Genomic DNA, 117458 nt, shown 5'->3' with positions numbered 1-117458 from the left:
ATTTTTATATTTTATTTTTAGTATACTAAAATTAAATTTAATTATTTCAACTTTCAATATAATTTAATCTTTCAATATTATTAAAAATAATATATTATTATTCTTCGTTTAATTTTATTCATATTTTCCGATAAAATCAAGTCGGATTAAAATAATTAAATTTTTTAAAAATAACGAATCAAATCGAAAAGAATAAAAAATTAAATTAAAATTTTAAATTAATTTAATTTAATCAATTTTTTTTAATTTAAATCTGCACACTTTTACTCACCTCTAAATATATAATAATATTATATAATTTTATAATTTAGTAAAATAATTTCTTTTAAAAAATATTATTATTTTTTACTCTCATTCATTTTTATTTCACATTTAACATCTTTCATGGTGATTAAATAAGTAATTAAATCATCTTAATTATATATTAAAAACTCTTTAACTTTACTAATTTTTTTATTTATCTCACCTAATTACACCAATATCCATTATTCTTTCTTCATTTCTATAATTAAAAAAGTGAGGTAACCATGAGAGAGAAATAAAATAATAAAATAGATTCTAGAAAATTGAAAAATAGTTATAACGTTTTAATAGAGATACAGATATGCTCTATAAAAACTTTTCAATGCTCAACTTAGATTTAAAGAAATTGATAGCTAATGTAACTAAAATGAAACTATACCGCGATTGATTATTCTGCAAAAAAGTGAATGTGAGGTAAATAGCAAGTGTAATGTAATGTTTTGAATGTGCCGCGATTGATTATTCTGTAAGAAAGTGAACGTGAGGTAGATGACAAATGTAATGTAATATTTTGAATTCAATAATAGTTGTATAGGAATTACGTACTCTGGTACTATCATTAGTTTTTATATTGTAAAAAGATGGAGTTAATTATAACATATTTTGAAAATCTGGTTAGTATCGATTAATTGATAGGGGATTTCGTGATTACAGACGTAATAGAAATCTACTAGATTAACGATAATATTATGTAAAGACTCAACCTATTTAGGAGAGGGTGAGTCTTGACAAAGAGTCGGGTGCCACAATGTCCGGATCTTCTTTTCCACGGGTGGGACTACGTATTGGCTTATCAGACCTTTGCCACGTGGTTCTGTCTTATGGTAACAGCTCATGACTTATTTTGGGCGATTGTTATGTTACATCAGAGGTCCCCCGCCGATTTTCGATTCTTCATATTCGAAGATGACAGCTGCCTTCACGATCTTGGTCACATGATATATTCATATTGGCTTTCCACACTCGCGTTGCTCTGCCTGCCTCTGATCATAATGATGATTTTCTTATTCTTCGAGCCGCATTCAAAACTTGTCAGCAAAGTCATCGTATAAAAACTCTTCTTCTCCTTTGAAAATCACTTTTGCTTACAATAGACTTTGATGCTATTAGAAAAGACTCAACCACCTTTCTTAAGGTAACTCATATTCACTTTTTCCTCTCATAGTAATGAATAGGAACACTTTTTCTTCTGCTTCTGGTGGAAGTCTAGTCTCAAGCTCTTCCTCTGGCCGTCCTATTCACGCTCCTACTCCCATCGTCCTGTTGAGTGTGGTCCCTAATAATGAAAGCACCCTGGTAAATGACATCCCTTCCATGATGACCGAGAAAGATATAGACTGCCTTCACGATCACTATCAAATCTCTCGAAAGATCTTCTAGGTTTATGCTCCACCTCCAAACGTTTGCATGGATGACCAGATCCCTACGAAGGATACCATCATGGTCTATGAAGAACAGCTGAAGGCGGGTCTTCGGTTTTCCATGCACCAATTTTTTACTGAAGTCTTTTATTTTCACCAGCTGACGGTGAAACATCCCATATCTAAAAATTATGGAAAAATAAAATTGTATATAATAGCTAACAGGAAACTATTAAATAACTTGGATTAACCATTTTTGGTCAAGTGAAAAGTAGATTCAAAAGTTATTTGGATAAGTTTGGGCCGGATTGTTATAATTAGTATCAAAGTCACCTTGGGTCAGAAAAATTATGCGGAGTTAGTGGGCCTGCGAGGAAAGGGTTACCCATACGAGATGAGGTAGAACCACCCAAAGTACTAGTGAACCACAATACCCAAGGGTCCGATTCTGATTTAATAATTGTAGCCAAATCAGCACAACAAGATTGTGACGAGGACGTCACAAAATTAAGTGGGAGAGAGTGAAACATCCCACATCAAAAAATTACGAAAAAATAAAATTATATATAATAGTTAGCACAAAACTACTAAATAATTTGGGTTAACCATTTTGAACCAAGTGAAAAGTAGTTCCAAAAGTTATTTGGGTTAGTTTGGGTAGGGCTATTACAGTCGATCGCCCAACTGCACCCCAATAGTTGGAGGATTTTGGTGGCGTTCTGGTCTGTATGCTTTAATAATAATATTGAGCCAATTGTGGCGCTCTTCTCTCAACTGTACCAGCTGGGTAAGCGAAAGAATGAAGAGTTCTGGTTCTTTAGTGGAAAGAAACGCTAGGCACTCTTCGACCGGATACCCTCATCCTTGAAGCATTGGAAGAACAAGCTTTTTATCCTTTCTCACAAAGTGTTTGGGGATTTTGGTCCTCTCGGTGCTAGTTGGAACGTATATGTGGAGCTGAAAAAGATGGAGTCCAACTGTGAAAGGACAAGGAAGAGGCTTTGAACTTTCTCCAGAGGATGGCTTCAACCCAAAAGGTAGACATCAATGTGGTGGTGAGGAATACCGTCTTGTCCTAGCAAAGCCATTCTCAAGTGGAATAGGCTCAGGCTGCTCACCCACCTAGTCTTCATAGCCCTTAAGAAAACACTTCCTGTGCTTCAGAGTAGGGTGCTTTTTCTTTCCAACTTTCTTTGTTTTTAGGACTTCCTTACTCACGTTTTGTTCTGTACAAATATGGCTGGAAAGAAGAACAAGTTTGTCGAGGTGGCTCGTGCTACTTGCAAGGGCAAAATTGTTGTTGGAGCATTCGGTCTCACTCTTAAACGAACTCGCCGGGCAGAGGAGATAATCACGCTTTCTCCTCCCCCTCTTCTACCTACAACCGAGGAAATAATCCCCTCTCAGCCCGAGTCTAGGGATACTCCTACGGCAGTACCTGTTCATGAGGCTAGTGTTGAAGCATCATGGCCCCGAGCCATCCAACATCTAGCAATGGCTCTCACTTAGACTACCTCCTTTCTTGAAGAGCCCTGCCTATCTGTCCTTATTGCAAAGAATGCCCTGAGGCCTGGAGATCATAATCGGCTGAACGTTGTCGAGACAGACAATCTTTATGACAACATTATCCATTTTGTAATGGAGAGTGCCCTCTGTGCTTACATGGACAAGGAACATAACAAGGCTCTGAGATAAGAGTTTAGCGCCTAGGAGTCAGATAAAGGTTTTCTGCAAGAGGAATGCTCGAGGCTAAAGGCTCGGGTCGAGGAAGTGGAGGGTACAATAAAGGAGACATTGGAGTCGGTGGAAAAACTCTAGGCGGACCTGGACCAGGCAAATACTTCAAAGTCAGCCCTTGAGAATTAGACAAAAGAAGCCGAGGATCAAGTGGCCATACTTCAGCGCCAAGTCTTGGAGCTGCAGTATCAGGTTGAGGAGAACCAGACCGCCTCCAATAGAATTGTTGAACTAAAGGTCAAGCTTTAGGAGACAGTGACCTAGGGCGGGAAGATGTTCGTCGAGGGCTAAGAGTTGGTCAAGAAGGAGCTAGTGAAACGGTTCCCTTATAAAGAATTTACCTGGATGGATGACATATTTTCAGTAGAGGAGGATGAGGACGAGCAAGAGAAGGAGAGGATTGAAGACATCGATCTAGTCTCTGCAAAAAATGTAATAGACGTAGAGAATGTAAATGTAACAGAGACTCGAGAGGAGGAAACTGAAGATATCCCTCCTCCCATGTAATCTTTTGTGATATAATAAAAGTATCTTCTCTCATATCTTGCCATTATTTTTACCAAGTGTTTGTATGATCAGTACTCTTCTGTAACCCTTTTCCAATTATTGCCAAACAAGACTTGAATAATTTCTAAAAAATTGCTAAGTGAGGTTAACACTTGGTCTTTGAGCTTAGCAAATACCCATCTTGTGATGTCGGCATAAAATACCTTAGTTAACGGGACTAATACCTAGTTGTTGAGCCTGGTGGATATCTACCTTGTGGCTTGGGCATAAAATACCTTAGACTTGTTATGTATTGGGACTAACCCCTAGACATGTGCCTAACAAACACCCGCCTAGTGGCTTGGCATAAAATGTCTTAGAAATTTTTTATCTGGGATTAACACCTGGTCATTGAGCCTAGCGGATACCCCCTTGTGGCTTGGGCAAATGCCTTATAAATTTTTATATAGGACTAACGCCCGATCGTTGAGCCTGGCAGATACTCTCTTGTGGCTTAGGTAAATGCCTTAAAAAATTTTATATGGGACTAACATCTAGTTGTTGAGCCTGACGGATACCTGCCTTGTGGCCTTAGCATAAAATGCCGTTTAAACTTTTGTGAAGCAGGACTAACACTCGATATGTGGCCTGGTCGGTGGCTTTAGCATAAAATGCCTTAGTTAATCGGGACTAATACCTAGACATGTACCTGGAGGATTCTTGCCTTGTGGCTTGCCTGGAGGATACCCGCCTTGTGGCATCGGTATAAAATACCTTAGTTATTTTTATATGGGACTAACACTCGGTCGTTGAGTCTGGCGAATACCCGCCTTGTGGCCTTAGCATAAAATGCTTTTTAAACTTTTGTGAAACGGGACTAATACCTGGTCATATGGCCTGGTGAATATCCGCCTTTTGGCCTCGGTATAAAATGCCTTTTAAACTTTTTGTGAAGAGGGACTAACACCCAGTCATATGACCTGACGGATACCCGCCTTGTGGCCTCAGCGTAAAATGCCTTTTAAACTTTCTGTGAAGCAGGACTAACACCCGATCATATGGCCTGGCAGATACCCACCTTGTGGCTTTAGCATAAAGTGCCTTAGTTAGTCGGGACTAACACCCTGACATGTACCTGGCAGATTTTCGTCTTGTGGCATCGGCATAAAATGCCTTGTTAATTGGGACTAACACTTGGACATGTGCCTGGTAGATTCCCGCCTTGTGGCTCCCCTAGCGGATACTCGCTTTGTGGCATCGGCATAAAATACCTTAGTTAATCGGGACTAACACCCGAACATGTGCCTGGCGAATTCTCGCCTTATGGCTCACCTGGCGGATACCCGCCTTGTGGCGTTGTTCTTGTCTCTTTGCTTTCATCCATCCAACATTTCTGATTTACATAGCAAAAATGATCGAAGAATAAATCATAATTTTATTGATAACATTTCCATAAATTATAAGCATACTTTCAAGAATAATTAAAAGATTCAGTCATCTAACTTGACCAATTTTAAAACTCGGAGTTTGACTCCGGAGCTGAATATCCGTGACATTCTACTTCTATAGACCCTTATTGCCACTCGGTCCTCCTGCAATCATGTGAATAACCCCTATGGTTCATTTTCATCAGAATTGACTGGTGTTCTTACCTCAGATCCCGACCTCTTTTCTTCTCTGTATTTTATAACAAACTTTCGAAGTGTGTCATCATTTATTAACCTCTTGATCTTGTCCTTTAGCTATCGGCACTCCTCCATTGTATGTCTGTGATCTTCGTGAAAACGACAGTACGTGGTCCTATCTCGCCTTCCAGCTTTCTCAAGGTTGAGCTTGGAAGGCCATCTGACTTCCTTGTCATTTTTTCTAATCCACATTAAAATATTTGTTCATGAGTCATTTAATGGAGTATAATTCTTATTCTTACTTTGGTCATCTTTCATTCGGAAGACTGGGTAACTTCTATAGTCTCCTTCATATTCTCGCCTCTCTGACTTTTGGTTTTGCTTTTGACTCGTTCTTTTTTCCTCTCGTAATGTTTGGACTTCGTTATCCAACCTAATGTACTTCTGGGCTTTTTCCATTAGCTATTGGTATATAGCGGCTGGGTTCTTAATTAGGAAATCTATGAACTTGACGTTGCGTATTCCTTTCTTTAATGCTTCACATGCTATCTTATGATTTAATTCCTCTACCTGTATTTCTTCTACATTAAATCATGAGATATCATTAAAGACTTGCCCTTTCCTTGGCGGATCTTTCGCAAGTCAGAGGAGAGCTTTTCAAGAGATATACAAGTAGTAAACCTGAATTTAAATAATATAGTGAAATGCGTAAAGTTCTGAATTAAACCTGAACTCAGATGTTGGTACCATTTCTGAGCCAAACCTATGAGTGTTGATGGAAATACTTGACACAACACGAAATCGTTGACATCCTAAAGATGCATGGTTATCCTAAAGATCGTTAGGTGACTTCTGGGATCTGCTGTTCTATCATATTTGTCCAAACTTGGTAGCATGAACTTGGTTGGAAAAGTTTCTACTAAGATCTATTCTGATAGGGGCGAGACATCGTCCAAGCTATAGTCTTCCTCCTGCTCCTTCTGGTACCTTTGAACAGCCCATACCAGCTTCCAGTCGACGTCCTTTGGAGCATCATCCAATGGCTCTTCTTCATCGAACTTGGCCTTTCCTTTGGACCGCATCTGGATCACATCTTTTCGAGTCCTTAGGGAGAACGGTAACTTTATGTGAAGACTCGATCTATTTAGAAGAGAGCGAGTCTTGATAAATAGCCAAGTGTCACAATTTCAAGTCTTCATTTCCATGAGTAGGACCATGTATCGGCTTATCAGACCCTTATTACGCGGTCATGTATTATGCTGACAGCTAGTGACTTATTTTGAGCGATTGTTGTGTTATATCAATAATAAAAGTATGTCTTTAAAAAAGTGATAGAGAATTGGATTAAAGGATAGAGAGCATAGAGAAAAGAAGAGGAGAAAGAATTTAAAAGTGGCAGAGAATTGGATTGACGGATAGAGAGCGTAGAGAAGAGAAGAGGAGAAAGAATAAGAAAAGAAGGTAAGAAAAACGTAACCTCCATTTTGCCTTATCTAGTAAAACATAACTTCCATTTTACCTTATCTAGTATTTTCTTTATTAGGAGGTGTAAAAATATATTATGCATAATTTTAGAGAGTCAAATATATATTTACATCTCTAAATTTTACTAAATAATTCTTGTGATATTATAAGTTTTGAAAATATTCTATAACATATCTGAATTACTCAAAAATATAATTAAAATAATCTTATAAGTAACATGGACTACAAACATATTTGGATATATCATAAGACTCAAATTGTTTGGAATCCGAAAGAGCTTTTTTTTTTAGTACTTCCATTGTATTTTATAATTAGCCATGAATTAATCACCATAGATAGGCTAATTTCTTTGAGAATTTGAATCTAACTAATATTTAATTTCAAGTTTTCAAGTTTTCAATTCATAAGTTTTTTTTTTTTACTCTAAGAATTTTTCATAATTTTTTTTTTATGGAAGTTAAAATAAATCACAGCATTTAGATTTTAAGTTGTTTGTGATAAAAAAAATTATATATATTAAATTAATGTAAATTATATCAAAATTATTCCTTTTATTAATTTTGCTATATTATTAATATAAAATAATTATATAAAATGTGTATTTAACATTATTTTTCAAAAAATAATCTCATATTCATCGTTAGAGTAAATCAAGTATATAATAAAACTAAACTAAATAAGTTAAATTATTATTATTATACCATTTTAACAATTCTGGTTAAATTCAATCACCTATATATTTCTTTTATATACACTGTTGTTTCAATCTTATTGCTGTTGCCTCGTCTAATAATTGTTTCAATCATAATATTTTAATTTTAATTATAATTTAATCTCTATATTACCAAAAATAATATATTATTATTACTAATCAGTTCGGTTCAATTTTACCTATTTTTTTTAGTAAAATCAAATCAAATTAAAATAATTAAAATTTTTAAAAATAAAAATCAAATCGAAATGAATAAAAAAATCATACTTAATTTTTAAATTAATTCGATTTAATCGATTTTTTCGATTTAAACCGAATATTACTCACACCTACTCGATGATACTTTATTTCATTCATAAAAATTAAATTTTCAAATTCATTCCAAAAAAAATACACAACCACTCATCTAAATCAGTTCTATCACTTATATTTTGTGTTAAGTTTACATTTAAAATTTTGTTATTATAGTAGCTGATAATTTTTATTAATTTTATTTTTAATTTTTTTATTATAATAGCTTATAATTTTTTTATTTGGATAATATTATTTTTATAATATTATCAATTATATTTGGATAATATTATTCTTATAATATTATAAATTTGTAGTAGTTTTATCTTCATATTAATTTTATACATTAATAAATTGTTTGTAACGGTTAACATAGGTAAATCCACATTAACAAATTTAATTTAATAGTAAATATATCAGAATAAATTTAAAAAATTTTAGGTTTTACTCTTCAATCCACTTATAATTTCGATAAAAAAATATATATAAATCTAAAAATATTAAAAATAATTATTAAATAAATTTATAATATTTATTTATATAAATTAAATATTTTATAAGAATTATACTTTAAATTTTTATGAATATTATATAATAAATTATTAATTATATATATTTAATAAAAAATAAATAATATTAATATATACTATTATTAATTATTTTATATAGGGTGTTTTATGATTTTATTCTTGAATTTTGTGATTATTAACAGATCGGTCCATATATTTTTAAAAATTTATTAAAATGTCCATCTTTTTTAACTTCGTTAGCAATAAAGTCCTTCTATCCATTTCAAAATACTAAATAACCCTTATCTTTTTAAATTAATTCTCATCTTTGTTAACTCTTTTAACCTTTGAATTCTCTCACTCCCTCACTCTTTCATAGTTTCTTCTTCTTCAGCCACTCTTCTCTCTCTTATTGCTTTCTTCTTCTTTTTCTCTTCTTTGGCTATTCTTCTTCATAAGCCATTTGAGTTATGGTTGTCATCACCTTCTTCAATAGTAATGGAGAAAGATGCTACTGTAAAAGGAGTCTCAAAAGATTGGCATGGGTTGAATAAAGTCAAAGGATAGATTTTTTCCGATGGTGACAGTTGATTCAGAGATTATCTAATATAGACAAAGTCCAAAATGAAGCTGAAGCCAAGAAGAAGATAGTAAAGAATTAAGGTCGTGAATGAGACGACACTAGCTTTTACTATCTCATCTCTATTCACTGTCCACATATGAATATCAATGAAACTCAACTTTGTATTGTTTAATTCTTTATTAAGATTTAATTTTTGATTTTTGTTTTTGACTATACTTTAGATTTGCTAAGTTTCAAAATTTATTTGATGTGAGGATGTTATTATTGAGATTGTTTTCTTGATTTAAGTTTTCAATATATTAAGAACTGAACGTTATCAAACATTTACTATATGTACGTCGTTGTTTTCCAGGAAATAGTAAAGAAAAAAAAAATCATATTTAATAATCAATTATATTTGATCAGATTTCATTTCGTGGTTAAAAATATATATCAAATTTATTTTTTCATTTCTACTAAAAAAAATACAGCCGTTACGCGGTAGACAGCTGTGTAGAACACCTTCCTGCCATACACAAGCAGTGAACCACCCACACGCACCCAACTTCCACCTAACCATGTCGAGCGCCTCAAATTCCACGTGACTCGCTCTTCCGCACGAGTCCTTCTCACGTGACTTTAGCTTGCCTCTCATTTTGTTGGCCTCCTTCCAACCGTCTAAGCAAATTTCCTTATGAATTTCGTACAAATATGAGATTATATTATATTAATTTTTTCTATTAATTATCTTATTTATAAATAAAAATTTAATTTTTTAACTTAAAATATAATTTAAAAATTTATATTAATCATAATTTTATAAAAAAATATTTCAAATTCTTTTATTCTAAAATAAATTTTTACCAAAAAAAGACTTAGAGATCTAAGTGTTATACTGAAATGTCCATTAATAAGAAAATATTAATTAAGTTGACTCACATAAGTAATTCATTTAATTTCTAACACTTGATAAAATGGTGATTGTGGTTATTTGGTAAATAGCAATATTCAAAATATTATTTTTACAATTAATAGAATCTCTATTTATCTTTTTTTTTTTAATTTTTAAATGAAGTAATAAGAAAGAAAATTATAAATTTATCAATTTTCTTTGTTTTTTTCTCTAAATTGAAGTAAAATAAATTATAAATCCTTATTATTTTTGTATTAATTTTTTCTTAATTTTCAAACAAAATAAAATATATATTTTTAATTATAACTTCATAATTCTACTTTGTCCTTATTTCTCACGTTGCAAATAAAAGTTAAAGAAATTATATAACTCATAAAAATAAATCTTATTTTTAATAATTTAAAAACTGTTTGTTTATGAGAGAATGAGATCCAAAGGATACCAAGTGGGATTCATGGATGGTAAATCTATGAAAATATGATGAGTTAATTGGAGGGGCGGAGGGAAGGTACGGAAGGGGGCACGTACCGTACCGGCGATCGAAAAATGCTTTGAAAGGGGATGAAGGTGCCGCAGCGGCGCAATCGGTGGTACCGCAGCGTCGCAGCCGGTACCCTACCAAAAGGAAGCTACTGACTCCGCCACTGGTTAATTGGGATCGTTTTTGTCGATTTAAATTTTAGAGAGATTTAGATTTCAGAAATTTTGAAAACTTTAATTGGCTTAATTAGAAAACCGTGTTAGAGACTCTTATATAATCCTTCTAGTTTATGGGGTTAAATTCTAAAAAGTTTGTATTTTTCTAGGATCTTATTTTGGCAGGCGAAGTCTAAGTCACATAGCTTATGGATATGAAAGAGTTTACTAATTCAGATAGATGTTTTTTACAAAGGGGTCAAAAGGAATATAGGTGATGGTAGCAATACTCTTATATGGGATGATCCTTGATTATCTTATATTGATAATTTTAGATTGGTTGCTCATTTAATCCATTGTCAGACGATGGATTGGAATCATCACTTGGTATTTGAGTTATTTTCTCATAAGCAGGCTCAAGCCATTATCACCATACTAGTGGCTCCTTTAGAAACACCTGATACCCTTGTTTGGCATTAAGAAAAAAGTGGACAATGTTTTGTTACGTTAGGCTATAAGCTGGTTGTAAGGTTGGCCTCCTTGCGTGATGTTTCTATTAGATCCTGTTCTTTTTTTTAATGTCTCTCATGCAGTATGGAAAGGAGTTCATAATATGGAAAGAAATATGAACTCTTCTGGTTTCCTTTAAATATAAAATTTTTTTTCTAGTGACTTCTTCATAATACTTTATCTATCTCTTCTTCTTTGATTAGATGTGGTGTGCTGCCTGTTCTATTTGTCGTCATCAATATAAGACTTTAGAGCATATGTTGTTTTGATATGATCATATAAGGCTCAACTTTGATCTGATGGTTCTCAACTCGTAACTTTTGCGATCCTCATCTTGTGGCATGTCTAAAAAATATGAAATAGTAGTGTCTTTGAATTCATTGCATCTAATCCTCTTACTTCTGCATGACGAGTCTCTACTAACTTCTATTAGTCAGAGCATAACGGTGTTTTTGCTACTCCTTTCCTATCCTCTAGTCATCATTCTCTTTCCCATATGATATGGTGCCTTCCTCTTCCAAGAGGTTTTAAATTTAATAGTGATGTTATTTGAAAAGACCAATTTTCACCTGCATAATAGCAATTTTTATCACTAGTAGTATTGGACATGTTATTCATAGTGATAACTTGAGATCCAGAAAATAGGATTTACAATGGTTGAGTAAACTTGATCTGAGAGGAGGGTGCTCCTCTCCTTTTATTCTTTCATTTTGTCTTCTAGTGACATCCAACGGCCTTGCTGCTACTGGACCACCTGTCTCTGACATACGGATACGTACGTACAAAAGCGTCAGACATCCGTTCCATGCTGAACGGCCATTTAATTTTCCACCTGACGCGCGCGTGAGCAGATCTATTAGGTGAATGAGTCGGTTATTTCCTCTCCTGATAGGCCTCATGACCGAGCTGGAGGTGAAGAGACTGAGGCCCAAGGAAGGCCTGATTTAAAGGTCGAATGGTCCGGGCCGGCCCATTTAAGAGGCTTTATGAACCTTGGACTAGTGCTGTCATCATGGGTCCGCCCTCATATCGGATGGTGAAATCCAGCGGTTATCACATAGTATAGCTGAGAAAATTTAGTGTTTATCTCTTGCGATAGATAAGGCTTACATCAGATAAAGCTTGTAGGCTTCTCACTAGTATAAAGCTCGCGGCAACACTCGGCTTCTACTCTATTATTAGTGAAATGAATTTTATTGTTCTTTTTCAAAATCCTCCAACATTTTTTATCTTTTCATCTCTAGGATATTGCTGCAATATTAATAGGTATCAAAGTATTCAATTTTTGCATTCGAACGTCTCTTTCTTTTGGGTATCTCATTTGACAAATCTGTCTTGCAAACATTGTAATAAAATTGTGCCTTAAAAGGACATTATTAGTCTATTAATATTGTTATGATTAAATGGTTTAGTTGCCTTGTTGTAATTATTGTTTAATGCAATTACTATTGCATGGGAAAAAAAAAGAGAGAGAGAATGCGATCCCAAAGTGTTAAATTAGAGACATTGTCCAGTCCATGTTAGAGAGCAGAGATTGGTGGGAAAAGAGATGCACGCTTGTGGCTTGCCTTTTTACAACAACTATAATATACCTTTGATTCTCTGGTGCTCTGCTGCCACATGCAACAATAAGGTTTTTTTAAAAAAAATAAATATAAAATGGGAAAGGTTGAGGGTGTCTGTCCTTAGAAGGTTCTAGCTTTAAGTACAGAGAAATACGGATTAATTCCACAAATAGAAAATGATTAAAGGGATGTGATTGGCTTTGGGTAGTTGAACTGAGGCACATCACATGTTGTGAGAAAGAGGGAGGATGTTTCCTTTCACTATGCCTTATGAATTAATAAAGTAAATTTGTCCTTATAAACCCTGGATCTATTTAGCCCCCACAAAATCGGACATTTAGTTAGTCCAAGTGGCCGTTGCTGCTTTGCTTCAATCCACAACTGCAATTTGCATAAATTAACATTACTCTATCTGAGAGAAAAAAAAAATCAAACAGGTAATTTTAAAAAAATTCAATTCAATTTCGATTCGATTTATATATTTTTTGAATCGTAATATAAGATTTTAATTTTAAATTATAATTTAATTCATAAAAAATATATTCAAAATTTAAATAAAATGAAATGAGAGGAATGATAAATAAATAAATAAATAAAATCTCCCAAGATTATGTGCATGTGGAAGAGAAGAATAACCAAACATTAGCTACATCTTCATTATTAGAAAAGCACACTAGACAATAGAATATACTTAGATTGATATGTAAAGATATACTGGAGCATAGGCTCATAAACTAAATTATGACACACCAGGTTCATTGGTCATGACCTAAAGCATAGAAATGCATCTTCATTGGCTAGCACTTTAGTATGCACTCAAGGTGTTCGAAACAATTACACAGTATCTTTGAAGATTGAGCAGGATTCGGGAGTAGAAGTCATTTCAATCCATATAGTTGGTTGGGTTAATTGCACCAGATCAAGGATCTTAAATTGAAGAATATACTTTTTAACATCTTGAGAAATTTTAATTGGAATTTTAGATTTCTATATTATCTTATTGGTGTGGGAATTGGTCAGCTTCTCTAATGAATTATTGGTGTGGAGTGGCACGTGTAAACCCATGGACGGTCTATATCCTTAGCCTAGTCTTTGATTTGGCCAATGGTATAGTCTTTAATTAAATATCTAAAAACTTTCCCCTGAAATTCTCTTGAAAGTTACCCAACAGAGTAATGAATCAATGTATTATTTCAACCAAAGTTATTCCAATTCGTTGTTGATAAGTTTTATTATTTTATTGGTTAATTTATTTTTTTTAATTGGGTGATATGATTTTTTTTAATTGATTAATATATGTTACATATATTTAAATAAATTTATTTAGTAAAATTAAATTAATTAAAAGACATGTGACAATTTATAATTGGAATTTAAATTTTTTATTCTTACAAATGTCGTCTTGAAACTTATTTACTATTTTTTTTATTTAGTAAATTTATTTCAAAAATTTCAAATTTTATTTCGGCATAATATTTTTAAAAAAATAATTTAATTTATTTCTAAAAAATATTGATTTCAATCTTTTTATAACTAGAAAATAATATATACACATAACTTTAGTGCATATTATGTTTTAAATAGGAATATTTTCCTATTTGAAAATTTTCTAATCAATCTTAAATTTTGAGAAAATTGAAATATTTTCAGATTGGTTTCCTTTTAGCATGAGAATTTATATCCAAATAGAAATTCAATCTCATCATCCTGGATAATGAAGGCTCGCAAAAGAGTTCTATCCTTGTTGTGTACAAGCTTGCTATTAGTCTCTTTATTACTATATGGCCTACATCTGATGGACTACCTTATATACAAAGTTAGAGTTTGGAGGCACCACTCAAGATCTCTGGCTACAATCTTTCTACCATTCCTAGCTTTATGACAACCTTGCTACAATCTTTATTACACTCTAGTAAGTCTTTAGTTCATGATTTGATGCCTTTTTGCGATATTGCATTTGTGAAGAAAAATTTGCATGAAAGTCATTTTCTATTTTTTCTGGTGTGCCTTACTTCATGGAAGGCTATTGAGAATAGATCAAAGATGTACTAACAAACAACTAAGTATCTCTTGAAGAGTGGACGACTCTACCATGATATCTATACTTCACTCTTTACTTATAGTTGTTACCCAAACGTCATGTGAGCCTTTTACGAGTATTATAATGCTTAACTAATGCTCTTTGTACTCCTAGTGGGATGAATCTATATTACTTTGAGACTTAAAGAAAATAGGCATTCTTTCTATTTGTGATTCTTTGTATGATGAAGTCATTCCTTTGGTAAACGAATTGAAAGGTGATCAAAGTGGTAAGGTATATCTACTTCGCAGCTACAAGTATTTATTTCTTGTCTTCCACAAGAATTCTCACAAAACTGATAATCGCTATGAGATGCAATTCCCACTTGGATTTTTTTCATGTGACTAAATTTGAAAAAAAAATTCAAGCTGCCTACATACTTTCATGAGAAAGATCAAGTCAAAATGTAGTTCATGGCAAAGTTTTTTTTTTTTTTTTTTGTAAGGAGAGCAATTAACCATTTCAGCTCATGTGGACTAGGAGCAGTGTAAACTTCAAGCCTAGTTCTTCTTCAAGAATCTACCATTGGTGGATCCAACATGTACTCCATCCTCAAAATTATTTATTTCATTGGTATGATTGCATGGAAAGGTGATTAATTTAGGTTTAGGTTCATGTTCAATTAATACTTTTGACAGAAATTCCCTTAGAGTCACAGGGAAGCGTAGCTTTTGTGTGAAAACCATTATTCATCATGCGTTGATTCAGTTTCTTCTCTCCTTAAGACCGTGCTTTTTTTGTAGGCATCTTCACTATTTTGGATTTAGTTAGGATTTGCATTAGCAATGATTCTCTCTTCTTTTTACTCCTTTTGTGAGTAACAAGAGCTCATCCTTTATCAGATTCTACTTCCTTTTTATTGGCTCTTAGTCTGATGCTTCCAGCATGTGATTGGTTATTACTTGTTAGCCTCGAGTTGAGATGAGGTCCGAGATAGAGATGCACTACTCAAGATTTGAATCGATTCGAAAGTCTCAAATTTTAATATCATGATAGGAAGGCCCACATACGGATGGATATTCTCGATAATAGCCATATTTAAAATTGTAGTTTTTTTTTATCAAAAGTGACTTCCCCTCTTGCATGTAACTTTATAATCTTATCTTTCAAGATAAAGTATTTTTATACAGGATGACTAATCAATCGATGATACTTAAGTAGCTGAGATCATTCATGCAGTTAGCCTCTTCTAAATATTTCATCTTTGACAATTCGATGGGGTTAGCTTGTAGCAAATCATCTAACATCCTTAGTACATCAAAATCAGACAGAATACTATTTTTCCTGTCTTTCTTTCAAGGTGTCTTTCTTTCTATCATAACTCTTGGTAGGAGTACTATTTTTTTCTTTCCTCTTTTTTAATTTGACATTGATAAATAACCTGAATGACATTATTCTGACAACCATAGATTATATTTTTTTTCAACTTTTAAAGGTGTTTTGCGCCCTTTGCAAAACTCATACTTCTCCTTAGTTTTCTCACTTGAATTTTGTATAGCAGTTGGTGTATTTTCTTGTGAAACTATGGAGGTTGATTCTTGATTCTTTATAAAAAAAAAAAGATGATAAGTAGAGAGGTCCTAGTGGGCTTACTAGAAATTTGTACACACAAATTTCATATCTAAAATTAAAGACAAAGAAAATATGAAAAAATATCAATTTAATAAAAAACCGTAGTTTGATCTCTAATATGAATTTCTTACGATAAAGAAGTCTATTCTTTGATTTTTTTTTTTCTTTAACTCGTGTGATTCAAGAGTTTAAAAAATTTGTTCTTGAATCAACAAAGAAAATTTTTTCGGAAGTTTTCTATAACTAGTAACTTGTAATTTTCATAGAGTTTTATGTCTTTAGAGAAGGGTCTCTCTGTTTATAGAGGATTTTAGAGGATGGTCCAATTGATTATTGGCAAATATCATCATTTGACTTATCCTTTTTTAATTGGGGAATATGAGAGTTTTTAATTAATCAATTTATGTACAAACATTAAAATGAGTTTATTCAATAAAATTAATTTAATTAAAATTTACTAAATAAAATTTGTGGGTCCAAAAGACGCATGGCATTTTGTAATTGAAACTCTACAAATAGCTTGCTTAATTACATAATGCACTTTTTGGACCTAAATGATGAAGCCTACTTAGATAAATTTATACTTCTTGTTTAATATAATTGAGAAAAAAAATAAATGAATTCTTATAAAATTTTTATTTTTTAAAATAAAAATATTAGAAATTTAAAAAAATTATTTTTAAATAAAATAATTATTACAAAATAAATGTATTAAATTAAATTTTTATAAAATTATTGATTTCTAACAGAAGGGATAAAGTTTCAAAGTGGATGATATTACAAAATTACAATCTTTTGCTGAATGGATTAGTTGGACAAGAAAACAAAAAAGAGGGAGGAAAATTTTCTGAAAAAGGCAAAGGCAAGAATTTGTAATGGGCATTCAAATGCCAATAAAATTTTAACATGGTGCTGACTTGTTTTTCAACACATCAGCACTTGTATGCCACATCAGCACTTGTATGCCACATCAGCACTTGTATACCACATCAATACATGCCAAACCTTGTTATCACTTTTTGCCTTAATTGTATTTTACTACAAGTATATATATATAATTAATTAATTATGTTACTCATTATAATTTAGATTACTACTGCAAACTTGGCCTATTGAAGGAAAAAGTCTGCAATTTTCTATTTAATCATAATTATAATTAAAATTTTCAGCTTTGGACAAAATTTTAATTTTTAAATTTATTATAATTATAATTAATTTTTAAAATAACTTATAAATTAAATAAAAAAATATAAAATTTTACATTTAATTATAATTATAACTAAAATTTTTAATATTATACTTAATTTTTCTTTTACAATTATATTCAACTTTTAAAATAATTTTAATCAATTTTAATTTGGTACGAGTGTTATACAATGTATTACTTATTTACCTTTTAAAATATTTAATTAAATCTATTTAAGTAATTTTTCTAACTCTAATTAACTATATATCTTAAAAATATTTAACTATTTTTATTCCAATATTTTATAATCCTTATTATCTAATTAACCATATACTTTATAAATACTTCACTTATATTATTCTAATTCTTAATTTAGAATTTAAAAATCCTACTTTAAAACTAATTAGAGATTCATTCAAAATGGAGATCTCATATTTTAAAGTAGAGATTAGAATAATAAGAACGGAATATTTTTAAAATATTTGATTAATTAGAGTTAAAAATTGATTGTTTAAATTTAACTAAATATTAAAAAAAATAATAATAACGTTCACTAATTTAAATTTTATTAAAAAATTTTTAAGAATAGATAATAATTGTAAAAAAAATTAAAAATTTTATATATAATATCAAAAATTTTAGTTATAATTGTGATTAAATCTAAAATTTTAGACTGTTTTGTCTAATTTGATAAATTATATTAGAGTTGGTTATAATTATAATATATTTAAAAGTTAAGATGTTTTTTTCCAAATTTAAAAATTTTAACGAATTGTGATATTTTCTAGTTAATAGATTAATTTTGATTTTCAATTTAATATGAAATAAGTACTGATAATCGATATCGAGTATAATAACATATAAAAAATAAGATTCTCTGTGACTATAACACATGTTCATGGTCTGACTCTGATATTGAGTATAATGCTTGATAACATATAAAAATTAAGACTCTCTATAATTATAACATGTGTTTATGGTCCGATTAGAGATTGGCAATTGAAGAAAATCTATTTTGATAAGAATCGAGTAAACCGAGCACAATCTGATTTGACTAGGAGATAAATATAAACTTTCAACGTGATGGTTGGTTCCATTAATTCTCGTCGAGATCCTAAATATGTGTGTCGTGAATCAAACCGATGTGATACGAAAAACGAACATGATATGAATTAATCAATTTCGCATTTATTAGCCGATTACCCACTATTAATAATCCGCTTGACACACCTACTAAAAGATATTTCTGTCTGATCTAATGGAACGTGACGCAAGAGCTATTAGGACAATTCGCATGTATATACCCCTAAACTAATATGAATTCGATAGACTTAACGCTTATACCCCTAAACTAATATGAATTCAATAGACTTAACGCCCTAGTGAATTTTACACTTTAATCTTAATCTACCTGAATCAAAGCACACAAATTTATTAACTCTCCGACTATTAATTTTAATTTATTAATTTTTTCAAATAATCAAATCATTACCTAAATGTCTGAATCTAATAGATTATTTGATCTCAATCCATCAATATTAAGATTCATTATACTTTTAGAAAACTCAAATTTCCATTTTTAAAGGGATTATTGAAAATGTTAGCTACCAACTCAATTAAAATATCCAAGGACCTAAAGTGATACCTAATAATAATTATTATTGTTATTTGGTACTTAGAAATTGTCAAGAAAACAACACAAAGTGCCATAAAAAAATCTATTAAACCTAACTGATTTTTGTAGTTATTTGTATATTAGATAGGGACCCAAATGAAAAGAGTTGTAATATTATCATAACTGGACTTTGGGTTTATATGGTTAACGGAATCACAATCAAAACCGTCATTCTCCAACTACCAATCAACACCTTGGACATTTACAAATTATATTGTATATCCACCTTCGTAACTGTATCTCTTTTTGTTTTAAGAATTAAAAAAAAAAAACCATTAATTTTTATTTTCTATATACACCCTTAGTAATATTTAACTCATTTAATATTAATATATTAAAAAATATCATATAAAAAGTGTTTTAGAAAAATTATTTAAAAAATTTTAAAAAAAAAATTTCAATAAGGAATTTTCAATTCGACACGCTAATAATTGTGCAGCCTGGTCTGATGATAAGATTAAGATAAGAGCAAGGTGCAACCAGTTGGGCAAGATACATACAAAAATAAAGAGGAATGATATATGGTTCAATTCATATTCCAATTAGGACAAATGGGGAGGGGCCCATTGAGGACATTGACTAACCAAACAAAGCCAAAGACCCATCTGAAAATGGACTGATTGAAACCATTGGGTCTCCCTTTCAAGTCATCCAACTTGTTGATGTAAACTTTCATTTGTCTCCACTTAGTTTTATCATTACTCATAATAATGATGTTTGTTGTCTTATTGTAATACCAACTTTATTTTTACGTCGTACTGTTATATTAATCAGCAATGTGGTTTACAACTAACAATGGGTTCATGCTTGATGTTGATTTAATTATTAATAAAATCAATAATTAAATTATAATTTAAATGAATCTAAATTAGTTGAATTATATATAGTAAAAAATTCGACTAATCAAATTAGTCTCTATTCGGTAAGTTTAGTATTTGTAATGTTTTTTAATTTTTTAAAACATTAGTATTTTAAAAGTTGAGGTAGTTGGTTATAATAAAAAATACATTTTTAGTTAATTATTATAAAAATAATAATAATAATTAATTACTAAAACAATTAGTATGGTTGAATGGAAGATTAATGATTTGCTTAAATAAACAAAAGTCTAATGGGTCTCTATCAGTCTAAATATTCAAAATTTGCAACTATATATTATATGATTTATGGGTTAGAAAGCAAATGATGTTAAAGATAGGTGGAGGCACTAGCTATTGCTAGTTGCTTCCCTTGATGGCTACGACACTGAGGATCAAAGGGTTGGCAATGGAAAATTTGATGGGTTGACCTAATAGAAGATAAGACCAAACTAAATTTATCAAGTGTAAGCACAAGACTGGCAGTTGGGAGTTGGGATTTGGGATGTGGACGTGTGTGCGTTTTGGTTGTCTTCGGCATTAGCCAGGCCTGGCTTTGCTTTCTCCCTTCTTTGTGAAGAGACTTAAATGCTTGGGCCAGGCCTGGACTTTTTGAAAAACAAATAACTTAACCTACATACGGCATATAATATTATTATAAAAGTGTGTTTCTTTTTCTTGTGACTAAAAACTCATCAACAAATAAAACTAACAAAATTATTGTCAAATAGTTTTGTAAGCTTTAACTATTTTGCTTAATTCATAAAGATGTGTTTTCTTTTTATCTTTACATTTTATGATTTAATTAAATAATAAAATATATTTTATTGTAATATAATAAAATATATTTAATATTATATTATATATAACATAAAAATATTATATTTAATATTTAGTATTATTATCTATTATTAATATTTTAAAATGCACTAGATAGCCTGCCACTTACCAGACAAGTAACAAGTTATATGTTCTGATAGGCACCAAACAGAATCTACCAATTGAGACTTTTGTTTTAGTAGAGATTTTGGTTTAACGCCCTCACCTTATGGTTAGTTATATTAGTTTAAAGAAGAAACAAAATTCTCACTATAATTTCTTAAAGATATTTTCCTAGCCTACTACTTAATGGATGAGAAAATTGTTATTTGAATTTCAAAATCTATCCATTATTTTAAAAAATCTCTATAAGAATAATACTGTAAAAAAAATCAAATTATACAAATTACTTTTTTTATCCACTTTTTTTTTATTTAAATTGAACTATTAAATTTTTTCTTAGTGAAAAAATAATAAATTTGTCTTTCTATTTTTTTTTAATGAGAAAGTTTTATCTCTATGATGGAAGGTTGTGGAATAAAGTCTCTTATTTATTAATCCTTTTTACTTTATTATATGTCCTCTTATTACTCTAAGTATGATTTTTTTCTCCCTTTCAAGTAACTTTTTATTTATCGTTTTTCTTTATATTTGATTTTATTATTTCTCTCGATAAAACTATGATAAAAAAGTGAGCGACGTGATTGATTTGTCTTTTCATACTTTTTTTTAATTTTTTTTATTGAAACTTTATCGATGTGTTATATTTGGCGTGTTTTTTTATATACAAATAGAGTTTTTATAAATTGACTCTCTTTACCACTTAGATCCAACAATAGGACGATAATTGCTATTTATAGAGTATAATTTCAAAAAGTGCGAGTGGATCATTAAAAAATATATCTCCTCTTCTTTAACTGTCGACTATAAAATATGTCAAAACTCCCTTAACTTAGATGATAGTTAGTTTGGTTTCAAAACTTTATCATCTTATGTAATCTCCAATCTAGTGGTATCATCTTATGTAATCTCCAATCTAATGGCTAAGAGTTTTAATATGATACATTCGGTTTCTCTCCTCTTAAATTTTGTTAAATAAGTATTGTAAGCATTTTTCTGAATTTTAATTTGTTTTTATGAACTTAAAATAAGTTATGGACAAAATTTTACTATTTATCTTAATTATTAGTGATCAGTGTCATCAAAGAAGGTGGCATACTCTCTACGTAGAATAGTTTAAAACTTCCAAAGTAAGTTTTGAGTTATATTTGATTTTTTAACGTTTATTCCGATGAGTTTTTTATTTATATTAGACTCTAAAATATTTATTTTAAAAAAATAAAAATAAGAAGTACAATAAAATTTGCACAATATTTTTGGAGTAAAAAAGATTTTTTCATATTTATTTTTCTCCTCCTATACGGTTCAATTCCATCCAAATAGTATTGTTTATGGTAAAATGTCTCCCCACATTTTGATCATTGTCAAAGCCATTACAATTTTGGTCTACAATTGCACAGTAGCTTCAAGCCTAGCTAGACTCGGATATTCCATATCGGAGCAGAGTTAAACCTAATGGCTTTTAATAGATACCCTCATATATTTGCAAAATAAAAAAAAACTTTGAATATTGTTTAAATTCTAGCTAATATTCTTTTCGTTCAATAATTTTTATTTATTTTATTTTTTAATAAAAATATAATTTTTTATTAATTTTTCATTATATTTATTTTAAATATATTAAATTTTATTAAATATTAAAAGATATTTAAAAGAAAATTTTTAAAATAAAATAAAATAAATAAAATTATAATAATTTATTTATATGTTAGTATAAAAAAGAAATAATAATTTTAAAATAATAAAAAGTAAATAAAAATTATAAAATAAAGAAAGTAATTATTCACTTTCCAATAAAGTAGATCTGGGCAGTTGCACTGGGGAATCATTGGAAGGAAATGTTCAACTATGGGTCCCCTTTTTGGAACATAAGCCTAGCAGCTTATAGACCAAGTGCAGATTTTTTTTAAAAAAAATTTATAATATTACTTTGAAATTTAATAAGACTACAATTCAGTCTGTATAATTTTAATAAAAATAATTTAATTTTTAAAATATTATCATATTAATAAAATAGTCATGGTTAAAATTTACTATTAAATTATAATAATTTTGTATTTTTATTTTTATTTTCTGTAATGGCTTAATCATTTTAATTTTAATAATTTATAATAATTTAATTTTTATAGTTTTAGTATTTACAATAATTTATTTTTTTTAATTTAAATTGACTTATTTAATTAATTTAATTGATAATTAACTAATAATAAATTTAATAGAATGATTATTTCATTAATAAAATAAAAATTAAAGAATTAAATTATTTAATATTAAAAAATTAGATATTAAATTGGGAATATTATTAAATCCCATAAATTATACTGTAATTTTTTTAAAAATATTTTATAGATCACCCAATATTGGTTTGGGAATGCTTATAATTTTTGCCCCCTTCGGTGACGGGTGAGTTTTCATCCGACACCAAATTCAAATCTAAATTCCAATCAAATCCAAAGTCGGCGGACAATCCTCGCCCCACCCTGCTCGAGTGATGGGCCGAATTTTTGCCCCCTTCGATGACGGGTGAGTTTTCATCCGACACCAAATCCAAATCTAAATTCCAACCAAATCCAAAGTCGGTGGACAATCCTCGCCCCACCCTGCTCGAGTGATGGGCCGAAAATGATTTTAGACTTATCCTGCCTGTTTTATCAGCTTCGATTTCAATAAAAAAAAAAAATAATTTAATTAATTCAAATAATTCAAGCATTTTATCCGATTATATTTATATTTTTAATTTTTAGATAATTAAATTAAAATTTTAAAATTTATTATAATTTTATTTATAAATTCAAATTAAATTTGATAAATATGAGATTGTCCCTATAATTATTACTTGACATTTTTATAAATCCATGTTTATATTTTAATTTTTTTAATTTATTGAATAAAATAATTTAAATTTTTTAAAATTCATATTTATATTATAATATTTAATATTAAATAGTTATCAAAATAATTATCTAGACAGTTAGAAAATTAGTGATCGTATTCTTAGTTAAGATATCAGAAAAAAAAAATTAGTTAGTGGTTTTTTTTTTAAAGGTTGATGGAAATGGAGAGAATAGAAATTAAATGAATGATAATGAAAATAAAAATTAATGGGTAAAGAAGGTTAGTTTGGAAAATAAGACGGTTAGAAGAAGATAAATAATTATTTTATTCTCCAAACTAATATCTCTTATCTATTTTTTTTATTTATTGTTATATTATTTATTTAGATTTTATTCTCAAGTTACAAAGAAAGTTGTTGATCAATTTTTTTTTTTCTGTGATGCTTGGTTTATGATGCACGCGATCCTGATTTGATTATCTTATTTATTATTTTTTTTGAAATTATAAATAACTCAATCCTTAATGGAAAAGGAAACATATATCAGTCCCTTAATTTTTAATTTTTTAATAATTTAAAAATTAAATTATTTTTCACAATTTAAAAATTCAACACTTAAATAAAATGAACATAAAATTGATTAATAAGCAAAATGATTTTAATAAAAAAAAATGCATTTAGCCATTATAAAATAAAATAGTAATTCTTTACAAGATTTTCTACGCAAAACGATAATTTAATAAAATTTGTTTAGAGGACAAGGTAGGAGATAGAAGTTATAACGGCTGCAGTTTCCTATTAACAGATCTAGTGTATATGCTGAAGCCTCCCTAAAGACCAAATGGACAAATTCAGATGAACTAATCCACAAACTAACCAAAAGAAGCACACCATCAATAGCCATCAACAAGTAATAATGTATTGTTGCGGTGTTTTAAGAATTTGAAAATTGTAATGGTAAAAACTATATTAATTTTTATATTTAATGTTATTATATATTTTAAATAAAAATAATATATGATATTATGGATGTATGATATTATTTTAATGTTGAAATATAAGACTTGTTAGTTTAATATAAATAATATTAATAATATATTATAGGTATTTAATAATTTTAGTGATATAAATTTTATTATAGAAATTAAGGTTGGAATCATATTAGTAATTAAAATAAAAAATAAAATTAGAATAAAAAATAAATATAACCGAATTGAAATTGAATCCAATTTTGATTTTGGTCAGAGTCCAAAAAATAAAAGAAACTAATTTTTTATTCTAATTCTTATTTTTATAAAAAATCATCCCCGAACTAAAATGATCTACCTTTATTAAGAAGAGGTCTCTTTACTAGAAGAGGAAAAAAATGCTCCAAAAAGTAACTATATTCTATCTGGTGGTTCAAGGAAAATAAAAATAGTTAATTCTCAAAAAAATTTTATAGTTTATAATTTTATCATGTATTTTAAAAATAGTTAATTTAAATTTATACTTTTAACTTTTTAAAAATACATGTGTCTGTTAAAATTTTTATTAATTCACTAATAAAAATATTACATTAGCGCCACATCAATCATAATATAAAATAAAATAATTGTCAAAAAAATTCTATATTTTACAATTCTACTTTATAGTTTAAAAATAGTCAATTTAGTTTTATACTTTAAAACTTTCATTAATTACACTAAATTGTTAAAATAATCGTTAATCCACTAATATAAATATCGCGCATATTTTTCACATATGGAGATATCATGTTATTGTCATATTATCATATTATCATCATACGATTACACTCTAATGTGAGATGTTTATATCTATATGGTATTTTCATTTATGAAATAATTATTAAAATTGATGAAAGTCTAATTGGTAATTTTATAAGTTAAATTTGCCTCTAAAATTTATAGTGGATTAAAAATATTAAATTTATCTTTTAATTTAAATTTATCCATAAACTATCATTAAAATGTTAAATAAGACTAAATAGACAGAGGATAAAAAACAAATGTATAAGTGATGGTTTTATTTGACGTTTTAATAAAAGTTTAATGGTAAATTTAGATTGAAAAATGAAATTTAATATTTTAAAATTGCTATATAATTTGAGATTAAATTTCATTTTTTAACCAATTTTACAGCATGTGGCATGATTATATAGTATTTTCATTAATGACATAATAAAAAATTAGTGATTTTTTTAATGATTCGATATAATTGATGAAAATTTTATAAATATAAAATTAAATTGGCTATTTTTAAAGTATAGAGTAGGATTGCAAATAATTGTAAAATATAAATTTTTTTGGTAATTCTTTTATATCATATTGTGATGATGGCGATAATATAACAATAACATAATAGTCACACAATAATGATGTGTTATTTTTTTTGGTGGATTAACAGAAATTTTAACAGTTAAATGTAATTTTTAGAAAGTTAAAAATATAGATTTAAATTGATTATTTTTAAAATATATGGTGAAATTATAAAAAAAATTATAAAATATAAAATTTTTATGGCAATTAACCCAAATAAAAATTAGAGAACTTGAGAAGTATTCTTCTTGAGCAAATTAGAAAGAGAAGCCCATTAATAACATAAGAAAGTGGTAAAATGTATCTCCACATTTTAATCTCGTCAAAGCCATTACAATTATTATCCAAATCATGCCTTCAGTACTAACACAATTTCTTTCTCTTTAGTCATATAGAGATAAAAAAAATTTCACAATTTTTTTGATTGGTCATTATTTTCCTTCTCTCTGTGATTTTATTATTTCTTTCTGATCAGACGATCTCCCTTTCTTCTACCTAAAGAGTAGGTATCCTTCTTATTTTAGGTAATTTTATTTATTTTGTTTTATTTTGATTTTCTGGGAGATTGATTAAAAAACAAAAATGACTTTAGATTTTTTTACCCTTATTTTTTTTCTTCTATTGTTAATTTTTGATTAATTTGTACGCAATTTTTTGTGCTTCATTAGTTCAAATTTAGCTTTTTTTTTTTCTCTACTTGCTTGCATCAAGAGATTTAGAGATCATCAATGATGTTTACTCTTCTCTAGAGTTTAGACCATCTTTGTTTGCATATACTCCAATTTGTTATATAACTTATTCGGTTCTATGAATAGTTCTAATTTAGTATTTGATACTAAGAATCTCAAAGTTCATTAATCACTTCCTCATAATGTTAGAAAATATATCGTAAGATGGTTTTAGACGATTGGTGAGCTCTAACGAAGACTATAGCTTGATTTTCTATGTTTTTTGGCAACTAAGGTCCACGAAAAATTTGATGGATTCAAAAATAGGTTGGTTATGTGTTCAATGGTTTTTTCTTTTTTTCCGACAACTATCGCTAGCCTCTTCAGCTGGATCTAGTGAACGGAAACCAAACTATCCTCAACTCAGCAAAGTTAGGATTGTCTTTGTATGGGCCTTATATTGGTAGCTTGTATTTCTAGGCCTTGTAGCTTATTTTTATTTAGCTTTGATTGGTGTATTTACACTTTAGCCTTTGATTAATAAATTATTTCTTTTTTTTTATTCCAAAAAAGCCATTGTAATTTTGGTTTAAAATTGCATAATAACTATTGGCTTAGCTATCATAACAATTATTTAGAATTCCACTGACTTAATATATAATCTAGCAATCATCCCTTTTTCTTATCGGAATCTTTTCCGTTCTCATGGAGGCCAATCCCGCTCCCCCGATTGATTTGTATAATTTATGTCTTGTTGGTATGTTCTTGATATATGATAGAATCAATTTTAATGCCATGAAAAATATGTTGGTAGATGCTTGGCATCCGTTAGGTGGGATGGATATTCAAGAGTTGGATGCTTAACGTTTTTTGTTTCGATACTACAATCAAGTGGATTTAGATAGAGTACTTATAGGAGCACCATAGTTCTTCAATAAACATCTTCTTGTTTGGAAGCAAATTCAGAAACGAAAAAATCCCCTTGAAATAACTCTTTTGTTTGCCGATATTTGGGTCCAGGTTAGGGATTTGCCATTAGAAAGCATGGATGAAGGAACGGCCAAGGCGCTTGGTGATTTTCTTAGGAAGTTTATCGAATACGATTTTAAGACCTCTATGGAAAACAGTTTTGATTTTTCTAGAATTAAAGCGACATTGGATATTAGGAAGCCATTAAAATGTAAAAAGAAGCTGGTTGGACCTTCGTGTGACGTTTCCTATGTTTCAATTTCAATATGAGAAGGTGTTTACTATTTGCTTTCTCTATGGTTATCTTGGCCATACAGAATCCTTTTGTGATCTCCGATTGACTAAACCCAAGGAGGAACTAGTTCTAGCTTGGGATGATAGTATCCATGCTCCGGCGAGGTGATCGGTGAGGTGTCGGAGTTCATGGTTACGTTCTTTTGGGAAAGCAAAAATCTCGGTGAATTGGAAGGCAAATTCATAAGCTAATTTAAAGGAGCTTGTTATGGAAGGTGAAAAGGAATCGGGTATGGAAGGAGATACTAATGAGGTGCGCACATTCCATAATTCCTTTTATGGTGCAAATTCAAACTTTGAGAATGGCGATAATTTTGATAGAATAGAGGATGATTTTTTCGAAGTGGACTCAAATAAAGATATGGGCCTTAATGAGGAGTTGGAACTGGGTAAGCTAGATGATAAAAAGAAGAGACAAAGAATTATAACTAAAACCCACCCTACCTCTGTCGTTTCGAGTATTGTAGATTCAGCAGATGGTACAAATCGACTTTCACCAAGTCGAAGAAATAGATATCGGTCATTCCTGGAGTGCAAGATGGCTGGAAGCCATGAAGGTCCTCTCGTGGAACTACCGAGGGCTCGACAACTCTCGGATAGTAGAAGCACTTTGTGATTTTGTTTCTTCTTATCATCCTATAATTTTATTTCTTTGTGAGACTTTAGTTAATAAAACAAAGCTTGTTGAATTGTGTTCTTTGTTACGCTTTGATTCTTGTTTTTCGTTGACTGTGTTGGGAGAAGTGGTGGTTTGGGTTTTTTATGGAAAAATAGTGTGGATGTTGCTATTTCAGATTATTCAAATAACTATATTGATGCTATGGTTTCTTATTGTGGGGTGCCTTGGTGGTTTACTGGTTTTTACGGAGTTCTGGAAAGAAGCAGAAGACAAGATTCTTGAAATCTCTTGAAGGGTCTTTTTTGTAGGCATAATGGCCCTTAGTTATGTGTTGAGGGCTTTAACAATTTAATGGCTGATTCGGAAAAAGTGGGTGAAAATAAATATCCAAGATTCTTATTGAATGGCTTTCGTGAAACAATTGCAAAGTGTGAGTTGTGTGATTTTCCTTCTATGGGTTATAAATTTACTTGGTTTTTGAAGAAGTTTGGCCGCATTATTACTCGGGAGAAACTTGATAGAGCCATGGTTAATGGTTCATGGTCCCAGTTATTTCAAGATGCTTCTGCTACGACTCTGGTTTCGCCAACTTCTGACCATGATCCACTTTTGATTTCGACTGATGCTCAGGCGGTTTGTAAAAAGAAGAGGATGTTTAGGTTTGATAATGCCTGGTTACATGATAAGGAATTATTTTTAGTAGTTCGAAATAGTTGGCAAGCTTCTGTGGGTGTTGATTTAATGGCAAGAAAACAGTCCTGTATTGATGAGTTGCATTGGTGGGGTGCAGAAAGAAATTCTAGATTGTGGAAGAGGAAAAATAATTTGAGAAGAGCCATTGATCATGCAAAGGGAGGCCGATTCTTTTTATGATTGCTCATATTTAAATTAGGAGAGGAATAATATTCTGATGCAAGAGGATGCTAGAAGAAGACAAGTTGCTAAACAATTTTGGCTCCACCATGGTGACCGTAATAGCAAATATTTCCATGCTAAAATTAAAGCAGGGAAATGTAGGAAATCCATTGAGAAATTGAAGAAAGATGATGGGCAGTGGGCTGTTGAGGAATCAAATAAGCATACTTTATTTATTGAATATTTCAGTCACCTATTTGCACATAATGCTACAGATTTTGCCTTTATTTTACGTCTAGCCCGATGCAAAATTGGTAATAAAGAAAATGCTTTTTTGACAACGATGATTACAGTAGAGGAAGCTAAGGTGGTTGTTTTTCAAATGGGGCTAGACAAGGCGCCTGGTCCAAATGGCTTAAATTCGACGTTTTATAAAAAATTTTGGCGTTTGATTGGTGTGGATTTAGCGGCTGGGTGTAATTCTTGGCTATAGTAAGGTATTTTTCCAAATTCTCTTAATGAAACTCTAAGTGTTTTGATCCCCAAGAAAGACGGTCCGGAATCAGTTACTGATTTTAGGTCCATTTCTTTATGTAATGTGCTATATAAGATTGTGTCTAAAACTTTAGCTAATAGATTGAAAGTAGTGCTACGAAAGATTATTTCTTGCTATCAATATGCTTTTATACCCGAGAGGCTTATTACTGATAACATTCTTGTTCCTTTTGAGATGATGCATAATTTGAAAAAGTCAAGTAAAAGTAAATGTGGTAATTGTACTATGAAGATAGATATTAGTAAAGCTTATGACAGGGTATATTGGAAATATGTCTGTGCCATGCTGAAAAAATTGGGTTTTAATTCTACTTGGGTCCATTGGATGACAATGTGTATGTCTTCTGTGAAATATTCGCTTGTTAATGGTAATTCTGTGGGTTCTATTATTCCGAGAAGGGGTTTACAGCAGAGGGATCCTATATTACTGTATCTTTTCTTGATTTGTGCTAAGGGTCTGTCACTGTTATTCTCTGAAGCTGAAAGGCGAGGTAAGATTCATGGTGGTAAAGCTGGTCATAGTTACCCGAAAATATCCCATTTATTTTTTGCGAATGACTCGTTATTCTTTTTCAAAGCCTCCATTTCTGAAGCAAATAATGTTAAAGATAATCTAGCAGTTTATAAAAAAGCTTCTGGCCAGTCTATAAATTTTAGAAATCAGGGATTTCTTTTGGTCCCAATATGAGTAGTGAGGTTAAGGATGCTATCTGCAGTATTTTTGGAGTTTATGACTCTTTTGAGGCGGCATTTATTTGGGGCTTCCATCGTTGATTGGCAGAAATAAAAAGTAGGTGTTTGGTTTCCTTAAAGACAGAATGTGGAAGCGTATTAATAGCTGGTCTAACAGGTTTCTCTTTAGAGTTGATGGAGAGGTCCTTATTAAATCAGTGGTTCAAGCTTTACTTGCATATTGTATGAGTGTATTTGAGCTTCCTTTGTGTCTGTGCGACGAACTAAAAAAAATGATGAATAGCTTTTGGTGGGGTTCGAAGGAGGGTGAGAAAAAGTAACATTGGCTTGCATGGAATTGCATGTGTGTGAGGAAGAAGGATGGTGGGATGGGGTTCAGAGATCTTCGTAGTTTCAATTTAGCATTTTTAGCTAAGTAGGGGTGGCATTTGTTGACTGCACCTAATACTCTCTTTTTCAGAGTTTTCAAATCTAAATATTTTCGGAATGAGAATTTGCTTGATGCACAAACGGGTTTTAACCCTAGTTATGTTTGAAGAGGTATTTTGGCTTCTAACACGGTCTTGAAACATGGAGTTCGATGGAGGGTGGGTGATGGGAGTAAGATTAATGTAGTGCGAGATCCATGGTTACTTATAGATGGTGGTTTTTTTGTGAAGGATGGCAATCTTTTTGTAAATGATAGTGTTATGGTTAAAGATCTTATGGTGGAGGGGGAGCATAAATGGGATGTTAACAAGATAATTAATCTTTTTTCTTTGAGGGATATTCAAACTATTTTAGATATTCCTCTTAGTGTTCGAGATAGAGAAGATGAAATTATTTGGCATTATGAAAAAAAAAGGGTTTTTTTAGTATCAAATCTTGTTTGCATTGAAGGTGTTGGGTAAAGATGGTGACCGTGTAGATAGGGAGTGGTAGGATAGTATTTGGAAAATGAATGTAGTACCAAAGGTTGGAGATTTTGTTTGGAGAGCATTGCGAGATATTGTAATACCCGGCTAGAATCCGGCACCGGAATTTCTATTGTCTGGTGGAATCCGGGGTGTTGGGATTCTATATAAGGGTAGGAGTTATGGTTTCTAAGTGTTATGATGTGTTTTATAGTTTTACAGGTCAATAGTTTTGAGTTTTGAAGAGAAAATGGGTCATGGAGACTGAAGCCAAGTTCGGCCGCCGAAAGTGCCCAATGTTCGGCTTCCGAAGTTCAAGTTCGGCCCCCGAATGTTGCATGGTTTTGCATGCGATTCGGCAGCCGAAGCTGAGTTGCTTAGCCAGCAGTTTTGTATCCCTTAGTCAGCATTTTGGACAGGTGTTATCACCAGATCATGTCCAGAAGTTGGCCACGTCTCCCCTGGTTTATTTGCTGAGTTTGAGCAGCTCATGCAGAGTGTTTTGATCGCTCACAAGGGTTTGAATGTTTTGAAGCAAAAAGCTCCGTTTGTGCGAGTTTGAGAGTGTGAGGAGAGGTGATCCGTTTTCCTTAGTTCAGAGTGTTCAGCTTCTTGTTACAGGAGGTAAGTAATGCTCGTGAACATGTTTTTTTTATGTTTTCTGAAGGTGTTTTTATGGGATTTGTGGAAGGAGATGCATGTTTAGGTTATTAATGATAGTTTTGATGAGTTATGCATGTATACATGTTTCTGTGTTATGTTTGATTTGTTGTTTGGGGTTTGTAGATAGTTTTGGACCCCTGTGATCATATACGTGAGTATATGTGTGTTGAGGAGTTGGAGTATATATAGTTTGAGTGGTTGAAGGGAAGGAGAAGATGGTTTGCCGTTGAAGCTGAGTTCTGGATGAACTCAGGTTCGGCAGCCGAAGGTTCATTCGGCCGCCGAACCTCTTGCATGGTGGCTTGGCTGCCACAGCCTGTTTTGCATGTTCGGCTCTGTTTGGGGGATTCGGCCGCCGAAGGTGCCGCCGAAGGTGCTTGAGTTTCGTCTCTGGAGAGGACATTCGGCCGCCGAACCTGCCGCCGAAAGTGTCCTGTCCAGCTTTCTTTTGCATGCTTTGCATGGATAGTTGAGTGAGTTTAAGGGGATTCTTGGGGAGTTTAAGAGAGTTATTCTACGCTTGTTTGGTCCCTCATTTGAGTCCATCTGTATAGGTACAGACCAGAGGAACCAGAGAGAGCAGCAGTGAGTACTGCTCCAGAGGGTCAGAGCCTGCAGAGTCAGTCAGTCCAGATAGCCAAAGGTGAGTGGAACTAAACTTATGACTTTTAATTGAACCACAAACTGCTTTTAGCATATCTCATGCATCATGTTTATGCCATAGGTTGATTGCATTAGTATTCACGAATATGTTGCATTGCATCGTTATTTGGTGATGTGAGTGAATGCTGAATGATCCAATAGTCTCAGACAGGAAGTCCAGGAGCCTTTGACTACGCCCTGGCAGGTATAGCAAAGTCCAGGAGCCTTTGACTACGCCCTGGCAATGGTAAGTACAGAGGTGTTATATACACATATACATATATGACAGGAAGACCAGGTGCTCGATTCTACGCCCTGGCACAGAGTTACTGGGACTATGTGGTGACAGGTTTACTCTTGATGTGGCTTGTCTGTGATATGGTGCATTCCATGAGATCATATTTTACTAAGATGTTTTACCGTTCTACTCACTGGGCTATAGAGCTCATCCCACTCCCTTAACCCCAGTTTTGCAGGTTCAGTGTACAGTGTACAGGGACAGTCCAGCAGAGTACAGGAAAAGTAGAGCAAGCTCTAGTCAGGGATACAGAGTACAGAGTACATGAGTACAGAGTACAGAGACAGTGCATGCACAGGTTAAGCCTTGGGTCAGAAAAGAGTTTTATTTTCACAGAATATGTATGATCATGTATGAGGTTTACAGGTACACAGAGAGTATAGCAGGCTTGCTACGGGTTCTGGCGGCCTTAAGCCGACCTGAATCCTAGCGCCGGTGACGGTCCATTTTGGGGTCGTTACAGATATCTTACCAACTAGATTGAGATTGAGGAGGAGGGGTGTAAATGTTGAAGCTAAATGTCCTTATTGTGATGAGGAAGATGATCTTAACCATGCTTTACTATTGTGCAATAAGGTGATGGAGGTTTGGAGGGTGGGTAGGGTGGAAGAAGGTTTTACTAACAATACATTTAAGAATCTTTTTTTTTGCAGGTACAAAAACAAACAAATCAAGAAAAGCTTTCATTCCTAGCCTACGTTGCATGGTTTATATGGGACGCTAGGAATAAATTTGTATGGCAAGACAAAGATTGGACGGTTCTGGAAGTCGGTGCAAGAGCTTCCTCTTCATTTCTTGATTTCAAGCAAGCTATGGAGGATTTAACCACGGTGCCAGCTCTAGCGTCTCATGCAACAACATCTGTGACCGATTTGAGCGCCTGGACATGCCATGTTGATGCGGCCATTTTTTCTAGTACTAGATTAGCAGGTTTTGGTGCAGTTTTTGAAGACAACGAAGGACGTTTTTTGCGAGCTTATTCTGGTTATTATGAAGGTACTCCATCTCCACTTTTGGCTGAGGCACTAGCTTTGAGGTCTTCCCTATTATTTATTTAGGAGTATATGCAAACTGCAGGCACTATACTAATCGATTCACAATGTATTTTTTTAACTATTTCTTCCAATACTAGGGATTTGAGTGAGTTTGGTGTTGTCATTTCAAATTGTAAGTTGCTTTTAATTTCTACATCCCTTAGTTAAAATTAGGTGAATTAGACTTCACAATAATATAGGTACTCATTGTCTAGCAAGAGTGTCTTACCGTTATAATCGTGTTCACTTTTGGAATGTAACACCTGATTGTTTATTGGATTATTTTTTCCGAAATAATATAATGATGATTATTCTCTTAAAAAAAAAAAAACTATTTGGCCTATCTAGAATCGGATAATTTTGGATCCTAACTAATAATTAAGAGTGAGCATTCGGTCGGTTTGGTTCAAAATCAAAAGCAAACTGAATAAATTGAAAATCAAAATTTTAGTATTTATGAAAATTGAACCAAATTGATTTTAGTCAAAAATCAAATCGAACTGAACCGGTTTGATTCAGTTCGATTCGATTCGATTTGATCAGTTTGAATTTTTAATAAATTTTTTATTTTTTACACTTTATTTTTAGTATTTTAAAATTTAATTGAAATTGATGATCTGAGATCCAGAAAATAGGGTTTTACAAGACAAGAGTTCTGTAAACTTAGCAAAAGCCCCCTTTAGAGGAGAGCATTCCTCCTTTTATCTGTTTCCATTGTCTGTCAGTGACGTGTAACGGCCTAGCTTTCATTGGGCCACCTGTCTCTGTCAGTGACGTGTAACGGCCTAGCTTTCATTGGGCCACCTGTCTCTGCCATACTGATACGATCGTACGAGGATATCAGATTCCTGCCCCATGCGTAACGGCCTCTGATTCCCCCCGGGCGTGCATGCGGATGGACCCACAAGACAGATGGGTTGATCCCCTTCCTGATTCCGAGCTGGGCTTGAAGATATGATTAAAGCTGAGCTCAGATAAGACCTGTTTAATGGGCCGTATGGACTGGGTTGGCCTGATTGAGGAAGCTAACTGGAGCCCGGTCTTAAAGCTGAGCGGACCGGACTTGGTTCATGTGAGAGACTTGAATGCCTCAAAATAATGGGCTGGTACTATGGGCCGGGCCCCAGGCCGGGGTAAAGAAATCCAGCGGTCATCAGGAATATTTTAATCTTAATATGATTTAATCTCTCTATATTATTGAAAATAATATATTATTATTACTAAATCGGTTCGGTTTGATTTTTTTAATTTTTTCTGATCAAAATCGAATCGAACCAAATTGAAATAACTAAAATTTTTAAAATTAAAAATAAAAATAAAATTTCAAATTAATTTAATTGGATCGATTTTTTCGATTTAAACCGAATATTTCACCTCATCGCTAATAATTGTTTGCTTTCTTGGAAAGTTGGATTGAAATATTCAACTATGGGTCCTCTTGTTGAAACATAAGCCTAACATATAGCGAATTTATTGGCATAATTGATTGAAATTAAATTAATATTCACATCATTAAAAATTAATGTATTTTTAATAAATATTTTTTAAAAAATAAAACTCTTGATTTCATTTAAAAAAATTAAATTATTTATTTCAATAATTACTTTTATTCTTAATATATATGCACATGCATAGAAACTTATAAATGGTATTTATTAAAATAAATATTAAAAATTGCTAGTATGGTGATTCATTACATAAAAATATTATAATTATAAAAATTTGTATATATTTTTATATTTATTTGTTCACTTCTTACCTACCATTTCCTTTTAAAAGAACATTAAACAAACAACTTTGCTTTCAGAGGAGGCTGAGTCTCAGACTCGAGAAAGAGAAAGCTAGGAAGGAGACTCTCACTTTTGTGACATTACACCACAAAGTGAGAGATCCTCCATGATGCTCGCCTTCTTCATCTTGGCTCTTGTATCACAAGGCACCCGCTTGGTGGCGTCTCAACGACTTCCCGCTAACATATTTATCCTCGCCGGTCAGAGCAACATGGCCGGCCGTGGAGGCGTCATCAACAGCACCAAGAACGGCAATTTCACTTGGGATGGCATTGTTCCTCCACAGTGCCAACCAAACCCATCAATTTTACGGTTAAGTGCCAACCTCGAATGGGTCCTAGCCCAAGAGCCTCTCCACGCCGACATCGATTATAATAAAACCAATGGGATTGGACCAGGGATGCCATTCGCTAACGCAGTCCTGACCAGGGATCCAGCCATCGGGGTAATCGGTCTGGTGCCATGTGCAATCGGAGGGACAAATATAACTCACTGGGCGAAGGGAGGTTTCCTCTACGACCAGTTGGTGCGGAGGACTCAAGCAGCCTTGAAGAACGGCGGCGTTCTCAGAGCAATGCTATGGTATCAAGGCGAGAGTGATACGATAAACAGAGAAGATGCCGATGATTACAAAGGCAGATTAGAGAAATTTTTCAAAGAAGTCCGGGCCGATCTGAAACATCCTAGGCTCCCTATTATCCAGGTATGTGTTTTAATTTAAGATTAATAAATTGAAACAGATTGCTGTATCTTCAAGCCACTTGTTGTTCTTGCACAAGTTGGTAGAGACACCTGTTCTTGTCTTCTAATCTTCTAATCTTCATCGAAATATTCTGGGTCTGAAGCCAAACAGCCTGGAAAATCTTCGTAATGAATATCATCAATACAAGTTCAGTTAATTTTTGCAGGTGGCTCTGGCGTCAGGAGAGGGACGATTTGTGGAGACCGTTAGAGAAGCTCAACTGGGAACTAACCTTCTTGACGTGCAATGCATCGACGGTAAGGGACTGACTCTGGAGCCTGATCGGCTGCACCTGACGACGCCTGCTCAGGTTCAGCTTGGCCAGATGTTTGCTCATGCCTTTCTTCAATCTCTGCCTACCCCAATTCGCACGAGTAGTAATTCTGCTGCAACGCTTTCTTTTTTGGTTTCCGACCATTTCGTAGGTTTTTTATTTTATTCTACGTTTTTATTTGTAGGTCTTCAAATAATCTAGTATTCTTCTAAGGCAAGTGTATTGGGATTTGATTTTTGAGTTGTTATTCCTAATAATTAAATGAAACGTACACCTGTTCATTCTGGATATATATTTTTCTTTTTTTAACTTTTGTAATTTATTATTCCAAGTTGACCCGAAAGTTCATGTACTATTGCAAGATTCTCTTTCTTTTCAAGTTATGTTATTTCATTTTTAGGGAGAATTATGACTAAGCTCCTAAATTTTATTTAATAGTTTTAAGGAAATTATTATTTTTTAAAGGAAATTATTATTTCAAATAATGATTTTGATCGAGAGTTTTAAATTCGAGATTTCTGTTTTAAAATAATTATGAAATTAATAATGGGAGGCTTTCTTGATTTCTTTTATTTTTTTTTAAATTTAAATTTTTTCTATCTTTTAATTTGAGAAGAATCATATATGAAAGATTATTTTAGGAGTAGGAAGATATTTTGAGCTTAATAGAATTTTTTCTTTATTTATTTCCCTGTATTTTGTAATGGTTCTTTGTAACTAAATCAAAATTAATCTAGTTAAAATTTTCTTTAAATTGTGAAATTCAATTTTATTTTTTTATTTTTTTATATTTGAAAATATCATTTTAATTGTTGTCTTTTTAAGATATTAAGAATCCTATTAAATATTTTAATTAAATAGTATATTACTAATTAATTTAATTAATTATATAATTATTATATTTATTTATATTAATAAATTAAATGATTTGATTTAAATGATTTATTTATAATTATTATTTAAATATTTTAACTAAATAATAAAAAAACTGATCAAATCTTTTAACTTAGATTAACCGGTTGAATTTTTATTATTAATTGTTCATTTTATAATTATTATTTTTCTCTTGAATAAATTCTTAATTGCAATTTTATTGTTTCTGTTTTTCACCTTAAATTAATTTTTCTTCTCTTTTCTATTTAAAATAAATAAAATTTTCTTCTCATTTCTATTTAAAATAAATAAATTTTACAAGTATAAATCATACAACGTTACATAATTTTTAAATTAAGAAAAGAAAAATCTGTTATTTAAGGGATTTGACGTTCGCTATTGATCGATTATGGATTAAGAGATATTGAAGTGAAACTCAATTTTAAGTTAAAACTACTTCTATTTTATTATATAGGAATAATATTAGTAGATTAATAAAAATTATACTTTTAATTGAATGAAATCAAATGATATAAAATATTAGTTTGATTAATTAATTTTGAAATTTTAATGATTTTTAAAGTAAGTTTATAGTAAAATTAATATAATAAAATTAATTTAATTAATTAAATAACAACTTTAATTGATTAAAATATATATTAAAAAATAAAAATAATAATTAAATGGAATTTAAAAATTAATTTAATCAATTTTCATTAAAAGTGAATTATATTCATAAATTTATTATGATAATGGATTTATAAAATTAATAAAAACATATTAAAAATCATGATATGCACAACGAGATAAACATGTGCGATACACATTGAAAAAATTAATATATATAAATATGGAAAAGAGGGAGAAACACTTAAATTTACATAAATACCCATGATAATTTTATATTATTATAATGAAAAACTAATTTTATGGAGTTAAATAATACATGAACTTGGTTTATTAAATTAATAATTTTAATCGGTTGATTTACATATATTTATAAATATATTTCTTTATGTGCACATTAAGATATTAAGATATAGGATATTGGTGATAGTTTTCATTTATAGGTAAAAAGTCCTATCTATATATTCAACTTAATTTAGGAAAATAAAAATTAATATTTTGATAAAAATATATTAATATTTATATATTTTTTTAAGCAAAACTACTGATTGTATTAATAAAATTTTATCAAATAAAGAGGGATATCATTCCAAACAGAAAGACGATTATACCTAATAGATTTTCTAGCCAAAGTATGAGCAGGTAGAGTAGCATCAGTTCTAGAGTCTAACAAAAGATTTAGAATCATTCAAAATTAAACCCCTGCATAAGATAATTTGGCAAAGATGCTCCTCCTTCTTTCCCATCTCTCGAGCATAAATCATTAAAGTTCCCCGAATAAAGCCACGGAAGAGAGTTTCTACGAGATAAAACTCGAATAAGATTTCAAAACTGACGGGATGAGAGGAAGAAAAACTGTAACAACGTTATGTTTAGTGTTTCTAGATATCAAAACTGACGGGAGCAGAATTGCCGGAATCACGAAGTCACAGGCTTGTCGGTCTCTAGTTCCAACGAACAGGTGCTCTGAGGATATCACCCAACCAAACTTGATATCTTCTTTCTTCAACCTCAGCCGCAAGTCACAAAAAGCCTCCACATGACCTTGTATCTCCTTCCAAATAAGGAGAAATCGATTGTACAACCAAGGACTCTATTCACTATATTTTCAAAATCAACATTATTAAAAAGCCAAAACAAATATCTTTTTACCTCTAATTTCATAATAGATACCCTTCTAAAGGATGCCATAAATCTGCCAAGAAGATCTGCATATTCTGAAAATTGATTGGATTGTATGTGAGAAACATCCCCACCATACAGAAATCATAAGTGACGATCGGAATATCTCTGGAGTTCTTAATAGGGACAACAATCTCTTTTTCTTCCTCGATAGTCAATTGACACAGATGTCTTCCATGGGAAAAGGGAAAGAAGAAGTTACGCTTAAGGAAGAGAAAAATGCGAAAGTATCGAACTATAAAGGGACTATAAGAGAAACTTATTCAAGTTAAAAAGACTTTTAAGGCCTATTTCATATTAAAGTCTTACTGAAACTCAATTATGAAATTTAAATTTTATTAGGATAAGACTACAACAAACTATTTAAAGGGTTAACTTTTAGGTATGTGAGGTATCTGATTTTTCTCTAAATTTGTCTTGGATCTTTTACCGACTTAGACATTGGAGTTTTTGCCCATCAATTATAAAAAAGAACCAAAATAATATTAATTATATAAATTTAATGTATTGAATTAATAGAAGAGAGTTGCATATGAAATTTCCATAATTTTATTTTTGTAATCTATATTTGATTTTCTTGAGGAAAAGATAGATTTTAGTGATTTTAGTGAATTTTGTATAGAATTTGGATTTGAAGAAATGAATTTCTAGTAATTGAGAAGGAGATGGAGAATCGGCCAATGACACGAGCGATTGACGATACAAGCAACAAGTGACATGAGTGTTCAGAGACGCAAGCATGCAAGTAGATGGAGATGAGAGCAGTGAGTGACGCAACACAAGCAACGAGCGACGTGAGTTGTTAGTGATGCGATCAGTGAGCTGTACAAGTAGCCAAAGATGTAAAGAGTGAGTGATTCAAATGGGAGGTATATCGAGTGACAAGCAATGGAAACAACTACCAACTCGAGTAGTGGGCAACTGGAATATCAAATGGCGATCAGTGATCGACAGCGAACAGCATAACAAAATTAATTTCTATTGAGTTTTAATTTTTTATTTTTTATTATTTAAATTTTATATATTTTAATTTTTATTATATTTGATGAATTTGAATCTTGAATTTTATTGAAGTTTTATTTATACGTGGAGATTGAGTTTGACATTTTTTTTTCCATAAATTTTGATGGAATTAAAATCTCAGGACTAAAGCGTTCAATTTGGAAAAAAAAATGATAAATCTGTTAATAATATTCAATTTGCAAGTAGGGTTTTATTAATTCGATTTTTTAAGAGTGAAATCTATAAATTTACAGAAATTAAATTTCAGGAATTAAAATGTTAAGTTCTAAAAATGCAGTTTAATCATTTTTCCAGTCACTACCAACATTTGTAATGGAAGGACCTTTAATTTTAACAGAATCAAACTTTGACTAACATTTGTAACGGAAGGATCTCTAATTTTAACGGAATCAAACTTTAGGAAATGAAGTGTTGGATCTTAAAAATAAAAAATAAATCCATTAATTATATTATATTTTAAAAATGAAAAAGTAAATTTTCCTAATTTTTATTATTTCTACATGTATTTATATATCACTAACAGCAATTATAATAATGTTAATTATTATAATAGCAAAATTAATATCGATATAAAATTTTTTTTTCTTAATTTTAATATTCGTTGTAGAGGATATATTATTATTGTTATTATTATTATGTAATGTATTTGAATATTGTCACTTTTCTTAGAGTAAGAAGAGTGATTAATATGAAAGTGTTTTGATTTTCTTTAACCTAATCATCTTAGGCAATTAATAATATTTGAAAATAGATTATTATAGAAAATGACAATAAATAAGTTTTGATTTAATAGTATATATGGAAATAATTTTTCCAAGCATGAATTTTCTACGTTCAATTGTAGAAAGAAAATAAAATGACATATCTATAAATCTAGGACTTGTAGATATTTTCTTTATCACATAGGAGAAAGTATGGAGTGATTACATATTAAAGAAAAAGATGAAATCTCAGACCAGACTAGGGAATTGCTTATTTGCTCTTCTTTTTGTCTGTTTTAATTACTTTTTTTTTTATAATTGACTTTATTATTCCATTTGAAACTCTAGTACTAAAACTCATTGATTTTTCTTTTTATGTGGAAAAATTTACGGAGGAAATTATGGAAAACTACAAAAATTGGACTAAGCCAGGGCGAAAATTTTTGGCTTTTTCTGCTTTGATTGAATTTTTGGATTTTAAAATAAAGAATTTCAGACAGTTCCTACAGGAATTGGCAGTATTGTGAAGAAGAGTCAAATGAATTAAATGGTAGTGTTTGGTAGGATTTTGATTAGATTCAAATCATATCTACATTGATTTAATTTATTTGTTTTGAAAAAAGTAATTTAATTTGAATTAAATTAAATTAAATTATTTATTTCATACAAAATTTAAAAAAGAAAAAAAATTGAGATCGACCCTCTCTCAAAAATAATTAAATTCAATAATTATAATATATACGAATTTAAATTAATCAGTAAGTACATTTAATTAAATTTTGAAAGATATCAAATTAAATATCCTAATATTTCATCCTTATCAAGAAAAAAATTAATTGGATTATCAACTTTGACTAAGTCAATGGTTATTTAATTTCAAAATTATCTCCGTCTTGTTGCCATGTTTAGTTGTACATTCCAAAAGTCTTTAATATATAGGTAAATTAATTTATTGCAATTTATTCAAAAAATAAATATATATTTTTTCTTATTTTATTCATATAAATAATTAACTATAATATAAATTTTTTATATTATATATATTATATTATATATGAAATAAATAGAACTATTTTATAAATTATGTTCCTTATATATACATATTCGAATAACTAATTCAGTGTCCTCAATATCTATAATTTCCTAATAATTTCTAATTCCCAAATCTCAATATTAATTTTTTTTACTATTTTTAGTAAGTTTTCCTATTGCCACCAAATTATGAGAAATAAATAAAAACTAAAAACAAATCTATCAATAATAGATACGAATTTATTAGAAGTAAATAAAAAGAAAAAAGAGATGTAGGTATTTTTATTGAATTTAATTAATTTAAAATTTTGGTTCAATTTAAATTTTATTTTTAAAAATTTTAATTAAGTTTAGATTTAATTAGAAAAAATTAATAAAATCAAACTTAAAGAGCAATAATATATATTTTTGACATTATAAAAAATTAAATTATAATTAAAATTAAAATATTTTAATTTAATTTTAAAATACTAAAAATATAATGTAAAAAATAAAAACATCAATTAACTAAATTAAATCGAATCAAATCAGATCAGATCAATTCGATTTAAATCAATTTATATCTAAAATCATTTTAATTTGATTTTCATAAATAGTAAAATTTTAATTTTCAAATTATTTAGTTCAATTTAATATTCACTTTTAATTTTATCAATTAGATTACTTAATTAGCTGTTATTATTCTAATTAATTTTAATATATATGTTAAACTTTTAGAATATCAAAAATCCATTTGGGGGAAATTTTCCTCATTAAGGCACCCATTAAAATTATTTTTGTATTGTGAAAGAAAAAGCTTAGCTAATCCTTCCAATGTACAGAAGCTTTCCTTCTCATGGGATTGAAATCAAGGATTCCCAAAGCCTGCGAGAATTTAGCCAGTAAATTTCAAAAGCTATTGACGTCTCTTGCTAGGCTTTTGAGATTATAAAATGGCATCTCTATGTTAAAGTTAGCAATAGCACAGGTAATCATAACTAGAGGTTGAGGTATTACCCATAAATTAAAACGTTTGGTGTCATATATTTATGCTCTGTTTTTTTTTTTCAAAAAAATATTTATTTTTTATAATTTAGTTTTATTTTAAAATATTTGAAAATTTTTCTGTTTGGCTCGGACAACAGTGGACTCAAGACATTAAAGACTAAAATAGTTAAAAACCGTATATTTATAGCTTAGATTAGATATGGATTAGATAAATTTCTCTTTGCGTGCAAAAGAAATAACATTCTTGCTGAATAATAATAATAATAATAAATACACTGGCAACAGGGAGCTTTTCCATGTATAAATTTCTAGAGTTGCCAGCTAAACCCGCGCCGAAGCCTGTGCCGTGCATTTCACCCAGCGGTAGACTAACAGGCACTTTTTTCTGCAAGCAGTAAGAAAAAATAACATGGCGATTCCCAAGCTATTATGGCTACTCTTGGCGTTGCAAATAATCCATTCCTCTTCAGCAATCGATCTTCATCCTACGGATGTCTTCATTCTAGCAGGCCAAAGCAATATGGCCGGCAGAGGCGGTGTCGATAAACGCAAATGGAATGGCTTTATTCTGCCGGAGTGTAGGCCTAATCCATCAATCCTCAGGTTAAATGCTCAATTCAAATGGGAACTGGCGCGCGACCCTCTCCATGCAGACATCGATGTAGGCAAAACGTGTGGGGTTGGTCCAGGGATGGCATTTGCTAATGGGATCAAAGCCAATGAGTCGAGGATTGGTGTGGTGGGTCTGGTTCCTTGTGCCGTTGGTGGAACTAAAATCAGTAAGTGGGCTCAAGGAACGAGGCTGTACAACCAGTTGGTGAGTCGAGCTAACGAGTCAGTGAGATATGGTGGAAGAATTAGAGCGATTTTGTGGTATCAGGGAGAGAGTGATACGGTGTGGAGAAAAGATGCTGAGGCTTACAAGGGGAAAATGGAAGGGCTTATTGGGAGTTTGCGTCGTGATCTTAATATTCCAAATATTCCTGTAATCCAGGTTGGTAAATTTATTGAATTTTATCTATTGGGAATTCTTGGATTTATGAAGAGGAGACCGGCGGTGTTGTTCACAGGTGGCGCTTGCTTCAGGAGAAGGAAGATACACAGAGCTGGTGAGAAGAGGTCAGCTAGCAATCAAGCTGCCGAATGTGGAATTCGTTGATGCCAAGGGATTGTCGCTAAAAGCAGATAAACTGCACCTCGCCACCACGTCTGAGGTTCATCTTGGTCTCAAATTGGCTGATGCCTTCATTACTTCTTTCGGCCATATGCTCTCTAATTAAATGATAATGAGATACCATGTTCCTGGGCTCCAAATTTAACATTTTTAGGATTAAGAAATTTTAATTAGTTAAAGTATTTTATTATTTAATTGTTATGGTATGAAAAAATTTATTAGTTGATTTATTATTTTTATAAAAATATCTATTAAATTGTATTAAAAATAGTTTAATTTTTTTTATAATATTTAATAATTAAAATCAATAAAAAGATTAATTAATAAATTTTTTAATTAAAATTTCAGAATGTTTTAATATATTTTTTAAAATTAACTTGAAAAATTAATTAACAAATTTTTCATGCAACACAAATATCAAATAATAATAACTGTTTTTTCTTGTCAAGCACAGCATTTTGGGTTTTATTTATATATATATATATATATAGCTTTAGCCATTGTAGTAATTTACAGAAGAAAGATGATGAGGTTGAGTTGATATAGTTTGCAATTTGCAATCAATCTCAGGATGGATCCAATGAAGTATGTTGGTCATTTTCTAAATCAACTCAAATGAAACAGGGCAGCTTTATTGGTTTACTCTGCAACAAATTGGGTAGACCAAACTGCATGCCAAGTTGCGTGTTGATTGCCAATAATTTTCTTCTTTCACATGTTAAAAGTTTATAAGATCATACCCAAAAACTATTGCAAATTATACTGTACTAGGAAAGTGAAACAGAGATATGGCAGGTCGATGCACTTGTCAACTAACATCATGAATATGTGAAATTATGCCCTAGAGGAGATTCCCACTCTAATTTTTTTATTTTTTTTTTTAGGCAATTTTATTATTTAATCTCTTACTTTATAAAAAAATTTATTAGTTAATATTTTATTTTTAAAAAATATATTAAAATATTTTTAATATTTTAAAAATATATTAATTAATTTTTTATTATTTTTAATTATTAAGTATTACAAAATAAAATATTATTGATACGACGAGACTAAATAATAAACTCTTTAAAAATCGAAAACACCAACTAATAAATTCTTTTAAAATATTAATTTCCCTTATCACTGTGATTTAATCATTGATATTTAGTAAAATATATAGTTTAGCAGTTATATTTTTAAATTTAATACGTAAGCATTTATTTTATTAATAGAATAGTTATTTGATTTAAAACTTTAAAATTTTTAGTTACAATTTATCTTTATAATTTTATAAATTTATCCTTAATATAATATTTATTTACAAATAATCTCTTATATTTTTTATTTTTATAAATTAATCATTTATTATATTTCACTATTATATATTTGAAAAAAAATTAAATTTGGCAATTATTTTTGTCCTAAGTTAAATAAAAAAAATAAATCAATGACAATTGAGAATGAGGAAGTTGGACATGGAGGTGATTTTTTTAGCTTAAATTTGGATACATGTTAATTTTCTTAATTTAATTTTTATTTTATTATTTTTTAATATAAGCATTGAAATTTAATATATATGACTGATGAGTTTATAAAAAAGGGTTTATTTGTAAATAATGTATAACATTTAAATCAATTTTGTAAAAATACATGGAAATGTTTTTTTTTTGGCAAAATAATATATAGAAATAAGTTGTAAATATATGAGAAATTACCTTATCAACAAATAAAATATTAAGGATTAAATTAAAATAATAATAATTTTTATTAAATTTAAAAGTTAACTAGTAATAATTAATTTTTAATATTAATTGATGGTATTAATACTAAACGAATTGTTAAAATTTAATTAATAATTATATATATATATATATAAAGTATAAATTATAATAATTATTGAATACACTATCAAACATTGGTAAATCTATATCAAGTGTCGCAGTAATTAGTGATTCCTTTCCTTATTCAGTCAGATTACTGATTATCCGATCATTGCGCATAAATTTCTAAAAATTTTATTTGAACCATATTTGTATTTTTTTAGCAAAAATTAGTTTATATTTAAAAAATATTTTCTACTGTGAAAGATTGTTTTCGTGAAAATTTTTTTCAACAATATAATTTATTTTTTATTATTTAATATTAATTTAAAAATAAAATTTATTAACAAATTTATATATATAAATTTTAACAAAAATTTTACGGTGTAAAAAATGATTGACAGCCATCTCAGAAGCAACTGAACAGAAAAACCTTATATAAGGTGTGAAATTTGGAGTAGGTAGAACATATTATCACCTTCCCTTGATAATAATTCATGATGATAATTAATTTTTTAATTCAGCATTAAGACGTATTTACATTCACCTAATAAAATTTTATTATGATTTTTAATTAATAGGTCAATTTTTTTTTATTAACCCGTATATATAAAGAATTACTGTATAATAAAATAATAATTAATAAACGGATCAGTCAGATGCTTTCACTTCTGATTGGTTGGGTATGCTGATTGCCTGCCTATCCGATCTTTTATTGCTGACTTGGCAGCATATAAGTCCCTGCGAGAATTTCTCCATAGACGGGCGCTCCTCAGTGCTCCTACGCACAGCGAAACAGGTAAGAGAGAAGAGGAAGGAGAAGATCTGCACAGAGGCTTACTTGAAACTATGGCGGCTACTTCTTCATGGAACCTTGTCTTCACTTCAAACCAACCATCTCCTTCCTCTCTCTCATGGAAGCTCTCTTTCCCATCTCCGTTCACCTCTGTCCAATTTCAACGCCGCCAAACTACCACTGCACAAAGGTTCCTAGTTTTTGCCACTATGATGGGAGCCAAACCCACTATTCTCGTCTCTGAGAAGCTCGGAGATGCCGGCTTGGAGCTCCTTAAAACATTTGCAAATGTTGACTGTTCATACAACTTAAGCCTGGAGGAATTGTGTACTAAAATCTCACTGTGTGATGCGTTGATTGTAAGGAGTGGAACTAAGGTTACACGCGAAGTGTTTGAAAGTTCTAGTGGTAGACTTAAGGTTGTGGGTAGAGCTGGTGTTGGAATTGATAATGTTGATTTGTCCGCAGCGACTGAACATGGATGTCTGGTTGTCAATGCGCCTACGGCGAATACAATTGCTGCTGCGGAACATGGGATTGCGTTGCTTACTGCCATGGCAAGAAATATAGCGCAGGCTGATGCGTCCATTAAATCTGGTTTGTGTTTGTTGCTTCTTCTTCTTATATGTGTTCATCTCTTTCTTCTTTTACGCATTTATTCGAGCAGTAAACGTGCTTCTTTTTTGTTAATTTTTTCCCCATTAGATTTAATTTCAATCTTAAGGACAGCCAAAACATATCTCTTGTTATAATCTATTCAGGCAAGTGGGAGAGAAGTAAATATATAGGAGTGTCTCTTGTGGGGAAAATTCTTGCTGTGATAGGATTTGGAAAGGTTGGATCAGAGGTTGCTAGGCGTGCTAAGGGTCTTGGCATGAATGTGATTGCACATGATCCTTATGCCCCTGCAGACCGAGCTCATGCCATAGGTGTGGAGTTGGTGCGATTTGAAGAAGCCATATCATCTGCTGATTTCATATCCCTGCATATGCCCCTTACCCCTGCTACATCAAAAATGTTCAATGATGAGACTTTCTCAAAGATGAAGAAAGGAGTTCGAATTGTTAATGTTGCTCGTGGTGGAGTCATTGATGAGGATGCTCTAGTTAGAGCTTTGGATTCTGGGATTGTTGCTCAGGTGCCTTGTTCTGTAGACCCATTCGTTTCCTATATTCCTATTCCAAATGATTTTCCTTTTCTTTCAATAACTTCTGCATTTGTGCAGGCTGCTCTTGATGTCTTCACAGAGGAGCCCCCACCTAGAGATAGCAAGTTGGTGCAACATGAAAGTGTGATCGCTACTCCTCATCTTGGTGCTAGCACTACGGAGGCGCAGGTGTGTCAGACGATAAATTATACAGTGAAAACAGTTGTACCATTGACCTCAGGCCATTCTTTATTTATTTATGTTTTTATTTTGCTTGATGGTGCTTGGTTTTAATTAGGAAGGGGTGGCTATTGAAGTAGCAGAAGCTGTTCTTGGTGCTTTGAAAGGGGAGCTTGCAGCTACTGCAGTGAATGCACCTATGGTTCCTGCTGAGGTATATCATTCCCTGTTGCATCTATATGCAACAGCTTGTCATTGTACACCTGTAAGAAATCAAGAATTGCTCTGTGAATATTTTATGCACTTCCAGTGTAGTAGTATTAAATAATTTTATCAACTCTAGGGTTCATCCATTCACGAGCAAAACTTCATTAAGTCGCAGAAACATAAATGTACATGATTCTTGAGCCCTGTTTTTGTTCATGGAGCAGATGAGGGCTTATTTCATTTCAGTTATTTGATAGCGGTTCTAATGAACTGATTTGTATTTTTTCTTATCTCCCTACCAAAATTTTCATTTCCCCTGATGACAGGTTCTTTCAGAACTTGCACCATTTGTTGTACTAGCAGAAAAGCTTGGAAGGCTGGCTGTACAACTAGTTGCAGGTGGAAGTGGTGTGCAATCAGTGAAAGTGACTTACGCTTCAGCTAGAGGTCCGGATGATCTCGACACTCGCCTGCTCCGAGCTATGATTACCAAGGGCATAATTGAGCCTACCTCCAATGTTTTTGTAAACCTGGTAAATGCTGACTTCACAGCTAAACAGAGAGGAATAAGAATAACAGAAGAGCGCATTGTTTTGGATGGTTCACCTGAAAAGCCACTCGAGTTCATCCAGGTTCAAATTGCAAATGTGGAATCTAAATTTGCAAGTGCAATTTCTGAGTCTGGCGACATTAAAGTGGAAGGAAGAGTGAAAGATAGGAAACCTCATCTTACCATGATAGGATCATTTGGTGTTGATGTGAGCTTGGAAGGTAGCCTCATACTATGCCGGCAGGTTGATCAGCCAGGTATGATCGGAAAAGTAGGGACTATTCTCGGTGAGGAGAATGTAAATGTGAGCTTCATGACTGTTGGGAGGATAGCTCCACGAAAACAGGCAGTTATGACCATTGGTGTAGATGAGGAACCTAGCAAGGAAGCATTGAAGAGAATTGGAGAAATAACAGCCATTGAAGAATTTGTTTTCTTGAAGTTGTAGTATGGCAGTCAATATCAAGATTGATTGTGTTTTGTATTAAGTTTGTATGATCAACGGACAAGTTTCATGTTTTCATTTAGGCTTTTCATTTAGGTGGTGAAGCAAAAGCAGGCTTCCTAGGGACTCGTAGGTAGTTCGATGGATGATATTTTAAATGGTAGTTAAACAATCAGTAATTTATTTTATCAAATCATATTTTTTATAATTTAATTGATAAATTTTATTATTATTTTTTTATAATAATAAAAAATAAAAATTTTAAGAACATACCTTGCATATAATTGTGAAAGTTTTCTTTTATTGTAACTTTTAAAATTTAACAACAGAGGATTGTAATGAATTTATAATTATATATTTTTTTAATCAATTAAAATATATGAATTTATTATTTAATATTTAAAATTTTTAAAATAATTAACGTAAATATTTTAAAATAATGTCTATAAACTGAAAACTTGAGTTTATTTATTAATTATTTTTCAAAGATGCTGAGTTCTTTTAGGGAACAAAGAAGAAAAATTCTAAAACTGGTTAAATTTAGATGGTAATTAATCCAATTCAGAGATCCGCAAAACGCCTATATAAAGTGGAAACTAATTTCTACTGTGTACCCAAATTAAAAAACACACAAACGCACAAAAACAAAAGCCAAAGAAAGAGCGAGAGAGCCAGAGTGAGAAATGGGGAGGTGGGCGATAGCCGTGCATGGAGGCGCTGGTGTGGACCCAAATCTCCCGCTAGAGCGTCAGGAGGAGGCCAAGCAACTCCTAACTCGCTGCCTCAATCTGGGTATCTCTGCTCTTCGCTCCAATCTCCCCGCCATTGACGTCGTTGAACTCGTTGTATGTTTCTCTCCAATTTCCATTCTTTTTCTTACGTCTCTTATTCACGAAATATTTATGATCTTTAATCATTCTGATCACTAACTTCAAGCCTATGATTAGATTCATAACCGATGCGTTTTTTCTTTAATATAGGTGAGGGAACTAGAAAGCGATCCTCTTTTTAATTCTGGTCGAGGATCCGCCCTAACTGAGAATGGAACGGTGGAGATGGAAGCTAGCATTATGGATGGACCCAAGAGAAGATATGGCGCCGTATCAGGTTTAACCACCGTTAAGAACCCAATCTCTCTCGCCAAACTTGTGATGGAGAAGTCTCCTCATTCCTATCTCGCCTTTTCTGGAGCAGAGAAGTTTGCCAGACAACAGGTTTACACATCCTTTCCAGTTTTTCCTATTTTGATTTTATTGCATGTGGCAAAGAAATTATTGCTTGTGCAAATGTTTACACCTTAATCATGTAGAAATGGCAATTTCCTTAGAAAATGGAATTGAAATTGGTTTTGAATAGGGTGTGGAATTGGTGGAAAATGACTACTTCATCACCAAGGAAAATGTGGAGATGCTAAGATTGGCAAAGGAAGCCAATTCCATCGTGGTACGTGGAATCTCACTCTTTTAGTGATTAAATATATTTAGTTGACCCAATAATTCACTTGGCTTTCTTTGTGCAAATCTAGTTTGATTATAGGATCCCTTTGGAGACTTGCAGGGCTATTGCAACTACAACCATGGATAATCCTTTGCAAATGATGAATGGCCTCCCAATCAACGTATATGCGGCAGAGACAGTAGGATGTGTAGCTGTGGACAGCGAGAGCCGGTGTGCTGCCGCAACATCAACAGGTGGGCTAATGAACAAAAAGACAGGTCGTATAGGTGACTCACCCTTGATTGGTGCGGGGACCTATGCATGCGAGCTTTGTGGAGTTTCATGCACAGGGGAAGGTGAAGCCATCATCCGTGGGACCCTAGCCCGAGATGTGGCAGCTGTGATGGAATATAAAGGGTTGGGGCTACAAGAGGCAGCAGATTTTGTGATAAATGAGAGACTTGATGAAGGAATTGCAGGATTGATAGCGGTGTCTAAAAATGGAGAAGTGATTTGTAGGTTTAATTCGAATGGAATGTTCAGAGTATGTACTAATGAAGATGGGTTCATGGAGGTTGGCATTTGGTGATTAGCTAGTTTTCTTTTTATTCCTTTTTGCTTTGGTGATGCTTTGTGTGTGATAAAGCATACCTTTGTGCTAATTTAGTAGAAATAAAAATAGAAGTGTTATATATGCAATCATTAGAACTATGCATTTTGAAATAAAGATTGTCCATTATTTTTTGTCAGATTGCTCTACCACTTCATTGTTTTTGACTTTGATTTTCCATTAATCTTAGCCATTGATTTTTGTAAGGTTTTTACTCTAGCTGTTAGATTAAAAAGTGATAAAACAAGGATGTACACACTCATCCTAGTCCACCATTTTCTATTTAATTTTCCACCCTTAGATTAAGGGTTTAGAAGTCTATAAATCCAATGTTGTTATACGGTTGAAGGGAGAGATCATTAGAATTTAAAATTTTTTTGTACAAGAAATTTTTGGAAGCAAATTGAAATTCACCAAGTAATTTTCTTTTTCCTTCTATGCCTCCCTAATACGACAGCACCCTCTCTACCCAAATCCCAAAAACGACAACTAAAAGCTCATTTCTTCTCTTACCCCTCTCAAAATCGAGCCCTCCTAACTAGAACACTGGACCTCTCCTCATCTTGACCAGCACCACCAAGACCCAGACACATCTCCCCCATCTCCTCCATTACCTTACCCGGTGTCTGCATCCTCGATCTCGAGGAGTTAACACTAATCAATTCAAATTTAAAAAAAATTAACCGAATTGATTTAAAATTTTAATTTAATTTTTATTTATTTTAATTTTATTTAATTTTTAATTTTAAAAAATTTAATTATTTTAATTTGATTTAATTTTAATAAAAAAATTTAAACCAAACTTATTAGTGATAATATTAAGAGATTAAATTATAATTAAAATTGAAATATTTTAATTAAATTTTAAAATATTAAAAATAATAAATAAAATATCAAAAATTTATTAAAAAATTCAATCGATCAAACTAAATAAAATTAGATTAATTCAATTCAAATCGATTTTTATTTAAAATTTATTCAGTTTGATTTTCACAAATATTAAAATTTTAATTTTTGATTTAATTCAATTTTACACTGAATTAACCAAATCCTTACTCCATTAGTCTATTTAACTCTCCGATAAGAGTTTAAGATTTAATTAAAATCGAAACACGATATATTAAATAAATATTATAATATTAATTTTAATATTTTTATTATGACTAATACATCATACATTCTATAAATAATTACCAGAATAAGTTTAGTTAATTTTTAGTTTAATTTTAAGATCTTAAAAATAATTTTAAATAATAATATTCAATAGAAAAATATTTAAAATTAAATTTATAATTAAAAGTAGAAATAAATATTAATATATTAAAATTATATATTAGAAAAATACAAAAACTTATGTATTTTTTATTTTATAAAAAAATAATAAATAAGAAATATGTAATCTACTGCAAAATAATTTTTTAGAAACTTATACTTTAAGACAAATAATAAATTTATTATTGATATTATTATTTAAGTTAAAATTTTATTTATTTTTAAAAATTATTTTATTTATTTTTAATGATAAATTTTTTGAAATAAATAATTATTGGTCTCTAAAAACATATTAGTCTCTAAAATATTTTATTATTTATTTTTAATAGTGAATTTTTAAGATAATGATTAATTAGTCTTTAAATGTGTCTCTAATTTTTTAAAATTAATTTTATTGTATAAAAAATTTTAATCATTTTTAAATTTATTATTAAAATATTCATCATTCCCATATAAAAAAATATTGATAACTAATTAACGTATAAATGAATTAATTATACAATGTATTGAATATGCATATACTATAAAAAATTAAATAAGAAAAGTTTTCTTTTTTATTTTAAAAAATTAAATATGCAATGCAAATATATATATTTATATGCATATATCTATTTGTATGAGATTTTATTGGTATATATTAAAATAAATAATTATAATTAGTTTATAATCAAATTTATATTAATAAAGTTAATTTACAGTGTTAATAAATAAAATTTTAACTAACCAGATATATATACAATAATAAATTTAAAATTTTAAAATATTTTAGTTCTATTATATGATTACTTAAATTTATATTATAAAATAATATTTTTAATTACAATTATAATTAAAAATTAAAAATTATAATAAATTAAAAATAAAATTTGATATATCATTAATTTATTTTAAGAATTGAAATGTAAAATTATAAATTACAAATAAAAAATAATAAAAAGGGAAATTATGTGAGACCAAGTGGGATTGATGTCCCACATCGTTTCCAAAAGAAATAAGGAGGCATTTGCCTCGCTATAAATAATGAAAAAAAGGTTCCTTGTTTCCCCTTAAAAGGAAAAATGAAAGATTTTTTTACTTCATATTAAAAATTCTCAAGTGTCTCCTTTTTTAATAGGATATATTATTATTTTTTAATTTAAATAATATTTTAAGTAAATTCTAATTTAAGTTTTATTTAAATTTAATTTAATGATATAATAAAATAAAGATAAATAATTAATAATTTGAAGAAATTAATAATTTAATAAATTTATTTATATACAAATGTATTTATCTCTAAAAATTAAACTAGTGTTTTGCCATTAATTATATTTATATTTAAACACAGAAGTAAAAAGAATAAATATTTATTTCTCTAAATAAATATAAAAATAAATAATTTTTTTTGAAATAAAATTTTTTATTTTAATATAATAATTTTGGTATAGTACTAATTTAATTAACAAAACAAATTATGAATATTTTGATTATTTAAATTATTATTTTTAATTCTTCTTTATAATTGGTTATTAATATACTAATAATTATTATATCTCTATGTATGCATTAATTAAATGCAACAGTATTGAGTGTAGTTCGTACTGTAAAAAGTCATATTTATATTGAGATAGTATTCATGTTTGAATCTCTTGGCTGTTAGCGGTAGTTTTTTTATTAAAAATTAGCAGCTTGATTTGGAAAATCTCATTCAATCCACCTGAGTTGACGGTGCAACTTTTGTTTTTTTTTTTTTTGAACTGGTTACATAACTGCAACTTTTATTTATAGTACAATTCTTTCAGCCCTAAAAATAATTACAATATAAATAATCATTTAATTTTAATTTTACTTCTTTATAATAATCATATAAATTAAATATACTAATATTTATTTTTATCCATAGCTACCCTAGACAAAATTGGCAAAACATTATGTGGGGTTGTTCTCATGAATGTTGCGGTTGGAATTGGACATCTATAATGGCTCAAGAACTTTAGCCCAAAATTGCAAGCCCATCCCATCTCAGCCTAGTCTTCCAACATTCTTGGTTGAAATCGAACTAGGCAAGAGCAATACTAATATCTTCATCATCATCTTCCTCCCTGATGCCTAAACTCCAAAACAGAAAACATACAAATCTCTGAAAATTTGATAAATTTGGACATCCTAGACGCCTAGAATAGACCTAGATATGATGCCTATAAATGAGAACATCACTCGTGAAAACACTTAAATTCTCCTTTTTGACGCGATATATCACGTATAATTGAATTTGAAATGAATTCAAATCACGTATAATTAAATTTGAGATGAATTCAGATTTAAAAATAATTACGATAAAAAAATCAAATAAAATTCGCCTAATAATAATAAGGTTTGAACTGTTATTTTTAGCTAAAACATTCCCACTACAGGCATTCACAAATCGCTATAAGTACTGTGTGCTTGCTTTGTACAACAACAGAGCCCTTTTCAACCCCACCACTGGACCACTCTTTACAGTTGTTTCTGCAAAATTAACTGCTCTTTTTTGGCTTTTCCCTTGATGTTTTCCTAGTTCTGTTTTTTTCTCATTAATTCTTTTTTTTTTTTTTGCATATGGGTCTGAAGATATCTCCAATTTGAATACTGTTTCAATTCAGAGAATGTCTATTGTTAATTTCTGAAAATTTTCACAACACAAGCACACAAGGTATGGCATTGAATTAATCCACCTACTGCATTATTTGCAGGGATTTGGTCTTTGCTCACAAAATCTTATTATTATTATTATTATTTTTGGTTCTCAATTTTATTGAAGTTAGACCCATAACTTTTAGGACCAAGGGTGGTTGATGAAATGAAATGTTGTGTCCAAATGGACCACGTGAAGATGGGATTTTGGGTAGAAAATAATTAGTAAGAAGATGAACAAAAATGAAAATTCTGCATACTTAAATGCAGAGCTGTCCTTATATTGCAGAGGCTCAATGCTATATTTGGCATTACTTGAGATATTGACACCCTGCAGCCCAGCCCAACTCAGCCCATTGGATGCTCATCCTGTGGTGCTAAAACAACATTATCACCTTTTCTGCAAATTATATAATTAATATATTTATTTTAATAATAAATTACTTTTTCATCTTAAAGTTAGTAAATATAAGTTTTTTTTTTTGTTAAGTCAATAAAATACTGATAATTAAGTGACATAGAAACATTTTAAATTTAAAAATAAATTATTTTTAGTATTTGTATTATGTTAGAATTAACCCATAAATATTTATCAATTTATTTCTAAGTCAATAATTTTATTCATGAATTTTGATTAATTCAATATTTAATCAAGAATTCTATAAAGAGCTGAACTGAATTGATTTTGAAATAGAAATAAAATTAAAAAAATAAACTTTAAAAAAAATAAAACATTTTAAGTTTAAAAATAAAAAAAAATTCTTTTTTAAGATTTTTTTGAGTGAAACATCTTTTTTAATTTAGAATAGTTTTATTTTTAAAAAATAAAAATCTTAAATGTTTTTAAGAAAATAATCTAGGTTTCATTTTTGGGTATTTTAGTAATTCCTTAGATAATTAATGGAAAACTAAATAGAAGGATCGAAAGTTTAATAATTTTAAAATATAAAAATTAAATTATTGATTTTTTAAAAATTGAAAGATATTTACATCAGTTTTCATATAACTGAGATTTAAAATATATATATTTTTTTAAAAAATTATTATTTAATTTTATTATATAGTAAAATTAATTAGTTAATTATTAATTTTTTAAAAATTTATTAATTAATCTGTATGATTATAAAAACTTCACTAAAAAGTCTGTGCCGTTAAATTTTAATATTATTACCGTTAGATTCTCCATCACTAAATACTAAATGTAATTAACGCTAATTATATTAAAATTTAATAAAAAAATATTTTAATTAAATTCTTTAAAAATCACATAGACTATACTATATTTTAAAAACAATACAAAGATTAATTATTTAATTTTGCGTAAACTAAATACTTTTTCATCCCATCACTTTTGTTTAATTTTATTTTTTTATTATATTCATTTAAAAACATTAAATTTTATTAAATATTAAAAGATATTTTAATAATTATTAAGGGATTAATTTTAAAATAAAATAAAATTAAATAGAATTATAATAATTAATTTATATGTTAATTATATATAAAAAATAGATAATAATTTTAGAATAATAAAAAATAATAAAAATTAAGAGAGAGAATAGTAAATTTTTTATTTTTGAATGAGAAATAGGTTTGGATAAAAGAGTCCTTCGATAATATCATTCACGCATGGAATGTGCGTCTGCTGTGAAGCAGAAAGATCAAAGTCCCATCCATTTTCCAATTCTGTATTCCATCAAATTATATGCTTGTGGGTCCACTCCATAAATGATAAATCTTGCAGCTCAGCTTTTGTTTCTGTTCTTCATGTTCTTCTTTCTGTAATAATTCTTGCATCCTGCTGTGCTTTGTCTCTCCACTTCACCTCTAGTTTTCAGATATGATTAGGGTTTTATTTGTCTGGTTTCATTTAACTTTCATCCAAAAATGAGGTCCCAAAATTTAAGTTTGTCTTAATTTTTTTTCCTTAATAAATTTACCCAATACGAATTTGAATTACCCCAATGAATAGATTTTGAAATTCAGATGATTTATAAAGAAAGAAAGAAAGAAAAAGTGTGAAACTTTGAGGAGTTCAAAGATGGTAGACTAGTGTAGTATAGTGGCCACAAAAAGAGAAGAGAAGATATTCACTGGAAACCATCTCATGACTCATGATCATGATCATCAATTCAGATCTTATCATTGTCTTTTTCTTTTCTTTTCTTTTCTTTTCTTTTCTTTTCTTTTCCTCTCTTTTTGAGTTGAAATACTCCATAGCCATACTTGTAAGCAAAGAAAAAAGACACCTCACACTAAATCCAAAAGATTTTTGTTTCCCAACTTCAACATTCTCTTACCTTCCATCTTTTCCACCTTTTTTTGTGGCTAAAGTTGTTATAATTAGTGGATCTAATTACACCTAAATCTCCATTTTAATCTTCTCCTTTATGTGCTTAATGCCACTTTTAATTAATTTATCCACTTGTTTAATATTCTATAATTACACCAACCTCCCTGTATTTTCACAAATTAAGAAATTATCACCTTTAACTATGATGTTGTCGATATGAGCTGAAATGGAAGATATTACCCTAGACTCTTCTAATATGGATTTAAAAATAAATAAAAAATTTATTATTTAGTCTATATAGTATAGAAAAAATTTACTACCGGATCCTTCAGTTTTGAAAAATACATTAAAATGTTCTTGATATATTAAAAAGTCTACTTATTAGTCTCTTTACTAATTTTAACCTCTAAATATTACAAAAAATATTTTAAAATGTTCTTAATACGGATGGATTAATTAGTAAATTTTTTAAAAATTTAAGAGATTAACTAATAAAAATTTTCAAACCGTAAAGATTATACACTAAAATACTTAATTGATAAACTAATTAGTAGATTTTTAATACGTCAAAAATATTTTAATATATTTTACAAAACTGATAAATTAACTAGTAAATTTTAGCATACGACAAATGTCAAATGGTAATTTTTTAAAAAAAATGAATGTTGCATGCAAAATCTATAAATATTTTATGATAAATTATAGTTGTTATTAAAAAATAACAAAATAAATATTACTGCTAAAAATATTTTTTTATTAATAGAATTTTTTATAGTTATTATATTTCTTCATATATCATTAACAACAATAATTTATATTATTATTATATGTTAGTTTTTATCATAAAAAAATTAATATTGTTAATTTCTACTAATTTTAATATTTATTATAGTGATTTATGCTCTAAATTCATACTTTATAAGTGAGAATTTCTAAGTAAGAATTGTCTAATGGAATATATATATTAAAAAAAAAGCTCCGATATTCACGGTGCATATTAAAAAGAATTGGATTGAATAATTGAGTGAGTAGGTTAATGCAATTTAGTAAGAAATCTAGGAGGGTAAGTTATTTAAGATTATTGAAGAATAAAGCCAGCTCATGATTCCCTCTAGTTTAAAGTGGTAGAAAGCACATGCGACCTTCCCTTTACTTTGCATAAAAATTCCATGCTCTTCTGCTTATTGTATATCAAATCCTAATCACCCATTTATCTACCAATTTTTCTTCTTTAATGGCCTCATTGCATTTAATGCATATGGCCCTTTTACATATATATATATTTATAAATTTTTTATTTAAAATAAATATATAAAAAATAAGAAATAGTTTTTTTATTATAAAAATAAATATCTCATAATAAATAGTTAAAGAGACTCGAATCGGATATTTCATACTCGAATCGAATATTTCATCCGATTTTCACTTATGTGAACATAAATATAATATGTGTATTTTGAGTGTAGTTAAGCTTCTATATGCTATATTCTATGAGAAAAGGAGGGAGGAGGGTGGTATTGGAACAAAAAGACATAGCACATTATGTGGACAAGCTGGTTGTCCCTATCAAAGGGCTGTTCTCTATTGACTTAAACCTTGTTTGGTTGGACTCTATATCTATCTACATCTGGGTTTCACACTTGGAGCTTTTAGGTTTGAACTTCAATACCCTAAAATAATCTTCCATTAATTAATGTCACTCTCTACTTGTGTATTGATCGGCGTATGAGCAAGGGAACTACTACTAGCTGTTGTCTATTATATATTATTAATTAAACACAATTCCAAGTTTCTTTCATATGTTTGGAGAATGAAAATGAAAATGAAAGCTATAGGTGGTATAATACATACCAAAGCTTGTAGCTGTCTTAAATCTCGAATAAGACTTCAAATATGGTTTATTTTTTTCTAGTAAATCGAACCGATCATGCAGATATTTTATTTAGAATAGCATCCATCAGAACCAGAGAAGCATGTAGGTAGTTTTTGGGAGAAAGTATTCTATAGATATATTAGGTTTAAGTATGGAAAGTATCAAAATGGACGGTGTAGCCGAAGAAGGGTAGGTTACTAGTTTAGTCTCTTTCATTGGGGTAAACATTTCAAACATTAGTAACGCCAAGAAAAAAGAGCTCCCCCAACTAGGTCAAACACCAATATGAATATAATAATTAATCTCTCCGTTCAAAAAATTTATAAATAAATAAAAATAAGAAACACCCGATATTTTTCAGTGGCCGACAACTCGTTCCTCCCTTCACATGCAAACAAAAGAACAAGCTCTTGTTTATTTTTAATTTTTAACTGTGGATCTCTCCCTCCATAACCCATTAATTCTTTTTTCTCATGAAGCAGACATATGCATGCATAGACCAGACAACACTTCTATAGACACGTACACCTGTAGGTCTACATGAAAATGTGTAATAGTTCAATGAATAAGTTCATATATGATCTTTTTTTATGTATATTATAGAATATGGTACAAAATATTTTATGTTCATATGAGAGAAGGAACCTAAAGAAGTTGCTTTGTTTTTATGGTCTTTACTTCCGGATAAAATGCCAACTACCTCTGCTTCCAGCTGATCCCATTGCTTGAAAGAATGGTTCAGATTCTAGAAATTGAGGATGGGAGTGCAGTGAAGCAGAGATGGTAGGCAATTTAACTTGTCACATGATGAAAAAAGAACATAAAAATTATTCACCATACAGAGGTAGTCTATTGAAGGGAACAAAAGAGGAAATGTGATTAGGAATTAGCGAGGAATGCTCAGAAAATCTGCAGTTGCATGGTTTAAACTCTGCAGTGCTCTGCTCTTCTTGGACAAAGGCATTGGTGAAGAAGACACTGATGGTGCTACTGTCCATGAATCATTTGAGCTATCTGAGCTAAACGACACATCTATTACACCGTTTGGGCTGCCTGGAACGGAACTAAACTTGCGTTTGTTTGATTGGCTTCCAGGGTATCTTGATGCCATTTCTATTATGAGCTGGCTGCAATCATCCACCTTGTCCTGTTCGGACATTGTCGAAATTCAAGATTCAGTATACAATGAGATTTTCTTGTTCAAAATTGACAGAAAAGTTGGAAAAGGAACTCACCTTGTCGATTCCAAGAATACCCAATAGCTGGCTTTCGTATTCAGCTCTAAGACAGGGTTCTACGCCATTAATTACATGCAGCATTGTTGCAGCAGCAATGACAGAAGGTAGATAATGCATAGACCTAGAATCTGCATGCATTAAAGAAACATATATAGTGGTAAGAGAATAAAACCCAATAAACCAAGAAGCCTAAATTATCAGCAAGAGATGGAAAATTTCCGGTATCTTGCCTGAGATTATAGACAGAATTATGCGCTCACATCGCCGGAGAAATTCCGAGCAGAGATAGTCCTTCAAGCCAAGCCTCCTCGTAATGAAATCAAGAAATGATAATGGAGTTATAGGATTCATTCTCCATTGAAGAGTAGAGAGCACTAAAATCTCCATTCTCTGGATGGTTTTGGCCTCAAACACATACCTACTCTCCTCCACCTAGACAAATCGACGAACCCCACAGTAATAATCAGAGACAAGCATAATTAAACCCCACCATCTTGCAAAGCGCCAATGATTAAGGTTGATATTTAAAGAAAACACATGATTATGTACCTGAAGGTCCAATAGAAGAGGAACCTGTGTCTCCTCCACCTTAGCAGCAAGAGAGAGACAAGCCACAGCAGTGAGTTGGGTCATCCATGGCTTTTCTGTCTGAAAGTGGAAGCTAAACAAGAACCTATCAAGATAGTTGACGGCCAAAACTGCAGTTAAAGCAGTGAAAGAGTAGTGTGCATTGACCTTGAGCATCCAGTGTACAGCTTCACGGCGAGCCTCAGCTAAAGATGGGTTGATTTCTAGTTTATTAAACAAATGATTTTGCTCTTGTTTAGCAAACAAAGAAGAAAGTTCATCGTCTTCCCAATACAAGTCTGGTTCTGACAGAAGGACTGAAGAACTGTCTTGTTTCTTATTGATATTACAGCAATAGCTCTCCCCGCCTTCTTCTTCTTCTTCAAGAAAACAGTTCTCTCTAGCTTCTTCCACCCAATTCTCCTCAGAGCAATAGAGAGCATCATTAAGCAATGCAGCTGAGTGAGGATAATGTTTCGCCATCTTCTTACAAGAATAAGATGAGGTTTCAGATCTTGGTTCATTATAGGCCAGAAAAGAAGATAAATAATAAATAGAGACCCAAGGGCTCAGCCTGAGCCATCTCTTTCTCTCTCTGTCTCTCTCTGTGAGTGAAAGCAAGAAAGAAAGAGCAGGAAGAGAAGGGGCAATGACCAGTAAACCAAGAGATGTGAGAGAGGTGATTTTATTTGTGGGTTTGGAGGTGGTGGGTCAATTTTCTTCTTTATTTTCTTTTTTATTTAATTTGTTTCCCATTGGTCCCAGAGGTGAATCATGGGTCAGTTACTCGACACGTGACATTTGTACTGGGGTTTCTTTGACCCACAATTAATTTCAGCGGTGGGATCTATGTTCGGCTTCTCAATCTATGACTTTGAACCGCTAAGATTGGGCAAATTAAAAAAATGTCAAAAAACGGATCGGAGAATATAAAATATGGACTACCCTTGGCTTTTCTTGTATATAAGTGGACCATACCAGGGATGTTCCTTTTTTTATTATTTTTTTATAATATGGTTAATTTATTTATTAGTTTATTGATATATTTTTAATTAATACATATTAAAAAAATAAAATATATTTATTTCATTATAGTTGTTCGGCTAAAAAGAGGAAAATGGGTTAAGAAAAATTTAATAATATAAGTTTTTTTCAGTCCATTATATTGGATATAGTTGGAATTAACAAGGCTATAGAGCTATACATAAGAAAGTTACAGAAGAAAATCGAAAGTTCAAAATCAGCAAAATTAAATTAAAAATTAAACAAAAATCAAATCAAAGAACAAGTCAAACCAAACCATCTAAACCTAAAAGACCAAACAACATAGCCACCAACAACGCACACCGACTCCATCGATTCTTTTGTCACACCGATTGACTCCCATTGAAGCACTATTACAGAACAATCAACAAGAAGTCAAGCACAAAATAATCAATACCAAATTTAGAAAGAAAAAAATTTAAAAAAAAATTAATATATTATTTCATTACTAAATTATTTTTGAACAAATAAAATGTAATATATTAGAAAACTAATAAATAAATAATTAATTATTGTAAAAAATAAAATGACCTATAATTTAGTAGAAATGAAAAAGAAAAGTAAATTTATCTCTTAGAATGGAGGGGTGTATTTTATTAATTTATGAAAAAGTAAAATTAAATATATTTTTATGAAAGAGAGTAAGTAATTTTTAATAATGTAATATGAATAAAGAGTATATAAAAATTTAAATAAATTTATTATTCTAATTATATCAATTATATTTTTCTAATTTGTATAAGTAATTCAAATTAATTATTATAAATATTAAAATTTTAATTTATTTAATTTTAAATTAAATCTAGATGCTCGAAATAAGTAATAAAATTTAAAAAATAAAATTCGAATTTTAACCTGACATCTTTTTTAGTGAGAGAGGGCGTTACAGACATACACAGCCCGAAACTCGAAAATACAGCTTCCACCCATTAATTACACTTTATTAAATTTTATATTAAATAACTTTCTTTAAACAAACAAAAGAAAAGTCTGATCGATGCTCAAAGTTTTATAGTCAGAGCGTCTGTACTTACCCTGGTTTCTGTTTTTCTTGTTGTTTTAGCTCAAAAAACTCATCAATTTCAAATTAGAAAAATTCAAAATATAACTAATTATTATCTTTATTTATATGTGAATGCAAAGGACAAGACTTATATTATCTGTTTATTTAGTATTTGCATTTTTCCTTTTTTAAGAATTTTTTAATGTTTTATTTTTTTATTTTTTGTTGCACTAATAATTAATATTTTAAAATCAAATTAATAATTAATTATATTTACAATTAAAAATTCTATTCATATTAATTATATCATTTATAATATATATAAATATAAGAAGGGGAAATATTGAGATCGCTGATTTTACTCTTTTCTTTTTACATTATTTATCATTTTTATTTAATTTTTAATTTAATATAAAAAAATAAAAATAAAAATAAATATTAAATCTATTTAATATTTAATTTAATTTAATATAGAAAGAGTAAAAATTAAATACTAAAATTTTTTTCTAAATATGGTGATAGAATATTTTTTAAATATTAATTTAAAATTTTATAAAATTGTAAAGATTCATTTATCATTTTAAAATTTTTAAGCGTGCATTTATAATTATTTAAAACAGAAAATTAACGGCGCATGATTAATTAGTGAAGTTCTTTATTTCTTGACCATAGTTGATGATTCGCATACTATATGAATTTATTTGCTCAATAAAAAAAGTGACGTGGCTTGTATTTTTAAAAAGTTTGTAGCCATGATCAAGTTTCAATTTGAGAAAAATGTAAAAATTGTTAGAAGTGAGTTTGTATGTTTAAAGCAATACTTTGAAGACCTCGGAATATTGCATTAGACCTCTTGTGTAGGAACACCCCAACAAAATGGCCGAGTGGAGAGAAAGCATTGACATATTTTAAATATGGCAAGGGCCTTGCGTTTTCAAGTAAACTTGCACATAGAATTTTGGACAGATATGTACTAACAGTTAGATATTTAATTAACAGAACTCTATCTAAGTTATTATATAACAAAACTCCGTATGAGACTCTCTTCAGGTAAACTCCTTCTTACAGTCACCTTTGAATTTTTAGTTGTTTGTGTTATGCCCATAACATGCAATGAAATAAAGTCAAATTTGCCGGTGTATATTTTTATTGAGTATCTTTTTGGATGAAAAGGTTGAAAATTTTATGATTTGGACACTCGAGAGTACTTTGTATTAAGAGATATTGTATTTGCTGAAGCAGAAGTTCTATTTGCCAAGACCATTGATAATGTGGCCATTGATGCAAGAGTTGTGGACTTAGGGCATGCAGTTGATGACTCACACAGTGACATGGGAGAGGAGACACCCAGCCACATGGGCAGTTCCTATGCTGACCATCACAATGAAGACGACCTTCCCATATGCAATAAAGAGGTCGGAAGGAGTGATGAAGCTCCTGAGCAATTAGGGAGGGGACAGCGAATCAAGCAAGTTTCAGTTCATTTAAAAGACTTTATAACTCATGCGATCAGCGTAAGCCCCTCGACGTGCTCCTCCTCTAATCTAATTCTTCTTCAAGTACTCCTTATTCTATAGTATTTTATGTGAGTTATGATAACTTCTCTATACAGTATTGGTATTTCTTAAGAGCGATTACTGCAGGACATGAACTCACATCTTATACGGAAGCTTTTCAAAATGCACGGTGAAGGGAGGTCATGCACATGGAAATTCGGGCTTTGGAGAAAAATGTTACATGGACAATCGAAGGTTTACCTCCTAGGAAGCGAGCAATTGATAGCAAGTGGGTGTACAAAATCAAGTATAATTCTGATGAGAGTATTGCACAATACAAGACACTCCTTCCCCCTTGAGCTAGCTTTTGGGGTGAGTTAAGCTAGCTCAAATTTAACATAGTATCAAAACTTCACCACCGATATTGGACCTCTCATAAATATGTCACACTCTAGTGTAGTTCTGGACGTAAGAGGGGTGTGTTGAATCTCATATTGGTTTGGGATAGAGATAATATACCCCTTATAAGGGTTTTAGACACTCTCCCCTTTTGAGCTGACTTTTAGAGTGAGTTAGACTTATCCTAAATTTAATATTTAATTTTTTGATACTTCAGTTTAAATTTAATATGACTTTTGGGTTACTAATTTTGAATCATTACTATAAAACAACATGTATAATTTTTATAATAGAAAGCGGAACCTAAGTCACCATTTCAATTTTAATGTTAGTTTTTATGTGTCAATTTTTTTTTGTTTACTGAATTTTGATAAAAATAAAAAATAAAAACTAATCAAAATAGCATTATAATTGAGTTTAAAACTCATTTAGTTTAATTTGTATATTTTTTTTCTTTAATTCTAGTTTTAATTCAAATCAATTTTCAATTTAAAAACACTCATGAAGAATCTCAATATTCTTCTATAATTTTCTATTAAAAATATTCTTTTATAATTTTTTATTAAAAGAAGAGTTTCAATAACAACCTCAATCTAAAATTAAAAATATTCTTTTATAATTTTCTATTAAAAGAAGAGTTTCAATAACAACCTTAATCTAAAATTATCACAGTATATATAACAATTACAATTTTAGATCATCACATTTCACATAAAAAAATATTTGATATGACTGTTGTATATATAATAATTAAATATTTAAATATTGATTATTGATGATGTTGAAAATTATATAAAATTTATTATAATTAGTAGATATAATAAAGTAGTTATACATATGTCCAGAAAACCTGAATCATCCTTATTGTCCAAATCTAAGGAAGGTCCATCATGGGTGATAGAGAATAGGAAGGGCCCACATGATTTTCTTAATCTCTTAGTAACCATAATGGTGTTCAGTAATTACAGCAAATCTTTTTACATAATCTTTTTTTATTATTGATGAATCGTAAAAAGCCGGTAACAAACACCGATCATAATAAGGTTGAGCTTTTAGTGATTTTTATTTTCTCTCTCTCAAGTTTGAACTAGAGAGACATTTTCCTCTCGTTTTCATTTTCTTCTTTGAGGCTTTAGTCCTCTTTCTTGTCGAGCTTGCGGCTTTTCTTGCCCCTCCGAATAAGGGAGGCTCTCTCTTTCCTGTTTGTATTGTGGGTTTGCCCTCCTCCTTTGGGTGGGATTTCTTTTCCTTTTTTTTTTTTTTTTTTTTTTTTCCTTTTGTTTGTTGATTTTGGGTTCTATTTGCTTTTCTTTTTTTTTTTTTGAGGCGCAAGTGCACTTATCAATGAGGATCTCTTTATTCCTATTAGTCTAGTTCTCTTGGGGCTCAGATCATTGGGAGGACTTCAGTTTTTACGCAGTGGCTATCGACTGAGTCGATATGGGCTTGCATGTCTTTAAGGTGACCCTCAACACAAAATCTATGAAGATGCTCTGTCCACCATCCTCCCTTGGCAGCAGTTCAAAGACGTTACTTTTATAGCCGTTCTGATCCTTCTCCCCAGACCCAGTTTACTTGGTTGCATGAGCTCGATACCCTTTGTGCCTTTTTGAGTTTTTTTCTCAACATAAGGTTTTACTCTTTTTTTCTGTACTTTATTTGTGTTTCTCTTTTATTTTAATACTGAGCAACTGTGGGTTATGCTTTCTCGGTGGTTGTTCTGGCTGCTCTTTATTTTGAGATTCTTGGTTATTAGCCATGATCGCTTCTTCTTCCTTGGTTTTCTTCAATATGTCATCTTTGTATAGATGGCAGTCATGGATCGTCTATAGTCGAAAAGCAGAAGTTTTAAAGATGGCAGTAGTGGTGAAGCAATAGAAAACTTTTTAGTTTTAGAGTTTATGTTTGTTTTTTGGATTTTGTGCCCTTTCCTTTAGTGAGCTTGGGCTACAGAGTCTTTTTTTTTTTTTAACTTGAGCTTATATAATTTGGGTTGTATCTCTAGGCTTAACACTCTTTAATGAATCTCCATATCTTTAGATTAAAAAAAAAATCATAATAAGGTTGTGATATGATAATGAGGCTTTGACCTTTTCATAATCTACCTTCTTTTCTTTTTGCCTTACCAATCAATGTTTGCGAAATAAAAATTCATTACAACAAGGAACATAGATCTGATAATTGATATTGCTACCAATCCAGAGGTAATAAATTTCGTAGATAAAATTTACGTATCATATTTGCAACAGTATTTATCTGACGGAAAATCCATTGGAAGACAATATTTGAGATGTGAGAGAAAATATCAAGTGTCGCTATAATTGAAGCTCTAATATTCTACAGTATAGTAGACGACAAACTATAAAGAGTATTATAAATGATGACAAAATAGTTTCACATACAATAAATTAAAAACCTGTATCGTATGTCATTTTGACTGCTGCCAGTACAAGACGTGCATTTGCTGTCACAACAGAAAGAATACCATATTTACATAGCAATATCATATACAATCTTATCTGTAGTATCTCTAGCTACCACAACAATAGTAGTATGAGAAAACTGAACCAGCCAAATCACATTACTATTTAGCTTGACATATTCCAAAGGGAGGACATTAAGTAGTTGAACAAGACTTGTGTAGTTGAGGGAGAGAATCAGCAAAAAAAGCAATTCTTCTTGTGTTTTTAGATTATCAACTTTTTTTTATAGTATTTGACCTAATTTATTAGCTGATTAAAAAAATTATAGGAATGAAGCTTTTCAATTTAATTTTTATAAGTTGATTTGGTAATTTTACTTTATTATTTTAATTTATTTTAAAATATATAAGGGAGAAATTCTATTTATTATAAATTTAAAAAGTAAATAAATAAAAATAAATAAAAATTTATTAATTTTATTTTAAATTTATAATAAATCGAGTCTAAATAAAAGCCATGGGATATATAAACTGTTTATCTTTCTTATATTCAAGTTTGAAAATCTATTTTAATCATCAGGAGGTTTTTCAATGCTCATTTAAATAAATTAGTTACATTAATATTAATAAATTTAAAATATTTTTTATACTTTTATACAATGTTTATTCATTTAATTTAAAATTAAATAACATTATAATAATATAATGCTTTTTTAAAGTCATTTTGATAATATAAATATACTTATAAGGTTTCAACAAACATCTAAACAAATTAAACAACTTATAAATACTTTAACTAAAAATTGAAGTATTTAAGTTTTTAAATATTTCCAAGTTAATTTTTCATAAACTATACCAAGTACTTTCTTTTTTTCGTCCAGATGCATGACGTCAACTCTGTGATTTTGTAAATTATTTAATTTGGCATCATATTCTTATGAAATCAACTTTATTTGATCACATAACTATCATTACTTAAATTCTTAAACCCCTATGTAGAATAAAATTTTTATAAAAATATAAATTTTAAAAAAAATCATTTTAAAAGATTTTTTTTTATATAAATGATTTTACCAAACAAAGCCATAATTTTGATAATTACATGCACGTAATAAAGAATAGTAGAATACTGTACAAGCAGGTTATAGCAAACTCAACAAAATTATTCCAGCAACATTCTGGCAGGCCAGTGCTGGTGTACTTGGGCTTTGCTTTTACTGTTCCAATTAATTTCCCAAGGTAAAGCCCTCCATTAAATCGGAAATTGGGACGACGTAGAACTTAAAATCTCACTGGTTCACCTAACTATGCCCTCTCGTCTGGTGACCGCACTTAGAATCAAACAATACTTGTAAATAGGAGTCAACATTCGATTATTCTAACTGAAATATCATTAACTTTTAAAATATTAATTTAATCGAATCGAATTAAAATTAAAATAATTAAATTTAATTAAAATTAAAATATTTAATAAATTATCATTTATAACCGAATTAATTAAAATAAAATAAAAATTATTTTTAAAATTTTAATTAATTAAATATACAATAATAATTTTATTTTATAAAAATAATAAATATTATTAATTTTAATAAAATAATAATTATAAATTAATAATAGTAATAAAATTATAAAATAATTATTTTAAATAATATTTTATTGCTCCATCCGTTTCATAATTTTTATCCATTTTACATTTTCATCTCTAATAAAAAATATAATTTTCTTTATTAACTTTTTATTTATACCAATATTAAATAAATTAAATTTTATTAAATATTAAAAAATATCTTAGAAAATTTTTAAAAATAAAATAAAATTAAATAGAATTATAATAATCAATTTATATATTATCATAATTAAAAAATAAATAATAATTTTAAAATAATAAAAAAATAAAAGATAAATAAAAGTTATAAATGAAAAAAGTAATAAATAATAATTAAATATATTATTTAATAAAAAATTAGCTATTTTAATTATCAAATAAAAAATAACCGAACTGATAACCGAAAATAAAAAATTTCAAAAGTATTAACTAATAACTAAACTAAATTAAATTTACATTTATCAAAATAATCAAATCTCAACGGATCAAATAATGCAAACCCAACTTGTAAAGTTCCTCTCTCAAGATTGTTCTAACTCAATGAAATTGCAGGTGACATATGCAAATATCATTCACACCCTTTTAACTTCACAGATAAAAATCAATCCTTTTGGCAGGCACACTGCCAAGATTTGGATACTTCACTAGCGTGCTTTGACTGCTTGAAACCAAGCTGCAGAAAAGAGAGAGATCATTGTCTGCCAAAACAAGCACAGTGTTTACACATTTCAGAGATAGGCAATCATAGCTCCCAACCGTCTTTTGACCAATAGCAAGCCCAGACAAAACCCCATTGCCAATCTTGCCCTGATCCAGCTGGGCTTGACTTTTTTAGCACTCCATGTCTCCACCCTCAACCACTATGAAGATACTTTCCCTCTTCAAGACCTACTTAATTAAGGTTCTGTTCAATAATAGTAATAGCTATTGTAGTAGTTGTCAGATAGTTATTCAAATAATGGTTAATCAAATCGTTACTGGAAGTAATCTACCAATTCAACTATTAAATATTAGTTTGACCGAACAGAGCCTAAATATCAAAAGTTTTATTATTCACTTAGGCCCTATATGGGACTGGCTGTTGGTGGTTATAGGCAGCCAATTTTGTAGGCAACAAAGACTTCTAACAATCTGATGCGACACTTGAGAAGAAGGTCACAAGATCAGACGGTCAAAATAAACTTACAAGTCACCACCAAAAGAGACATCTAAAATTAAAAAGAACATCACATTAGAATGCCGTGTGTCTCGGGCTCTTATGGCTGTTGTTGACTATTACCTTGCCTAAACACAGTCTGAGTTGGATCCAGAATTTAACCAGAACAAACAGTTCACAGACTGAAACCACTGGTTCTTATCCAGAATCGGCATGTGGCTCTCTCTACAGTGGCCTTTTCAATAGTAGACATCTTTGGCTGTGAGCCTCATCTGCAGTCACATTCTCCTTTTCTCTAAACCTGCACATTCTTCTACAGGTGTGTAAACAAGTTCTTGACATGTTTGACACAAAAGTTCCCACAAATAAATAAAACAAGGGTCCTAGGATTTGGGAAAAGATTATTCCTGCCTAATAATCACTATAAGCAAAGACAAGAAAAAGAGATGCAAGTCAACAAAGTAGAGCTTCACTTCAATCATTTTCTTTGTCCTCGTTGCTAACAAAACTTGGAAGTGCTAGTCAAGGATTATCTACTACATTTGACATTTTGTTAGGATCTAGGATGCATATTGGACACAAATACCAAAAGAAAATTCTCTGCCCATATGCATATATTTAAAATATTTGTATGACAAACATCTCTACCAATACCAAAACTGTAACTTAGTTCAAATGTAGGCTTCTGTTTTAATACACATCATCCACTGCCACGCTTAAAATGCTCTCGAATAAATCTTTCTGCATGCGTTGGGTACTTATCCCGAATATATGCTCGCAGGCACTTCTGATAGGAGAAATCTATCCATCCACCATCAGTTCTTACAACAAACAGGCATCTTGAGTGTCTAAATTGGGGGTGGCGATCAACCTTGCAGAAGAGGAAGTAGTTAGGCGACCTACTAATTTTCTCATAGACCAAAGAGATAAACAAATTTGTCACCACATTACTGTTCATACAGAGCACAGTGTTCAAACATGCAAAAGAACAAGACTATAATGATTTAGATTCCAGTGGTAAACAGCTGTAATTTAAAGTTGACAACAAAGTTAGTTATCAGTTCTATTCACACAAATGCGTTATACCAACAAATCTAAGGAAGAGAAGGCAAAACAAAGAATAAAGAAAATATATTCCACTTAACAAAGATCAATGAGGGCAGCACCAGTCAAAAGATTTTATCTACTGATCTATATTCGAAGCATGTGTGGGCCAGAAACCCAACAAATCTCCCAGACAGGGTGCATGTGAAGGAAATCAACAAAATCTGTGAGAAAATGTATGATGTATCTGTCTATTTTGTCTGGTGCTTCATTTAAGTTGAAAGTATAAATAGGGGGATAAAATGAACAAGGCATGTCATGGGAAAATTCAAAAACAAAGAACCACCAAAGTCAAGTAAGAAGAACCAAACGAGTTATTAACTAGAAGTGCTAGCTGTCATGCAATTGCCTGAGGAATGCTGACCTGAAACGATTATCTCATAAGCCAATTCTAACTCCCAAAGTCCCAATGCTATGTTGACACATCCAACACACATATTTATGCTGAAATTGTGATTTTGACAAAGCAATTGTTTTGCTAATGATTTTTTGGTAGTGGTAAAACTAGCCAAGGTTGAGGCCCAGGAACCAAGAGGTCCCTGGCTTATGTCCACTAATGATGGTTTGATTGTATTTCCTTAATTATATTTTATAATTTTTGTTTACTTTTCATTGCAAATGTACTTTAGCTTGGGCAAGTTTCTAGTTGTAATTAGCATGATCATATTCCATTTTTTTACTCTTTATCTTTTGGCCAAAAGGAAAAACGAAAAAAAAAAAAGAGCAAACATTTTGAGAAAGCAAGTCATAATATTTAGCCGACATGAAATTGTATACAGAGTGACCTACCATTTAACATAATTATAAATTAGGAAGACAGTAGCAAAAATGGACTCAAGAGATCACCTTTTAGAAAAGCTTGCAGCATTTTAAGGGTCAAGGATATATAGAAGCAGGATTCAATTGAGGTCACATACAGACTCTGTTGACTCTTGCCTTTAGTCTAATTACTTGTGCAGCTTCAACTTCAAATTTGTAACATACATGTAGAATCGTAGATATAGATGCATATCTGATATGAAATTACAGGAAAAGGAAGAAAGCTACTAGAAAAACAAACTATATATGAAAGACATTTTTATGATTAACAGAACCCATAAATGCCTTAAAATTTACATGTATTGTGATGAAAATGGACTAATGAAAATTCTTTATATATTTGAAAATTATAAACCCATAAGTCAGATGATCAAGAAAAGAATATTGCTGATAATGCATAGTTGCATACTATCAAGCAATGTGAAAGTGTTAACACGCTAATCACAAATCACACCACTCAATTCCCATCCCCTTCCAATTTTGTACTTTCAACTATCAATTGGAAAATTTAAATTCAGAAATTTTAATAATTCAACAAAATGCCTTTGGATATTTAGCGTTGTTTTCCTAACTTTTAGCAGGAACAGATAAGACGCTCAACTCTTTGAACCATTTTGATGCGAGTTGGAAATATGTTGCGCGTGAGATCCTGCCATGCGGAAACTTTTGTACCTGAATACAAAAGAAAAGGATCTGGTATGGCGGAGTTTCCCTGTCAAGGGGCCTCACAATAATTAAGTCAGTAACTTGGTGGATAACATTATTGACTAAAAAGAGAGAGAGAGAGAGAGACAAAGATGGAGATAGGAGTGTGCAAAAAATAGGTTAAATTGAAAAACCAAACCAAACCAATCTGATTTTTTTTTCTATTCGGTTTTTTCAGTTATGACAATTTGGCCAAATCAATGATTTAAGAAATTTTCAATGTTCAGTGCAAAAAAAAATAAACCCGAACCAACCAAGTCTGCTATCTCTACTCTCCAAGTCCAATGGCCCAAGCAGCCAAGCCCTAGCCCTAGCCCATTTAGTTTCACCGTAAAACTACTTTCCTTTATCCTTTTTTCTGCTTCTATTACTCAATTAGTGGCCTTGTCATCATCTCCTTAACGTTGTTGCCTCGTAAACATCATTGCTATGCCTATGCCTCATCAATGTCATACCAATCCCCTATCCTGCATTCCCTTCTTCAATCGTTGTTGTGCTCTTTGTGGGCCTGTGACTCCTCAATTCTCTTGATTGCTAATGACATGAGTGTGCCTCCTTGCCTCAACCTCCTCCTTTACTATGAGCTGGTTCTACTAATTTGGTTTTAATTGACCAAACCAAACAGAATTGATTTGGTTTTCTTTTCTTTTGGCTCAATTCTTATACTTTTGTATTTCAGTTTTTCTTTTTATTTTTTCACATTCCAAAATGAGAGCCCCCTACCCTCCCCCACCCCCCCAAGGGTTCACTTTTGTTTGTTTGTATCGTTTGGTGTGGGAGAAGGTTGGATGCCTCTCATTTCCAAGGTGGGACCAACTAGTCTAAAACCATAGTTTTATATAAAGGCCATTACATTAATTAAATAAAAGCTGTTATTTATCGGTTTTTGCCTTATTGAGAAACCCGATATTTAAAGGCAGCTGAAGGTTTATTCCTATAATGGGTGTTACACTCGTTACTTATTGGTCTGAACCACAGCAATTCCTTTGTGGTTGTTCGCCATGAAGAGACCAATATGTGTCTCTCGTATGTCCTCCCTTGTCACAGTAGGTGCCATCCTTAAATTCTTTCCCTAGAAATGGACAGAAGTTTGGCAGAGACATCCTCTAAAGTGGGAATGGTCAAACTAGCAAGAATCTGATCCTGAACTAAACCAAGATCTTCTTGAAGTCCTAAGAACAACCTATCCCAATACGAAGAGGAGCATGATTTTGGATAAGTGATATATCAGTTGTTTCAGTTAAATGTTTATTTTTATACTCAGCTAGTTCATTTTCCTGAGGTGTGTGCGGAAGAAGACTAAAAGAATCCCTTGGAAAGACATAAAAGAGAAGAAAAAGAAGTTGAAAAAATATTGAGCATTATCACTGATTCTTGATAGATAAACCAAACTGGTTACGAATTTGACGAGCTTTATACTAATTACAAATCTAGAATAGGTAATAATATATACACAGGCTCTAATTATGCATCAATGTTATCAATGCGAGAGGCGACATTAAGATGACAAGGTCTCCAAGGCAAGGCCTTTTTGAAGTGGGGTGTCATACTGAAGGTATACATATATGTGTATGTGCGTGTGCGTGTGTGTGTGCGTGTGCGTGTGTGTGTGCGTGTGTGTGCGTGTATGTCTACATATATGTGTACACATACATGTATAGATATTATATTAATTCCTCCTTAATTAGTTAGCATAATTATAAGGATATATATTTCTAATTAGTTAGCTGAATTAGAGGCATATTTGTATATAAATATGTAATCTTTTCCAATACTGAAATATGCTTGAATATTAGAAATCCGCTATGTAGATATTATATTATTTCTTTATATATACACACATATATATTCTTAATTGATTGGTATAATTATGGGGGTATATCCTCTAATAAGTACCTAAAATTAATTCTCCAGTATGGATTAGAGTTTGGTCTTTAAAAAGAAAGGAAAAAAAAGTTATACATATTATTTTCAAGAGGCAACACCAAAGGCGCTAACCTCACTTCGCCCGGTGCCTTTTAGCGCCTTTAATAACACTGTTAGGCATAATGGAACCTTCCCAATTTCCTTATCTAAAAGCGTGACCATAGGCATAATTATATAGATATATCTTTATAATGTTGAACAACAGGTAATAATGCCTTTCAACCAGAATAGGCATTTCTCATTCATTATGGTTTCTTGCTGTCATGTTCTTAGGTGCCAAATCTGTTATTAATGCTCCAGCAATCCGAGCTCAAGATAGAATAATTTAGGCTTTCCTATGGATGGGGTAAAGTTCCCTAAGTGTAGGGTGGATCATTAAGGTAGACTTTTAAGAATCTAAGTCTAATATTTCTCAGCTTCTACCCGAGTTCTTGGTAAGCAAGTTGACTGGTTCTTCTTTCTCTCAAGTTGGATCTTCAATCGTTTTGAGAGGTCCCCAATTGGATACATGTGTCATCTTATCTTGGCTTGATTATTTATAACCATTTTATAATTGTTTGCATAGAATCCCAATTAATTCAAATATGATCAAATAAAAGGGTTTCACCTGAGAGCATTAGAAGTGACCTCCATACCCAACGTTCTTGTAACACTAATGGAAGCAACTAATAATACAATGAATTAACACATTTAATGGTGAACAATAGTCAGTTAAGACCAAATTGCCTAACAAAACATATTCAGTTCCGTTAAATTGGATTAACTAAGATTTTTCAAAATTAAAATTTTAATTCACTTTCTATAAATTAAAACCAAAAATAACTGAACTTATTAACAGAAATTATTTCTTAAGTTTTTTTACATAAAAGTTAGAGAGCCAAATGCCAATTATTTCAGGCCACAAAACTGGAAGCCAGCACAAACACACCTACATAAAAAAATAATACAAATTTTAAAAAATGGATTAATTCTACTCACAGTCACACAACTTAGATAGTTATATCAGTGGTGCCCCTCAATGTTATGAATAATGGATAGATTAAATCCATAACAAATAAATTATAGTTATCTATTATCTTATCTCTATTATCTTATCTCTATTATCTTATACATTTGTTATTAGATTTTTGTTATCTTATCTTAAAAGTTATTTATCTAATAATTATTTGTATTAAGACTTCTATTCTAATTAGAAATAAAATAAACAGAATTTATTCCTAAAATTATGAGATTTAAGACATTCTCATTAATAAGTCTGAGGTATTAAGAGCTCCCTCTAATGAAGTTCTTCCCCAACTATCATCCTATGATGAGGTCCACTACGGGAAACCATAACAATTTGGCATCAGAGCGATCGTCATGAGTGATTCAACAAATCTAAAAGAGAAGTTGAATTCCTTCATACAACGATTACGTTTGAATGACTTAGCTCAACAAATTTTTGAATTAGTTCGCACCTTCAATAGAGAGGCGAACCAGAACCAAGATATATCTAGTAGCCAACAAAATTTTGGTCAACAAATGTATGAGAGGATAGAAATAGTTGTGGTGCCCTAAAATAAAAAGGGACATAGAGTTATTGTATTTGGTCTAGACACCCGAATTTGGAAACTATTAATTAGTTAGCGAGGTTGTCCTAAATTAGAAGTTATGGGAGTCTATCAAAATTATTCTCAGACTGCACATTCTACCTTTGAGCTTGAGGATAAACTTTTTTTCTATAAGGGGAGTGATGTTATGACTAGCTTATAGATTAAATCCGTAACAAATAAAATATATATATCTATTATCTTATCTTATCTTATGTATTTGTTATTAGATTTCTGCTATCTTATTTTAGGAGTTTTTTATCTAATAATTACTTGTATTAGACTATTGTATGAACCTCCACTATGTAAGAGGTTTAATTTTATTCAATAAAACAAATAGAGTTATTCATAAAATTGTGAGATTTAAGACTCTGTTATTAACGAGTCTGAAGTATTAAGAGCTCCTCTAATGAACTTCTTCCCCAACTATCATCCCGGGACGCAATCTACCACGTGAGACTATAACACTCAACCTCAATTTGTACCATGAAAATCTCTAAACTCCAATTTCAGTATCGTTAGAATTCTTGTGACCGACTGTTATTGATTGACAGTTATAGTGACAAAATTTCACACACTGTCCTCCCTTAACTTAGATAAGCATATCATAAACATCCTTTGATTTTAATTTTTACCACAAAATCAATATACATCAATTTAGTATATAAATTTTTTTTTATATAAATTGTGCTCAATAATAATCTAAGATTAGATGCAATATTTTGGAAATATAAAAAGAGAAAAAAAAATACACATAATATCAACATCTATAAAAACAAAATAGAAAAGAAAAGAAAAGAAAAGAAAATCTTCCATGCTTAATTAAAGTTTGAGTGTGATTAAAATGAATGTAATATATATTATAAATTTTTTCTTCACATAAAAAGAAAAACAATAAAATTAAAATAAATTAGATGTGATGAATTTTTAGACATTAACCTCAAATCAAATTAAAAGCAATACAAGTAAAATGATATTACTAAATTTTCCTTAAAAAAATAATAATACTTATAATTATATAATTCTTAATAAGATGAATATATATATATACACACACTATTTCTAAAATTATAATTTTTAATTCTAATAACTAGAAAATAAATAAATAAAAACTTTAAGATTTTAAGCTAACTTTAAAGTTTGAAACAAAATTACATAATCATAATTTGTAATTTATTATAATTTTTTTATCAAAATTTAAAGAATATATATATTAAATTGTAATTTAGAAATTTTTGTTATGCATATTAAAGTCAAGGGTCAATTGTGATGCTTCGATCAAAGTTAAGGGACAATAAGCGAAATATAGATATAAGTTCAGGTCACAATGATTTTATTGATAATCAAGTTGACATTCAGGGATTTTCAAGATGCAAATAAAAGTTGAAGACCGATGATAGAACCACCTAAGATGAAAGACAAGGGACAAAATTAACCCTAAAAATTGCAGCCAAGAAACCTAAGTAGGTCACAATGATTTTATTGATAATCAAGTTGAAATTCAGGGAATTTCAAGACAAATAAAAGTTGAAGGCCGCTGATACCACCACCTAAGTTGAAGGACGAGGGAAGAAAATTAACCCTAAAAATGCAATCCAAGCAACCTAAAAGCTAAATAAACCAGTCAGTATGAACCAGATAAAAGCTGGTTCAGTTTGTTTCACATCTGTGGTATGTTAATTATACTTAAGAAATTCAGTTAACTTATTTGTGCAGAGAATTTCAGACTGCACCAACCGAATACTCATCCCTAAATGCATGCCATTTCCAGCACAATAACAAAAAAAAAACGTAACTAGAAGCCAAAACCTTAAATTCAACAGCCTATGCAAGGAAAAAAAGGCTCAAGTATTACGACCAATAAATATGTACTTGGACGTTTCAATGATGCTAGAATGACAAAATCTTCATTTTTAAGAAGCAAGTAAATCAGCCTACATCACTTGCATACACATGGAGATGTGCGTGTGTGCATAAACAAATTCTACATGGAAATTCTAAAAAGCCAAAGTTTTAATTGGGAGACTCAATTGGACATCATATCTTCACGAAGTTTGTATATTGATCTAAAAGCAGGCAAAATTATGTATAATTCCAGATAACAGCTGCAAGGAGAAATGCTCAATAACACAAAAAACCAAGTGAAGCAGATTGAAACAAAGTGTCGAACACTGAGAAGTCCAATAAAAATAATACAAACTTACCATGATTGAGTCAAGCCCACATCCAATTTTATCTTCAGAATTTGGATGGTAAATGAGAAGGTTCTCTACCACAGCTTTCTCATCTTCAGCTGTCAGACTTTCTCCATCCAAATACCTGGAAGCAAGAGAATCGGCCAAATGGAAATAAATTATTATAGCCCTTGAAATGGACTACTAAACAGCCAAAATCTCACACAGGTATTTCATTTGTTGCAGTAAGGAATAGGCCATTTCATCATGCGGACATAATTAACACCTTAGATTTTGTTGAATGCACTTCAATTGATGTATAAAGGCCGAGCATCCAATCCCATAACACAAACTTAAGCCCATAAAAGACCTTTCCCGTTATGAAAGAACTTGAAAGGCATTAAGTGAAGATTCCAATGGTGGACTTAGAATGCTCTGCTCTGCTATTACCATTGAGCTTTACCTTGCTTTTATATGTACTACAGCGGTGCCTAAAACCATATCTACCAAAATGATGGAGGTTAAAACTTAAAAACTAGAATAGAAAACATACGATAATAAAAGATGGGAAAAATCCCCAAAATGTTATTAATAGTTTGTTACCAAGCCTTTGCAGGTATATGCACGTCAAGGAACCAGAACCAAGAGTCCAAGCCCACAAATTGAAATTATGAACTAGTCAAAGTTCTGTTATGTTTTGTTATTTCTGTTTTTAAATGATTCCTGTTTTGTAGGAGGGGGTTCCTCCACTTTCTTTATTGTTAATTAGTTAGAGAGGGTGTTCCTCCATGATTGAGGTAATGCTCCTATGATGTAGGAAGCAGTAGTTAACACTTCCTGTATTTAAACAATAATCATCAATAGAATGGGCATGCTTCCAAAACCCAATTCCGTTCTTGAGTACTTTAACTCAAAAGAAAAGGTTTTAGCTCCCTTATGAGCTGAGTTTGTTCATGACCCGTGGAAACAAGAAAAACACCCAAACACCATCTACACCCCTCACCCATAAACCCCAAACCAGACAACAAACTAGGGACCCTAACAATTTGGTATCAGAGCCAGTTGTTATGGGTGAATCAGTTCAGGAACAGCTTTCAAAGCTCTTTGAGTTACTTCTAGCTGAACAGCAAGCTAACAAAGATCGCAATGATCAGATGGCTCAAGTTCACGCTAAACTGGCTGCCATGTCTGCTGAATTAGACGCAACAAAGCAGGGGTTACATTCTGCCAGTGCAGAGAGTCAAGCTAAATCACGGAGAGATAAGGGAATTTCAGGTACTTCGACTTCTGAACAGTCGGGAGGAAGTTCGTTTGTGCCTAAATTCACGAAGCTTGATTTTCCGCGCTATGATGGCCTGGAGGATCCTTTGGGCTGGCTTAGCCGTTGTCAGCATTTCTTCCGTCATCAACAAACCCCTGATGAGGAGAAGGTGAGCCTTGCTTCCTATCACTTAGAGGGCATTGCTCAATTATGGTACCTCCAGTTGCTGGATGATTTTCCAGACCCCAACTGGGATGAGTTCAGTCAACAATGTAACCTCCGTTTCGGCCCTCCAATTCGCAGCAATAAATTAGGCGAGTTGGCTAAGCTTCGTCAAACAGGAACTGTGGCAGATTACCAGAATCAATTTGAAGTATTGGTATCTCGCGCAGGTACTTTAACACAGCAGCAGAAGGTTCAATTATATCTCAGCGGATTACAAGATTCTATCTCAGTAGAAGTCGAACTACATCAGCCCAAGGATCTAGTAACCGCGATGAGTATTTCTCGGCTGTATGAACGCAAGCTGTTTCCCCGTTCAGCAGCAGTGAAAGACCTTCGTCGCAACACATTTCCATCTGATTTCCGTTCCAATCGGTCAGTTAAACGGCTGTCTAGAGACGAGATGGATGAGCGCCGGAAAAAGGGCCTGTGTTTTAACTGTGATGAGCAATTTGTTCGCGGCCATCAATGTAAGAAGCTTTTCTGGATTGATTTGGAAGAACCAGATGAGAATGGTGATACTTTCCCAGACCTCAATCTAAATCAGCCAGAAATATCTTTGCACGCCATCACTGGTGTTCGAGGGCCCAGTCCATGCAATTGTATGGCAGCTGGAAAGGTGGTCGGGTTCTAATTCTTATCGACTCCGGCAGCACCCATAGTTTCGTATCTGCATCAAAAGTTGAAGAGTTACATGCCGAGGTTAATGAAAAGAATGGCTTAAAGGTTCACGTTGCAAACGGCGACCAACTTACCAGTCCAGGAATCTGTAAGGACACCCCGATTCTACTCGAATCAAACTCCTTTATGGTTGATCTGTTTGTTCTTCCTCTAACTGATTTTGATGTCGTCCTGGGAGTAAACTGGCTATGCACTTTGGGACCCATTTTATGGGATTTTTCAGTCATGAGTATGAGTTTCTTCCAACAGGGGCATCGGGTTGACCTTCAGGGGCTGACTTCTTCATTTAATACAACAAGGTCAGATCTGCACAGTTTGCTCGGTTCCACCGCTTCTGATATACAAATGCAGCAATTATTGGCAGAATTTGCTCCTTTATTCAATGCTCCAACAGGGTTGCCACCTAGTAGAGCGTGTGACCACCGTATTCCTCTTGAGCCAGGAGCAAAACCAGTGGTGGTCCGGCCCTACCGTTATCCGCATGGCCAAAAAGATGAGATTGAACAGCAGTGTGCAGCCATGTTGAAACAGGGTATAATTCGGCCGAGCAGATCTCCATTCTCCTCCCCAGTGATCTTGGTTCCAAAAGCAGATGGGTCTTGGCGATTATGCGTCGACTACAGGGAATTAAATGCAATAACCATCAAGGATAAGTTCCCAATTCCGGTTATAGATGAGTTGTTGGAAGAACTAGGAGGTGCAAAGTATTTCACCAAGCTGGACTTGTTATCTGGATATTTTCAAGTGGGCATGCACCCTACTGATGTGGAAAAGACAGCTTTCCGGACTCACCATGGCCACTTTGAATTCTTGGTGATGCCGTTTGGATTGTCCAACGCCCCTTCGACTTTCCAGGCCTTGATGAACGAGGTATTCCAACCCTTCTTGAGAAAATTTGTGCTCGTTTTTTTTGATGATATCCTGGTTTTCAGTAAGTCTTGGGAGGAGCATCTCCACCATCTTCAGCTGGTATTTCAATTGCTGGCATCAAATAAATTGTTCCTCAAGCGGTCGAAGTGTGTTTTTGGCCAAACTCAGATTTCCTATTTAGGTCATATTATTTCACAGCATGGGGTTCAAGTTGATCAGACCAAAATTTCAGCAATAATGGAATGGCCCAAGCCCACCACAATTCGGGCTTTGCGGGGATTTTTAGGGCTTACAGGATACTATCGTAAGTTCGTCCAGAATTATGGTTTAATCGCAGCACCGCTTACAGCTATGTTGCGCAAGAATGGGTTCGTCTGGAATGCAGAATCGTTGGCTGCCTTTGAAAAATTGAAATCGGCAATGACAAATACTCCTATCCTAGTCTTGCCGAATTTTGATTTGTCATTTGTTGTTGAGTGCGATGCTTCTGGTATTGGAATAGGGGCTGTCCTGCTTCAGCAAAACAAACCAATCGCCTACTTCAGCCGTTCTTTCGCAGCGCGCCACCTCAATCTTCCGGCGTATGAACGAGAGCTGATTGGGTTAGTGAAAGCCATTAAACACTGGCGATCATATCTGTGGGGCCGTGAATTTCTGGTTCGCACAGACCATTATACACTCAAATATCTCTTGGAGCAACGCCACTTATCATCCACGCAACAACATTGGGTCAGTAAACTAATGGGTTTTTCTTTTACAGTGGAATACAAAGCAGGGAAATCCAATATTGTGGCTGATGCTCTGTCTCGCCGAGATACTGACAGTGCTGCTCTAATGGCGGTTTCTATGCCGCAATTAAGTTTATTTGATGATATTAGGAAAGAGCAGACAGAATCAGCAGAAGTTCAGAAAAAAATTGCGGCTATTCTTGAGGGTACTTCTTCAGCCAACTGGAGTTTTCGGAATGATTTACTCTTCTACAAAAACAGAGTTTACATTCCGCAGAAATCTCCAACCATTCAGCTGGTTGTCAGTGCTCTTCATAATCAAACTCATGAAGGTTACCAGAAGACTCTTTACCGGATCACTCGTGATTTTTTTTGGACTGGTATGAAAAAAATTGTCCGGGATTTTGTACAGGCCTGTGATACTTGCCAGAGGCATAAAACTGAAAGTCTACAACCAGCCGGCCTGCTTCATCCTCTACCGATTCCATGCCAGATTTGGGCTGACATATCTATTGATTTCGTTGAAGGGATTCCTGCTTCTCGGGGTAAAAATGTTTTACTGGTCGTGGTCGACAGATTTTCCAAATACGGACACTTCTTGGCACTGTCCCACCCATATTCCGCTGTAAGTGTTGCACGATCTTTCTTTGACAACATCTTTAAGCTGCATGGCCTGCCAGAAACTATTGTAAGTGATAGGGATGTGACTTTCACTAGTTCTTTTTGGAAAGAACTGTTCCGTTTGTGTGGAACGAAGCTCTGTTTCAGTTCATCTTATCACCCCCAATCGGATGGACAAACGGAGGTGGTCAACCGAACCATCGAAATGTCAACCGAACCATCGAAATGTACCTTCGCTGTTTCACAAGTTCTACACCCACTAAGTGGATTGACTGGTTGTCTTGGGCTGAATTCTGCTACAACACCAGCTACCATTCTTCCCTCAAATCCACTCCTTTTGAAACAGTGTATGGTCGCCCTCCTCCAAGATTGTTATCTTACTTACCTGGGAGCTCTTCCATTGACGCAGTTGATACTGTTTTACAATCAAGGGATCGGATGTTGAGTTCCCTTCGTGAAAATCTGCAACATGCTCAACAACGCATGAAACGTTCCTATGATCTTTCCCACAGGCCTTTGGAATTTCAGGTGGGAGATAAGGTTTTGTTGCGCCTTCGACCATATCGCCAATCTTCAGTCGCTAACAGGAGCAATCAGAAGCTTTCGGCAAGGTTCTATGGCCCCTTTGCCATTATGGAACGTGTTGGTTCCATGGCGTACAAGCTGGATCTTCCTCCAACTTCAAAGATCCATCCTGTATTTCATGTGTCCAACCTTAAACGGTATCATGAGAACCAGTCCACCACAATTCCACTACTGCCGCCCTTTCCTCTAGATCCACCTATTCATCCTTTAGCTATTCTTGATCATCGTATCAAGAGGGGCAATCCTGAAGTTCTAGTCCACTGGAGTAATTCCTCTCCTGCTGATGCTTCTTGGGAGCCGGCTCAATCTTTGGTCGACAGATTCCCAGATTTTAAGCTTGCGGACAAGCTTCCTGTGGGGCAGGGAAGTAATGTTACCAAGCCTTTGCAGGTATATGCACGTCAAGGAACCAGAACCAAGAGTCCAAGCCCACAAATTGAAATTATGAACTAGTCAAAGTTCTGTTATGTTTTGTTATTTCTGTTTTTAAATGATTCCTGTTTTGTAGGAGGGGGTTCCTCCACTTTCTTTATTGTTAATTAGTTAGAGAGGGTGTTCCTCCATGATTGAGGTAATGCTCCTATGATGTAGGAAGCAGTAGTTAACACTTCCTGTATTTAAACAATAATCATCAATAGAATGGGCATGCTTCCAAAACCCAATTCCGTTCTTGAGTACTTTAACTCAAAAGAAAAGGTTTTAGCTCCCTTATGAGCTGAGTTTGTTCATGACCCGTGGAAACAAGAAAAACACCCAAACACCATCTACACCCCTCACCCATAAACCCCAAACCAGACAACAAACTAGGGACCCTAACATAGTTCTCTATCCTCCATCTGTAAGAAATCCCAAGAGACCTACCACAGTCTTATTTGACTGTTAGATCAGGTCTATGCATAAAAATTTTAATCTCTTGACAACTGGTTTTACATATTGAACGAATTTCAAAAGGTTAAAGTAAAATCTTCAATTTCATTATACTTAGGGTTGCGCTCTAACAACACTCTTAGCATATGGTGATAACTTTGTTGTGCCTTTTCAACACTAAAAAACGAATGGTAAATATGATAAGGAATTAAAAAAAACTCACTTGGCTTCTAAGCAAGGTCTTACCATCATCTAACTAATGATCCCAAAAAGTTCTTTCCTTGATTATGAGGTTAAAATCTCAAAAGAGAGAGTTTCCCTCAAGTTTCTCTCCATAAAGACTCATTCTCCCTCATGTTTTTCATTCCCCACTATTTCTTCTTCCATTGACTAAATTTCCTGACTATCACTTCTTTCTTATAGACTTAGTGGCTGTAAAGATATATTAATGACACCAATCACATATACACTCTGAAATGAACTACTACCAAGCAGGATGAATGGTTAATGTGATGACTTTCAAGAATATCACAACTATCTTCTAGTCTTAGCTCAGTGAGTAAGTGTGCACACGGACGCTTGCCCATGAACTAATACATGTATTGTGCAGAAATAATTTGGTGAATCCATCATTCCACCAAGTAAATTTTAAAAAGGTAGAACTCATCGATACAATACAAATCTTAAAACCAAAAAAGACGTTTCCTCTATGCAATTACTTTGTAAGAACATTCATTTGACACTAGACAAGAGTGAAGATTGTAATGAGGAGCCAGATTCCCTCTACTTTGCTATGACCTTTGAGCTTCCCTCGCTTTTATAAATATTACAACTTACAACATTGAACTGCTAATACAAACAACAAACTGAATGAAGAGTCTAAAACTATATCTGCTAAAATGAAGGATGTTAAAAGCCAAAAAGAACACATCCCGAAATAAAAGGTGGGACAATCCCCAATATGCTATTAAATAGTTAGCACTAGAGTCATCCATCTGCAGGAAATCCAATGTGACCTACTACTATCTTATTCGACTACTAGTTCGAGTCTATGCATAACAGCTGTGATCATTAGTCAGCTGGTTTCTGAAAATGAATGAAGCTCCAAACACTAGAAGTAAAATCTTCAATCCATTAATCTTGGTGTTGGGCTCTAACAGCATTCTTAGCCCATGGTGATAACTTCATCATGCTTTTTTCAACACATAAAAATGACTGAAAACTAGATTAAAAAAAGGAAGCTCATTTAGCTTCTAAAGTTTTACTGGCATCTAATTTATGATCTCAAAGTTTTCTTCTTTGCTTATGAGGTTAAAATATCAAACAAGACGGTTTCCCTTGAGTTTCTCTCTATAAAAATTCACCCTCCCTCAAATTTTTCATTCCTTAACAATTTCTACTTGCAAAGATTAAATTTTCTTATTATCATAACAATAATAATAATAATAATAATAAAGTGTGATGAGTGATTAATGTGATAATTTTTAAGAATATCACAATTCTCTTCTAATCTTAAGCTCAGTGCGTGGTGCACAACATGCATGTTTCACATGAACACATTTGTTGTACATCCATAATTTGGTGAATCCATCATCTCAGCAATTAGACTTAAAAAGGAAGCACTCGTCATGCAATGAAATACTACTGCTGGGTTTCCTAAAACGACAGCACTTTCTTCCCTTTTTCCTAGCAGGGCAGGCTACTACACCTTCCCTTGTAGAACCAGAGCAACACTTCTCCACTCAGCAGAAACGTGAAATTAGCGCCTCGGAAGGAAAAACAAATGCTTGAAAGTAACTAGAGAAGGCTCTAAACAATAGAAATACAATATGTTTATGGCCACTAAGCCGAAATTTGCATTTGACTATCAATTTAAGCAAAATGCAGAGCGAAGAAACCTGTCAGAGTGGAGAATTTCTTTAGTGAGGGAAGTAATGGCCTCTATATCTCTCAGAATCTCTCCTTCCATTTCTTTCCACCTCCCATGATCAGGATCATCCCACCTTGGGTACGAGGGGGGGTCCCGAGCGCTCAACACTGCCGTGGTCTTTTCCGCAGTGGATACATCCTCGTCCAGTCGAGTCGGGTCGGCCGTGGTGCTCCAAGGGTGCCGAAGTGGAGAGACTGTTCTGGCGGCTAGGCGGTTCCGGCCAAGCTGGAGGCGAAGGAACGGAAAGCGCCTGAGAAGCAGAGGCGCAGCCATTTTGATTCACAACCTATGTCTATCGTTGGTCGCGCAGGCTCCGTAGGCAGGGTTAAGAAAACGGTTGGTTCTGTATGGAACCTAACCGAATTAATTGAATATTGCAAATAGCTGGGTTGTGCCGAGCGAGTTTTGAAGAAGTTTAGTTTGTTAAATTTTTTTTCAAACTCCGATTCAAATTTAAATCTAATTTATTTCAAATTTAAGCAAAATATCAATAAGATCATATTTAGTTAATTTAGTAAATAAAAATAAAATAAGTTGAATTTTTATTAAATTAAATCTTAAATAGCTCCTAAAAAATCTACTTCATTCACAGTTTTAATAATTTTTTCTGTTTAAAAATAATAAATTTAGAATTAAAAAAATAGTTATATGAATTTATTAAATAGGTGACTTCAGAATTCTTAATAAGCTGAATATATGTAAATTCGAGAGTTTTGCTTATTTGCTAAACAAACTTAAAAATTAAGGCTCTAATTTGATTAATTTAGAAAATAAATTAAAATATTTTGAATTTTATCAAATTAGTCTGAAATAATTAATAAACAATTTAAATCATTTACTAACAATAGTAGAATAATATTGAAGCCAATAATAGTTAGAGTTATCCAATTTTTTATAGATTTCAAGTTAAAAAAATATTTGAATTATAAAAAAAATATTTTACCAGTGAGTTTCTTACTGAAATTTATGAGTGATATTTTTAAATATTTTATAATTTTAACAGTGATTTTTCGTTGTAATTTCTACCTATTATAAAAAAATAAAATCATACTTTATACTATATAAATGGATGCAAATGTAAATATCTTGAATCATTACCTTTAATTTATAATTGTAATTTAAGTATATATAATAATAATTTACAACTTATTATTTTAGATTTAATATATAGCAATGAGTCTTCTCTAAATTTACCTTCATATATTCTCTTTTTTGCATGATTTATTTTATAAATAAAATTTAAATGGATTCTTATAAAATTATATATAATTCTAATTTTTTAAAAAAATAAAAAGTTTGTAAGTTAAAAAAAAAATTAAATTCTTATATTTCAAATAAGAAATTTGATATAGAGAAATAAATTAAATTAAATTTTTGTGAAAATTTTAATTTCAAACAAGAAAATTGTATTCTTTCTCAATTTCAATCTTCCTTCACTTATCCAAATCGCCTCACTCTTATTAAACCACAAATTCCTAGTTGAATTCATTCCTTGGGTTCTCTATCCTTGGAATAATCTCCTAATTTTGTACTTGAAAAGGAGGAGAAATGGCTTAGAGAAGAAAGGTAAAATATGACAATTCTGATGATTCCAAAAAGCTTTGACCCAAGGAAGATAAGTCATGTATTCATTTCCCCTCCCTTAAAGACATGATTAGAATAAAGGAAGTATTCTTTACTTTTGGTTTAACAATTGTCTTACTACTAAATCCTTCTTCTTCCTAACTTATTTCATCAACACACATACTCGTCTTGTTCATTTTGTTTTGCATATGCATTTGCTATTATTATTTATTCTTTAAAGAGCATAACAAAGTTTGCCATTGAGTTAGCAAAGTAAATTCCCTATCAAATTTGATGTTCAACTAGAGTAGCCCCATAGCTTAGACATTCAAGGTGTTATAATCTTTTCCTTTAATAAAATTTGTACAAAGTTTGGTGTTATGAGATCTCAACTTATGAGATTGTTAAAGTTCTAAACACTTTTCTCATATCCATGTCACTTGGATTATACCACTTCCCTTAAAGTGCTCTTTTCTTCCTCAATTCTTTGACCTAAAAGACTAGAATCTTTACTAACATTTTCTCACATCCTAGTTAGGGTTTTGCTTACTATAAAAGCAATAATTTTTCTTCCTCTCTTAAGGACATTGTCTATGTTAATCTGGAAACCAACCATCCAACTTACCTTAACACTATAGCTTGCAATTTATTAATGGGTCATAAACAAGTTGTGTCGAATGTTACATATAATACAAAAATGATTAATTTGTTTAGTTAATGGTGTCTGTTAAAAATCGCAATGCATCATCTCTATAAATTAATACAATTCCATTAAAAGATATATTCTTACTAAAAAAACATGTTTTTAGGCTAAATTTAGAGAGTCGCAACCTTTCAATATAATTCTTAAACTCTCTATATATATGTTTAAGTTATTATTCTCTTCAACATGAGTAAGTGCATTAAAATACAACCACACATAATACCAAATGGGTAAACTGGTAGTAAAGAGAATCGAGAGGCTTTAATAATCAAGTGGAGAGTATTTTGGTTTTCCAAATAAAGTATACATTTATACTATGACAATTCTAATATAATTCAGATCAAATACATATGATTATATTAGATACTAATGATATAAATGATAATCTAAAGTACAGGAGTGACTATCAAACGGTTAAAACGGAAAAATTAATCTAATTTTTTAATTTGGTTCGATTTTTTAGTTTAGCAATTTGGTTTTAATTTTTATTTTTAAAAAAAATTGATTATTTGATTTAGTTAAGTTATTATGGTTAAAAAATTGAAAAAACTAAACCCAGCTGAAATTGTCACTCCCTTAAAATGCATGTTTTGCTTTTCACATATATACGTACATGTATAAAACAAAAGACTGCTCCTCCCTTCAAGTTTGCACCGTCCTTAAATATTCTCCTTGCTAATCTCCATCTCTCAGATTTGCGTCGTCCTCCTTCACTTTATCTCATCTGCCAACTGTTTATTCTTTCCCTGAGAGAAGGTTGGACCACAAGTGCCTCCCTTCAAGTTGAGAACTGAAGGTTGGAGGCTAAGTTGTGGTTATCGATAAACTGCTCAGCATCAAATTCCTAAAGGTTGAAGGCTAGAGTAGAAGTGTCTCCTTGTCTCCCATCCAGATCTACGTGAGCTTTGCCAATTCTCATCGAAAGGAACTATTGATACCAACAACTTTTTCTGTGTAGTAGGTTCATAACTTAATGTGCTTCATCTTCGCTCTTAATTTCTTGGAATGGATTTGTCTTGATTTTCTTTTTACCATGGATTTTGGTGCTTTTAATTTCTTATGATGGATTTTTCTCGATTCTGTTTGGCCATTAAGAACACGCATTTTTTTTATTTTTTGTTTGATTGTAGGTAATTATGAAAAATAAGTAAATAAATTTCACATTTTTTAATGATTGTTGAAATTTGATATATTATTTTTTAATAGAAACTTAAATTTGAGAAAATTATTTTGGAATTGTTATATAACCTTTGCTACATCTATAATTGAAAATTGAATGCGAGAATGTGAGGTGTTCTATTTAGATTAATTGGTGAGTATTTGTGAATAACCGACCGAAATCTAACTAAATTAAATTGATATGGTTTGATTTTTTTTAATTTAATTTCAGTTTATATTTTTTTATAAATCAATTTTTTAATTTTTAATACCACTTCAATTCGAAATTAACATAAATTGCTATTTATACATTTAAATTTATTTGTTAGATAATTTATATTTTTTTTATTGTCAAAATAATCAACCTAATACAAACCTATTTGGGAATCGATAGATGCAATTTCTTTAAATATTAACCATTATAATGTCATATGACAATACATTTAACCTATTTAAATAAAATATGTCACTATACAATTTAACCTATTAACACATATATTAAAATTAAATAACATCATGTGAATATTCAAACGTCATTAAAATATTATCCCATGTTAAGTAACATCATTTACTAAAATATTTAAAATTATATTTTTATTTTTAGTAATTTTTAGTATCTTCATTCATATATATTAATATTTATAATTAAATTAAGTTTAAATTAGTAACTTTTTGTATTGTTTTGATTTGTTATTTAAAATAATACAATGGTTAAATATTTTAATTTACGGATATTAGTGGTTAGGGGTGAGCAGTATTCGGTTCAAATCGAAAAAACCGACCGAATCGAATCGATTTGAAAATTTGGTTTAGTTTTTTATATATTTCGGTTCGGTTCGGTTTTCAATTTCAAAAATTTTGGTTATTTTGGTTCGGTTCGGTTTTGATCAGAAAAAAACCGAAAAAAACCGAACCGAACCGATTAGTAATAATAATATGTTTTTTCAATAATATATAGAAATTAAATCATATTAAAATTAAAATATTTTAATTAAATTTTAAAATATTAAAAATAAAGTGTAAAAAATAAAAAAAATTATTAAAAATCGAAACCGATCAAACCGAACCGAACCGAATCAGACCGGTTCGGTTCGGTTCGATTTCTGACCAAAATCGATTCGGTTCGATTTTCATAAACACTCAAATTTCGGTTTTCGGTTTATTTGGTTCGGTTCGGTTCAAAACCGAACCGACCGAATGCTCACCCCTATTAGTGGTATATTAAAATAAAATAAACATTAACCTACTAATAATAGAAATAATAGATAATAATGAGAATACGAGAGATTGAATAAAATATTAATTTTAAATTTAACTAAATATATCAACTTTTATCCATCACTTATAAAGCTTAAATTAAGATATAAACACCAATAATGGCATTTAAGGTAATGGGATACTTGCAAAAATATAATTCCACGTAAATATAAATTCGATTATTATTTTTAATATTTGAATAAATTTTAAATTATAAACCAGTTAGTTTTAAATCTATTATTATTATAAACAAAAATTTTTAATTTAGAAATTCTAGAAGCGGAATAGCTTGCAGCAACATGAGTCGCCTAAAATGATCACCAATCTAGCCATCACTACTACCATTGGGAAAGGCCTCACCCACTCCAGTCAAGCTACATGCATCAGTGATCAAAACCAAACACTACAGAGAGAACCAAAGCAACATCAAGTTTGTATCTAATAAGCATGTCTCACTAGAAGGTGACAAGGAGAATCTAAATTAGAAAGATAGAAACTGCCAGCGAAGGGGTTCATTCCAAATATACACCCATTATAAACATACAAAAGCCTCTCAATTGAAATACCAACAAATCTTTTGAAGATTCAAGTGCAACATCCAAATTAAATAACCATTTTTCATATAATCTCAATTTTTAAAGTCTGCACCAAAGAAAACACAACAAACACACAAATGAAAAGAGGGAGCTATTGGCAGCGTGAATCAAAATAACACAAAATCAAGCCATGCAAGCATTTTCCTCACCCAGAAAGTAGGAAAAATCACAGTAAAATAACAATTGGTAACCCAAAGCAAAACTAGTAACATACTTTTTCCTTCCTTTCCGTCCTCTTTCCCTTTCCCTTGTCACCTCTTTCTTAACCAAAATGCACCACTTCAAATCAACTATACATCACTTCTACTAAGAGCCATATAAGGAAATTTGAGAAACAAATTATATAATTTTCGAATGAAATTTTAATGAGAAAAGCAAAGATGTAACGACCCGGGAACTGAACCGCTACCGGCGCTAGAATTCAGATTGACTAAAGGTTACCGGAACCCATAGCAAACTTGCTATACATTCTGAGTACCTGATAAAATCTCATACATGATCATACAAAATGATAAAAATATGAACATTTCATGAATCAAAACTCAACCTGTATATGTATCAAACTGGAAACATAAACCCATACTAGAGCCCTCATCAAATGCTCTAGTATGGTAAATATCTCATGCCTCAAACTTGGTTCAAACATAACTCATAATTAAAACTTTTACATAAGGATCATGTTAACAGGGATTACAAGAATAAAAATTAGGGCAAAGCACAATTCTAATTCATTAAACAATACATGTCCACAATTATTCTATTACATTAGACTATACAAGCAACTATGCCGACTTCCTCGATCTATCTCTGACCCTGCAAACCTGGGATTTGGGGAAAGGGATAAGTTACAAGAGCCTAGTGAGCAGAACATAAAAACAATTTAATAAACATATGCTTGTATGGAATGCATCACAACACAAACAATTCACATCAAGATGGACTTGTCACCAGTAAGCCTCTACATATTCCAATAGTATCTGGCCCTCGACGGAACTCCTCAGAACTTCCTCTTAAACATAACATAGCATATCCATAATGTCAAGGGCGTAGAATGGGTCTCGATCTGAACTTCCGTATCATATCATATCATAATATACTCGATAGCTAGTGGGTCATCCAATATCCATCCACATCAACAGTAAATTATGCAGTGCATCATATTCGTGAATTTTAATACAAAATAACCTAATACATATACATGGCATTCGTGATGCATGAATATGCTTAAAAAGTTTGATTACTTTAAAACAGTATATTAGTTCAGTTCTACTCACCTCTGGCTGACGCTCGCTTAATACTGAGACAGTTATTTCACTGCAGGCCTTTACGGTCTCTCAGGTCCGATCCTACACAGATAGACTCAAATGAGGAACCAAACATAACTATTACAAGACTCTAACCAACTCCCCAAAAACCCCCTAAAATATAACAAAGTATGCATACAAAACAAGCAAAAGAAGATTGGGCAGGAGACTTTCGGCGGCAAGTTCGGTGGCCGAAGGTCCCTCACAGATCCGAAAGTCAGGGAATTTCGAGGGCAGGTTCGTCGGCCTAAACTCCACACAGATCCGAAAGTCAGGGACTTTCGAGAGCAGGTTCGGCGGCCTAAACTCCACACAGATCCGAAGGTTGGAACCTTCGGAGGCGGGTTAAGCCGCCAAAAGGCTGCCTCTACAAGCAGGTTTGGCGGCCGAACCTGGATTCTCTAGCAAGGTAGAACCCGATTCTGCTCTATGCACAAAGCCACCAAACACTTTGATCCTCACACCCAACTACTCATAAATTTTCATACTCACTCAATATGCATAAGAGATATAAAAACTAGCATAATCCCCCAATCAAGCAACAACAAAAACAACACAATAGAAAACATTCAAAATCAACCTAACTCAAACCCTTAAAACTTTAGATTTAACCATCTCATGATTAACAACCCTTAACCCCTTCTTAAAACTTATTTAAAACATAGGAAAAGTAAAGATCTAAACTTACCTCTCGGAGATCTAAAGGTAGTAGCAATCCAAACTTAGAGGTGAGAGAAAATCAATCTCCGGAGATCTCCAAAGTTTAAAACTTAGATTTAAATTCAAATCTTCAAAAATAAGGAAAAACTCATGAATTTTCTGAGAAAAACTCATGAATTTTCTGAGAAAATTGAAAGAAAAATAACAAAAACATCAAAGGGAGGGCATGGACTTACCTCTGCTCGAGAATAGAGAGAAAGTTCTCTCATTTTCGGGCTGAAGGCCTCTTATAGGTGGCTGGAGAAATCACTTTCGGCGGCTGAACAGAAATCACCTTCAGCGGCCTGAAGAAACTTCATTGGACAACGGAAATTGAAAGTTCGACAGCCGAACCTGGAGTTTGCTCAAAAAAATTTTTCTTCTTTTCTCCTTTCCTTAATCCAAAATTTAAAAAATTCAAATTCATTTTATAAAAATCTCAATTTTACTCTTCTAATATATTACAGCCTTGAGATTCTGAATTTCAACGAAAATTCTATTGAAATATTTAAAATTTCAACGTTAGAATTTAGCTGGTATTTCAAAAGAAATTGAAAATATCTCACATGTCATTGAAAGATAAAACTTAATTAATGGAAAGTCAAGGTTTTGTCCAATCCTCCTCCTGGTATTGAGCTAGTCTTTTTAATTTTATTTGTATAGAAAATAATGAACGACCAAAATAATGATATTTTTTATATTTACAATGGTGAACGAGTGTTATATATATTCTAGTATGATTAAATAAAAAATATCATATTATTCTAAATTATAATAAAATAATATTATTTTAATTTTCTATTCCTCGTGTGTATAAGTTGGATTCGTATAAGAACATTTCGTGGGAGATAACCGTGGAGAGACTCAAAATAAAAGATTATTCCAAAAGATTACGTGGAAGAAAATGGAAAGATCAAAATTGTTAAATGGTACAAGAAAAAAAAAATGACGCAAGAAAAGAAAGAATTGTAGGAGGTCGATGCTATACTTAAATCCTAAGTCTAACTCGGTCTACATCACGGACGATTACTTACGAGCCGCTTTGTTTGAAAATCTAAAATTAAAGAGACGGCGGTAGATAAGCACTCCACGGTAAACACGTGAGAACCCTCGCTTTATATATTAACTCAGAGTGCTGGATGCTATTCCTATAAATCCATTCAAAAGGGGGAAAACATAAAAAGAAAAAAAACTAAAACTGCCAAAAAGGGGTAAAAAGGGGAAATGAAATCCGGTTTCAGGTCCGTCGTTGAACATCTCGAAGAAGAAAGGCCAATCAACGTTCCTGAGAAAATAGCAGATCCAAGCTCTGTTAAGGAGGCGGTAAGGGCCAGAAGTTAAAACCCCAATTTCTCTCCTCATCCTGGATGGGCCAGTCATATTCGACGGCTGCAGTATTGAGCCGCCGCGAGTCTAACCACAGCCACATTTACAAAGCCAAATCAACGGCTCTGATCTCCGCTATGCAAGATGAAGAATCAAGCGATTGTCTAATAATTGATGGAGAACCTGACTACATCAACGATCTACCTGACGAGTGCTTGGCTTTCATTTTTCAGTCTCTTAGCTCCGGCGATCGCAAACGTTGCTCTTTGGTATGCCACCGATGGCTAAGAATCGAGGGACAGAGCCGCCACAGGCTTTCTCTGAACGCTCAATCGGATCTCCTACCTATGATACCTGCTCTCTTCTCACGCTTCGACGCTGTGACAAAACTCGCTCTCAAATGTGACCGTAGATCCGCGAGCATAGGCGATGAAGCGCTTCAAGCGATCTCGTTCCGGTGTCGGAATCTCACGCGCTTTAAGCTTCGCTCTTGCCGTGATGTTACCGACGCCGGGGTGGCTGCTTTTGCAAAGAATTGTAAAGGTTTAAAGAAGCTCTCATGTGGATCATGCACGTTTGGAGCCAAAGGTATGAACGCAATCCTCGATAATTGTGCATCTCTTGAAGAGTTGTCAGTGAAGCGGCTTCGCGGAATCACCGATGGAGCAGCGGCTGAGCCGATTGGACCGGGTTTGGCCGCATCTTCGCTCAAAACGATATGTTTAAAGGAGCTTTACAATGGACAGTGTTTTGGTCCGCTTATTATCGGGTCAAAGAATCTCAGAACTTTGAAGCTTTTTAGATGCTCTGGTGATTGGGACAAGCTTCTTCAAGTCATTGCGGATAGAGTAACCTGTATGATGGAGATCCATCTCGAGAGGCTCCAGGTAAGCGATGTTGGCCTCTCGGCCATCTCTAATTGTTTGGATCTAGAGATTTTGCATCTCGTCAAAACGCCAGAATGCACCAATTTAGGGCTAGTGTCTGTCGCTGAGCGTTGTAAGCTCTTAAGAAAGCTTCATATTGATGGATGGAAGGCGAATCGGATAGGCGACGATGGATTAATTGCAGTAGCGAAGAATTGCCCTAATTTACAAGAACTGGTGCTGATTGGAGTAAATCCTACTAAAAGTAGCCTTGAAATGTTGGCTTCGAATTGTCAAAATTTAGAGCGATTAGCGCTCTGCGGTAGCGATACTGTCGGTGATGCAGAGATTTCTTGCATCGCTGCTAAATGTATAGCGTTGAAAAAACTTTGTATTAAAAGTTGCCCTGTTTCAAATCTTGGAATGGAAGCGCTTGCTAGTGGATGCCCAAATTTGATTAAAGTGAAGGTGAAGAAGTGTCGAGGGGTAACTGGTGAGATTGCTGATTGGTTAAGAGCTAGTAGGGAATCGCTAGCGGTGAATTTAGATAGCGGCGAAACTGAGCAGCCGGATGCGAGTGCTAGTGATGGCGGTGCACAAGAAAATGTAGTTGAATTTCCTCCTGTGCCTACCCAAATATCGGTACCAGCTATTGCTTCAAGCAGCGCTGGGCGATCAACGTCTTTCAAATCAAGATTAGGGCTTTTGAGTGGAAGAAGTTTGGTTGCGTGCACTCTGAGAAGGTGGTCTAACGGTAATAGCAGTTCTCGAAATTAATTAGATTAAGGACTGATAGAAGTTGCAGATGAGAAAAATGGATCCTGAAGTCTTGGTCTGTTTGCGTCATTTTCCATCGTCTCTGATTCCATATTTAATGTACTGCTGAATTTGATATTGGGTGCTATTTATTGCCTTTTTCAACTGAATCTTATTTGTCAAAAGCTGATCATTTCTGCTTGCCTATATTGCTGTTCAGTCCAGTTTGTATTTATTTGCAAGTTCCACATTATCTAAAAATAGGCGCATAGAAGGTTTCTTATCTGTTAAATCCACAGAACTTTGAAATACAATGTATGCATTATGATTTCTTTGATATATGCAATTCATGGCTGGTATAATTGCTGTTTCAATCTCCCTTTGTTCTCGAATTCTTTAAGGTGCCATGGATACCTTCTAGTTGTAAAGGGAAAACGTTGTGTTTTGTGTGGGAATTGAGAATTCAACTGATATGGGTATGGTGATGAGATTTTGTTTTTTGCCGGAGTTTGGTGATTTTATGAGATTGTGGAATCTGGCATATTAGAAACAAAATTCAACTGGATAGTTGGCATGCCAACCTTTGGACTCAGCATGCTGAAACACTTATGGTAGAGGTCAAATGAGCTTTATATTGGTTTGATCATTGAGAGCAGCTTTTGAAGTTGCTGATACTGAGTCATCCAGCATCCTTGTATGTTCGATTGCTTTCTTAATCGATATCCAGTTGAATTGTTAACTTTTTATCTTAGTGTCGTATTACTGACAGACAATATGGGAAGTTCACATGGCCATCATGTGCATATGTTCCAAATTCCAGAGACGTAAAAGCACATGAAACATGATAGTAATTCCGCTCACTTTATAGAAGATTCTGATGATTATTCCTGGTCTGACGTTACTCTGCATCTAAACTGGATTATTCTGACTGGTTAACTTTGTTACCATCTTCATTTCCCAGTGGCATTGTTTTATTTTATATTTTTTTCTGTTTAATTTTTTAGCCAATTCTTGAAATCACTATTTGTTTAGCCAATCCTTTAGTTCTCATTGTCAGATAATTCAATACTCAAAAGGCGTTACTGGTGGCAGTTTCCGTAGTTGCACCATCTGATCTGTAGGTATGTTCCATAATAACCACCAAGCTGGTAAGGATCGATGGCCCAGATATTGGGTTGATGATCCAGCAGTCTCATGTATGCAGTGAAGTGAAAGAATTGCTTACAGAGTTGCTTCTACCATTTGGTGCGAGCAAGTACTCTGCATATGCTATCTTATCACTTTGGTTGGTGTCAATACCAAACTTCAACCGCTTGAGAAGCTATAACAACGGTGAGGGACAAATGCCTTTGCTTGGTCGATATATACTATTTTACACTATTCATTGTGGGGAATGTAAAGGTGATGACGATTCAGCATTCTTTATGAAGCCAAGTGGCAACCCAGCTGTTATCTCCTTACGCCAACATAGAAACTCACACTCCAAGGAAACTCTTTTGTCCCTTTCGAAAGTAATGTCGCTTTCTTCTTGCTAATTGGTGAAGAGATTGCTGGCCGTCAGTGTCTCAGAATGGTAGCCACTGAAGGTATCCTATCAAATTCCTCGATTATGCTGTGGAAATGGATGGTGGCTGTCAATTGAAAACTTGTAGTTTCCCTTTTGGCATAATATGTGAACGATTTCAATGGTAGAAAATTAGAAAATAGAAATCACGATTCATTGCACTCCTGGCGTTTCGGCGTTTAAAATGGGAAAAAAAAAAAAAAAACTTATACAAGACAGATATACGAGAGAATTCTCGAAAAAAAAAAAGAAAAAGAAAAATAAAAAGAACAAGAAATTCATGCATTTATTTCTTAAATTCATAATCAACCGTGTTAAAAAAATTGCTCTTTTAAATGGTCCCTTGTGCTCATCCGTCTCGCTTTACTTCCTCGGTGGCTTATTTTTCCTTTAAACTATTCTTTTGCCCTTTTCAGATCAATATTTGAACCTATATTACAAAATTTTACCCTAAATTCAAGGTATTTAAATATAAAAAAAAAACAATCACAAAATTTTGAATTACTTATCAATGAGAAAGTAAAATCATACTTTAAAAAATTACATTCGATTCCATATTCTAATGCAGTATATATTCAATTTTAAAAGCACTAAGCATTGTTAATACTAATAGATCACACAAGTAATATGTAATTTTAAGAAGGAAAAAAACCAAAAAAAGATAAAAAACAATGTTATCTAAGCTATGCTTAAAAGGCGTTCCACTCGATGGAATCTCAAGTCAAGATACAATAATAACCAATCCAGGCGATCTGGCAAAAAAAAAAAGAGAGAGAGAGAGAAAAAGAAGAAGAAGAGAGAACATTCTTGAGTACTGTTGATAAATTAAAAATAAAATCTTGTTTATGCAGCCATGACTAAAGCAATCTGGCCAGTATAAACCTAAACTCACTACTTTTGAACTGTTTTATGGAGAGAGTATAATCAACTTCAAATGCCAAAGCTTGCTATTCTCTGATCTCCTTTCACATTTCTTTCTTCTCTTTTTTGGCTTCCTGCTTTTGGTATAAAAGGATCTGACTCAGGATGGTACCATTGGTGATGACACCAATGGTGGAGCCCAAAACAACTAAACAATAATTAAGGACACCAACTGAACAATAATAATAATAATAAATTTACTATTTAGTCCATATAATATGAGAAAACTTATTAGTTAGTCCTTCGATTTTGAAAAATACACTAAAACAACGATTTCAATGATAATAAAATAGTAATGAGTTTCCCTATACTATAGGGACCAAATTGTAATTTTCTTTAATAATAATAATAAAGCAGCTTGTATGGCTTAGAAGCATACAGCAATACTCGATGATATACACGTAAATAAAGCTGTTAAAATGACTTGCATATCGCTTAGAAGGGAAGGAGTGAGGGGCCTATGGTGAAAGCACATGTTGTTTATCAATGATACAGCACCCTGATTTCCTGATTAATTACGATGCTTATAATTAACTTAGCTACTGATGGTGTTTTTCCTAAACTTGATGTGCACTTCAGCATTCAATAACATACTAGATATGCATCAACAAAAGTAAATAAGGAAGAAGATGAAGGAAATTGTCAAGGATACCACTACTTGGTGCTTTTTCTTGCATGCTAGTAAAAACTCTCACTACAAAAAAAAAAAAAAAGAGAGAGAAACAATCATAATATTATACGTTTAAACTTCTACATGTATATCAAGACTAGTGAACTAACAACTCACCCAAAGAACCCGCAAAATTCAGAAAACATGTTAAGAAGCTGAGCTCCCCTGTGCTTTTATTCTGCAAAAAGAAAAGTTTTTATTAGTTACAGGGAAAAATCCATTGATGTATTGCTTTCTCACCTAAAACCAACAACAACAAGAGTCCTATTTTATTTTCTCCTTCTTCATGTTGTTTCTTCTCCTTGCATCGCTTCTCCTTCTTCTTCCTGAATAGCTGGTTCTTCTTATGATTCTCTGATTATCTTTCTTTTTCTGTTTCTCGTTCTTCCTAGGGACCACTGTTTGAGCAAACTGGAACACTGCTCCAGAATGGTGACTACTATGTTTTGGGACGTGATTACCAGAACAAGGTAGTAGGCACGACAAGGAGAGTACTAAATTAGGATACTATTTTAAAGGCAATTGAGGAATCAAGAAACGAGAAACTAATAAGAATACTGATTACTCTATTGTCCCAATCCGACATGCTTAATTCTTCTGATGCTTAAGAGGACAAGGCTGATTTCACAATTCAGTCACCCCATACTTAGATTCCATATCCAAATTTCATGTCACTCAATCACTCACTCGTGAAAAATCAGTATAAAGAGTTAAAAACCCTCTAGCACATGGATTCTGTTAAGAGCTCTAAATATCTATTTCTATAGTAATTGTATGATAGTTTCCTTAGATAGCCTCTCAGGAACATTTTATGTGTCAACATGATGCGCTATGCATGATAAATGAGCTTGGAAAGAACTACATTTTCAAAGTTCAGAGAGAACCAGGCCCCTAAAATATAGTCATTCCTCATTGCCACCAAACCAATTATAAGCCACATGTTCTCCCCAAGAAGGAAAGCCTAACTAACCATATAAGCATTGCAAGAACTATGCCTCTATATTTTCAAAATACAAAAACTTGTTGAGAGAATAATCGATAAAGATCCAAGGGCAGATGGTAAAATATTATACTTGAGAAAGGAGTGAAAAATTTCCTTCCACATAAAGTGATTTAGACTAAAGAATTCTCAAGTTCCTGCAGTATTGAAAGGTGAAACCCAGATATGCAGTTAACAATTTCAAAGTGAGCTCTTTTGAAATATCCTAAAGTTAACAGCAGAAGGTAATCCCGAAGTTCCAACTTACAGAAAAATTTTTCCATATCTGAGGTATCCTAGCAAAAAGAAAGACTGCATGCTGGGATGCCTGTAACAAATTGTTGTAATATTAGATACATATATTCTGAACACATGCTAAAAGGAAAGAGATCATGAAACAAAAAGGGAAGGGAGAACTATGTAAATAATAATTTAGACTGGATATAAGCAGCTACTTACATACAGAGCTTCAAAAAGAATGGGATCAATTTGACCACCTAAAATAGTTGGCGCTACAGCACAATATCTGAAACACTAATGTAAGGACAATTTTGACCGCATTATATAATTCTTGTACTATATACTTTTGAGAACAAGAAGCATCCAGGATACAGTAATGGCCTGATCCATGTCACCGTAGGCACAGGTTGTGAGAAGTAGTAGATAATAGCAACCAAAATTATAGCTGCAAGACAAGCAAAACAACAAGTGCATAAGGCGTTCTTAAGATACCCTGCAACTTTCAACAATTCAGTTTAAACTCATCGAATACTCAACTATCCTTAAGCAAGCAGAACTTATGTAAAGCTAATTTACAAGGAAATTCTGAATTTCAACAAGTGCTTTAACATTGAACTGGTTGATTAATCAATTTTATCATCAAACTAACCTTGCAGGCTCAATCATTGAACATATGGAATGCTTACCAAAAATGGAGATGCATTAAGTGATATGAGCTAGACTAATCCATTCATTTTTAACCATATCCGCTCCAACAATCAATACTAATAAGTGGAGACCAATCAGACTCTTAAAGCCACTTACTTACATCAAGAGTAGAAATTAGAAGTGAAAAGAAAATGGAAATAAACAAACCTTGAATCAAAAGGAACGCCAATTCTCCATAAGCCGAAAAGGGAAGGCCTTTGTGGAGACAATATGCGAGAGCTATAGTATAACCTACAGCTTCAAGCTCAAAGGCGACAACACTAAGCCCTCTAACACTTCTGTGCCTTAAAATTTTCATTATCTACAAGGGAAAATTAAATCAAATTACTAACAATTGACCCATAATCCGAGGCACAATTATCAAGAAACAATAGGGGTTTAGAGATGGAGGTGAATTATTGAACCTGAGGGACTTTGACGGTGGTGGAGGCGGCGACTATGCAATAGCCGAGAAGTTTAGATATGAGAGGAAGCAAACAATCCTTGTCAGGGAACTTGCCATTGAGGAGAGATCCGAATGCGCAGCTGAAATCAATCCCTAAAAACTCCATTGTTGTATTCCCTCTTCAGCTTCAGTTGTGCCCTGGGAGATCTGGGTTATATTTCAAACAGGAATGGATTTTTAGCTGCAAGAGATGGGAACAAGGAAGATAGAAGCCAGGATTTTCTCGCCTGGATCCTTCAGAATTTCAGTGGAATGAATACTTGGAGTAAGCAGAGGACTATTTTCCTAAGTTTTGAATATCTCTTTTAATTTTGACAAAAAAATGTATTTCCTAAATTTTTGAATTTCTCTTTTTTAATTTAAAAAATACCAGATTCTTAAAAAAATGCATTAATTTATTCTATTTTAAAATTACTAAATTAAAATATTATAAAATCAAATTTTTTAAATTTTTTAAAAAAAAATTAATCAATTTATTTTAGTAATTAATGATTGATTATATCTTATTTAATAATAGTTAATTTATAGGTTCCAAAATGGACAATATTTTAAAACATATAAAAATAAAAAAAGGCAAAAATTATAGGACAAATAAAATAAATATTTAAAATAACTAATGATTTTTTAATATAATGACTAAAAAATTAAATTTTACAAAATATATAAATATTTTAATTAAATTTTTGAAAAAATCTTATAACTCTTAATGAGATTTTTAATCTAAACAAGCGAATTAAGAAGGAAAAGAGATGTATTGAACCCAATCACAAAACATTAGTTGAGCAAGGCAATGAGCAGTGCTGTTTATTGACTATCTGAATTGGTTTTACCCTCGAAAGCTAACAATCATGGGCCAGGCGAACCGCAAGGGACAGTGCATCGACTTCTCCCACGAATGGGGAAGAATAATAACCTTTCTGCATGACGCCATGCATAAAGCACGTCCCAAAGAGTCTCTCACCAGAACTGCCATAGCACAGAGGCTTATTGAGACTTGTAATCAACATTATTCAGCGCAAGGAAACCTTATGCGCATAAGAATGGCTAAAGGGTTAGGCATCTGCTTCTCAAAAACTGCATAGTTGCTTCTTTGTATTACTCCTAGCATCTCGTTTCCAGAAAATTCATAATGCCACAAAATTTGATCCTCTCACCGCCTCGTGGTGCTACTGGAATGGATGTCAGCAGGGAAAAGAGAAGCAACCAATCTGTGTATTGGGTATCGGGCTTCAGCTGTGCTCTGTTTGTGGGTAGGCTATTATTCTGTTGTCCAGGCCTTGGGCCTTTATTTTACTTCTCGCCCATTTCAGATTTTAAAACAATTAATCTACAATTACAAAAATAAAAAGGTAAGACAGGGATAGGAGTATCCAATGAGAGGACGGGTTAAGGGGTAAGGAGTTAGAAGTTGCCCCAATGGAAGGTTATTATTTAATGAAGGATGTTGAATCAAAAGAGATAAGGAAATGAAGGGAAAATGATAATGGTGGGCGGTGAAGGGCTAAGGCAATGTCCCTTTAAGAAAGAATGGGTTGCTCTTTTGCCTTACTATTTGTAGCTGTCAATAAATTGACATGTCCCCATTATGGCCCCACCATATCCCTATCTACTATGCACTCTCTAATGTTGATGTTGATTTCACCCTTCCCTTGGGACCATGCCATTTTACATCCTTAATTTTATCATTATATTTTACAATTCTATATGATATTTCCTCCCTTGTACAAGAGATGATCACTTTAAAAAAATCTACTCTTTTCAGCATATATTATAGAAGAATATATATGAAAAAATAATAAATAATAATTATTAAAATACCATTGACGGTCGAATTTTTCATATTTAAAATAAAATTAAATTTTAAAAAAGAATGCATATCTAAAATCCATTAGAGTTTTTATTCAAGCGAATGAGTCCGAACAAGATAAGTTCGATAACATAACAAGAGAAAAAAGAGCTGGTCAAGTCACCTCGCAATTCTATTTGCATGCACGCCGGTGAAATTAAATGGTCATCTGATATAGAGAGATATTCTAACACATCTATACATATAAATATGATTGATAAATACAAGTGACACTATAATAAAAAAATAGTTAAATATCACTGACAAATTAAAAAAAAAATAAAGGAGATAGAAAGTTTTTTTTCTCTATTTAAATTTATACATTATGTTAATTATATTTAAAAATAAATAAATTTATTTTTTGAAAAGAAAGTAATAATTTCTTTGTATATAGAAATCTAAATATCTTTGTCGAATTAATGACTCCGTAGAATGAGTTGGTGAGCACACCCTTTGGTCATTAATTTTGAATAGACAGATGATGTGTGTGTCTGTGTGTTTTTGGGCGTCAACTTTTGTGCACAATTAACATTAACTTAATTTAGTTTATAATTTGAAAAATCAAAAGAAAAAAATTATTATTTAGGTATTATAGTATAAAAAATTTATTAATTATTTTTTAAAAAAAATTAAAATTTATTAATTAATTTTATTATTAATTTTAATTATTAAATATTAATTAATAAAATTTTTATATTATAAAGAATAAATAATAATTTTTTTATATTTATATAAATTTATGAGTTAGACATTTCAGTATGCTGATATAATGATTGTGTTGCGTATTTAAGTCTTATAACAGGGACTTTAGTTCAATTTTAAAAGGAGATGTTTGTTAAATTTTCAATATGGAAAGTGAAGTTTATGATTATTTCTTTAATTAATAATTTATTAATTAATTTCCTAATATATCCTTATTTAACATATAGTGAAAAAGTGAAATTTATTAATTTTAAAGGTAATTTACCATATAATTTTTTAAATTTAGAAAAATTCATAATTTAGTTTATTTTTTTAATAATAAATAATTTAATCTCTAAATTTATATTGTATTAGTAAAATATTTATTTTATTAAATATATCATTTATAAAGTGTTAATTGAAAAAATCAATTTAAATTAAAGAAATTAAATTATTATAAATTATTAAACTTAAAAGAATTAAATAATTAGAAAAAATAAAATTTAAAAGACTAAATTATCATAATTTAACAGTAAATTTTAATAAAATATTTATTTTGTTAACAAAATGAAATTTTACTGATATTTATTATTAAAATAATAGAGATTAAATAGTGGATTTATTAAATGGATTAAATTATAAATTAATTTAATTTTGTGAACGAAATAAAAAATAAAAAATAAAAAAAAATTGAGGACGGTAAATGATTTCAAAGATAAATATTCAGTTTTTAAATTTTATATTAAATAGATTTCATATTTATAATTAAAATTTTTTTAATTATAATTATTACCGATAAATATTAATAGTGTTAAATTAAAAATCCTTCATTTATTAACAGAGACCTATTTTATTATAAACTTAATCAGTCTCTGATCTGAACAAAGCATTAAATCACGAAATAGCTTTTTGTATTTTCCTTAAAAAAAATCATAATTGTACGAGCTAGTGGGTTAGTTGGAGTGTGTCTGTTAGTTTTATCATCATTGCACTTTGGTTTTCATTTGTGGCTCATGACAAATTTTTTTTTTTCTCATAAATAAATAGATAATATTTATTTAAATTTGATTTATATTAATTAATATATAAATAAAAAAATATATAATTCATTTTAATAGATATTAAATAAAAAAATAAATATTATTTGATGATATAAAATAATTAATTTTAAATTTTATGATAAATTTGGATTGATCTCATTATTAGGTATGATAAGTTTTTTAAAAAGTGTAACGGGAGTAGGGGAGAGCATTTTTCGGTTTAAACCGAAAAACCGAACCGAATCGATTAATTTCGGTTTTTCGGTTCGGTTAATCGGATTGATCGGTTTGGTTCGGTTAGTATATTTAAAATTATTCGGTTTTCGGTTCGGTTCGGTTTAAACGTGTTAAATAACCGATCAAACCGAAAAACCGATTTAGTTGATGCCCGAGCCGTCCCTGAGCCTGGCCTATCGTACCCAATCCAACCCAGCACCCCAACCCAGAATGTAATGAAGTCCATCCCTTTCGCAGAAACCCTCATTCTCCTCCAAGAAACCCTCCATCCCGTTCTGGCGTTCTCCAACATTCTCCTCCAAGAAACCCTCCATCCGTTCTGGCGTTCTCCAACATTCTCCTCCAATCTCCCGATTCCCCCCCCCCGAACCCCTATTCTCCCAAATCCCGATTCGTCCCCCTGACCTCTCCACACTCTCATAGTCAAATCTGAATCCCTAACAAATCAATCATCAAATCCCATTAATCTCTCTCTCTTTCACGTCGATCGTCAATCTTTTTCTCGTCGACCGCCGACCGTCGACCATCAACCTCTTTCCCGTCGATTTGCTGAGTTTCGCCGCCGACCATGGACTGATCTCTTGAGAGCAGAGGTACTACCGCTTTTGGCAATTTGTGTTACTTTTAATATTTGTTTGTCTTGGGTTGGGTATAGGTTTCTGGTATGGGTTCATGTATATTTGGGAAGGAAATTAATTCCAGGCATTTGCCTCAACCAATTATGCAACATGTTTACTATTGATATTCGTCCAAAGGTGAATAGTTGATCTTTTGAAATTATAGTTTTTGCTTCTTGAATTATGTTTAATTTATATCATCAGTTAAGCCACAAGATTATGAGGAACGAAGGTGTTTGGGAAGCTAGAAACAGAGGGAAAGTGAGGAACGAAAGAGGGAAAAAAAAAAAAAAAAAAGCAAAGTGAGGAACGAAAGGGGCAGCTGCAACTCCGCCATTTCGACAGATTTTGGTTTATTAAATTATTTTGTTGAAATTAGAAATAAAAAATTAAAAAAAAATACAGATTTCGGTTTAAACCGAACCGAACCGAACCGATTTTTATCGGTTTGATTCGGTTCGATTATACCTTCATAATCGGTTTATTCGGTTTTATAAATTTTAACAAATCGGTTTTCGGTTTTATCGGTTCGGTTCGGTTCGAAACCGAACCGACCGATTGCACAGCCCTAAACGGGAGGCATAAAAATTTGGTATGAAAATTTTATTATTAAAGAATTAATTTTATATTTTAATTATATTTTAAAATATTTTTATAATTTTATATATTAATTTTTTTATTATAAATAGTCTTAATTATTTAAAAATTTATTTAAAAATTTATTTAAAAATTTCAATAAAATTTTTTATTTTTCTAAACTTTTGAGGTAGAGTAAATAGTCATTTATGATTTATCGTAGGACTCTTTCTCTATTTCTGTGCATTATCTAGCTAACTGCAGGCTCATTCCTCCTCCTCTCTCTCTCTGTCTGTGTGCGTGTGACTATGGATGGTGGACTCCCCATGCTAAACTGTCTCTTGCAGCAAACATTGAGGAGTCTGTGTTCATCTTCAGATTCTTCTAATTCTTCCAAATGGGTTTACGCTGTCTTTTGGAGGATATTGCCTAGAAATTACCCTCCACCAAAGTAAGATCAAATTTGAATTCCACCCAAAATTTTCCACTAAAAAATCCCAGGAACAAGCATGTGGTTTAGTTTAATAGAGTGAAAGTTACTAGCTAGAGGATGATTTTGTCCATGTTCATTGCTGGGTTGATCACATTGCTTTGTTGCAGGTGGGATTATGGAGGCACTACCCTAGATCGATCTAAAGGAAATAAAAGAAATTGGTAATTAATTCGGCTAAATAAAGAAAGTCCAAGTTCATTTTACTTAATTTTTAAGATTCACAAGTTACTTTCCTTTCCCTTTTCAGGATCCTTGTTTGGGAGGATGGATTCTGTGATTTCTATGAATGCGAGAGAACAGGAAGTGGGTATATGAAAGGAAAGTTTGGAGCAGATATTTTCTTTAAAATGTCTCACGAGGTCTACAATTATGGAGAGGGGTGAGATTTTTAACTCGTTGAAATCATTCTTTTCGTTGTTGAGAATTGAGATAACTACTGCTAAGTTGATGGATATTGCCTGCCAACTGTTTGTAGATTAGTCGGGAAAGTTGCAGCAGATAACAGCCACAAATGGGTGTTTAGAGAAACTCCAAGTGAGAGTGATCCTAACTTCATCTCCTCTTGGAATATGTCTATTGAACCTGTAAGACGATTGCTATAAATTTTCTCTCCAAGTAAACCATTCCTTCTACCATGACCTGGAAAAATTTCTCTGTGTACAGCAACCAAGAGCTTGGGAATTTCAGTTCAATTCAGGCATTCAGGTTTGATCATTCACAAACTCATTCAAGATTAACAAGAAATAGAAAATTCAGTAAAGCTTATTGGGACATTGCTTGATTCGCAGACAATTGCCATTATTGCAGTTAGAGAAGGCATCATTCAATTGGGTTCATTTGAAAAGGTCTTTCTTTTTCTTTTTCCACTCAGTTTCGTTTCCTTTCAGCTTTCTCAATTCTGTGTACTAACTCTGACGATTTCCTTTTGATTTTTTTTTTTTTCAGATTCTGGAAGATCTCAATCTAGTGATTAATGTACAGAGGAAATTCAGCTATCTCCAGAGCATACCAGGAGTGTTTGCAATGCAAAGACCATATCTGCCCATCCAACACCCGTACATGCTGAAACCTAACACCCGTTTGATAGAGAGCCAAGAAGGAGCTTTCTCAATTGATGATAAGCGTCAAATATCAGGAGTAAAGAGATTGTTCGATGAAAGATTTGATGATTTTGCCATCAAGTCCATCAACTTAGGCTGGAACAGCCCACAAATTGGCATTAGAGGACCACCCATTTGGTCAATTCCACCTCTTCTTCCTGCCATGTCTTGCAGCCTTGGAGCTTTGCTATCAAAGCTACCTTCTGTCATCCCATCCTATGATACCACTGAAGCCATTGATACAAATCTGCTTGTCAGCAGTAATAACAAGAGTACATCACAGGTAGCCAAGGTTAATAATCATGGTCTGGTAAGTCAAGGACATGTTGCTAGTACTACAAAAGTTGAGTCCTCTTGCCAGTTAGATGCTGGTAAACCCATTTCTTTAAACCCTAATTCTGAGTTAGAAAACGAGACTGTTGGCTTTGGAAATCCGAGCAAGAGAGAAAGTTCACTGAACCTGAGTTGATTAGGAGAAACAAATTGAATTTATTATTGGCTCACCTTCTTTTAATAAATTGTTGCATTATGAGATTAGTGTACATTTTTGTAATAAAAAGAAACAACTGAAAAAAAAAAAATAGTGCTGTTGTCTTTCTTTTTCAGTCCTTTTCTTCCAATATTTATATATGGCTGAGTTTTTTCTTTCCTTTTTTTTTTCTGGTTGGTATTTTCCATCTTTTTTTTTTCACTTGATACATACATTTAAGATAATGACCTCCTGTTTTGAAAAACTCACTCAATTTCATAGATAATTACTTAATATTGAAAAATTAGTGTTTATACAAGCAGATATTTTCCTTAATATCAACCTTTTCTTTTCTTTTTTTTTCCTCTATTTGATGTAAGAAAAATTCCTGACAATGCATCACCAGCATTTAGACAAATATCAAATTTAGCCCAATCACCTAACTGTGTCTGAAGAGATTGAGTACAACGTTAAGTTTTTAAATTATTCAAAACTAATAAAATACATAATTATCAAAAAATAACGAATATTAGCTACTATTTGATAAAATTATAATTTACAAAATTTTTTTATTAATTATAATAATTATATAATATTTAACTGTTACACTTTCCACTTGAAATCTTGTGTCCCTCTCAGTGCAAAAGGGTTTAAATTATCAATTTAATTAATGACCCAAATGACTTTCAAAAGCAACAACAGTGACCAAACTTGACAGAGCCAATCTCATTCTCAACTAATGATTAAATAAAATTCAAGAGATGAATGATTGTGAGGAGAGTTGTAAAGAGAAACAGCAGTCTGCAAGACAATTAAGACGAAGCTTTATGGTGATAGAATTGAGGAAATTTTTTCAAACATTTGGGTTCATGATATGTAATTTAAAAATTAAAAAAAAATCATTTAAAATATAATGAAATTCACATATTAATATAAAATTTTAAGAAATTAACTTGTATATCCTATGGTACAAGATTTTTGAGAGAATTCTGTGAAGTGCAGGCAAGAATGGGGTGAGGCTATCCTTTTGGGTGAATGGTGGTGTCTCTCTCTAGTCTACTCAAAGCATATGCAATTGTCCCCTCCAACATCAAAATCTGGACAATTAAAATTAGGACAAAAGAAAGAGATGATTGATTTGTTTCGTGGGACATTTGTTAGACACTACGGATGGTCCCCCAGCCTCTGCTTTCGATTTTATCAAACACTTTGTTGTTTCTTTTAATGACTTCTTTAAATACTAATTATTCTCACATTCAATTTGGTCGCAATTCTTGGTCTACGTTCTTCTTTCTATAATCATTTTCTCTTGCTAAAAACATACCTAATTTTTTGCTTTTCTTCTTTTTGTTAAAAAAAAAATCCTTTTTAGAAATATCTAGTTGACATGTGGCTGAGGTTGCAAATCACTAAATGCATAACTCAATTAATTATATTTGAGATAAATTCAAATATTAAATTTATTAAATGAATTTGGATTTGGTCAGGTTAATCTTCACACTGTTCCTAATAATGTCAAATAGGCCATAAAGCGAAATATAACATTATAAAAGCCCAAACCCATTACATGTTAATCTAATAGATAAGGAGGCAAGCCCACCACCAATCATAACCGAAGAAAGAGATCGTCGGCTACTAATGCTATGAAAAAGGGAAACTTCATTCTATATCGCTAAATTTGGTTGCAAATATATGGAAAACTAAAGAACTTACGTTTAGAGCATTCCAAATATACGTCTACTTTAAAAATAAGCCAAGCAAATTGAAGCAAATTCTAATAAACTTAGAGTCTGCATCGTGGTTACTGAAAGAACGCTCAAGGCAGAACCATTCACTATTATGGAATGGCTTTGCCCTTTTGATGGATAAGATCTGCAACCATTCACTCCTGGAGATGCAATACATTTTGTAATTGAACATCAAAAGGAGGGCAATTTTGCAAACTTTGTCTCATATAAAGATAAACTTTATATGATACTTTCAAACTACAAGCACCAACGGATGACAAACCAAATCATCAGAACCATATTTGCTAATGATGACGCTATTTACAGTGGATATTGCAAGCTGATCGATATATCTTTGTACATAACAGGCGGAGAGCGTCAACCACTGATGTGATCCTCTAATCTTTCCTCATATTCTATCATTCATTGCTTCAAGGACTTAATTTTTGCCTAAGCACTGCTCTTCTTGGCTTGAGCTCCAACAGCCCAGTGAGGCTTAGCAGGAGTGCGCCTCATTCCCTTCACTCCTAATGGATTGTCCTTGCTCTGTTGGAGAAGTGAAAGTTATCAAGAAGAATTAAGTGGAGACAAAAATTTGCAGAAAGGAAAAGGGTGCAAATCCCACATAGCATTTTCAATTGAAACAGCAAAAGGTTATTTAAAAAAAGTCCATCAATCAGCATAGAGAAGTAGAGATGCTCTTACCATTAAGCAGGTTCCCTGGCTAACATTGCAGATGGGATGGTCATGTGGGCAGCAACTATCATGGTCATCACAGCAAGTAGCATCCTCAAGCGGGCAACATCCCCATTCTAAGCAGAGGTTGGCAGACTCAACGAGGCAGCAACAAGAGTTGCTTTCAGGACAGCTATAGTAACTATCACAAACATTTGGAGGTCCTATTGGAGATGGTGGAGATGGACCAGGATTGGGAGGATTTTGGCCTTTCTTGATAGGGTAAGAAGCCACCATTGCAATTCCACATAACCCTGTTGGCTTGTCAATATTTCGAGCCATCCTGATATAGCCATTTTCTCCCCAGTTACTTCCCCACGAGTTCCTCACAATCCAATAGTCTTTTTCATTTTCTGTTCCATACCCCACAGCAACAACAGCATGATCCAATTCAGTCCCACATCTTTCCGAGAAAACACCCTGAAAGATGAAGTGAAGAAAGAAAATTATTCCTCAATAGTGCTGTGAAAACGAATGCTCAATTAATGGAAATGGAAAGAAAGTGGTTACCGATGTGTAAAACTGGAAATCCATGCCACCTGATTCAATTCCAACACTCACTGGCTGATTTGCAACTGCCTTCTTCAGAGCCGCCTCATCATTCACAGGAACATCTTCATAGTCATCAATTGTAACAACTCTGGCATTTTTCTGAAGCAGGAAAAATAAATAAATGGTCATTTATCTGTGCATTTTCCGATCAAGACAAGTGAAATGAAGACCAACCCTGTTTGTGTCGCATCTGCCACCACGAGCAAGGTAAGGGTAATCTTCTTCAGAATCAATGCCACCGTTGTTGATGATGAACTCAAAGGCTTTGTCCATTAGACCTCCATTACATCCTTCATTATAAGATATATCACAATCCACCAATTCTTGCTCAGATAGAGAGATCAGGTCGCCGGTGACGATCTTGTTGATCCCTTCCACAGCAGCAATGGTTGAGAAAGCCCAGCAACCCCCTTTTATATCAAATTGAATATCAATAATTGTTTGTAACCAAAATATTATTTATATATATATCAACAATTTGGTTAAAATGTATTTAGTTTGTATACTGGATAAATTCATATCATATTTGTAATAAACAAATGTTGAAAAATATTTTCCATACAAAATCAAGAACCCATTCAATTTCGCAGAGTTGAAATGCAAGAATAAATTATTAAATATTAGACAATGATAAATAAAAGTAGTCCACAGTCACCTAATGTACTTTTTAAAAAAAAAATAGTCACCTAATTACTTAATAATAAATAAGTGAATTCTGATTTTTTTAAAATTTAAAATATAATAATCAAATATAAATTCAATTAAACTCTTACAATTTTAACTCAAATACATTTAATTTAAAATTTTACATCAATTAAATTCATCTCATTTAATATAATATTATTTTTAATAATAAAACTATTTTTATATAATAAAAATTTAATTTTATCATTTTAAAAATTATTAAAATTACATATTATATCTTTAAAATTTTTATGATAATTAAAATATTAAATTTTTTAATGTTTTAATTATAAAAATAATATTTTATTATTAAAAAATAATATTATATTAAATTATAATTACTCAAGCTTTAATAAAAATATAAAAATTTAATTAATTTAAAATTTTAAACTTAAATAAAATAGCTTATTTGGACTTATTTTCTATAATAATTCTACTTATTACTATAATATTCTAATTTTTAATTTTCTAAAATATTACGCTTTTCTTTTTTTTTACAGTAATATTGAAAAGCAATCAAAATCAAACGAAAATTTCAAATAAACTATACGATCAACAAAAGTCGACTCACCACATTGTCCTTGGTTTTTGACGGCGACGACGGCACCTTCCTTTCTCCAATCAACGGAATCCGGCAACGAGTCGCCGACCAGTGGAGCATAGCGATTACTGGTTTTACGCAACCTGTTCCTTTTAATACCACCACGGAGCCCTAGGTACATGGATCGATACTCCTCATTGGTGAGATCAGCAAACCGATTCAACCCGACTCTGTAGGTGCGATTCTCCGAGTTATGCTCATCAATAAACCTCAGATTATCTTTAAAAACCTCAAACCTCCTCTCTTTCTCTCCCAGAGCATTGTAGACCTTTCCGTGCTTCACCAGCCACTCCTCGTAGATAGCCACGACCTCTTCATCAGTCCTCCAGCTGGATTTGGTACCATGATTCTGATCATAAGATATGATCGACATCTCCGAGGCTGAGGACAAAGTGAAACACAATAACATGAACATGAACATGGCTGCTGAAGATTGAAACAGACCCATCTTTTTCTTTTTTTCTCTGGTGGTTCGGAGAGGTGAAATGGCTTTGTGAAAACAGTGGAGTGGCAGTGGGTTTATAAAGGCAAATATTTAGGTGTGTTTATCAAGTGTTTGATACAATGCAGAAGAGGATTTGATAAATAATTGAAGATTTTTTATATTCAAATCTGGGAAATGAAAGTGCATAAATTAAAATTCTTTAGTAAGGAACTGATGGAAGGGAGCATGTGGATATGATTTGATTGGCGGAGGAGGGGAGGCGGAGAATGCCGCTTCCTTGAATCTAGGAGCGGTGGCAATGGAAGGTGTCTACGCGGGTAAACTTAGCTTTTACACGTAACTTATCCGCTGAGACGGTGGTTAAACTTAAAGATGTTTTTTCGTTTTGTCATGATAAATGCGGCTAAAAGGGTCTTGGAAATTGCAATTGACCACGTCATAAAGCAAAAAGTTATGGATTTTTTCTTTTTGCCAAAGAAATTATAATTCATCCTCTTATATTACAAGGCTAAGACTACATTAAGATACATATTTCCATCCTCTTATAATTTTTATTTATTTTTTATATACATTAAAAAAATAATTTTTTATTATTTTTATTATATTTATTTTAAATATATTAAATTTTATTAAATATAAAAGATATTTTAAAATTTTTTACAAAAATTAAAATTAAATAGAATTATGATAATTAATTTATATATTATTATAATTTAAAAAATAAAAAAATTATGAAAAAATATTAATACAATATAATATCATATTATATTAATGTGATAATATTATTTAACTAATATAAAACTTTTATATTTTTAATTCTTATAATTTTTAATTATATTATAATTTTAAATATTCACATTACTTTTTTTAATTTTAAATAATATATTTTTTACAATAATATTTAATTTTCTCATAACAATACTATTTCATTTTTCGACATATAGGTTACCGGTTCTTTATACAGCTTCTTTCATTATTAACTTTTGGATGCTTTTCTGAATAATTTCGAGGTAACGAAAAATAAAGTTAATGGGAAGTGAGATATTCTAGTGTGAGATTTATTTAGTTTAAAATGCCTTATTTTTTAAGAAACATATTTTTTATAAAGTATATTTTTAAAAAATCAATTTGTTGAAAAGTAAATATAATTGTATTTAATATATAAATTATTTTTTTAGTAAATAAAAAATAATAATATAATTTTAAATGTAATAAATTAAAAAATAAATTGATAATAGTTAAATAAATTATTTTCTTTTCATGAAATAAATAGTTTTCAAGAAATTAATTAAAATGCAAATCAAATAAGATCATTTTTTATATTTTCTGAAAAGTATAATTTTCTTACTTTACTTACTCCAATTAAAAAGACTCTATCCAATCTTAAAAAAAAATAATCGTTCAAAAATGAGTTAATGGATAATTTCATAATATATTTTATTATAAAAAATATATTTTATTATTTTTTACAAATTAATTTGTAACACGAAAATTAGATAGTATGAACCACATTACTATATAAACAGTTGTCATGATTTTTTATGATGCTTTTTATTTTTTTATAATATAACATTAAGTTTATTTTTATATAACATTTAATCTTAATAATAAATATATTTAATATTATTATATATATTATACTAAAATATATTTTATTATATAAAAAATATATTTAATTTATTAATTAAAAAAATTATTTTATTAATTTAAAAGATTTTCAATTAATCTGCCGCAGTCAAGATTTTTAAATTTTCTCACTCTAATCTCCCACATTCTTTTTGTTCCGCGTATTTAAATTTTTCTCTTTATAATTTCTCTTGTACTCCTTCTTTTTACATATTCAATTTTTTCTCGAAATAATCTCTTACATTCTTTTTCTTCTTTTTATTCCGCGTATTCAATTTTCTCTCTCTATAATTTCTTACATACAACATTCAATCCTTATCGTTATCCTTTCTCTTCCTTCTCCTTCTTATTCCTCATCTTCTCTCTTTATCATCTCCCTTTCTCAATTTTTTTAATAAATAAATAGAAAATTACAATAAAAAAATTCAATAAAAAATCATGACCATCACCCAAAAAAAATATTAATCTCTACCGGCATTCTTATATTGAATCAACACCGATTTATTATGAATAAAATGTATCATTGAAATGGAATTTTTTGGCCAAACTTCAGGAATTCTAAATAATAATGTCTTCCCAAACTCTAACATTCCAATATTGATATGTGGTTCTAAATTTTCACATCCTCAAAATTATGGTCATGGAGAAATTGAATTGCAATGAAGTTGTCCTCTAAATTTATGTTTGTGCTCTGTGAAATTGGAAATGTGCTTATGGATTATATGTTGGATAAGAATCATGTTTGAGTGTGTGATGATTTATTTGCCTATGTTATGATGTGCTATGAATTTTAGTGGAATTATATTTTTTAATGCATATATCTCTCTTTTGATTTTAATTGTTGAAGTTTATTTTATTTGTAAAGATTGAGTTTGAATCTGGATTTTTTTAGATTTAAATTATTTTTATTTATTAATTATTAGGATATGATTATAAAATAACTGATTTTTAAGGAAGGAATCTTTGAATTTAATAAAATTAAATTTCAAAAATTAAAATATTAACCTCTACAAAAGATATTTAAATTGTTTATTCTACCACTAACAATATTTTTTACAAAAGAAATTCTAATTTTAACATAATAAAATTGACCATTGTATTTTTTTTATTCAGAAAATAAATTTATAAATTTACAAAAACTTATAAACTCACAAATCATCTTGTTTTTTTAAAGTTTGTAAATTAGTTTCATTAAATTGTTTTTTTCTCGAGTGGGGCCATCCGTATATCGTTTTAGAAGTTTTTGAAGAT

The 117458-nt window shown here is 31.5% G+C and overlaps 10 protein-coding genes across 11 annotated transcripts; 6 read left to right on the top strand and 4 right to left on the bottom strand.

The window, feature by feature from the left end:
- Window positions 1-36104: 36104 nt before the first annotated feature.
- On the top strand, window positions 36105-37434 carry LOC110614868 (probable carbohydrate esterase At4g34215). Its single transcript, XM_021756552.2, has 2 exons — window positions 36105-36831; window positions 37037-37434. Exons 1-2 carry the CDS (start codon window positions 36235-36237, stop codon window positions 37343-37345), a joined length of 906 nt encoding a protein of 301 aa, XP_021612244.1. The 5' UTR covers window positions 36105-36234; the 3' UTR covers window positions 37346-37434.
- A 6459-nt stretch (window positions 37435-43893) lies between these two features.
- Window positions 43894-44939, top strand: LOC110615783 (probable carbohydrate esterase At4g34215). Its single transcript, XM_021757877.2, has 2 exons — window positions 43894-44563; window positions 44640-44939. The coding sequence occupies exons 1-2, from the start codon at window positions 43979-43981 to the stop codon at window positions 44847-44849; spliced, it is 795 nt and encodes a 264-aa protein (XP_021613569.1). The 5' UTR covers window positions 43894-43978; the 3' UTR covers window positions 44850-44939.
- Window positions 44940-47292: 2353 nt separating this feature from the next.
- LOC110615782 (D-3-phosphoglycerate dehydrogenase 3, chloroplastic) lies at window positions 47293-49948 on the top strand. Its single transcript, XM_021757876.2, has 5 exons — window positions 47293-47938; window positions 48103-48479; window positions 48567-48677; window positions 48787-48882; window positions 49202-49948. The coding sequence occupies exons 1-5, from the start codon at window positions 47395-47397 to the stop codon at window positions 49871-49873; spliced, it is 1800 nt and encodes a 599-aa protein (XP_021613568.1). The 5' UTR covers window positions 47293-47394; the 3' UTR covers window positions 49874-49948.
- A 483-nt stretch (window positions 49949-50431) lies between these two features.
- LOC110615090 (probable isoaspartyl peptidase/L-asparaginase 2) lies at window positions 50432-52056 on the top strand. The gene is made up of 4 exons (XM_021756796.2): window positions 50432-50715; window positions 50851-51084; window positions 51227-51313; window positions 51396-52056. The coding sequence occupies exons 1-4, from the start codon at window positions 50554-50556 to the stop codon at window positions 51894-51896; spliced, it is 984 nt and encodes a 327-aa protein (XP_021612488.1). The 5' UTR covers window positions 50432-50553; the 3' UTR covers window positions 51897-52056.
- Window positions 52057-60653: 8597 nt separating this feature from the next.
- On the bottom strand, window positions 60654-62488 carry LOC110614564 (cyclin-D3-1). Of its 2 annotated transcripts, XM_021756125.2 has the most exons (5): window positions 61981-62488; window positions 61795-61893; window positions 61476-61677; window positions 61243-61373; window positions 60654-61154 (listed from the first exon to the last, which is right to left on the bottom strand). In XM_021756125.2, the coding sequence occupies exons 1-5, from the start codon at window positions 62293-62295 to the stop codon at window positions 60894-60896; spliced, it is 1008 nt and encodes a 335-aa protein (XP_021611817.1). In that variant the 5' UTR covers window positions 62296-62488; the 3' UTR covers window positions 60654-60893. The 2 variants fall into 2 exon arrangements, with proteins under 2 accessions (XP_021611817.1, XP_021611816.1); XM_021756124.2 differs by having other exon boundaries at window positions 61795-62487.
- An 8900-nt stretch (window positions 62489-71388) lies between these two features.
- Window positions 71389-87414, bottom strand: LOC110616323 (protein DCL homolog, chloroplastic). Its single transcript, XM_021758709.2, has 3 exons — window positions 86992-87414; window positions 79289-79403; window positions 71389-71812 (listed from the first exon to the last, which is right to left on the bottom strand). Exons 1-3 carry the CDS (start codon window positions 87294-87296, stop codon window positions 71642-71644), a joined length of 591 nt encoding a protein of 196 aa, XP_021614401.1. The 5' UTR covers window positions 87297-87414; the 3' UTR covers window positions 71389-71641.
- An 8038-nt stretch (window positions 87415-95452) lies between these two features.
- On the top strand, window positions 95453-97625 carry LOC110616203 (F-box protein At1g47056). The gene has a single exon (XM_021758550.2). The coding sequence runs from the start codon at window positions 95671-95673 to the stop codon at window positions 97270-97272; it is 1602 nt and encodes a 533-aa protein (XP_021614242.1). The 5' UTR covers window positions 95453-95670; the 3' UTR covers window positions 97273-97625.
- A 1839-nt stretch (window positions 97626-99464) lies between these two features.
- On the bottom strand, window positions 99465-103082 carry LOC110616204 (mannose-P-dolichol utilization defect 1 protein homolog 2). The gene is made up of 8 exons (XM_021758551.2): window positions 102738-103082; window positions 102481-102634; window positions 101998-102070; window positions 101845-101911; window positions 101654-101713; window positions 100524-100584; window positions 100389-100430; window positions 99465-99884 (listed from the first exon to the last, which is right to left on the bottom strand). Exons 1-8 carry the CDS (start codon window positions 102882-102884, stop codon window positions 99781-99783), a joined length of 708 nt encoding a protein of 235 aa, XP_021614243.1. The 5' UTR covers window positions 102885-103082; the 3' UTR covers window positions 99465-99780.
- Window positions 103083-107996: 4914 nt separating this feature from the next.
- LOC110616000 lies at window positions 107997-109973 on the top strand. The gene is made up of 7 exons (XM_021758293.2): window positions 107997-108226; window positions 108376-108429; window positions 108516-108647; window positions 108744-108852; window positions 108932-108973; window positions 109057-109113; window positions 109214-109973. Exons 1-7 carry the CDS (start codon window positions 108084-108086, stop codon window positions 109835-109837), a joined length of 1161 nt encoding a protein of 386 aa, XP_021613985.1. The 5' UTR covers window positions 107997-108083; the 3' UTR covers window positions 109838-109973.
- A 1557-nt stretch (window positions 109974-111530) lies between these two features.
- On the bottom strand, window positions 111531-114894 carry LOC110615999 (probable cysteine protease RD21B). The gene is made up of 5 exons (XM_021758291.2): window positions 114107-114894; window positions 113026-113261; window positions 112810-112950; window positions 112270-112719; window positions 111531-112110 (listed from the first exon to the last, which is right to left on the bottom strand). The coding sequence occupies exons 1-5, from the start codon at window positions 114582-114584 to the stop codon at window positions 112015-112017; spliced, it is 1401 nt and encodes a 466-aa protein (XP_021613983.1). The 5' UTR covers window positions 114585-114894; the 3' UTR covers window positions 111531-112014.
- Between the last annotated feature and the right edge of the window lie 2564 nt (window positions 114895-117458).

The sequence above is a fragment of the Manihot esculenta genome, chromosome 5, assembly GCF_001659605.2.
Source record: "Manihot esculenta cultivar AM560-2 chromosome 5, M.esculenta_v8, whole genome shotgun sequence".
In the NCBI taxonomy this organism is placed as follows: domain Eukaryota; kingdom Viridiplantae; phylum Streptophyta; class Magnoliopsida; order Malpighiales; family Euphorbiaceae; genus Manihot; species Manihot esculenta.
This window is presented reverse-complemented; position numbering and strand designations above follow the sequence as displayed.

Coding starts and splice junctions, on each gene's coding strand:
- LOC110614868 (XM_021756552.2), top strand. CDS start 36,235: ATGATGCTCGCCTTCTTCATCTTGGCTCTTGTATCACAAGGCACCCGC. Junction 36,832..37,036: donor CTAGGCTCCCTATTATCCAG/GTATGTGTTTTA, acceptor TAATTTTTGCAG/GTGGCTCTGGCGTCAGGAGA.
- LOC110615783 (XM_021757877.2), top strand. CDS start 43,979: ATGGCGATTCCCAAGCTATTATGGCTACTCTTGGCGTTGCAAATAATC. Junction 44,564..44,639: donor CAAATATTCCTGTAATCCAG/GTTGGTAAATTT, acceptor TGTTGTTCACAG/GTGGCGCTTGCTTCAGGAGA.
- LOC110615782 (XM_021757876.2), top strand. CDS start 47,395: ATGGCGGCTACTTCTTCATGGAACCTTGTCTTCACTTCAAACCAACCA. Junction 48,480..48,566: donor ATTCTGGGATTGTTGCTCAG/GTGCCTTGTTCT, acceptor GCATTTGTGCAG/GCTGCTCTTGATGTCTTCAC. Junction 48,883..49,201: donor CACCTATGGTTCCTGCTGAG/GTATATCATTCC, acceptor CCCTGATGACAG/GTTCTTTCAGAACTTGCACC.
- LOC110615090 (XM_021756796.2), top strand. CDS start 50,554: ATGGGGAGGTGGGCGATAGCCGTGCATGGAGGCGCTGGTGTGGACCCA. Junction 50,716..50,850: donor TTGACGTCGTTGAACTCGTT/GTATGTTTCTCT, acceptor TCTTTAATATAG/GTGAGGGAACTAGAAAGCGA. Junction 51,085..51,226: donor AGAAGTTTGCCAGACAACAG/GTTTACACATCC, acceptor GGTTTTGAATAG/GGTGTGGAATTGGTGGAAAA.
- LOC110614564 (XM_021756124.2), bottom strand. CDS start 62,295: ATGGCGAAACATTATCCTCACTCAGCTGCATTGCTTAATGATGCTCTC. Junction 61,374..61,475: donor AATTCTGTCTATAATCTCAG/GCAAGATACCGG, acceptor TAATGCATGCAG/ATTCTAGGTCTATGCATTAT. Junction 61,155..61,242: donor GTATTCTTGGAATCGACAAG/GTGAGTTCCTTT, acceptor ATGTCCGAACAG/GACAAGGTGGATGATTGCAG.
- LOC110616323 (XM_021758709.2), bottom strand. CDS start 87,296: ATGGCTGCGCCTCTGCTTCTCAGGCGCTTTCCGTTCCTTCGCCTCCAG. Junction 79,404..86,991: donor GAAATTCTCCACTCTGACAG/GTTTCTTCGCTC, acceptor TCTTGCTTCCAG/GTATTTGGATGGAGAAAGTC. Junction 71,813..79,288: donor GTGGGCTTGACTCAATCATG/GTAAGTTTGTAT, acceptor CTCTTCTGCAAG/GTTGATCGCCACCCCCAATT.
- LOC110616203 (XM_021758550.2), top strand. CDS start 95,671: ATGGGCCAGTCATATTCGACGGCTGCAGTATTGAGCCGCCGCGAGTCT.
- LOC110616204 (XM_021758551.2), bottom strand. CDS start 102,884: ATGGAGTTTTTAGGGATTGATTTCAGCTGCGCATTCGGATCTCTCCTC. Junction 102,071..102,480: donor GGCGTTCCTTTTGATTCAAG/GTTTGTTTATTT, acceptor CTTGTCTTGCAG/CTATAATTTTGGTTGCTATT. Junction 99,885..100,388: donor AGAAAAAGCACCAAGTAGTG/GTATCCTTGACA, acceptor ATTATTGTTTAG/TTGTTTTGGGCTCCACCATT.
- LOC110616000 (XM_021758293.2), top strand. CDS start 108,084: ATGGATGGTGGACTCCCCATGCTAAACTGTCTCTTGCAGCAAACATTG. Junction 108,227..108,375: donor AGAAATTACCCTCCACCAAA/GTAAGATCAAAT, acceptor GCTTTGTTGCAG/GTGGGATTATGGAGGCACTA. Junction 108,648..108,743: donor GTCTACAATTATGGAGAGGG/GTGAGATTTTTA, acceptor AACTGTTTGTAG/ATTAGTCGGGAAAGTTGCAG.
- LOC110615999 (XM_021758291.2), bottom strand. CDS start 114,584: ATGGGTCTGTTTCAATCTTCAGCAGCCATGTTCATGTTCATGTTATTG. Junction 112,951..113,025: donor GCAGATGCGACACAAACAGG/GTTGGTCTTCAT, acceptor TTCCTGCTTCAG/AAAAATGCCAGAGTTGTTAC. Junction 112,720..112,809: donor ATTTCCAGTTTTACACATCG/GTAACCACTTTC, acceptor TTCATCTTTCAG/GGTGTTTTCTCGGAAAGATG.